This window comes from Protomyctophum bolini (assembly GCF_963924005.1).
Source record: "Protomyctophum bolini genome assembly, chromosome: 16".
NCBI lineage: Eukaryota > Metazoa > Chordata > Actinopteri > Myctophiformes > Myctophidae > Protomyctophum > Protomyctophum bolini.
This window is the reverse complement of record NC_137877.1, coordinates 37924424-38048579: the sequence shown is the minus strand read 5'-3', so window position 1 is coordinate 38048579 and position 124156 is coordinate 37924424. Positions and strand designations below refer to the sequence as shown.

The 124156-nt window shown below is 43.5% G+C and overlaps 1 protein-coding gene across 1 annotated transcript; it reads left to right on the top strand.

Moving 5' to 3' along the window:
* Nucleotides 1-11009: 11009 nt before the first annotated feature.
* Nucleotides 11010-120434, top strand: adcy5 (adenylate cyclase 5). The gene is made up of 21 exons (XM_080785004.1): nt 11010-12074; nt 66053-66202; nt 68041-68162; nt 81819-81930; nt 84603-84730; nt 87315-87473; nt 88146-88287; nt 90509-90646; nt 95947-95969; nt 99770-99914; nt 101788-101885; nt 103839-103929; nt 107813-107929; nt 108683-108841; nt 111204-111379; nt 111564-111584; nt 114707-114839; nt 115955-116218; nt 116944-117148; nt 119323-119447; nt 120083-120434. Exons 1-21 carry the CDS (start codon nt 11067-11069, stop codon nt 120209-120211), a joined length of 3645 nt encoding a protein of 1214 aa, XP_080641130.1. The 5' UTR covers nt 11010-11066; the 3' UTR covers nt 120212-120434.
* The last annotated feature ends 3722 nt before the right edge of the window (nt 120435-124156 follow it).

Genomic DNA, 124156 nt, shown 5'->3' with positions numbered 1-124156 from the left:
CAATGAACCGACCGAATGGAAACAAGACAGCAAGGACTTTCAATCAATTCATAATCATGATAAATAACAAAATTCAAATTATCATAAAAGGTAAAAATAAAAAAATAGGACATGTAGGCCTGCAGGTTGGGGAACAAAGAAGGGCTTATAAGGAGGTGGGGGTAGTCTCTAGACATAGGTGGGGGGGGGGGGGGGGGGTTATTTTATTTTATAAATACCGTGGAATACCGAGGTATAGATTATCAATACCGGCACCGTACCGTACTGTAAAATCTCATACCGTGGCATGCCTCTTCCACCATGCTCTCTCGACTCTTCCCCTTTGATATATCGACTACAGTTGATTGATTGACATTTTTATTTCACAGTATGTAGAATGGGTCAATACAAGGCAATACAAAAACTGCTACATTGTGGACAAAACCATTGCAAAACACTAAGTTTACCACCATGTTCAATTCATCAGAACATTTAAAGACGTACAAATTGAAATATACAATTCTATGAAAAAAATGGAAATTGTAAAGAAAGTTAAAAAAGGGGAAAAACATGTAGGCTACAGTAGGGAAAGGGGTGGGGGCAACTCAGGCTTTCGTTTTATTTTTTATTGGGGCCAGTTTTTCGAATTGCAGCCGTCCGTAGGTGCTCTTTGAGAGCGGTTTTGAAGGAGTCAAGGGATTCACATCACATCTTTATGGCTGTTAGTAGGGTGTTCCACATTTCAGTGGCATAGGACAGGAGCAAAATTTATTAAATTCCTTGTTCGAGTTGAATCTGGGTTGCACATGGTTTGTTGAACTCCCTATGTTGTGAGACAGTGTGGACTTTGAGGAGAATAGAGAATGAGTGGTGGTAATGAATTATACGTCAAAGTCAGGTAATAAACAAGGCAAGTTATGTTTATGTGAATCTGCTACCAAGTTCAACAATTCACTCTGCCCCAGATTAAAGGGACACTTCACCCTTTTTGCAAAAAAATATATGTTAATGACGTTTAGAAGCTTTAGATCACTTTCCTGGGGGTATTTATGTGTGTAATATGTGGTTTTAGATCTTTTAGATTGTAGCAGTGAGCCTTTTGTCTCTGATGTCATGGACACTGGGCTCACTTCCTTCCTGGACTACATGTTGTCTCAGTAAGACAGCTCTCCCCCCTATCCACAAGGAGGAGCAGTGCACCAAAGAATTATGGGAATTGTAGTCCAGGAAGGTAGTGAGACCAGTGTCCATTACATCAGAGACAACAGGCTCACTGCTACAATCTAAAATATCTAAAACCACATATTACACACATAAATACCCCCAGGAAAGTGATCTAAAGCTTCTAAACGTCATTAACATATATGTTTTTGCAAAAAGGGTGAAGTGTCCCTTTAAATTTAATGCCTTCACTCCCACAATTATTGACCATGGATTTCTAATACTTTAAGGATCTGCAGGGACCCTGCACTCTGTGAAATGAGTTTACGCTACTTCCTGAATGTGTTTTATTTGAAGTCACGTCACAAACAATGTAAACTTTACACAGGTATACAAAAAAAAGTAATAAATAAATAAAGTCTGTATCAAGAAATGTTATCAATAGTTGTGCCGTATAGGCTACTGCTTATGTCGTGCAACCTCACTCCCACACAGGTTTTTCAGGGCACAGCAGACACTCAGCATCTTGTCAAGTAATGTCATGTCCTCCTCCTCAACTGGAAGCACCATACTGAGTGGTATGTTATCAGCTAATATAGTGTACTTGTTACGTAAAGTGCCAATCACGCCCTCCACATATATTCTGAGGTGAGCTATCTGCTGTGTCGCTTCCACGTCTTTTATATCCAAATGGCGGGATCCGTTTGTGATTGAAGGGATCGTCTTCACCTCAGCACACATCATCCCCAACCTGATATCGAAGCCACGGTCAGCTAGCAGGAAATCACCAGGTAACAGTTTGTCAAGAATCCCACAGTTTTCTGTCACATGCTTGTCACTGATGTGACCTCTCCATCCCTTGGAAATGAATGAGATGAGTCCTTGCGGCGTGACGCCAATGAGGTACTTTGTGGTTTTATTGCGCTTGTAGTCCAAATATGACTGAGGTTGCGCGTTCAACTTCAGACTGTATGGTTTCAATGTGAATACTTCAAAACAGTCCACTATTACAGCAACATGCTCCCCAAAGGCCTCATCGAACAGAGGAGGCATGCTTCTCTGCAAAGTGTCTCTACTTGGCCAGTGCACCAAAGAGTTAAGTCGGGCATGCAAAACACTTAATGTGTCAGTAAATATTATTTTAACAGTTGTTCGGCCTATATTAAAGAGCTGAGCAATGCGGGTGTCTGGCATATTGTGCCTCAGACGCATGAGAGTTAGGATAAGCATCTGAAATTCAGTCAATCCTTTGACTCCCGCGGACAGGTCGAGCTGAATTGTGGACAGCACAGCCATGACGAGGGCAAACGTTGGAAGACCAGTGTAGTACTTGACTTTCAGATCATCGTCTTCAAAGAACTGTACATCCAGTGGCCTCCTTTTACGCTCGTCGCCCCTTTTCTGTTCCAAAAGGCATTTGATTTCGGCACGCCAATGTACACACAAGTCGCATTCAGTAGCACAGCTGCTCACACACGCGTCACATCTTATCAAGATGTTGGCAACAGAACTCTCGGAAATCTCAGTTCCACCTGCTGCTTCGTCCTCATCACTGGATTCTTCCAGTGATGTTTGTTGTGCTTCAGCTTCACTCTGACCCAAGTGTAAAGATGGTGCCCAGTCTGGATCGCCCTCATGCTTTTCATTGGCTGGTATACCTGGGGGGGGGGGGGGAGAAAAAAAAAACATTTTTCAGGAATAATTAACTCATTGACTGACATAATTAATGCCAGTCTGTCCAGTCACTGCCATAATATAATATCCTTTCAGGACCTGTGCCTTATTCAAGGGTTCAAGGTTGTACTTTGTTACATTTTGTGTACAGGTACATAAGAGTAAAACTTTTTTGTTTTGGCTTCCTTACAGACAATGCAGCAGCATAGATAGTATAACATTCAAAACAACAGCAAGCACAGCAAACAAGAATACATTTTGCAAGAAAGAGCAATCAAAGTGTAAAATCACACCCATGTGAAGTGAGTGGTGCAACTCCGTGTGGGGGTCCCCGGGGACTCCCCGGAAGTTCCAGACCCATAGGGTTACCGTGTGCTGGTCCCTCTACTGTACTGTACTGTACTGGCACACAGAATCAGCATACAGTTAATATGTGCATGTGTGATAGGTTGCACTAGGTTGTGATGTTGGTTTTGAGGTGTAACACAACCATGCTATTATCTAGCTGCAATTTGAGACGTGAGGGGGAGCGCTTGTTTAATAGAATCTTACCTGAGGTAAGACACCCAAAGAAGAGGCCGACACCCTAGGGAGGGAGGGACGCTATTAAACAAGCGCTCCCCCTCACGTCTTGTTTTATGGCACGTTGAAAAAATCCAAGATGGCGGCTCGGAATAATAGTTGTGGAATATTTTGGACAGAAAGTAGCTCATAACATGTCTACGGGGGACTTTTATGATAAACAAGCGACACCAGATTGAAAGAGGATAATTCAAGCTTGGACTGCAGCTGCAAAGTTGGTGAGTTTAACGTCATTTAAGACCAGGAGATCACAAACCAAAAAACATGCATAGGAAGTTGATGGAGGGTATTGCAACTCTGGATTCAGCCCATTGTAAAAAAAATCTAGAGTTGCAAATTGCGGCTAGCTATTTTCGTGCTCGGACAGACCCAGGCAAGCAGCCAGGCAGCCAGGGACGGACCCAGCCAGCCAGAGACACACATAGCTCCGTAAGGGAGTGGTTGCAACACTCAAAAAATAATAGTAACGTACATGTTTTCTCTGTAGTAGCAAAGTTATGTAAACACAATTTAAGAAGGAGCAATTGAGGCTGTTACCGTGTCTTGAACCAGAAGTTGGCGCTCGTTTTCAATGATGCAACCTCCTGCTGCCTCCTGCATTATGTGCAATATCTGTGGCACTGGTAAATTCTGAATGAAATGAAATGAAAACCTGAATGGAATTTGACACAGAAAGCAGCTCATAATCTCTACTGTTTTTATGAAACAAACACTTTGCAGATCGAAAGAGGCTCAACTTTTCTGTGGCTCTGTGTGTGTGATGTTGCGGCTACTGCATGGCAGCCTAGCCCCTTTACAGAAAAGGTAACCTAGGGTTCCGAAAGGGCCTAGGTTAAAGTGGTATGTATTTAACTCACCAGAAAGGAAATGCCGAGAACATACTCTCCAGTTAAACGTGAATTGGGGTAGTCCCACGGCAGACAACCACGCTATGTGACGTCTCTTTGTCAACGCGGCGAGCCAGTCACTTTCATTTGGCCGCCATGCAGGGATAGTGTAGAACCTAATTCCTACTTTCATGCTACCTTCATTACTGCGACAGTTTTTGACGCAACAATTGACCATAATGGCAGAATAACTGAGCTGAGAGCCAACAGCAGCGTAGCATGAAGCTAACAAAGAAAAACAACAACACACTTAATTTATTTCCGGGTCAAAACATTTTGGCCCATGCGCGTTGGGAAAATCTTTGTGAGTTTATGGCGGTTGGCATCTGTAGTTGCATAGCATTACCGCCCCCTTCTGTTTATTTCTGTACCTTTACACGTGCCTCTCTCATTATCCTCTGCTGCACTAATTCTCTTTTTAAAAGTGATCTGTAAGAGCCATTATAACCTAATGTTTTGCATTGTTTTCCTGATAGACAATGTCACTGCAGCTTGGTCAATGTCAAGGCCAGCCCAGGTATTTAACCAGGCTCCTAATCCGGCACAGGTGTTGCCAGGCAGTGGCAGACGGCAGAGGCTAAGGGCCGATTCATACTCCTATTTTAGAGCCGAATAAAAGTCGGTTCGACGCTGTAGAGACTACAATTTGACGTCATTTGAGGGTACCGTCCTAAAGTCGGCTCTTCGGTGCTACTGAAAATTTCTGACGAGCCGAAATCATTTCGGCACTAAAGCGCCGAAACAGTGATAAAATAGGAGTATGAATCGGCCCAGTTTTCCACTGTGTTCAGGAGGGCTGGTCGCCTGTGTTTGTTGCTGTTTCTTTCTTATTTTATCTGTATGTTGTATCTGGAAAATGACTGCAGAAAATAAAGCAAAACTCAACTGACATGTTTTGAAGATCAGTTTGTACTGGCACACGTAAGAACTTCCACCTGGCCGTCGGCAACCAGTAGTGCCATTAAGTATAGGACTTTATAGGCACTACATGATCTATTCAACTCCCACCTTCCCTAGCTCTCAGCTCTTACACCATGCTCTCTCGACTCTTTCCCTTTGATATCGACTACAGTTGATTGATTTAATTGATTGACATTTTTATTTAGCATGGGTCAATACAAGTCAATACGAAAACTGCTACTTTGTGGCCGAAACCATGGCAAAACACTAAGACTTGTTTACAACAGTGTCCACAATGTTCAATTCATCAGAACATTTAAAGACATACAAATTGATATAGCCTACAGTGTAGGCTATATCAATTTGTACGTCTGTACAATCAGTGTAGGCTATGAAAAAACAGGAAATCATAAAGAAAGTAAAAAAATCACAGCCGTGTGAACTGAGTGGTGCAACTCCTCCTTGTCTATATTCACAGGCTTCTGTGTGCGGCCTAGAGGGCATCTGAGCATGTGCAACACCATGCATCTTACACCATGTGTCCTTTGGGAAACCGGGCCATTGTCTGTCCTGATGAAGGTCTAATGACGTTTCGGTCGATTAGACTCTAATCGACCGAAACGTCGGATGCTCTGAGTAATTTGGATGGAATATGGCCAGTGACCTTGTTGGGTTGCAGCAGGCAGGGACGGATTAATCCCAAGGGAGTGCCCCGGGGCCCTTGCCTGTTTTGGGGGGGGGCCCATAGCCTGCGGGCGCGCAACATTTTGTTGTTTTTCTAATCATCTTTTTTACCTAAATTTAACACAATCAACAGCCAATGAAGGTCCCCAGGAGCCCTTTTCAGGGCCTCAAACCCAGTACCGTGCAGTCCAGTTTCCCTGAAGGGCCAAGGGCCCTTGGGCCGCAGCCCCACCAGCCCAATGGCTAATTTGGCCCTGACAGCATGGCACTCCGTTTTTTAAGTACACTGATATGCTCTACACCAAATGACCAGAGTGGGAGGGCAGTTTGTTAACCAGAGTTGTTGCTATGTTTGTAAAGAAGATGTTTAGGTATTGGCCACATTAAGCTTGTCAGCGTCTTAGAGCATGCTAGTTCATAATAGCATGCTCCACAGATTCTCCCTCCTGGCAGTGATCACATAGATTGATCTGTATAGGGTATTTTCCCATCAACTTCAATGTCCTAATTTAATGCATTGTGTCCCAGTTTTAATCTTGTTATTATGACGTCCTCTCTCCTACTTATCGTTGCCTTTTGCCACCTTGTGGAGGATGTGTGTAACTGTCATTGCATAAAGATTTATGGATGGATATAGTCAGTCAGGTGTCTTCTCTATTTCAAGGTCCAGAGTCTGGTTATAAAAGAAAGGAGGTTGCACAGTCACAGCCACGATGCAATAACCTTTATTTGAATACCAACGTTTCAACAAATTTAAAATACCTTCTTCAGGGTATGAATGAAGGTGGTCCAGTGAGGTGAGGTCCATTCATGGATAGCTGGGAAAGTAATTATTTCTGTATAATCCAGGAAAGGATCCGGTTCCCGTATAGTGGAAATAGCAAGCTCACATGTGTCACAATGTGATGCAATTTTACCATTGAATAGTGCTTAATTCAAAAAGGATTTTCTTTTTGTACGTTTGGGTGCCGGGGAGACACCAAGTCTATCTCTTGGCTCTCACAAGCTAAAATGTTTGGGAATTCCTACCTATATGTACCTGTCTAAATACGTCCTTAATGTCAACAGCCATTAAGACATTAATGTGTGAATCCCTTGACTCCTTCAAAACCGAGCACCTACGGATGGCTGCAATTCAAAACTGGCCCCCGAACCCGTAAATAAAGTCTGAGTCCCCCCCATCCCATCGCGTAGCTATGTGTGTACCTCTCTGGCTGCCTGGGTCTGAGCACGGAAATAGTGTTGTAGCATTTGTTCACCACCAAGTGTCTAACACACACACACACACACACACACACTCACACACACACACACACACACACACACACACACACACACACACACACACACACACACACACACACACACACACACACACACACACATACACACACACGCCAGGGAGGAGGGCTTGTACAGTACAGTACTACAGCATAAGTACAGTTTACAGCAACACTCACTTCAGACTGGTCTGATTTTTCCCTTTTTTACTTTCTTTATATGCTGATTTCCTGTTTTTATAGAAGTGTATATTTGTATGTCTCTAAATGTTCTGATGAATTGAAAATGGTGGACCCTGTTGTTGTAAACAAGTGCGAGTGCTTAATCATACACACTCCACAGTAATTTGTTAGTTCTTGTATTGACTTCGTTTGAAATGTACCCTGCAACATACTGTGAAATAAAGAATATCAATCAAAGGAACTAGCATTCTCCAAAACAAAATGTATGTATGTATATGTCTTCTTCAGTCAGCTCTTTTTGTGTCACATAGTCTAAAAAGGTTGTTTGAGAGGTCCTTGCCACCCCACACCAACACGATTCCCCTGTGTTTTGAAAAGATGTTGGCCTTATTATAGACAGTGCATTCAGTAAATCACAGAGATGCATTCTGGCACACTGACTGTGTTGATGCCGCTTGGAAAACTTGTATGTCCAAAACCTCTCCTTTTTTTTAATCTACAAACGCATTGCATCTTGGGGCGATTCAAGCTTGTAGATCAGCTATTTTCACTACTTTTGTGCGACACTCTTGTCTTGTATGATGTAGGCAGGGACGGGTATTCATTTACAAAAAGAAAAATCACAGCCGTGTGAAGTGAGGGGCGCTCTTATCATCTATTGCTTCATTGTTGGGAATTTAGTCTTTGTGTATAGGTCCCGAGAACCGAACTGGACAATTTGCTCGTCTACATATATATGACGTCAATTCTCCATTCATTGTCAATGGGAAATGTATGTTTGTGTATAGGACAAAAATACGCACATACGTCATTTCTCCATTCACTGTCAATTGTGTTATAGGTCAAAAATCTACGCTATAGCTGAATACAGGAAGGGCTAGCGCGCCCCTCAAAAACAAACAAAATATGGAGATACGAGGTTTCTGTTGCCCAACAGCCACGGCTGGCAACTATAACGTTGCTGCTGAACAGTGATCACATTTCATCTGTTGTGTCAACCCATTGATCTCGATGTACTCGGTGTTCAGAATGTTCTGTTCCAGTCAGAAAGACAATGAGCAGGGGATAGACTATCTGCCCTTCAGGTCTCTCTCCCTCACAGGATGGGATGGGAAGTCTGTGATCCCATAATACTCACTTTGTGTTGTGTCATAATTAAGACTGACACAGTATCTGAAATAGAATCCCAGCTTAATTCCCGTTTCTCAGTAAGAAGAAAGCCTATGAGAAAGAGATAGCTAGTGTAAGTGTATAGTGTGCGGGCAGTGCGTGTGTGTGTGTGTGTGTGTGTGTGTGTGCGTTTTGTCTTCAATGTTTGTGTTTTTTCCCCCAGCTGAGGTCTCGTTTATCCTTTTATCTTTTTAACCCTGTACTGTTGTTGTATCTGTTATGTTTTGCTTTGTTTTTTTCTTTTTTTCTTAATAAAGTCTGTTCCTATAGTGTTCCCATGTAAAGCGCTTTGGCCTTTGGGTATTTAGAAAAGCGCTATATAAATTTGAGCTATTATTATTATTATTATTTATTATTATTATTAATGTTTGTTTACACAAAAACTCAAAAATGGCCATTCATTATCAATGGCATCAATGCCAGGACAATGTCCCAAAAAAGCTAGAGGCTTCAGCTTTTCTTGGTTCAACTCATTTACAGTCTCTTTCTTTCCCAGTGCAAATGAAACTGGCCACCTGGACAATTGTGATGGAAAATAGTGGAATACTTGGCTTGGATCACCGGAGGCATCATTTCAGAAAAAAGGCTAAAGGTGGCAAAAACATTGAGATGCACTTACAGTCAACGGCTCAACGCTGCAGTGGCACTGATCTCTAAAATGAGAAATTCATCAGCAACAAATAGGAGGTGGAGAAAATATAATGCATAAAGGAACAGCATTGGAAGGCATGAATTGCCATTCCCTGGGACGGTGTGGACGCCAAATGACAACCCCTGACAAGAACAGCACAGGGGCATGTGTTAGCAGTGGCACTTATCACACACACACACACACACACACACACACACACACACACACACACACACACACACACACACACACACACACACACACACACACACACACACACACACAGGGTTAACTGAGCGGCGCTTGGGGGTCCAGCTGTGAACGCAGCCCCGCCCATTCACCCCAAACTGCAGGGAGCGCGGGGAGGGCTGGTCTCGGACTGACACCACGGAAAGCCAATGGAGACCCTGGAAGCGTGAGTCACCCTTTCGGCTTTCCAATGGAAACGGGGCAAAAGGCGGACTACAGGAATCATACTTGGTTGAATGGCCATCATCAAACAGTAATGAGCAGTAAATAGCCTAAAGATGCCACGCGCTAAACACGACTTCAATCGGTAACTTACGGAAGGAACGATAGATCGCCGGAGTAACATCGCGTTGGATATAAAACTACGAAACAGCGCTGATATCGCTGCGGATTTGCCCTGCTGCAGCTTGCATGCACGCACGGCCACTGGGCTGCTTGCTGCGAAGCAGTAAACGTGGAATCGATCATTTGGGATTTCGGTAGTGATTGTGATGGACAGCTGTTGGATCACTAATTTGGCGCAGAGGCAGACGTTATATTAGCTGGCGACGCGATAAATAACACGTAATCTGTTGTGTTATTAAATTGCGCGGCTGTTGTTGGCTTGAGAAGTATGGTGGCTGAGTTTTTCCCTCGCTGGTCAGCGAGGGTCGTGATGATGATGATGATAATGAATGAGCTTTCCACAATGTGAGGAGGAGGATACCGTCCGTTACCACCGACAAGGCTGCAACGTGTGTGTGGCCAGTACAGGTGCAGCACGACTTGGAAGCCCCGCGCGTGAGAGACCCAGTGAACGGCTTTGAATGAAGCAAGCGGCAACATGGGATCGCTCAGCGTTTTTTCAATTTTCCTCAGTGAAACGGCATCATCCCGCTTACAAGGAGGAAACAGGAGGCGTGCATCATCATGCAGATATAACGGATTGGAAACGTAACGATGATGGTGCACTGTTGATAGCTTCATTCGGACTGTTTGAGTTGCGTAATGGTTTGGTTTCTTAATTCTTCCCCTCTGACAGGCTGCTATAACGGCTCTTTGGGGTTGTTATTAGGCCCAGTCAGTGATGATGAGAGAGCCCAAATCCACACGGATATCCAATGTTCCCTATCCTCTCGTGATGATTATTAATTGCTTCTCTTGTGACTTTTTGCGCATGTTCAATTGGTTTTATCCCCACTGGGCATTTATTTCACTCCAGAGAGAAGCTTAATTTGTGATCGCTGATAATTATAGTAGGATTAGGATACATTATCAAACTTTTAAGAGACTGAATCTCTGTTCAATGGGAATTCATACATAAACTGCGCACCCTATAGTTTCATCCTTTTGTGTATCTGCCATCATCACCCTCTCCATGAATTATACTTGACTTTTTTGACTTTTGCACTAATCTACTAGGCTACTCGACTATATGCGAATAGACATGGGTTCAAATACAGACAGACTATAATTGGGACTATTAATTACCGATTCCATTTTATTGGAATACTTTTTTCAAAGTTTTTTTTTTACTTTTTTAGACTACTACATAATTGGGACTATTAATTACCGATTCCATTTCATTGGAATACTTTTCAAAGTTTTTTTTTCCCCCTTATTTTTTTCTTTTTATTTTGTTTTACAAGTTCAGTTCATCTCAGTTGTCTGGCTGGCGGTGTTCTCTGCTTCCCAATATTATCCGTCATGTCGAGATCAAACAGTGTCAGCCCACCCGGAGTCGGCGGCGGTGCGCCTGCAGGGCTGAGAGGAGGAGGAGGAGGGACTGAGCACAGATCAGCTTGGGGAGAGTCCGAGTCGGTCGCCAACGGATGCCCATACTCGGCCAGATCTCCGCGCAACAACAAAGCACGGCTCGCGCGGTCCAGCAGCCGATGGAGGGACCAAGAGGATGACTTGGAGCGACCACGAGCAGCAGCAGCAGCAGCAGCGACGACGACGACAGTCAGCAGGGTCAGCTTCAGGTCCAGGGCAGCTTGGCAAGAGCATGGAGGAGAGGAAGGTCGAAACCACCACAACCACCGCCGGTCCCCGAGACTACCGCCGCACGCAGACGGGGGGGAGGTGAGACCCAAGTCGGTGGAGCTGGGCCTGGAGGAGCGCAGACTAGGAGCGACGAGGACCGGCGAGGAGGAGGAGGAGGCCATGCCCGAGGTGAAGTGCTCCATGGTGGCGTGCTGCAACGGCGTCATGCGCATATTCAAGTCCAAGAAGTTCCCCTCGGAGAAGCTGGAGAGGCTCTACCAGCGCTACTTCTTCCGGCTCAACCAGAGCAGCCTGACCATGCTCATGGCCGTGCTGGTGCTGGTGTGCGCCGTGATGCTCGGCTTCCACTGCGGCGGCGGCGGGAGCGGCGCCAGCGCCACCTTCGCCGCCGTGTTCTCCGCGGCCATCGTGCTCGTGCTGGTGCTCATGGTGGTGTGCAACAGGACGGGCTTCCACCAGGACCACATGTGGATCGTGTGCTACGTGGTCATCCTGGTGGTGCTCGTGGTGCAGGTGATCGGCGTGCTGCTCGTGCAGCCGCGCAGCGCCTCCGAGGGCATCTGGTGGACCGTGTTCTTCATCCACGTCATCTACACGCTGCTGCCCGTCCGGATGCGCGCCGCGGTCATCACCGGAGTCGTCCTCTCCGCCGTCCACGTGACCATCTCCTGGATGCTGAACAGCATGGACAACTTCTTGTGGAAGCTGGTATGTATATTATGGCAATTTACCTTTTTTTATTAATTAACCACCTAGATCTGCTATTTGTATTTGATGATGGGCTGCTATTTGATTTGGGCTACAGGGTAGTAGGGGTTACAGTAGGCACGAGGTTTGCGTAATTACGCAGAAAGTGATACGACCCCTGCCCCCTGGAATCTGTTTAAGTTGTTACGTTTGTTTGACTGACTGATTGATTGATTGATTAGTGATGATTGGTGTTTACTGTTTAGTTGGTCTTTTTTGTCACTTGAATCTTTACATGAGATGTTCATAACAGCCAAACCACAATCAAACTGCATGGCACTTTGGCAGATATATAGGCCTACTAGCGTTGCAAAGGCAAATTCCTTTACAACACAGCTTCTATAATGAACGATAATATTAGCAGGGGTTCTTCTGAGTGGGTCTTGTGACCATATCCAATAATCACTGAGGTAACATGACTGAAAATGAAACAAAAAGCATGATAGACTTGCACTTTTCTTCGCGGAAACTGTCTTGGTTGACTACAGGAAGGCCTTATCACTATTCACTCCCCTTTCATGCATATTTGCAATATAAAAACATGCCTACAACGACTCATTATCCATGCAATTAATATAGGCCTAAAAGAGCTCACGTTGTCGAACAAGGCCTGACCAACCCGGCCTGTATATGCTTTGGTGTGGGTTTCACTTGTGTGGGAGTTATACCGTGGGAGCCTGTCGCCAGGCTGGACTTTAACTTTTCCTATGAATCTACCATGTGCATTGTCGGCCTAACTTGAAAGTTAACCTTGTGGACTATGTGGTTGAACCTGACAAATACATTGAATACATCTGTCTGCACTTCATGTACAAACAATGCACTGAGTGACACTGAGTGCACATTTAATGTCTAATCTCATGTACTATACCTGCTGCTATGCACTATGCAGACCTACCGAAGTGCTATCAACCATGTCTAACCTTAAATGCACTTCATGTCTATTAAACCCATTTTGGACGGGTACCCCTTTTGGTGTTTGAAGCATTGTGTTATGCTTTAGCTGTTGAAAAATAGCAGATCTACAAGCGATTTTTTTTTTAACTCAAATATTTGCTTCTGGGGGGTCCCTGGAACAACATATTTTCAGATGGGGGTCTGCGACCAAATACAGATAATTCTGGGGGTTCTTGACATGAAAAAGGTTGAGAACCATACTGACGTAGAAACATGAGGTTTTTCAGAAAACTGTCAGGATTTAGAAAGCATTTGTAGAATCGTCCTCAGGTCTAAATGGGTTAACTCATGTACTTTTGTATGTAGCGTACTAGCTGGATTATGCTATGCCATGTGTATGTGATATTTTGGACTTCTCAGTTTTATTTTTTTCCCTCCTAGCTCCCCCTGCCTCCCCCCTCTTCTTTTTCTTTATTTCCTCCTGAAAACAACGAAATGAGGGAGCTTCCCAAAAAACAAATATCCCCCTCTTCTTTACACCCCTCTTCTGTAAACCTGTGGTGTGACAATACAGTGAATTCTGTGATTCTGAGGCCTTTCCGTCACCAAATAAAATGCTTCAAAGCGACCAGTAGAGCCTTTGACCCTCCACGTGTAAATACCCCATGTGACCTGTACACGTGTAAGCCTATAACGCCACCAATACCATTCACAAAATTGAAAGACTCCTATTGAAACATACAATCTAGTAGCAACTCGTAAATCCCTAAACTCTATCCATACATTGCTCCTATAGCCAGGGACGAAAGCTTGTATACGTTAATCCCAAAATCTATACAGTCGTTTTACTCAACAAATTGTTATTGTGCTTCACTTTTGGAAATTATTTAGGCTTTACTTTTATGGGGACTTTTATTAAGTTTCAATGCTAATGTTCCAGGAGATATTTTATTTTATGTGTTGCGCCTATACATGTTCCTAGTAAAATGTTAAAGCCTCTGGTAGTATTTTTACAACTTAAATTGAGCTTTTCAATACTTTCAGCTAGAGCTCATGGGAGCTCTATAAACATGCATTCACATGTTTTTTTTTTGCCGTTATATTTAAGTGTAGTTTTTTGCATTTCTGTTCATGTATACACTTCTATAAAAACAGGAAATCGTCATATAAAGAAAGACCAGTCTGAAGTGAGTGGTGCTGTATTTGTAATTGTGCTGTAGTACTGTACTGTACTTTACTGTACAATCCCTCCTCCTTTGTGTGTGTGTGTGTGTGTGTGTGTGTGTGTGTGTGTGTGTGTGTGTGTGTGTGTGCATGTCTGTGTGTGGTTTATGCATGCGTGCGTGCGCATGTGTGTTCTAAAATGAGGCATCGCAGGCTCTCTCTCTCTGACTGATGTTCTCTGTCCCCTCACACCATTCTTCTCTGTAACCCCCCCCCCCCCCCCCTCTCTGCAAAGTTCACTGAAGTCTCTACAACTTCAGTGTTTGCGCCCAACAAAGTGTCTAGTAGTAGCCTGGAGAATGGAAATGGCAACATCAGTCCACAAGTACGCTGAAATAAAATAAATTTTTCAAATAAACTAATATTCACTATTCCACACTGCCACTACTATACACACTACTACACCATTCCCAACTGACTACGGTACTCAGAATCCTGTTTGTTATCAGGCTCTGTAGTGCTTTTCATGAGCCCTGATTATATATTCATAACACTGTAGCACAAGGGTTTTAGAACGATACATGACAGCACACTCAGGAATAAGTTAATTTGGTAATATTTTTTGTGATGTGTTCATCTAATGGCCGGTGCTTTTGTGACATATAGTTATTGATCACCATCAATGGACTGCTATTACAACTTTAAACAGTTGTATTTCTACAGTCCAGAGTCAGACCCCAACTTATTTCGGAAATTACATTTCTTCCCATTTTGAGGGGCGCTAGCACCTACTATGCACAGCTTTGTGTGTAGTATGAGCACGGAATGGGCCCAGAATGTGGTGTATGTATCACACAATTTTAAAAAATTGGTAAATTAAATGGTTTGTAATCCTGTATCTGACTGTATTTCCAGTGAAAACCGTGCTGTGGTTTGATAGCAGCTGTGTGTGGGAAAGAGATGCTGTGTTTGTTAGTCTTTCATCACTACGCTGTTGTTTTTTTAGCCCATCAGAGCTCCTGCTGTTTGCTCAAGTCCCAGACAGTTACTGAGTTAGACCGCTGTGTTTATATGAGATCCCGAGATGATTCTTTGATGCACAAGTGCTCCCAAGAATACCCTATGCTGCCCCAAATATTCAGGAAAAAACATGCTTCAGATCATGTTCAAATCATGTACACAACATCCATGGATCACATCCTCAGAGAAGGAATTATGTTTCTCGGCTCTTTGATCTTCTAGTCTATGCTGTGTCCCCGACGTTAACCAAGGAGATACCAGTAAGTTAGTGGTATGAAGTGATTGTCTGTCTGTCTGTCTGTCTGTCTGTCTGTCTGTCTGTCTGTCTGTCTGTCTGTCTGTCTGTCTGTCTGTCTGTCTGTCTGTCTGTCTGTCTGTCTGTCTGTCTGTCGCTTGAATGGCTCCCAGTCAGTCGCTTGAATGGCTCCCAGTCAGTCGCTTGAATGGCTCCCAAAATTGCTTCCCCCCTTACTCTTAAATCTCTCTTACAGTTCCAGGACATATAGAATCCGCATGGTCTCAAATTGTGTTGTATTTGCTATTCCCACTGTTTATTTTGCACTGTGCATCAGATTAGGCTACCATCGTAACTTTTGTTTAAAAGAAAGTGCTTTGCAGGTAACGCTATTATTAACATGGCAGTGTGACTGAAAGATGATCCTAACCATAACCCTATATTATGACATGGGGCTCCAAGTCATGTCTTATTCCTAAAGGCACGGAGAGGAGTTGTCTATCACGGTGACAGACAGCGTTCGTCTTTTAACCCCTGCCATCTTGTCTTGTCGACACAGATTATAGCTCATTATATTTGAAGAGGATTTAGCCCCCCCCTGAAAAATGGAGTAAAGCTTTTCACTTGCAGTGCCCTCCGCCTGACCTTTCTCACCTGCCTTTGTGCTGTGGCTGAAAGGAGAGCTCTAGTCCCTAGAGTAGACACTGGGCATTGCCGTGCGGGTTGTGATATACAGCACAAACGGACGTACATATGTAGCACTCTGCCATTTCAGCCTTAAGCTCGATTCACACTTCATCGCACGCCGGGGTCGTCGTGTCGTGTCGTGAAAAGCAGACCTACAAGCTCGCAATGTATGTAATGTCACTAACGCAACGTGTTGTGACTTTGTGAGCTTGTTGGTCTGCTGTCCTATAGTCGGCCGTTGCCATTCTCAGTCAAGACGACGGCGTATAAACTAAAACTAGACAAAGTTCCCCTCGTGCACAGGTCTGCACCAGCATTTGCATTTGCAAAAATGTCAAGTGGCATTTCTTCCTCAGCCTAGTGGGAATATGCGTGCGCACATGCACTCGGACACTGCATTCGTGATTTGCGGCATTTTGTACGAAACAGGCCACTGCTGAAAACTGTGGAAGCCATGGAATATGAGAAATCAAAAAGACCTGCCTTGATCACATGACTATAGAGATCACGTGTAGTTCTGTACCGATTATCGTGAAATTAGGATAAAATCAATTTGGATAATATAAAAAAAAAGTTTTACATATAAGTCCTGGTGGCGCTATAAAGAGCAGATATGAGGAATACAGGGCAAAGGTTTTTCCTTGGCCTCTAGGGAGTGTGCAACACATTTCTTCCTCAACCTATAGTGGGAATGTGCGTGCAAAATGTCACGGAAATGTGTTCATGACTTGCAGCATTTTGTTCAAAACGGAGCACGAAGCCAATCAGGATGGAGTATGAAAAATCGGAAAGCCGTTTCGTTTAATGGCTATAGAGAGGGAGTGTGTGTGCAGATTAGCTGTCTACAGACAGACACAAGTCACACACACAGACGGCCGGACGGACGGACGGAGTGCAAAACATGGGGAGAGTCCCCATGCTTTCGGCCTGGTGGAGACAGTTAGGCATGGGTATCCAGTATCCACCCTGGATGTGGCAGTTTACCCTGCCCCATTCTACCCCTCGTCCCAAGGCTTTTGCGTTTTTCATTCGCCATTTTTATTTAGTTTTGACTTTTTTGAGTCGAGTTTTGATTAGCTCTTATATATAGCGTTTGCAAGGTTTGTTTTTGTTTTGTTTTTCTGAAAAGGCTTAGTTTTACTTTTTTATGGTTTAATAGTCAGAAGCAAGATTAGATTAGAAAAATACAAAAATGCCTGTTGTTTTTGCTATTGTTGAAGATTTCTGACAAAGACAACAACATGTCAATGGCTTTAGTTGGTTATGTAAAAAAGAAATCTCAATGGTTTTAGTTAGTTGTCTCCACCAGGCCGAAGGCCTGGGGAGAGAGTATGTTTTGCACTCAGTCCGTGTGTGTGCGTGCGTGTGTCCGTCTTTTACTAGCTAATCTCCACGATCCATGCCAAACTTTGCACACACACATTCTGGATGCCAACGATGAACCTCTGCCCCAAATATTCTTCAATAGCGCCACCATGAGGCGGATTTCTGCAAAACACATTGCTTATGTTATGTTAGTCACACTGATTTCATCCAAATCTCACGCAAATCGGTACACATGATCTCTGTTGTCATGTGATCAAGACGAGTCTGTTGGATTTCTCATTTTCTACACTGACTGGCTAACATTTCCTTCCAATGTTTTTTGTTCAAAATGCTGCACATGTCCTGCTCATCCAGAATTATATCCTCAGAGATGCTGAGTGATCTGGCTCTGCATTTCCTCAACAAAATGAAGAAAATTGTTGCAAAAACATGTTTATATTACTCCTAAACATTTTGCCACACATCTCACACAGTCCTATCCTCCTGGTGGAGACCTGTGCCCAGAAGGGCACTTTTTCTAGTTTATTCAATTTTTTTTCAGTTAAACTGTTTTTCCAGTAATTCTAGCTGACTATATAACCCCGCCTCATACCATTTGACCTCGAGGTGAAAGATGATGCCCCCATTACACATCTTGCATCAGTCAAATGGCTGAATGGAACTAGGGAGACGTCTCTGGCACCAAGCCAGTGCACTACTCTGCCATGTTACTCCCTACTGTCTCTAAAGCAGGGGTCTGGGGACCCCCAGGGATCCTTGAGGCGTCCCAGGGGGTCAAGAGCAAAAAGATTTAATATGATAAAAAAGAAAAAAGACGAACAAAAGTAAGAACTAAGAAGTAGTGAAAATAGCAGATCTACAAGCCCACCGCATCGTCATAACGCATTGGGTCAGTTTGGGTCACGGGGGAAGACATCGAATCTTTCGGGTCTCCAAAAAGTTTGGGAAGCACTGGGTTAGCTGACCAGCCCACTTGGCAGGCCTCCAGTAGTAACAGGGTCTGCACTAGCCTCTGTAATTGAATTGTCCTGCACAGCACTATACAAGTGTAAGACTCACGGGAATCCAAAACAGATGTCCTCCTCGTCGCACCCCCTCCCACCCCCTGATACAGTCCTGCTTTTAATTTGCCTTCAAGGGTCCGTCTGTCTGTCCCCGTCCCCCCCGCACCACCGAATCAGAGTGTAAACAACTAAACATCTGCTTTCACCGTGGAGGGGTTTTGTGCTGCTTTGTCCATGTCCCCCGTGGTACTGTCCAAATATATACACAAATATAGCCTAGTTTATTTATTTATTTGTTGGGTAGAATTTCTGTATCTTAACCCATTCTGAACGGGAACCCATTTTGGTGTTTAGCATCATGTTATGCTTTAGCTATTGAAAAATAGCAGATCTACAAGCTCATAGCGCGCCACCGAGTGGCGCGCTACGAGCTTGTAGGTCTGCTATTTTTGAAAAATCGAAGAACGACTGACATTTTTTAGAATCTGATCTCAGGTCAGAATGGGTTAATCAGACCAGTGTGTGTCCAGTGGAAACCTCGTATGAATCTGATCTCAGGTCAGAATGGGTTAAACAGCGCCGCGGGGTCTATATACTGTGAGAGCAGGCGAGGTGTGAAAGAGTGGATGCTGGGGGAGCGGTACCGTATTGATGCCACATACAGATGTTGGACAAAGCACTTTTCTGTCACTCACTCTCTGGTGAGTACCGAGTAGGCCTGTCACAATCATTACATGCATAATCGCCCCATTCGCAATTATTTGAGACCATCGCAATTACTTTGCGTGATTGTCTCCACATGGAAAAAGTGTCTTACATTTTCAAACATTTTCAGAAATAGTGGAAATGCTATAATAGCAGTAAACTGTTGTTTATTAAAAAAAGAAGAAGATGTAAACACATTTTGAGTGTAAATGATTAAATGTGCTCCGTTTTGGCTATGTTACATTATATATTTGGATTATTTGGTTGTCAGTCATTTCTTTTTATATTCAAGTTATTTGTCACATCTGCCCTGTGCAATCTTTGTCTACAAAGTCTAAAAGCCAAACAGAAATGTAGATGTATGTTCCAATGTTCAGTGGAAAAACACAATTAAATCGATAATCACAATTGATCATCGATTTGTACAATTTCACGATTGTGATAATCCTACTTGTGAGTGCTGGAAGATTGTGCACAGCACTCTCTCTCGCTGTGTCAACACTAAATGGAAACTAAATAAAAACTAAGCTATGATGACTAAAACTAAGACTAAATACAATTTCGTCAACAAATAAATACTAGACTAAAATGTTAGGAAGGGACTAGTGAACAAAAGATCCAGTATAAGTCATTTTACAATTAGTTGCAAGCTGAAAATAGCAGATCTACAAGCTTGTATCGTCTATTTTCAGCAAGTGAAAGAATCAGTCATTACGACGGCATCAAGGCCCACCAAAATACATTTTGTTCGACTAAATGTACAACTGTAGATTTAGTCGACTAAAATCTTATGATATTTAGTCGACTAAAACTAGACTCGCACTAAAACATTCCAGGTGACTAAAATGTGACAAAAACTGAATTAAAATAGACTATGACTCAAACGAAATTCTAAATGTGCTGCAAAAAACAACACTGACCTTTTCACAAACACCATCCACGGTCTCTCTGGTGATTACGTGTGTGTGTGTGTGTGTGTGTGTGTGTGTGTGTGTGTGTGTCCTGCACATCTTTGGGACAAATTGGTATAACTCGGACACAAAAGGTGGCATATTCCATAGTTGCCAAGTCTGCTTATTATAAGTGACTTTGGGCTTGCTTTTCTGTGAAGTCGCTTGTAACTATTGATAAGTTTCTTTTAGGGCTTGTAGTAGTGTTTGCTTATTTGGTCTTGTTACCTAGTTGTCTAGACAACGAGCCCCATAGTATACTGAACTCCATGGGTCTTCAACAGGGGGTCCTCAGAGTAAAATAACAGATCCACAAGCTCACAGCGCAAGGAAAACAAAGGTTTTCAAATAATTGTACTGCAGTACAATATTTGCATAGAATTGTAACAAAAACATCGCATGGATGCACCTTGGACGTATCCTCAGTGATTTATCCCAAGGTCATCGGGGTTTCGGGTCTTTCGGACATCATACCCCTCACTCAGGCGACCCAGCCGGCGTGATCAAGTCCCGAATTACATCCCAGTAGCTACCCTCAATCAGTCCCATTAGGGAAAAACCAGGGCCAAACAATCCGTTGGAAACTACTCCATACTCTGCCAGGGCTGGGAGGTACGCTTCTGGCAATCTGGCGCATGGAAGGACTAGGCTCTGTGGGTTGTCTCCTGTCCGGGCCCCTCCTACGTCTCACCAGGTCCACTCCTATGCTCTCACCAGGCCCAGGACCTGTGCGTTGCACCAGAGTCCCAGCACCAGACACTTCATTCAGGAGTGGTGGGCAATGATTCCGCAGACTCCACCCGAGCGAGAAGGTGTTGCTGCAGGCTCCGCTTGCTGCTTGAATGGCCCTCCTAAAGGCCTCACCGAGGGTTTGTTGGGCTTCCTCCTCACGGAGGACACATGCTGGGGCGCTAACCCATACTGCTCACCCGGGTGCCGTCTACATTCCGGCTGTCACCCGTCAATCCGGTGGTCACCAGACTATACCCGGTTGTCACATAGTCTATTCCTATGAGTCACTATAAATAACAGAACTATAACAAAAAACATCACATAGATGCACTCATGCACCTGGGACGTATACTCAGTGATGTATCCCAGGGTCATCAGGGTTTCGGGAAGTAAATGTGTTGAAAATTGGAATTACTCCAGTAAAGTAAAATAATAATAATTCAGAATTGTACTTAAGTATGATACCGGTATGTATAATGTGAGTGAATATACTTAGTTACTTTGCAGTACTGGTTGGCTGTGAAGTCATTGTGACACTTCAGTGCACACACCAGGATCATATAACCTCCACTGGCTAATCATCCAGGACTGTTAACCAATTCAAATGAGAATGTTTTGGCCTTGATCCACAGACTGTGCAAGGCTGCAGGGCAGGGAGCCAAGCTAGTTAAAAGCATCAGACTTTTCACGCCTGTGAGCATCAGCACAACAGCACTCAGTGGCAGCAAAACTCAAACAAAGACCAGATGGAAACAGAAAAGGATTTAAGAGTGTTGCTAAAACATTCACAACTTCACAAGTATTGTCTGCCGCTATGGCAATGCTTTCGTCGAACATAACTGCTGGTGTGGCGCCAGATACTTTGTGAGAAAGGTTCCCAATAAGCACAGCAACACAACGTTAAAGGACGATGTGATGTCACCCATTTCCATCATAATATATTTGGTCCTAATGCTCATGATAATATGTACCATTTGTTTCCGCTCGGTCTGTGTCTCAGTGGAGGGTCTGCTGTGGGCAGTTCAGAAAACCGCCTACCAGTGACACCATCGATGGGGAATAAGCTAATAGAAACGGCAGGCTTTTATATTCCTGGAATGTTGTGAATGCTGCAATGGAAGCCATTGTTCTCGTGCTTAATAATAAATCATTTTAAAATCATGTGGTTGAAAATGAGTGAAGTCATCACTCAAGAGAGCCTATAAACCACTTAAATCCTATGCTTAAAATAGCTGATCGCAAAGCGTCGTGAGCTTGTTGCCTAGTTGTAGATCAGCTATTTTCAGCAGAATATCTGTCTATTTTCACCAAACATCACGACATGCCCAGAATAGAGTTTGATGTGGTGGGCGGTTGGGGGGGGGGGTTATAATAATGGCCTACAATTTTCTGGGTACACATCTGTGAGAACTCAATTGCTAAGTTATAGAATATAAACAACTAAATATGTATGTATTTTTCTAGACACTATTTATTTAGGCTACTCATTTTGGAAGCATACTATAGCGGCCAATCAGCATGTGAGTCATATCAATGTCAATCATGTAATGTTGCAAAACATTACAAAGCATGAATTAAACATATTTTAGTTAACCTTTTGGTGGTTTTTTTTGCCACCAAGGCGGGGAACGTGCCCGCCCTAAAACCGCCTATTGATGCGGTTCAGAGGATATACCGTATGCACAATGTCATGTGGATGTGTCACATTTGATGTATTTGATGTTTGGGAAGATTGTACCTCTGCAGCTATGGCGCTGGCATATTCCTTCCTGTATTGATATAATGTTACTGAGATTGTCTTCAAAGTCTAATTAGAAGATGATTGTGATTCTCTCTCCCACCCCCCTACACTCTCACGGTCATTACGGCATGTTTGTAACGCATAAGATTAGAAATCATTTGAAAATAAAAGGTGAGCTAAAATCTCTGCCAGGAGGCACATTCCCATGATCCCACTAATCATTAGGGCTGCAAAGTGCAAACTATCAATTATTATTTTCTTAGAGATATTCTATCGATTTACTTGTTTGATGAATCTAATGTATGTCGACAAATCGACACGAAACATGTGTTTTAATCGACTAAATAAAGCGATTAGTTTGATTAACCAGCCCTGTTTCTTACGGTGTATAGCACAAACATAGCAATCTGCAAGTTTGCATACTTGGTAGCAGACCGTGCGACGTGCGTGGCATATTTGCATGGGTTATGTTGTCAGGCTCATCAACGTATACTGTATGTTTTTTAACCCATTCTGACCTGAGATCAGATTCATACGAGGTTTCCACTGGACACACACTGGTCTGATTAACCCATTCTGACCCGAGATCAGATTTAAAAAAATGATGCTAACACCAAAATGGGTTCCCGTTCAGAATGGGTTAAACACTAATAAATTCGTTATTTCAAAAGATTTTCAAAGAATTTCCAAAAAGGGTTTTCAGAATAATTACATAAATCAATGAATAATAAAATCAATTAAATTCCAATTTATTATTTATTATTTATTTATTCGTCGCATCGTTGTGAGCTTGTAGATCGGCTATTTTCACTATTTTGGTTCCCGGGGAGACATCATATTTCTCTCGAACTAAGTTTGGGAAAGTTCCTCATCTCTCTCTGATTAATTAATTCAATTGTAAAACAAAAGTAGTGTTGTGACTATCCATTTAATTTCAAATTCTATACTGTCCAATGATACAAGTCTGCTCAACATTACAGTAATACGGAATCCAAATCAGTCCATATTTGTGGACGAGGAAGCAGCGTATTTTATCTGTGAATCATCAAACAGATGGCAGGTCGACCACAGTTTAGGCTTCAGCTCCAAGAAAAGTCAACCATCTGTTGAAATGTATGCTCTTATACAAAAAATGACACCCATCTGACAACTTACGGTCAGTCGTCAGATGGGTGGCCCTGTTCCAGAAAAGGTGGAGAACCACTGGTCTAATTACTGACAATTATGTTAACAATGTTGAAGACGGTCTTGACATTGTGTGACTGATTGGCCAGGTCCAAAATCTGTTTTACCCAGAACATTTTGACTGGCAGATGCTGATATCAAAAAAAGGAAAGAAATGAGGTGGGTGGAATGGCAGGAGAGGGCTACTGTTAAAAAGGGTAGCTGATTTAAAAATTACTACTAAATGACTACGACATCGTCCTCAGACGAGCCATCCATTGGCGTGTACAGTCATCTCGTTTCTCCATACATCTGGCATACATTTGTGCTTTCTGCACCAGCATCTTTCTTTAGTACGTCCACATAGGTAGGTGTGGGACGTCCTCTCGATCGATGCCGGTGTGTTTGTTCCCACAGTACAAGTTGTGGAGTACAGGCCGGGAGTTCTTGGTGGCAGTGGCAGTGGCCAGCTATAGTCTCATCCTCCTTACTGCTATCTTCTCTGATACACTTGGTAATGCCCCGTACAGACGCTTGTTGGTGATGTGCTGGTCCAGGTTGATGTTCAGTACCACACGTAACATTCCGGTGTAGCACCCATCCAGGGATTTCTGTAGGGCTTGTGTTAGTGTCCAGCATTCACAGCCATAGAGGAGAACAGTCTCCACGGTCGCAGAAGAAGAAACTGATCTTGATATGTCAGGGGAGGTTGGATTTCCACACACTGGTCATACCATTAAGAGCTCTCCAGGCAAGTGCTTTTCTGTGGAACCGAGCTGTAAAACTTTAAAACGATGACGCATAGTTTCTCTCTTGTTTGACTTCAGGTGTGGGATGGAGCATTTCAATCCTCTCCTGATTGCAGAGCACAGAATCACATTGTAGCTAGCTACTGTATATCCTCTAAAAACATTGCTCAGTGACAACAACACAAACTTCTCCCCTGGTAGAAAACCTTGCTGCTATTACACACCCTTCCGTCAGAGGGCAGATTGATGCACTGCCGAAATGTGTAATCAAATCAATGCTGGGTACTGTGGGACTGGGTCAGAGTGACACCTGAATGATGGATTCGTCTGCCTTTGTTTGACATCACGTTTCAACTCTAGAGAATTGACGAAGAAATCCAAAAGAGGGAGTGCTAGTGAGCGGGCAATGGAGTATAGGCAATGAGCTCTGCTAATTCAATTCAGTGTACAAATTACTTATTGGCATTCGATACCTACAACAGAGTTATTGTCCTACGTCTTAACTGTCTTCCTGGTAGCAAATTTGCAGATATGATCAAACTGTCATCAGTGCTCACAGGCCTCTATCCCTCAGCTCACGCACTAATTGTTCACGAGGACACTAGTGACATCATGAATAAACACTCAGTCAAACTCTGTGGTCAATTAGAGTCTTCCCCCTCCTGGTCCCATTCTCATGTTTTATAATGTGAAAAAACAACAACAACACAATACTAAAGTGGACTTTCGTAATAAGACCTTTTGAGCCTTAATTCGATTTCTGTGACAGCTGCTACAGTAGTACCAAGATTAAAAGTGAAATAAACAACAAGAAACTAATAAAAACGCACACAATTTGGAATGGAGTCCCGTGAGACGGGGAGAGCCCTGTTTAGTGAGCCAACGAAGGCGATAGAGACAGATAGAGAGAGAAAGTGTGTGTGTGTGTGTGTGTGTGTGTGTGTGTGTGTGTGTGTGTGTGTGTGTGTGTGTGTGTGTGTGTGTGTGTGTGTGTGTGTGTGTGTGTGTGTGTGTGTGTGTGTGTGCGCGCGCGTGCACGCGCATACGTGTATGTGCGACTGTGCGTGCGCATACGTGTGTGTTTGTTTGTTGAGGAGCCACCGTGTTCTATGGCTAAGGTCGGCTTGACATCCCTTGACTTATAATGACATGCCTGGTGTTTGCTACGATTGCTAGAGGTGCCAAAGGGGAAGGTCTCACACCAAGTGGGCTGACATTTGGAAATGTATTTCTCCTTTGGATGCGTTTCATCCATTATCAGCAGCAAACAGCAGAGCGGGGGGGGGCTTGAGCGAACGCTGTGTTGAGTGACAGATGTCCGTCATGCAGCGTTGACAGATTTTTGCCAGCAGCATCCATATTCTGGGGCAGGGGTGGGCAGCTGTTTTTGCTATATTTGAATTGAAATTCAGAATATTTTTTTTATTTTATTGGAAATCCTGAATTTTATTTAATTTTTTTTATTTAATTTCAAATACCTTTGAAATGCCTTAAAGGCGTAGTGAAATGAAAAATACGTTTTTCACACTTGGGCAAAAAAATGGGCAAATTCAAAATGTTGTGTATTTTTATATCAAAAGTTCATAAAATCGAATTTTAATTACTTCCTGAAAACGTACTGCGTGATGACGTGTCGAGGCCCACATCGATATAAGCCAATACAAATTAAGCTCACCCGTTTAATTTCCGCATATCTGCACATCTGTCCAACACTGTCCAACACTGTCCAACACAGCTGCTACTGATTACAGAAATCCTCCGTTTTTATTCCCATTCAAGATAACATCCAGACAGTGTATTACTCGGTTTCAACTTAAGCCTCACGCTAAAATATGTATCTGAAAACATTATAGGGTAGAAATGAGCCACATTAAGTGAAGGTGCGGCCCCGCATGTGGCCCCCGGGCCATGCATGTCCTGGGGGATCATTAGATTTGGTGTGTGGATGGGGAAAAGCGGTCCGAGTACCGAGCCAATTCGGGTCCAAGAAACAATTTCACAACAATATGCTTATTGCGAGCGTTTTGTTCATCAAATCTTTTCGTCTGGTCTTTGTTTGAGTTTTGCTGCCACGGAGTGCTGTTGCACTGATGCTCACAGGCGTGAAAAGTCTGATGCTTCTAACTAGCTTGGCTGCTTGGCTCCTTGCCCACACAGCCTTGCACAGTCTGTGGATCAAGGCCGAAACATTCTCATTTGAGTGGTTAACAGTTCTGCATGATTAGCCAGAACTGGCTAATCAGTGTTTATATGATCCTGGTGTGTGCACTGAAGTGTCACAATGACTTCACGGCTAACAAGCCGTCGCTATAAGCTTGGCCATGCAGTCACTCTGATACTGTGTGTTCACCGGCTTCACAATACATTCCTCAATGTTAACTTTTTGATAATCAATTCGTTCAAGTATTTTTTATTCTCGAAATTACACTTGAGTAATCAAACTAATTTTCAGTGTCGTCGAGTAATGCAATCGCATCAATCACAAAAAAACCCCATCAGAAGATCAGGAAAACAAAAACAAAAGGTATAATGTGAATTACATAAAACTAAAACAAGCTAAAACAAATTTCAAAATGATCTAACTCAGCTACCTATTGTGGGGGTCTGTATGCTCACCAAGGTTTTAAAACGATGCAAGGGACAAGGGTACCAATGTGGTAAATTTTAATGTCTTTTGTAGGTCGTTCCATGTATTTGGGCCACAGAAGCTAAAGGCAGATTTACCTAGTTCAGAGTTAACTTTTGGTACCTTGAATTTGGGGAAATTACTTGACCGGGTGTGGTAGCGTACAGAGCCCCATTTGCACATCAGCATCCATATCCTGGGGGAAACATTAGCTGACGCCTCGAAAACTTGAAGATCTGCTATTTTTTGGCAAAGAGACTTGGCGTAGAGATTCATGTATGTATAGTACAGAGTCAAGTACAGAGTCACCTCAGTGTCCAGTAACGAAGCATAATCTCACGGTAAATAAAACATCTCTGTAATAATATGATTGTTGTGATGAAAACGATAATAACGATTAGCCTCCCATCCATCTCTATCTCTTGAGTTACAAATTAATTCTGTGGTCTCCGAAGCTACCAAGTGCATCCAATTAACACTGGTAGCTGGGGGTGAGCTCGTAAGCAATCACCAACATTTGGCTTTTGATGACTAGTTTTTTAATTTTGGCATGGTGTTAGGTATATTGTAAAATGCTATCCACGTTTAAAATAGGCCACTGATGGTATGAAATCAGCATATATAATACACTGTATGCATGCACAGCCACACACACACACACACACACACACACACACACACACACACACACACACACACACACACACACACACATACACATTTATTTTTATTCCTGACTGGAACCATTTCCTGGCTACTGTGCTTCTGTCCAGTGCTGATAAAGGCAGGCGGATCACGGTGGCTGTCATTTATGTGTTCTATGTATGAAGGGCTACAACCAAGCCGCCCGAGTCATATCAAATCTCTAGTATTTTTGTATGTATACTCAACACATTTCAAACTAAGGGAATCGTCATGGAGGTGCACGGACGGCACAGTTGGTTTCGGTCGTTGGTTCCAGGCCCCCGACCTGATGACGTGAAGTTATTTCCGCTCCAACTGGATCAGAAAAACCCCCAAAAATGGTGTTGATCCTTATAGGCTAAATGACTGACTGCCTGTATAGCCTCTCCTCATTCAAACCCATCCAATTACTTTGCATGAATACGCAGTTAAAAAAGAAGAGTTAAATGGACCTGTAAAAAAGCCTGTTTGTGGGCAGACCAGACATCTGGCATAGCGGTCCGGGCACCTATAGGCTCACGTGCCCAGGGACAAATTAGCCATTGGGTGGTCGGAGAAATTGGACCACGCAGTACTCATGGGTCCCTTCATTGGCCATTGATTTAGTTAAATTTAGGTCATAAAGATGATAAAAACACGAAAATGTCACGCGCGCTGTGGGGGCCCTGCAAAGATTACCGGCCCCAGGGGCCCTCGCGGGGGTTAATCCGTCCCTGCATGCGCCCGGCAGCGTGTTGCAGGTTCGAGTCCCGATCCTGACGGCGTGTCACTCCCCAATCTCTCTCTCTCTCCCCGTTTCCTGTCAAACTATTGTATCATACAACCATCAACCAGCCCCAAAAAAATGTATCTTTAAAACTGTGGTCAGAAACTAGAAAGTATAAGAAATGCTAACGAACAGACTGCACCCTCCGTTTTGGTGTCATTTCTACTCGTCTGTTCATGCGCCATTATTAGTCAAGCCCAGGCATTGGCACATGCAGTGCTTTCGGGATGTATTTACTTGTATACCGTGCACAGTTTTTTGTGTTTGTACGACATGTGCGTTCTTCTTTCATATGGCTGGCTGGCTGGCTGGCACTGTACTGTTTCAGCCCATTCATCGACCACCATAGAAAAAAAAATGGCATTCTCCTGACCTCAGCCCATGCAGTCATGTGCCTGCCCTGGGCCCTGTGGCAGCCTGCCCTCTGGGTGACCTCTAAGTTCAGCACTCTTTGTTGACATTAAAGCCGCTCACTCATTTGTGGAGTTTGTGGAAGGCCCCCCCACCCCTGCCTCACTTACACACTCACACAGCCTCCAGAAAAAATCATGAGGTGCCAGGCAAATGAATCATCCCGCAGGCCCGCAGCAGTGTCGTCCAGGCACATTCGGTTAGGTTTGCGCAGTCTACGGCGATTGCGTTCAGCTTTTCTTGTGCTATAGTGTGATGAACGCTTCTATTTGGGGGCCCCCACATGCGTAACAAAATTGTTCTTGTTGCATAGCCTGCTTCAGCTTTACAAGCATGCATGCAGCACCTGCCTTCTTTATCCACTGCCCCTGGAGCTATGTGACCCATACGAAGGTCGACTCAGGGGGGGGCTTCAAAGCTTGTGCCGGGTGTAAGACAGCAGAAAGAATCCATCCATCCTGACTGACTGACTGACCGGTGTTAATTAGGTGTTCAAATGCAATTGGAAGCATGTTTTCAGCTCCCCAGCGGGACTCTGGGCTCAGCTGACCATGTGTTGTCCCACAAGGCTGCATGGTTTAGCAAACATCAAGTAAGACCACCTGATCATGGTTCATTTCGGTAACAATACGATGATACTGTAGTATAAGACAGTGGTTCCCACACTTTTTCATGTCAAGGACCCCCAAATTGACACTAATTAGCCAGGGACCCCCATAAGAGGAGATTTTTACGGCTCTAGCAGTGATTCTCAACCCGTTTAATTTCATGGACCCCTAGTTTGGCATGCATTACTAGTCCAGCGGTTCCCAAACTTTTTTTTGGAAAACCTGAAACCCTGAAAAACTGTTTGGGAAAGCCTGCATTAGACTACGGACCCCCATTTAATGGCATTTCTATCTCTGGGACCCCCAATTTATATTGTAAAATCTATGTTATTGTGTGTACAAAATGTGTACACACTCTCTGAGTTACTAGCCTGGGCACCATTTCATTTAGGGTATATGATCCTGTCGGGAGCGGATGATATCGTCACGTCATGTTGTAGTATTGTTTTGTAGTCGACAGGCAGGAACAACGGGGCGGCAACTTCCTTTTCCCTCGAACCGATTTTTCTCAAAAGCTCTCGTAGCCTATATAGCTTAAAAAAAGCCTGTAGCGTAAAAGCCCTACTAATGATAGATATAAAGCTATATAAAACTCATTCAGTAGGTAGTACTATCTATGACCTAAACTAACTGATAACCAAATGGGACTTTAGCCCATGCAAGGAGATTCTAACCCCTATCTCCTGTTTCTGACGCATGAGGTGGCTTGATGTAAAGCCCCTGACATGGTGCTAGTATGCCATAGAATTATTTCACATTATTGTCATTGGAAATATGAATATCATTATCAACGTAGATAGACGATTCTACAAAATTCAGATTCTTCTAAATCCTACAAGTTTTCTGAAAAACCTATGTTTCAATGTCAGTGGTGCTCAACCCTTTTTCATGTCAAGGACCCCCAAAAATATATGTAATTGGCCGACACGTTGGCCCGATCTGAAAATATGTTGTTCCAGGGACATTTTCCAGAAACAATTGATTTAAAAACGTTCGCTCTGAAAGAATATATATTCAAGGATTTGCGCCACATTTTCACCATTAAAAAAAAGAATAGCAGATAGAAGCTCATAGCTTGTAGATCTACTTTTTTTAAGTATTACATAATGCTTAAAACACCAAGAGGGGTTCCCGCCCAGAATGGGTTAAGTTGGCCTGTAAATAGTTAATAGTTGAATGTGACGTGAACAATTTCAATTTAGCAGAAAAGTCCGACAAAGAATAGATTTGACACATTTTTGCACTGTGGGTTTAATCTTGTTCAGTCCTTTTTCTGTCCACACAGGAGTTGGGAAGGTTACAAACTCTCTTGGTAGGCCAGCAATAGAGGGAATGCACATGCATAAAGTGAGTGGCAAATCGAGTTGCAAAATTAGTGACAAATTGAGTTTAATGTCGTTTATCGTCGTTTAATGCAATCAAATACAACTTTTCGGTTCGGATGAAAGGGCTGTCAAGGCCAGAAAGTAGTTTTTTGCCACTCAGTTGGCGTTGTTGGATAACTTCCGGGTTTGATGATGATGTCACACGCATACTATATATAGCCTATACACTGGGTCCCAGCTTGATATGGAAACAGTCACACTGTATCAATATCACGATTATTTAAAACTTCTGCTTCGATTATTATTAATGACCTTTTTTTTATAGTGAAAATAGCCGTTCTACAAGCTGTGGCACGTTGTGAGCTTGTAGATTGATTCTTTTCACTATTATTTTGTACACCATTCATTGTACAATGTATAATACTGGCCCGGGGTTATGTGGTTAATCAGAATAATCGATTTATTCAATTATATTCGAATATGTTCGTGTTGTTTCGTTGATATATATTTTAAAAAAAAGCTTGCTTCTCGATTGAAGTGGGTTATTCGTCCTAAATATCGGTTTTAATCCATTCTGGGCGGGAACCCCTTTTGGTGTTTTATAGCATTATGTTTTACTTTAGCTATTGAAAAATAGCAGATCTACAAGCTCATAGCGCGGCACCGAGTGCCACACTACGAGCTTGTAGGTCTGCATTTTTTTTTTAATCCTGAGAATGTGATGCAAATCTTTGAATATATATTATTTTTAAAACTCAAACCTTGCTTCTGAGGAGACCCTGGAACAACATATTTTCAGATGGGGGTCGGCAGCCAATTTTACAAAATGTCTGGGGTCCTTGACATTAAATACTTTGAGAACCACCGACATAGAAACATAGGTTCTTTCAGAAAACTGTCATGATTTAGAAGACATTTGTAGAATCGAGCTCAGGTCTAAATGGGTTAATAGATTTTCTGTTAATTGCAGAGCCCTGCAGGTCACAAGTACCATCTCTACAGCTTCAAGGACCCTGGGAACCCTTAGCTGTGTTTGTATGGAGTCTGATATGACACCAAACTGTACTTGACACAGCCACCTGGCGTGAAGGCCTCTTGAAGGAGGAGGGGGTCTTACAGACTAGAGGAAGGGGAGATACAAAGCGTTGGCTGAGGGCTATAGCTATGATAGGTTGGGTGAATGTCATGCCAAAATTCACCAGTTTTTCCCGTCTCAGTCATTTCTGAACTCCCCAAGTGAGGGTAGCATAGACTGTAAAAAATATGGACAAAGCGTTCCCCGGGTCTAACATGAACGTAAAATGAAGCCTGTCAGTCCTTGCAATGGAAGTCGCCATCTTTCTAGATCCGTTTGGGCCCAGCTGGCCCATTGGCTGGCCCAGACAACGAGGCGGGACTCCCCCCCCCTTCTTCTTCGTTGGTTTTTATTTTGACTCGAGTGGGTGGGGGATCCCGTTCATAGACTGTAACGGTAGCCACGCCCCTCAGAACATGCGCGACTTTATGGTCATTATTTTTATAAATGGGACCATAATTTTCCAAAAAAAAAATTAGAAATGAGACTTTAAACTAGTGACTGGAAGCAAAAAGTATTCATGACCATGTTTATTAAAGGTGATATAGGCAAGTTTTCAGCCAAAAATCAACATATTTATCTATCTATATTTGTGGCCTTATTCCCTCTATCTTCCCCTATATTTTGATGCTGAGCTGCTGCCCTGTAGACATACACTCTCCCTTTGTCTCCCTCTATGTGTTTGTATCTGTTTATATCCACTGTTGTTTATGTGCCGGGACGGAAGCGTCGTGTTGGGAGGAGGGTCTGTGTGGGGGGTGACGCGGAGTCTTAGCCAATTGCAGCGCGAGGCTGTGACTGTGTGTTCGACCCAGCAGTATTATAATGAAAACGCAATGCGATTTCATTGCAACTTGCAATGAAATCGCATTGGTGAAACTAAGATATGGGGATAATATTATACTTGCAATTTGCAAGTATAATATTATCCCCATATCTTAGTTTCACCATTGTTCATGTGAAATAGTATGTTTATGATGTAATATGTAAGCCTGTTGAAATTATGAGAATCGCTATGTATAGCGCATGGTTTGGTGGTCCGGCCGGCTTGAAGCTTGCATTCAACCCGTGCTCGCCAACGGTGACAAGCCGTCGCTGATCATCATAGCGATGAATAACCGTGGACAAAGTAGTTCACATGAACGATGCTGTAGTGGCTGGGGCATTTGAGGGGCAATATGTTTTATATGCACGATTACAAATGAAAGATAATTGAATTGAGAGCCAGTGAGTCTGCTCCACTACTTCCTACTTCCTCATTTGCGGGACTCGTCGTGTCAGTCTTGTGATATTGTGATTACGCTACAGTTACCCTTAAAAAAACATGTCAACTCAATGTCATTGTTGTAACTATGATATCGATAGAAATTCATAATTTTTTAATGTCATATTTAGCCATACGAGCGCAATATCCATAGCGTCCCTCCCAGCAGCAACAACAACCCCATAGCCTGAAGTGACCTGGCTCAGCCAATAGAATGACGGGGGGAGGGGGGTGGAGCTAGATTTTAATTTGTTTGGAAACACTCGATCAATTCTGTGTACAAACACTGGAAACTTGTCTACAATACCTTTAAGGTTATACAGTCTAGGTGAAGTTGGGCCCAAATACATGGACTTCTATGGGGCTATGGGTTTTTTTGAGCCCAATGAGAGCGCCACAACAGGCCATTATATGAACTTTCATTTCCTTAGTGGCTTCACAAAAAATCTGTCTGACTGCCCCCCTGGAGGGTAGGCAGGTGAGGGAGAAGGTAAATGTTTGAAAATACATATGAACGTGAATCTAACTTTAGGACCGAAGGAAATACATTGTCGTAGTACAAAATATTCCGTGGGTCTTGAGATATTAGTAAAAAAAGAAAATAAACTCTGGCAGTTAATGAGTTAGAACAGATAATGTGTAAACACTCAAAAACAATTTAAACAAGTCTATGAAGCTCATAGTGTGGTGAACTTTTAGGTCTGCTATTTTTGAAAAATTGTGTAAATGTGGTGCAAATCTTTGAATATATATTCTTTCAGAGTGAACGTCAAATCTTTGCTTCTGGGGGGGGGTCCATTGAACAACATATTTTCAGCCACATACATATAATTTTTGGGGTCCTTGACGTGAAATAGTTTGAAAACCACTGACATAGAAACATAGGTTTTTCAGAAAACTGTCAAGACATTTGTAGAATCATCCTCAGGTCTAAATGGGTTAAAGCCGTTAAACCATTCAATCTGGTCCGCCTGTCTCTCCTCTCCATTGCTCTAACTTACTCGCTGAGTTGTTGATACCACCAGTCCTTAGTTCACAGAACATTCTGATATATTGGCTGACTGGAATGTGCATAGACTACATACAGTGCATCTCACTTAAATTACTTTTATGAGGATTCACTAACATCCATCATCAGAATTATATTCAGTGTCTGGCAAAAACCCTGTATTTCACTATTTCAACTTTTGATGTTTTTTGAGCGGTGCAGCCACTCCAAGGAACAGCAATGTCTGTCCTTTCCTATGTCCGTATGTCCGTCCCTATGTTTATTGTACCAATAGGGGAAAAAGTGATGCTGTTGTGCTAGAAAGAAGAGAGAGAGATAGTGTTGCACTGTTGCCAGAGAGAGAGAGAGAGAGAGAGAGAGAGATATGCTAATTCCCCCACACAGTAACTCTGTCATTTCTCGACCGTTTCGGACACGGGGCGGCTCGCCGGAAACCGGGACAGCGCCCTGGCGCGTTCCCGTGGGTCTGGAAGTCCCCCCTTACGGAGTTGCACCACTCGGTTCACACGGGTGTGATTTATTTCTGAAATGAATGCCCTACTTCGTCACGCGAGAGTGTCACACGACGGTAGCGAAAATACCCAAACTACAAGCTCACAACGTGTCGAATCACACATTTTTGACAGTTGAGTGTTTAAGTCTGTCAATGTTTTTGTGAATATTGAACCGCAATGATGATTGTTACAGTTTATTTTTTCCATTTCCTCAGTATAGTAACCATTTTGGACGTACACCCGACGAGGGACGATGATGTCATAACCACAGAATAAATAGCAGAATATCTTACAGTTACAATGTATGGAATTTGACATCCGACCTCCCCTTCTCGGTTGATTCATGATGGAGTATTAATACCGCTACTGTGTTTGTTTGCTGCATTTCAGGTCAACATTAAATTAAATTAAATTAAACATAAAATGAGATTAGATTAGATAAAAAAAAAGGTTTATAGCAAATCTACAAGATGTAATGTGGTGTGGGCTTGTATGTAGGTTTGAAGTTATTAAACCGATGTTGTTGATGCTAGTGGTTCCTAAAGTAGGGTCCGGGGACCCCCAGGGGTCCTTGAAGGAGTTCCAGGGGGTCCCCAGCCTAATGATAGTTTGGAACCATTTGGGTTCATTTGGTCCCTTTTGGTTCCATTTGTACACTCTCAGAGTTAAATTATCATTGATTTTACAATAGAAATTGGGGGGTCCCAGAGATAGAAATGCCATTAAATGGGGGGTCTTCTGTAGACTAATGCATGTCAAACTGGGGGTCCTTGAAATAAAAACGGGTTGAGAATCTCTGCTAGAGCCGTAGAAATCTTCTCTTATGGGGGTGCCTGGAGTATCTTTTCATTAGTGTCACTTTAGGGTTTCTTGACGTGATTTGTTTGGGAACCACTGCTCTATATAACACATTTTTGCTGGGTGACCGGGCCTGTGGAACCCCCTCAAGGACCCCCACGAGTGTCCCCAAACTCCACTTTGAGAATCGCCGAGCCTATTTGCATACACCACTTTAACTCTCTCCTCCAAACACTGTGGAGATAGCAGGTTGTTGGAGGTGAACCAGTTAGCAAACAATGTTCTCTGTTCCCATGGTGATAAATACAACCGTAAATAGTAGCTTGCAGTGCTATAGCAGACATTATACACACAGACGAAAACACATCTCTCTCTGACACCAGTCAAACAATGCTGGAGATTTATTTAGCCACACACAGATAATGTACCGGCGCAGTGGGTGTGCTTGAACTGGTGAACTCACTTTCTTAACCACTTAAGCTCGTTTGATGACTAGCGATTTACAGGTTTGTTTGGTGACTAGTGACTAGTTTGACCATGCACTAGCGATCACGACACATCGCTATTTTTAAGGAAAATATTGCATAGTTGGATATTGACAAAGTCAAAAGACATGTTCATTTTCTCTATGATTTGAGCACACACATAGCAGTCGCCATCATGTGAACACACAGCTTTTGTTTTGTAAGACTAGACTATTCTCCACCAGGCCGAAGGCATGGGGAGAGAGAATGTTTTGCACTCCGTGTGTCCGTCTGTCTGTCCGTCTGTGAACAGCTAATCTCTTGAAAAAAAATTCTTTTTTATATTACTCCTCCAGATTCTGTCCAAAAATCCCGCAAATCGTGCAAAGTTTGCAGGATTGGCCCTTTTGAAATAAAACGCCTCAAATCATGAACGCAGTGTGCAATTTACGTGAAATCTATCCCAGACTTTCCTACTAGGCTGAGGAATATATCCCACCCTTTTCACATTAACCTGTTATAGCGCCACCAACAGGTGGACTTTTGCAAAACACATTTTTGGAACAAAATGCCTCAAATCATCCAATTGCCATTAATGGTGTAAGAACAATTTTTTTTGTTTTTCACATTGGCCTATTCTAGCGCCACCAGGAGGCCACAACCTGACGTGGCCTGGTTTATTCTAGATTTGTCCTAACTAGTAATGTTCATTATCATGGCACCAATTCATTCTACTCATTCGAAGGCTGTGAACACTTCAGAAACACGGCTACCTCGGTCATTTCAAACAAGATTTCATACCTATACCTAAAAATACATGTTTTAATTAATGCAAGAACAATATCTTCCGTTTCTATGCTCTTGCATTACTAATTCAAAGTCAAAGTCGTATGATTAGTCACACACGTTACCGCAGTGACATTTGTTCTTCGCATTTGACCCATCTCTTGGAGCGGTGAGCCGCGCTCGGGAATCATTCGTTGATTTGACCCCCAATCCAACCCATTGATGCTGAGTGCCAAGCAGGGAGGCATAGGGTCCCATTTTTACAGTCTTTGGTGTGACCCGGCCCGGGGATCGAACCCCCGACCTCCCAGTTTCAGGGCGGACACTCTAACCACAAGGCCACGTTGTCTGCAAAACATGTTGAAATCTTGTTTGATAATGACCAAACCTGCCTATACCGATGATGACGCTGGCAGCCAGGCAGGTATCTGAACTGTCCACAGCCTTCCTCTGAGACATAGACCAAAAAGACAGAAAATGGTGCCATCTTATAATTACTGTGCATTAATTATTCTAAAATAGGTTGAAAATGAGTGAAGTTCCCCTTTTAATGGTCTCTCCCATTGCAAAGGTGCTGTTTGGCTGTTGTATTGAAAGTTGCTGACAGCTCCAGTCTTTCATGTCTGCTGCATTTCCCTGTGGTTCTGCACTGGCTTCTCCTTATTGGTGAATTAATCATTGCCTTGATGATGAAACTATGTCCTCTAAGACCCTGATCTTATCTGACATCTGACATCTGACATCTGGCATGCACGCACGCACACACACACACACACACACACACACACACACACACACACACACACACACACACACACACACACACACACACACACACACACACACACACACACACACATATTTCATCTTGATGACATATTGGGAAATAAATTGAAGGTGACCTTTCATTGGCGTATTGGTTTAGAGTCCAGAACTGGATTGTTGGCCCATTGTTGGCCCTTTTTTATAGTGCTCAGTGGCGACCTGATTGTTGACTCGTTGAGGTGTCTGTCGTCGGTACGCGGGTACGCCCGACGGCCATGCTCAATCAATTGGTTCTGAAAGGCAGTGCTTTGAAATGGCAAAGACGTGACTTGACGTTAAGACTTCTGTTTCTAGGGATATGTGTGTTTTACACCGCAGGAGTGGGGAGTATATTGTGTTTTCTGTTGTGCTAAAATGTGCGAGGTTGACAACGTGCTTATAGTTGTTGCAGAAAGCAGAGCTTGGGCTTGGACTTTAGGTCGACAGTGACCAAGAGGTGTCTTGTCTGCCTACAGGTCATCACTCATCAGCAAAACATGCTTTTCCTATACAATGGTATCCTCTCCACCTCTCATTGCGCTAGTGCGTCACGTTTGTCTAGCCGCGGATTTGAGATGATTTACTAGCTCGTGAGCCTATTTATAGATCTGCTATATTTTTGCTGAATGTTTACCTATTATGACATGCCAGGGTTGCCAGGGTTAAGTTATCTAAATAAAACTGTAACTGTAATAGAGGAACAATGCCCCCCCTTCCCCATTAAGTAACTCTGAAAAGAGTCTCAGAAAATACAATTAGACGTGCCAGTTAAAACAAATTAATGTTCTGCTCAACCATGGCTTTTAAACATTATTTAAACATTTTTGCCAGAATTGTGTCTTGTTGTTGTACCATTTTCTATTTTTGAGTCCTTGATTACTAATAGAATAGTTTCTAGAAATTCTGTCCTGTTTTGGTCCGGAGCACTGCAGTAAAGGTGAATTTGGTCTTACGTCAACATTTCTCTCCCCATTTAGACAAAATGACTAAATTAATGACCACTGTCTGGAAGCGGGCCCAGGGGGCCTGTACAAGCTCTTTCTGTCGCAGAATGATCTCATATGGGCCAACACCGTTGTCCGCAGTCGAGAACTGTTGACCTCTCACATTTTCAAGTTGAAATGACTTTTTTCTTTTTAGGTACAGAAATTCCACTGTGGTTTAAAAATAGCGCTGTGCTTTGACAAAGTCCCCTGTGAGGCTGTAGTATAGGGCACAATGTATTGGAACAATATCCACAGCAATCAGAACCTAGCTTTGTTGTATCTGCCGGGCCAGGCAGCCAAAGGCTGGAGACTATATAGGGATGTACCGGTGAGACATTTTGGACGATATCGATATCCAATGTAATTAACCCATTTAGACCTGACGTCGAAATTAAATAAATGTCTTAAAAATCCTGACAGTTTTCTGAAAAACCTTATGTTTCTGTATCAGTGCGGTGCTCAATATTTCATGTCAAGGACCCCAAAAATCTTATGTAATATGCCTCCACACATTACATCTGAAAATATGTTGTTCCAGGGACCTCCCCAGAAGCAAAGATTTGAGTTAAAATGTTCACTCTGTAATAATATATATTCAAAGATTTGAGGCACATTTTCACAGTTTTTCAAAAATAGCAGACCTACATGCTCATAGGGTCTATGAGCTCAGGACAGACGAAGGTCTAATGGACCGAAACGTTGACCTATTAAAGAGCAACATTTTGGTGTCTGACAGTGCGGGTCCGTTTCTTTGTTTTTCAAAGATACCCTTTTTAATGTATGCTCTATTGCCCTACGCACCTGTCACTAGCCTTCTGAAGTGTGCATCGGCCTTTTGCTAAAAAAAAAACTGACTTTAGTTTAGACCATACATGGGCAACTGGCGGCCCGGGGGCCACATGCGGCCCCCCACCATCACGTTATGCGGCCCACAGGTTAATATCAGAATACTTATATATTTTAGCTGTTGCATTTCCAAACATGCAAACATGACCTGCATTAATTACTTCAGTCTATAATATGTATACTGTAGCTTAATGACTAGTATTATTATAAATCTATTGTCTTTTTTTTTAATGTGTCCAATGTATTTGTGTTTAGTTCATAAAGTTAACCCCATACCGCGACACAATATTTATCTGACTGCTTGAGTGCCGTCTCAATTTTCTACACCGTGACGGCGCCGTAACACGTCCCGTATTTACCAACGATCCCCACCTTCTTGGTACGTTACTGATGGAAAAGTAGCCGCAATATATAGAATAATATAGAAGCATAAAGGTGCTTCGTAGAATCAACGGGCGAATCGTAATTGCGTCGAATTGTGAGGCTATTGACAATTCAACAACTTCTACATTCAGGTGTATTTTCAGGCTGGCTGTTGTTGGTCGTCAACATTGTAGTTGTACACTCGCTCCAACAACCACTTCAGTTAGAATGATATTTAAAACAACATATGTATCGCTATCTTCATAGTTATCATTGTTGGTGTGGACAGCCCTGGTGAACAATGGATTTTCTTTGTTGAATGTTTTCTTTTTTTTATCGATTTTGATTAGTCTAAGCCTCTCCATTTGTCTAAGTAAGGAATGTTTTTCCTCTCTCATCTCATTGAACAAATCCATTATCAAAGAATGAACAAGAGGAAAACAAAGGCCTAAGCTGTTTCTCCAATTCCCGCGCCATCTCTGTCTGGACAGGAGTAGCTGAGGCTGGCATTTAGCTCCACACACCATGAATAGAAGGGACAGTTCATGTGTGTATTTAATTTGTACTTCGTACTGCGTGTTCATTGTATAATTAACAAGTTATGTTATTTGAAAGGTTTCGTGACATGCTGGTTTTTACAAAACATTAAAAGTCTTCGGCATGGTCCTTCGAGCACGTGTTAAAAAGGTTTTAACTGAAAAAGCCACTCCAGTGAGCCTTTTCAGCTGCAATGAAAAAAAAAGAAAAAGGATTTGCCTGCGATTGTTGCTGTTGAGGGATTTTGCCTGTCAATAATCGTTATTTGTATATTTTTGTTTGCTCATTAGTAGAAATAAAGTCCTTATGCACACCTACTGTATACGAGGGACAGGTATAGTAGGACAAAGACTCGAATCCCGCACACTGTCTTCACCTACAGGATTTTATTTGAAGCTTTAAGGGCCTTGCAAACGAGGAGCGATAAACCGCGCCTATAGTTCATTTTCAATGAGACCTGCGTTTTTGCTCGGAGAAGTCGCTGACGTGCGACATCGCAAGCGTATTCACGTGAGCGCGGCCCCGTGAATTTGTTGCGCGCGGCGTGCTAGTTTCGTGCACACGGCCGCGACTCACCAGACCTGGATTCGGTTTAGCTTTTTGTTGTTGTGCTTGAGAAGACCTGTAGCATCAGTGTTGCCAACTTAGCGGATTTGTCGTCATATTTAGCTTCTTTCCAGACCCCCCTAGCGACTGAATTAGTGAAAAGCTTCTGGCGAGAAATCTAGCTTTTTTCCCCTGGTGAATTGGGGACAAATCGTGTTGACAGGCGCCAGATATGCGCCAGAGATAAAATCTTTTTTTTTTTTTTTCTCAGCCTCAAATCCGCGAAATTGGCAAAACTAAAAGTGGTCGGCGCGTCTAGTCTGGCTCACAGGTCACAGCAGGCTCAGTGGCTTCCTCGGCTCGGTTATGTGCACACTGCACAGACTGTCTACCAGTGCTTCCTCCTTTCTTGCTCTGCCTAGGCGAGTGCGCTCCGGTGCGGTATTTCCGAACGCGCCCCTCGAGCTCGACAGAGCAAGAAAGGAGGAAGCACTGGCAGCTCAGTTTAGTCTGCTAGTAAAAATAAAATACACACTCGGATGCATAAAGTATTAACCTTCTAATTCCTGTATGGATCGGAACAAAATAGCGTTCTAAACATTAGTTGAATTGAGGTATGTTTTTTTTTAATATTACAATGAGTTTAAACGATGTGTTATCAAATGAAGAGATGATACAAACTAAGTGCACATAAATGACAAATGTTTTTCTGGGCTGGCTACATATTTTCGTTGCTAGGGGCGCCTAAAAGTCGCTAGGGACGCAAAAAAGTCGCTAGGGGCGGCGCGCGCTACGCGCGCGCATATCCCACCCCTGGCGACTTTTAGCGACTTTTCGAGGAGCCACTAGCTACTTCCGTTACTGGAGAGTTGGCAACACTGTGTAGCATACCTGTCGTTGATCCAGGCGACAGCGTGTGCGTTCCTCTCAAGGCCCTTAAGAGCAACGTCTGGGTCCGTCAGACCTTCATCAGGCATAAAGGGGGCGACTGACAAACAAGTCTGTGTACAGTCTGTGTGTATACAGTACAAATATAGGATCGGCGATAGCCAATCGGGTGCGCCACGCGCCAATCCGTTACTAATGGACTATTGACTATGCTATTAGTCTAATGTTCTCAAACGTAAACTGTAATCAAGTACCATGTTTCTTAACCCATTCTGACCGGGAACCCGTTTTGGTGTTAGCATCACGTTATGCTTTAGCTATTGAAAAATAGCAGATCTACAAGCTCGTAGCGCGCCACCGAGTGGCGCGCTACGAGCTTGTAGGTCTGCTATTTTTGAAAAATCGAAGAACGACTGACATTTTTAGAATCTGATCTCAGGTCAGAATGGGTTCATCAGACCAGTGTGTGTCCAGTGGAAACCTCGTATGAATCTGATCTCAGGTCAGAATGGGTTAAATTGATTAGAGAATAAATCTGGCATCGGGGCGGCCTCTTTTGCCCTCTTGTATGGCTCAGGCCCTGGCATGCATTAAACAGGCTGTGACATCCAGGGAAACCATAGTGCCAGCTGTCGTCGTGTTTGAGCGCCGTTCTGTGCTAGCCCCACCACCAGGGCCATAATATGTTTGCTGTTGTAACCAGAGCCTCCAGTTGTTGAAAATGTGTGCTTTCCTCATGCCAGGCTGACAACCCTGCATGCGATATATTCTTCCTGTTGATGATAGAGGAGCCTTAGAATGGTCTGTGCCTTGAGACTATATAGAGGCTATTTACAGTATGTACACAGTAATGGTCTGTGCCTTGAGACTATATAGAGGCTATTTACAGTATGTACAGTAATGGTCTGTGCCTCTTGAGACTATAGACTATTTACAGTATGTGGTGGTGTTTTCACTTTACAGTGCTCATCAGTTGTTGTTTTCGTCGACTAATACTATGACAAAAAGTCTTCGTCGACTACCTTTTTTCACAGACGAAGTTGTTCTTCTCATGCATGTGCCTGGAAGTCGACCCATTGCTATTGGGGTTAGTCCGACAGCGGACGGACATACCGGTGGAAGGTCTATATTGCCTCTCTCCCCCAGTAAGCTGTTCATGGGAGGGGCCGTCGGGTAGCGTTGGCTGTTGGTATAGAGTCCACTGGTGAATAGTGCCTTCTTGTATGCAAGTTACAGAAATTGCAAATGCATCCATGCACCTATACTACATTGACGATGGTATAGTTACAACGGAGCAGTTTAACGTCTTGCCCAGGACGCTGGGCACGCACGCACAGCTGCGCACACACAATTTATTGATACATGCATCCCTTCGTCAATATGATAATCAAGTCAACGTGATGTCGGATACCCATCTGTAACTGAGATGAGATGTCGTCTCAGTCTCGTTATGACTCACATTTAACACATTTGCGGTTTACGTAACAAACGGCGATGCACATGGCATGTGCGTGATGCCGCCACAGTGTGTCTCGCAGGCTGCTACTGTAAAGGTTGACATGGAGAGTCCATTATGCCCCATTATGTGCCATTATGCTAATTGTGGAGAAGGTCGGAAATTCGAGTATAATTCATCATGTTCCCAGGTTAGATGGATGTGAGAAAAAAAACACAAACATGCATGATTATTTCTTTTGATGTGTCATGTGTTTAAAGGGCATTTATTAGGACACTGAGTGCAGCAGCGTCAGTCATACATGTTATCAAATGAAAGCCGGCGCAAAAATAATTAACCACTTGAAGCCTATAGCGTCCCCATTCTGGAGTAAACGTTCGCTGGAAATGGCAGGTCTACGTGCAAGCTCACAATGTGTCGTAGCACGACATATTTTGAGCTTGTCAATCTGCTATTTTTTGCATATTAAAACATGCATTTTTACACAACACAGATCATAGTGCTGTCAAACGAGTCTATGAAGCCATCTACGAAATCTAAATTAGGTTCAAAAGAGTTTGCCGTTGTTTTAATGTCACGATCAGTTGTATGTGGCAAATCCGCCAGGACATATTAAAGAAATTAAACGTGGCTTGGGGTGGTTTATTATTCATGCATCCATTCCGTGGCCACAGACGCGAAGTCTGTCCAAATTGTCTGCCTCAGTTAATGCACTTCACTGTTGGCTGTCATGCTGTTTTTTTTTTCTGCGTGACTCACACAAAACTCCTTCATGCAACATATTTACGCCATTTGGAAACCACTGAGGCAGAGAGACGAGATACATGGCGTTCTCACCAGAGAGAGAGAGCTAAGTATGTCCACGCATCAGTGCGTCCTCCTTATATATTTAGAAAGGCCGTGGTCAGATTGAGTTTAAAATTAGCACCGAAATTACAGACGCTCCAGATTGAGAGGGGGTAGAGCTGTCTTGGGTTGAAGCACACAGCACTGAGAGAGGTTCTCATTATTCTGCGGCCGACCGGCCGGCCTAGGAGAGATCCCTCCCCAGCAGCGATGGCTTCCATGCAGTCCACATGTGTTTTGACTGTGAGACGGAGCATTGATCCATTTAGGCCTAACGTAAAAAAAAAAATGTCTTGGTCTAAAATTTCAGGGGTGCCCACACTTTTTTGACTTGAGAGCTACTTTCAAAATGACTGGCTCAACCAGATCTACCTACCGAAAAAAGAATATTATACCATTGCTGAAAATAGTTTCAATATATGGAATAGTGGCGCTGGTGTTACATGTAAGACAAATGCACTTGGAATGGAGAAATGGAATAGGTAGGTAGTTTGTATTTAATCTGTAATGCTACTGATGTTTGTGCACAGAAACACTCTTGAAAACAAAATATTGCATTGTGGGTTTAAGCTGACAGGCCCTTTTTCAATCAATGAATCAAGTCACATTAATTCAAAATTCGAAAATATGTTTTTTATACTTTTTTTAGGGGCATGTCATGTGATCTACCTGCACAGCCCTTGTGATCTACTGGTAGATCACGATCTACCTTTTGGGCACCCCTCGTCTAAATCATGACAGTTTTTCTGAAATACCTCATGTTTTCTGTATCAGTGGTGCTCAATATTTCATGTCAAGGACCCCCTAGTAGAATATTTGGCCACCGAACCCCAACCGAAAATGTTATTCCAGGAACCCTTTCAGAAGCAAAGATTTGAGTTAAAAACGTTCGCACTGTAATAATATATTCAAAGATATGAGGCACATTTTCCCTGATGAGGATTGAATTTGTTCCTTATTTTTGGGAATCAATCAATGAGACAAAATGTGTTCGGCTCATCATATGCATACACTATATATGTGATACACGTTGTTAATATTATATGCAAAAACTGTACATATACAGTTAGATTTGATCTCTTTTTCTGGGCATCCCTTGTACCTTGTACTTGGCCGGGTGTCCCTTTTTTTTTCATATATTGGCAACCCTGTTTCCAGGCCACGTGTGTTTTGACTGAGCCAGAGCATTAACCCATTTAAACCGAGACCGATTCTACAAAATGTCTTCTGTCTTCTAAAATCATTCAGACAGTTTTCTGAAAAACCCATGTTTCTATGTCAGTCGTTCTCAAACATTTTCATGTGAAGGACCCCCAAAATTATATGTAATTGGCCGCCGACCCCCCATCTGAAAATATGTTGTTCCAGGGACCCCCCCAGCAAAGATTTGAACTGTGAAAGAATATATATTCAAATATATATTCAAAGATTTTCACCACAAGCAGAGAGCTTGTAGATCTGCTATTTTTCAATAGATAAAGTATAAGCTAATGCCAAAAAACACCAAGAGGGGGGGGTCCAAGCCCAGAATGGGTTAAGGAAACACGGGGCGCGATAAGACCCAGAGTCTCCCCTCCCGTCCTTATATGGACGTGTAGTAGCCCTGCCAAACAATGCTTAAAGTTAAAACCTTGGCTGCCACTGCAGCTCAGGACGGTCACGGTCCAGTCTGAGCCATCCGTCTCCCATGCAGCTTCTTTTGCACACAAAACGCAATCACATAAAATTAATTCGAGTGACAGACATCTACATTGCCGTTAAAGGGATAGTTCAGAGTTTTTGAACTTAAGCTGTATGAAATACTTGCCATTAATATAGTGGTTGCAACTGTATTAATTGATGCAACTTTGACATGGAACCATTTTTTGGACACGGGTGATGGAGGGGTAAAAAATTCACGAAAGTTGCACTGATATTTCAGAAACGGGTCAACAATACAAATTTACGTTAGTTTTGTGGATTAATTTACTTTGAATGCGTGGCCCCCCCATGTGCCCCATTGATGCGTCATTGAGGTCTGTGATCATTCAAATTTGTGATGTGTGTATATATACAACCAACCACCTCCCACGCTCACTTAGTTTTGTATGGGAACTGGAGTGAGATGGGGTCCCCATGGCATACTGATGGGAATGAAACCCTCGCTGGCTCTGTGGGATATGGTGCTGGCAGCTCGAGACATCCCTTTAAAAAAAGAAAAAAAAACCCTTCTCCTCCTCCACCTCCATGCCCCGGGGGAGGGATGATTTCTATTGTCACTGTGCCAGCCCCAGCAGTTTGCTGCATTTTTTTTTCATAATAGTAAAATGCCATAATTAGAAAAAAGCAACCATGTGTGTCTCGTGTCTACATGAGAAATGTTTTCGTCAAATCTGCACGCTAATGCAATGTTGGATGACTCAAGTGTCATAAACTCCACTTTACTGAACTATTGAGCATATGTTTATGGCTTCGACCTTTTTTTTTTAAAAGCACACAGACCCTGGCCAGTGGGTTCTTGACTGTGTGCAACGCGGTGCAAATCTGTGGAAAGATATTAACGGCTACATGAGAATTTACATCCCTGTTGTCACAAAACGATACAAAACACTATACACATGCAGCTATACACTGATGCCAAAGAAACAGCAAGTTGAGGCCAGCAAAGTTGCTGTTTCTTTATATATTTAATAATTTATATTATTGCTTAATTGCTGTTCACCGCGTGAATTTCAGTGAGCAATCCCTCAGGCTTTTAAGCTTATTGTAGGAGTTTGCCTTGACAAGCGAGGTCCATCCATATTAGCAGGTTTACCAGGACTCAGAGCTCAGAGGGTTTTGAACAATGCTGGCCGTTGTCACTGCACTCATGCAAAACTAAATCCATTAACCGTCAAAAGGTGCAGCACACTTATTTTGAAACAATTAAACAGTCCTATTTATAAAAAAAAATGTACACCTGCATTTTCAAATCAATCAAAACATTTTCGGATATTAAAATTACATTTCAAAACATTTTCTTTCAACCGAATTTCATTCATTTTCAAAATATCCATCCAAGAGACAAGAGAGGGTGTATTTTCACTGGTTGTGGTTCCCGGGGAGACTGAGAGCTACAAAAAGATTGGATCATTATCGTGATTATCGTGCTGAGAAAAAGAAGCGATCTACAAGCTCAAAATGTGTTGCATTGCCATGCCATTTTCGCTATTTTCGAACATGTGTGAATTCTTTCTTTCACCTATAATGACATGTCCAAAATAGGGACGCCAGATTGACAGTGGTTAATGTCTCTAAAAGTAGCTCTCTCTCCTCCTAGCCCTCATCCTCCCATCATTTTGCGTAGCATGCATCTCACCAGTCTTGCCTCGCTAACGCCATTCTCAACTTATTTTTTTCAGAAATAACACAGCATGCAATCCCTGATGGCTATAGATGAGGATCCTTGACATCCATGTTGCAAGAAAAGTGCTATTATTACTTGTTTATGAGTGGTTTGAATGGACCTACGTGTTGCTGGAAACTAAAGTACAGAGCTGTAGACACATTGGGCTCTATTTTCGTTACTGCCGTTACCCGCGGCGCTGCCCGCAAGTCAGCCGCTGCCTGAAAAGTACGGTATTATTTTTTTTATTTTGGTCCAGCGTCACCCACTTATCGATTATGCCGACACCGGTCGGCATAATCGCCTAGAGGTGTGGTCATGGCCCGTGTTGGCAAACTTTCCACCCTTTCCCCATAATGGCTATTTTGGTCACACACATTTGGGAAGGCGCATAGTGGAGTTTAAAAGCACCCATAAACCCTAATGCCAAATGAGTTTGGTATAGAGCGATGGAGATGTCCGTGGAGTCAGTCTGCTTCATCACTCCATATTCTCCTACATATGTGATTGTAGTTTCCCTGCTATAATCAGCAAAGTGAGTGCATGCCGGTCAATTCCTTGTGTCCATTGTGTTTATATAATTGTCTAGTCAAAGGTTTGCAGCACAAGTTAGACTACAAGGCAGCAACACATCACTCTCCCATGGGCTATAGAGCATAGACCGTCAGGCTATGAAGCAATATAGCACTGGGGCATAACGGGCAACGGATAATGGATCTCATAAAGGCAATGGCATGTGGCACGGTGATTGGTTTCATTATTGTAACGCCCCAAACAACACCTATGCATAATGTAACGGGTAGCGGAGGTGTTTTAGGGATGTAGACAGGTGACGAAAATAGCCACATTGGAGGAGTGGAGGAGCACACCCCATGTTCCCCAATGCTAAATCCCCAAATAGTGGCTTTAGAAAGCTCGGGACAAAAATAGAGCCCATTATCTCCATAGTGTTATTGCTGTCATCAGCAGTGAACTGGCCGGCCATCTCGGGCTTGTTTTTGAATGGCTGAATTTTCAGAGCATGCACTTGTACATAAAGCTGCCTCACACTACTACAGAAACGGACATCGTCTTCTGATCAATGCGCCACATGGCTATTACTACTTTATCCTGGGAACCGGCCTGGTCCCCTGCTGTGAACCACGCATGGGTTGCAACCCACAGACAGACAGATATGGTGTATATATAGACTATATCCTCATGTTTAGTCTATTGACTCAACGGAGATTAGAAGTGATAGAAGTGAACAATTGAGATACAAGCTGCAATCTTCCTTTTTTAAACAAAAGTGCTCTAGTGCTTTTGTGTCGTTTGTCATGAACTCTTTGGTACGGGTGACAGCTGATGCATTTTACATGCAGTGCATGTTTACGGCTCCTAATAGGATAAAGAGCTTATTTTCATTTATTTTTTGAGTGGTGCAACCACTCCAAGGAACAGCAATGTCCGTGTTCCCGTGTTCACCTATGTGTTCACCTATTAATGAGCATTATATAATGAGTACCAGTAGGGGCGCTGTTTGCCAGAAACGGAGAGAGAGAGACAGTGCTGCACTGTTGCCTGCTAATGAGAGAGAGAGAGAGAGAGAGAGGAGGGGGGAGAGAGAGAGAGAGGGATGTTGCACCACTCGGTTCACACGGGTGTGATTTTCTTTATTTGTTATTAGGGTCATACAAAAACAAGCCATGGCCTTTTACTTTTAGCTTTAATCTGAAGATGCTACATACTGTATAGAGTGCATGTGGTGTGAACTTCTTACATGAATTTCTATGGGTTGCAACTACTTATGTGTCTTCTCTCTCTGCCTCTGGTGGTGTACTGTACATATTTGCAGTGTGCAGGGTCCAGTACTGAATGTATGCCAGATAAATACGTCATGAATATGGCTGTGATCTATAATATTTTTCAACGGGGGAAATAAATACTAAAACAACACTCTTTGAAAGGGTGCTGCTGTAATGCAGTCACCCCACTGAGCAAGCTCGTTGTGTAACTGCTGCTATATAGCTTTTGAGGATATTATCTAGTCTATTCCGGCTCCTCGCCCCCGGGGGAGTGTGGCGTGGGTGTGTGTGTGTGTGTGTGTGTGTGTGTGTGTGTGTGTGTGTGATCACTGTGACAGGACTGCCATGGCTGCGAGCCAACGGGACAAGCTCCCAGACATCCAAAACCAAAACGCAACGGCCGGGGGCAGCCACAGAACGTTGTGTGGGCCATGTGGATGCAGTGTTGATTTCGTGGGACTAAAAACTAAGACAAAAAAATGTTCGTCGACTATACCTTTTTTCACTGACGAAAACTACATGGAAACGAAATGAAAACTGAGCTACGACGACTAAAACTATAGGCTAAATATACTGACAATTTCGTCGACAAATAAAAACTAGGCTAAAATGTTAGGAAGGGACTCTAGTGGACAAGAGATCCAGTAGGCAGACGGCAGCAAGGCCCGCCGAAAATACATGTCAGTCGAGTAAATCACCCGCAGATGTAGTCGACTAAAATCTCATGACATTTAGTCGACTAAAAACTAAACTTGACACTAAAAACGTAATGAAAACTATTCAAGAGACTATATGACACGAAATGGTGTCTATAGCCGCTGTGTTGTCGCTGTGTGAATGAACCTGTCGGAGAGAGAGGAGAGGTCTGATTTACAGCTATAGTATTCCCCTGCTGACGGGGCATTCAGCCCAGCAGCAGCACGAGGGCTGGGAGAGTTATTGGTTTTGTTTTATGGGGCACTGTTCCAAACGGTGTCAAGTAAACATACAGTGGAGGGGCAGTCGACTCGGCATTAATATTTATCCCCTGCTGGGTCATGGACGGTATGCTTGGTATGTTGGGAGGCTAGGTGTGTTTTTCTCACTATTAAGCTCCCTCTCTCTGTCTCTCTCTCTCTCTCTCTCTCTCTCTCCCTCTCCCCCACACATAAACCACCCGCTACTTTGCCTATAAGCAGGGATTGTTGGTTTAGTCTGCACTTTTTATTCCTGAGAGGTCCATTATTCTTCCTCGTAATGTTATGTGTTTTGGTTCTAGTAAACTTCAGCCACTTTAGTCACTTAACTTTTTTTTTTCTCCCAGTGTACAGAACACGCTGCTTTGATTACGCCATCCTTTGATATGCTTTGTCTCTAAACAACACAGTCGGAGCCCAGAGTTGTTGAGCCAGTCTTGGCTATCTGACAATCCAGTTTTATTTGGGGGGGCCTATACGTGCATATGGTGGTGCCACTCAGGTTCACCCACCGTAGGGGCCCTTTTCCGTGCCATTTCAAAAGCCTCCACCGAATCCGATCCTGTTTACACCTCGTGTTCAATGTCCATGTGTTGTTTGTCTCCACCGAGGCCACTTTGGGAAATGTGGCAGTGTTTTTTGGATGCTGAGGAATTTTTATATCGCAATAAATCTTTTGAGCCATTGCGCTTTAAATCCTCAATAATGATCCAATCAAAGATCCATGCCAACGGAGTGTCAAGGGATAATACCCCAGAGGAATACGGATTATTTTGATATTTTTATGGTTGAGTATACTCTTCTCTAACCACTTACTTAAGTGTCCAGACGTTTTTCAAAGGGGCCATTTTTGAAATTATGAAAATATCTTAGGGCCAACTGCATCTCCTGTCCTCTTTGGGCCACAACAATGTCACATAAGGCACACATGCATCACATTACAACAATCTTCTTTAACTATAGTGCAATATCAATCGTCTTGTTGGCAGTGTAGCCTTAATTCAGCCCATTTGTGCTGTGAACAAAACAAAAACAATTCCGCCTTTTTCCACCCTTTTTCACATGCACGCATTGCAATTGTATTCAAGTATATTTAACCAAGTAATCTATTTAAAAAATAAGGGGAAAAAATAAATTATTATTATTATTACTAGCCCTTACCCGTTGTGAGATATTATTATATATATTCTAATCTAGATCGTCTATTTTCTTATAGTTATTAATCCCACAAGGATTCCGGGTTTAAGTACGGTTAAAACAGCTAAACCCACTCGGACGTACAGCAGCACCACACATTGTTCAGTCACTGCTTTTTAAGTGGACACTCGACTTGGGTTTTGAATCCGTTTTGAATAATGTTTGCTAGCTGTTCTCACGGCGGAGGGAACAGGCCTGCCTGTGGTCTGTGTGGTGCCTTGGGACTCACTCTGAGCCTGCTAGGGAGTTGCTAAGTGCTGTTAAGTCGTGGCCCGGGGGCTTGTAGTGTGATTCAAATAGCACATCCCCTACCTGGGGGAACAGCCACAACCCACCCTCCCCTCCCACCTCAAAAAGTGTGGTATGATGGAACATGTTACAGATGGAACCTGTATGAGTGAGTGACAGATAACATCCACTCAAATCTTGAATCTTAATGTCTGGATATTGAATCCCTATTGAATCTTGAATCGAAAGGTTTCAGCCATTTTCAGTAATTCTTTCATCATTTCATGATGGCGAAAATATGCATTGTTAAAGTGCCCTGTACTTGTGTAACTATGGCCTTGTTAAAAGACATAGTAAATCTTTTGTGAGTTTGTACCACATTGCTGAGCAAATGTAACTGGTTGTACTGCTAGCTAAAGGCTGTGAGCTAATGTAACTGGTTGTACTGCTAGCTAAAATAATATTTATCCCACGATTTTGTAACCGATTTTTCACCCCTGTGTCAATTATCTAATGTGAACCTGGGCTCTACACACCCTCGGCCAACCTGGGGAGAGCAACAGACTTGAACTCGTGCTTCCTTCATGCCTGAGTGTCCAAGTCGCTCCTTTTACACCTGACAGGGGGGAGTTTCCCTGGTTGGACGTAGCGCGTGGAAGGAACACGTTATTCCAACCAGTTTCTTTCCCCTCCATCATTTTTAGTTCTAGAAGACACAACTTAATTATTTTGCATTATAAGTATGTTTAGAATTGATAATAGACATAGGCTTTATAAATAAATAAAAATGTATTTTAATGCCCCATGATCTGAAAGGCCATTAATGACGAAGTCATGTGCATGCCAGGATACACACATTACTGTTAACCACATGTACTGTGTAGTGCTTTATTCTATTCTGACCTCACAACACAGCAGCCTGTGAACAAATGGAGCGCTTCCTTTAGTTTATTACTTGTATTGATTGGTCTTGCGCCAAGGTCCCATTTACACTCGTGTGTTTACATGAAGACGGGGCTTTCTCACTGAGGTTGTTGCCATGGGAGGAATGGATTGTTATGGATGTATTATTTACTTCTGTAGTAGTCAGCCTTAGTCCTATAGCATTGTCTTATTGTCCTCTCCCGTCTCACAGTGCATTTCATTTCTGAAATCATCTCTGTTCTTCAACCACCATAACAACGTTGTTGTTGTTGTTGTTGTTGTGACCTTGTAAATGTGATATGTTTGCCGATCTTTTGCCAATCTCCGGAAGGCTATATTGTCCATGTGGTTGTGACTGCACTAGTGAGACAACCCGAGCTATAACCCCGTCCTCTTCTTATACTTCTGGGAGGCTAGCGAGCCAACTTGCAGAGTGGCCCCAGTGTTGTTTTTGGCAGCACATCTTCAATAATTTTTTTCATTTAGTTTCAGTCACATTTTAGTCCCCCGGAATGTTTTAGTGTTGGTCTAGTTTTAGTTGACTAAATCTACAGTTGATTTAGTCGAATAAGATGTATTTTGGCGGGCCTTGATGCCGTCGTAATGGCTGATTTCACACTTGCTGAAAATAGCCGATCTACAAGCTCACAACGCGTCGCGCTGCGACCCGTCGTGAGCTTGTAGACGGGCTATTTTCAGCATGCAACCAAGTGCCAAATGACTAGTGGATCTCTAGTCCACTAGTCCCTTCCTAAGGTTTTTGTCTAGTTTTAATTTGTTGACGAAATTGTCAGTATATTTGTTCATAGTTTTAGTCTTCATAGCGTAGTTATTATTTAGTTTCCATTTCGGTTTTTGTCAGTGGAAAAACGTAGTCGACGAACCTTTTTCGTCTTAGTTTTAACAGTGGCTGGAGGCCTCTCCTGGCCCCACAGCGTTACTATACATCCGAGGCCAGCTGAACCTCAAAGGACCGTCTGCCGCCATGTGCTGTCCAGCCAAGTGCACAGCTTGACTTAGCCCTAATGACATCAGTCACACAGAGAGAGAGCTCAGAATTATCACATGATGTTCACTCCCTCACTCACAGTATAAAAGCAGAAGCTAATTTCCACCAACACTGATGAAAATACACCTCAGGCTATATAGCTGTATATGGTAAGTCGCGACATCTTGTCGTTCATGGAGTGAGCTGTATAAAGGTTAAAAATCACACTGGTGTTGTGAAGTGAGCGGCGCTCTTATCATCATACATCATCAATTCACAATAATTGGCGTCCTCACTTTTCTCCAGTGGCGTGCACAGACATGTAGAGGGGCAGGTGCTCAAGTGAAAAAAAAATGGCACCTTGTGCAACCGTCCGGTTGCCTTAATAGTGTGAGATTTATAGATTTCGGGGCATAAATAATATATTAGAAGCTTTTTTTTCTATCAAGAATTGATCAATGTCACCATGGTCCACATACTGTAGTGTAGATTAACAATAGATGGGGGTGAGAAGTTCAGTCACACGAGAGAGACTGAGAGTAGAACCGCTGCTCCTTCCCCTGGAAAGGAGCCAGCTTTAGGTAGTTCAGGCATCTGGTTAGGATGACTCTCGGACCATAGGAGGGGCTAGTGTCCCTCAAAAAGAACACCAGACTTCCGAGGACTTTATTGGCAGTCTCTTATGAGCGGCTAGCCAGAGTTATGAGAGACACCGGGGTCCCCAAATTATTATTATTATTATTTATTTACTTTGCAACTGAATGGCTGGAAATATAGGGGACACGGGGAGAACATGCAAACTCTTGAGTTCTTCAGTTGTCCTGAACATTATGTCTGTGCCAAGAGGACATGGGCTTCTGACATACTGTATAATACCTGGCTGTCCCTGAAGCATGTTTGTCTCCAGTTAATGTTGCCAAAATGATAATAACGCATGGAAGGAAAATCACATTTGGGTGTTGAGCTTTTTGACAAAATCTTGACAATCTTTCTCTTGGCAACCTTTTGTCTCATGTGACCAATGTTCAACGCTATATAGGATCTATATTTGGAAGTTCAGTTATAGTCAGGCCCCCTGTCTATCTCTTTGAAGCTCCAGATGAAAAAGTGCGGATGCTTTTAGTTCTGTGTGGTTGTGCGTGCGTGTGTCCGCGTGTGCGTGCGTGGTCTCTTTCTTCTACAAAGGTGCGACTGATAGGTTAACCTTGAAGCCAACAGTACATGCGTTAAGCATCGACGTGGTGACATCAGAACACTTGAAAGCCTTTGCTCCCTGTGTGTGTGTGTGTGTGTGTGTGTGTGTGTGTGTGTGTGTGTGTGTGTGTGTGTGTGTGTGTGTGTGTGTGTGTGTGTGTGTGTGTGTGTGCGTGTGCGTGTGCGTGTCAGTCGGAAGAGGAAGTCAAACACAAGTGGGCCCAAATCTTACTGAACGGTTTAGTTTGCTGTCAATACAATAACGTTAATTTTCTTCATGTCTGGGTCGGAGAGAAATAAGCAAACCAGGTCTATGAAAGCAAGCCCAAAATAATCGAATATTTGAAAATTAGCCAATCTACAAACTCACAACATGTCGTGATGTGGTGTGTCGTGAGCTTGTAGATCGGCTATTTTTTTTGTTGCTATTTTCGGGAAAATCTATCATTCATGTAATACTCGATGTCTTCGATTAACTGTTGCACCCTTAAAGCTGACCTCAAAGAGGGACCCATCAAATGTCCACCATTTCAGGAAGGGACTAGTGGACAAGAGATCCAGTATAAGTCATTTTACATTTAGTTGCATGCTGAAAATAGCCGATCTACAAGCTCACAACGCGTCGCAAGTGTAAAATCAGCCATTACGAAGATTTAGTCGACTAAAACTAGACTAACACTTTAAACATTCCAGGTGACTAAAATGTGACTAAAACTAAAAGAAAGCTATTCAAAAGACTATGACTAAAACTAAAATCAGAATTTGTTGCCAAAAACAACACTGGTGGACGGGGACAGCTACAGAGGATGCACTCATTCATAGTGGACATGAGGACATAGCTGGAGGGAGAGGACTGGTTTCATGGATTGGGAGGCCGTTATACGCTATCATATACTGTAGCAAAACAGGTCCCGGGTATTAACGGAAATGAAGGAACATGACACAGGCATGTTGTAACTGTAATCAAGGGGGTTCCTGGAGCAGGAGGCTAACTGATGTAACAGGGAACAGAAGGTGTGTGTGTGTGTGTGTGTGTGTGTGTGTGTGTGTGTGTGTGTGTGTGTGTGTGTGTGAGTGTGAGAGAGAGAGAGAGAGACCAGACAAAATCTTTCCATCTGGTTTCCCACCACTCGGGTCCCTCATTGCTTGCACCGCAACCACAGAACAGATCACTGAAACACTGTCGCACATCTTGAATGGATGTTATGCTTAAGGAATGCACATATTATGTAGCACGCCATGATAGAATAGTGGAACTCATACTGTAGCAAAGGACACATCAAAATATCATGCCTCCTCAGTGAGAATGTACGAACAGTCCTGTGTCATTCCATTCCATTCCATGTTTCAACTCTGTGATAACAAACCCAGACATATTGACATCTTTGACAGCTAATACACCAGATGTTGTTGTGGTTGATGAAGTGTCTGTATTAGAGATGGCCTGCACCTTTGACCACAGCCTATAGAGGAAGCCTTTATGACCAGGGCCATTAAATACCATCCACTTATAAATACCACCTCAGAGCTGGGCTATAGGTGCAGACTATTTGTGTTTACATTCGGCAGCCTATAGGGCATTATACCCACAGTAGAGGGTTGTTCCGACAACTTAGGATGCCCAAAAAGGAGACAAAAAGGCTGGCAAAGTATGGTAGTGTCTCTGCTATAATTGGCAGGCTCCGCCACATATGCTGAGTGACATGCCTATTGTAACATGAAAACACATGCCATGATTTTGTAAGTGTAACTCTACTGCACCTTTACTATTTTTGTCCTCGCATGTGTGTGTGTGTGTGTGTGTGTGTGAGAGAGAGATTGCTTGCAGAATTGTTCCTATATATGCATAATTTCCCAGTATTATGTCTCAGTCTATCCACTTGAAAATAACAAGGTTTCTGTGTGTTTTACAAACTTAAATCCTGCACGTGAGAATGTGAGTGAGTGATTCCCTCGCCCCGTTCTAATAAAAGGCCTTCATTCCTTTTCTTTTTTTTACAGGCCCATTGCGTACAAATCCCACACACTGTACATATCTTGAGACTCGAGACCAAAGACTATACTATTAAAGGCAGTAAAGTCACGAGTCTCTCAGCGTTGGCACAGATGGATCGCATTAACATATTTAATTAATAGACGTTTGTAAAATACAACTTTTACAATAAAAAAAAGACACATAAAGCAGACAGTGTTTGTACACACACTAGCTAGAGTCCCCGGCTAGATCCCTCCATCCGAACCACCTAAGCTGGCTCTTTTCCAGGCGAAGAAGCAGCGGCTCTACACAGAGTCTCTCTCGCGTGACTGAACTTATCACCCTATCTCTAAGAGGGAGAGATGCCAGCCACCCGTCGGCCGCTTGTATTCGCAACCTTATTCTTTCGGTCATGACCTGTGGATCATGACCAAAAGAATAAGGTTGCAAAAAACATGACTTACCGGGTATACACACTTCATGACCATAGGAGAGAGTATAAGAAGGAAGATTGCTTGGTAGACTGAGAGCTTTGCCTTCTGGCTCAGCTATAACCTTTCGTCGGTGCAGTACAGCGACTGCAATAACCGCCCCCCTGCCGCTCCGATTCTCCGGCTGATCTCCGTCTCCGTCCTATACCCTCACTTGTGAACAAGACCCCGAGATACTTAAACTCCTTCGCCTGGGGCAATGTCTCATTCCCAGGCTTTCATTCCATCTGCGCGGAAATTGAAAGCCTGGAGGAACGCATTGGCTGCCTTGGTCTAGAAGTGGGAGTCAACGCTTCCGGGTGGGTGTCGCTCCAAATTATGTGACGTAGCGCTTCACTAGGTGGGAGAGGAGTGGCCAGGGCTGACGGACAGATCGGTGAGATCCAATCAGGGCGTGCGCAAATCTCAGCCGCGACCCACCCCTATAGACCAGAAACTTAACAAGTTAGCTCAGGCTAGTCAGTGACCAATCAGAAGGCTGACAAATGGTGAACTTGCCATGAAAATGTTTGAGAATCACTGAGCAAAAACTGCCTCCCCCTGGCCAGCTGGGGCGCCTGATGGAGGGGAAAGGAACTGGTTGGAATAATGTGTTCCTTCCACGCGCTACGTCCAACCAGGGAAACTCCCCCCTGTCAGGTGTAAAGGAGCAACTTGGACCCTCAGGCATGAAGGAAGCATGAGTTCAAGTCCGTTGCTCTCCCCAGGTTGGTGGCGGGTGTGTGTGTGTATAGCCTAGGATCACATTATATAATTGACACAGGGGTGAAAAATGGGTTACAAAATCATGGGATAAAAAGAAAAAGCAAGTCACTGAGCAAGTCGCTATATAGAAACAAGCCCACCAAAAAAAAACTGAAATCCGTGAACCCATATTTACATGCAACTTTACAGGAAAAACAAGCCCAAAGTAGCTTATAATAAAGCGGACACTGGCAACAAGCCAGTTGTTTGTTGTTTCCTCACACGAGAGACTTTGCGCGCCGCGCAGTGCAGCTAGCATCACGCTCCCGCTCGGCTGCTCACAGTGTGTTCAGCACGCGGCACATGACTTGCATTTATCCTTTTTAGTGCACACAATGCGTCTGATTGTGCTAAGGAAGGGGTAACAACTATGCACTATGGAGATCTCTCGTGTTCAAATCCAACTCATCAAACTGAAATTAAGTGGGCATACTGTAGGCACACTGCCGTGATATCCGTGCTGGCAGGGTTACACAAAGGCTTAATTATTGTGTCTGTCTGTCACTCACATTTCCTCACAAATGGAGTCAGTGTCTGTCCAGATCTTGTTTCCGAAAAGGGTTTTACTGTTTTACTGTTTTTCAATTTGAACTTGTGTCGACCTGACCTTGACCATGGTGGTTGGTACGTCTTAACCACTGAAATCCTACATACATAGTTGCACATTAAATAGCACGATATGTTGTGAGCTAGTACTGTAGATCTGCTATTTTCACAGAATGTTTGCTTATTTTCACAGAATGTTTGCCTATATTTCTGCCAAGTGTTCACCTATTTTTGACAGAATGTTCGCCTATTGTGAGCAGTGTTGTTTTTGGCAGCAAATTTAGATTTTAGTTTTTGTCATCGTCTCTTGAATAGGTTTCACTTTGTTTTTGTCACATTTTAGTCACCTGTAACGTTTTAGTGTCTAGTTTTAGTCGACTAAATGTCATAAGATTTTAGTCGACTTGCTGAACATAGCCGATCTACAAGCTCACAACGTGTTGCAGCGTGACGCGTTGTGAGCTTGTGGATCGGCTATTTTCAGCATGCAACCAAGTGTAAAATGACTTATACAGGACCTCTTGTCCACTAGTCCCTTCCTAACATTTTAATCTAGTTTTTATTTGCTGACGAAATCGTCAGTATATTTAGTCTTAGTTTTAGTCACCATAGCTTAGTTTTGTTTAGTTTTTGTCTTAGTTTTAGTCGACGAATACAACACTGATTGTGAGGTGCCCAGAACAGGAATGCTAGGGTTAAACATCTGGTTAAACCAAGTGCGGAAGTTCTTGAATTCAACTGAGACCAGGCAGGGATTACCCCTAAACTCGCGAGTGGGCAAGCTTACAGTTAATGATTTTATTGTCTAAATGTACTAAGAACATGGGGCTAAATATGTATTTGTGTGTGAATGGGCGAATGCAGATGGCACTTTGAGAACCCCTGATGTAAGACACATCGTAAAGGAGGTGTGGGAGAGAGATAAATTAGGCCAAAAATTAAGACTGCTGGGTAAATATTGACGCCCTGGCTTTCGCTCTGCGGCCGTTTTATTACCCCTGCTGGCAATTATTAATCACCCACTAAAATAATGTTGTGCTTATGGTATAGCACAAGTACAGACACACGCACGCTGTGAACTGGGAGTTGATAAACAGAAATGTCACTGCGTTTATCCACGTGTAGTTGACATTGGAGTATAGTTGTGGAACTCTTTTTAAAGGGAAACTTCACTTATTTTGAACCTGAGTCCCATGGGAGGAGATTGGCCATGTATATAGTGTGAGGGGACAGACAGACAGACAGACAGAATACTTTATTGGCAGTTTAAAAATATATATACAAAAGTGACATCAGTGAGTGACAACCCAGGGTCCATTTGGTTACATTTGCACACTCTCAGAGTTAAACGAACCGAGTATCCTATACTGTGTCATTCAGGTGGTTGTTGATGGCTGTTGTTGTTGATGATGATGATGATTGTCAGTGACATCATTGTTGACGTTGTAGTGCCGCATCCATTAGGCTGACCTCCACCGTGAGGACACCTACAAAGACATACAGATGAGTAATGCCCCTGGGGAGCAGCATCAGCCATTATGCAAACTGCACACTGCTGTGTCCTGTGATGGGTTTGGGCAGAGATGCATTGTTTTTTTGTAATTTGTACACGGTAAAATCGGAAGCATGTGCATAATGGAAATGCAAATGGAAGCTAATTGTACCCGTTGGATGCCCACAGGCAGAGTTGTGTTATGTACACCTGCTCAGTGCCCCCCCCCCCCCCCCTCCCCCTGGAATGTGAATTAGGCTCTTCATGAGATTACAATGAAAAGGAGTTGCCAAAAACGCTCTTGAGTGCCCTTGATAATATTACAACGATTTGGGCTGGAATTAAAATGACTCGAGGCTGTGTGGTAGCGGCACGCTAGACAATGTGGACATGGAAATTATTTTAATTACTCTTCCCTCATGTCACCGTGAGGATTTTTTCCACTTTTGAGATGGCAGTAATTTGTTAAATGTCTGCAGCATCGGACGCTTTAGTCATCAGAGAAACTAATTACTTTCCCCTATAGCGTTATTTGATTCTTAAATTCCATCTGCGCCACGCGGGGAAGGAAATGTCTGGTCCCCAATTCAAATACGTGGAGTAGTGTTTTCTTCTGGGTCTCACTTCCCCCTCTGTTGCAAGGAAAGGCCATAGGTTTCCAAATAAGGCCTTGGTGAGCACTGGGAGTATTAATAGAATAAGACTGCTGCTGGGGAATATTTGTATGAACCCGCTGAAAGCCTTTATCTGATGCATGCGTGCTGTTTCCATGGCAGTGAGGGGGTGGGATGCTACAACAACAGTATAACCTAAACCGCTACAGTATGAACTGAAGTCCCTGGCTGCACAGCTGGAGCAAGTTGGCAAATGTTTCTGTATGTTTGTACATGTATCGTATCTGTATGTAAATGTATGTAAAAAGTCTATTCGTGTTAGAATGCTATAGCTGTTCAAATGTGGGTTTATGTAAAGCTGGAGTGCAGAGGAGAGTTTTCCACAGCATTCATGTCTCACGCCATGTTGCAGACATGCTCTTCCACCAACTGCAGGGGTTGTGTTGTGTTGCCCGACTGGCGTCCTCCGCAGAGGAAAACTAGAAAGGCGCTCTCTCGAGATGCCAACTTGCGCAACACAACTTGCGCAACACAAGTATAGGCCATGCATGGCCTACTTGTGCGCAAGCAGAGCACGCCATGAGGTGTGCTCACCACTGGCATCACCACTTCCAAAACAAAACTGATATCGGTGATGTAAATAGATCCGGGATGGTCTTTTAGATGAGTCCCAGGGACATTTTACGAGTCCCGCTTCAACAACGTTAGGAGTCATTTTGCCATTTCATTTTTTTTATGGTTATAATGTGGTTATATTCATGTAGAAAACAGAAGAAGAAATGATTATTATAACTAAAGCTAGCAAAATAAACTAGAATAAAAAACAGTACAGTGGTGCATCCCGTGGATGCAGAGGTCGTTGTTTTATTGCGTCCCTTAACTATATGAACTGCGTTTTGGGATGTTTTTCTGAGTTCCTATAGAGCTCTCTGTCTGGTTACGACTGCTGCTCTGAGTCCTAGAGCTCTCTTCTGTCTGTCTGGGTATACGACTGCTGCTCTGAGTCTTATAGCTCTCTGCTGTCTGTCTGGGTACGACTGCTGCTCTGAGTCCTAGAGCTCTCTGTTGTCTGTCTGGTTACGACTGCTGCTCTGAGTCCTAAAGCTCTCTGCTGTCTGTCTGGGTACGACTGCTGCTCTGAGTCCTAGAGCTCTCTGCTGTCTGTCTGGGTACGACTGCTGCTCTGAGTCTTATAGCTCTCTGCTGTCTGTCTGGGTACGACTGCTGCTCTGAGTCCTAAAGCTCTCTGCTGTCTGTCTGGTTACGACTGCTGCTCTGAGTCTTATAGCTCTCTGCTGTCTGTCTGGGTACGACTGCTGCTCTGAGTCCTAGAGCTCTCTGCTGTCTGTCTGGGTACGACTGCTGCTCTGAGTCTTATAGCTCTCTGCTGTCTGTCTGGGTACGACTGCTGCTCTGAGTCCTAGAGCTCTCTGCTGTCTGGGTACGACTGCTGCTCTGAGTCCTAGAGCTCTCTGCTGTCTGTCTGGGTACGACTGCTGCTCTGAGTCCTAGAGCTCTCTGTCTGGGTACGACTGCTGTTCTGAGTCCTAGAGCTCTCTGCTGTCTGGGTACGACTGCTGTTCTGAGACCTATAGAGTCCCTATATAAGCTACTTTGATGTGTCCGGTAGTGTCTACTGCCTGGTACAACTGCTGGTCTAAATCCTCTGTAAATCCTCTCTACTTTCAGTGCTACTAACTAATGTCTAATACAGCTGCTGTTCTAAATCCTTTATTGACCTGGCTTATGCCAACCTTGAAACGTACCTTAGTTACGTCACCAAGAATGGTGGTCCCTTATTGGCTGTTGATGGTAACGTAAACACGGTAACTACGGATATGACATTGTTCAAGTGGCATTTCGTCCTCGGCCTAGTGGGAATTTCACATAAATTGCACTTTGCACTCATGATTTGTGTGCACTGACTTGCGTGATAAAATATGTACGAGTAATATAAAGAAATGTGTTTTGCCTCATGGTGGCGCTATAACGGGTCGTTCTGGAAGATTTGGGGTAGCGGTTCGTCATTGGCATACAGGGGGTGTGTGTGTGGAGATTTTGGCATCGGCCCGGGACACACGGACGTAATGTACGGACAGAGTGCAAAACATACTCTCCCGTCTTCCCCCATGCCTTCGGCCTGGTGGAGACATCCAACACGACCCCCTCCGTTTACCAGGTTGAACTGTGGAATACCAATGTGATTGTAATGTTCGAATAATTGCTAACAGGTTTACTAACATTTCCTGACTAATGAGACCTTTAAATGAACATCAAATGATAAGATCAACATATCCAAACAGATTTCGACTGGAAATTAACTGCTGTCTGAGGACACAAATTGCCTCGCGCATGTTTATTTTTCCAAAGTATCGTTGAAGATAACAATTCAGACCCAAAACATCTCTGCTTCATATTTCAGTTCCTTCCTCATGTGTCACATCTCTCTATCTCACATAATCTTCTCTCTTTTCTTTCTCTTGGTCCTTGTCTCACTCCCAGCTCTATAGAGCGTCGCAGTCCCGCCCCCTCGAGAGACCCGGAAAATAAATCCTGTTCATTTTCCTCATATACTTTTCAGAATGTATTTATTTAAAGACGTTTACGCCGCGGACAAAGCCAACTCTTGTCGTGACCAATCATGACAACAAACAAACATGTTCGGGCCAAACAAAGAATTAGAAACGGCAGGTTACAACACTTTTTTTGTTGTTGTTTTTCTTCATTGTAATAATTTCTTTGGTCCAAAATATTGTGTGTGTTGTCATGATTTGTCACGACAAGAGTTGGCTTCATACGACGCTTAAAAGGTCTTTATACGTTTTGAAATGCCTATGGGAAAAATGCATTGGGATTCATTTCCTGGGCCACTCGTCGTTCTGAAAGGGGGTGGGACTGTGACGCTCTATAGATGTCCTCCAACTGATTGTCTCGATGGAGACCTGCTGAGTACTTTTTTTTTGCTGCACCTAATAAAGACATGTGGTGTTGCTGTCAGTTCCACGAACAGAGAGGCCTGTGACTCAGCTGGCTGATTCAGCACAATGTATTGTTCTGTGATGATAGCCTTAAAGGACGACTTTAGTTTTTTTTTTTACAATTAAATTACACCTGGCCACAAAATATCACAGGATCTACTGAATGTGAAGGGGCGTACTATAGGGGCCTGCCATACTTGTATGACTAAACATGTCAGTTTGCCACCCCCTTCACATTCAGTAAAGATCCTGTGATCTTTTGTGGCCAGATGTAATTTCCTGGGGTCTAGTAGAACTATTGTAAAAAAAAAAATTATAATAATAAAAAAAAGAAAATGCATATTTAGCCCCATGTTCGAATGCCCCCGCCCCTCTGTAAAAAAAATGCTAAAATCGCTAAAATGAAAGAAAGCAGCAAATGAAAAAAATGAACACTCATCTTTTACTTTCTCTAATAACAACCTAAAACATGAACCTTGGTTTAAAAAAAAACGAACGTTGTCCTTTAAGGAAGGGGCCACTGGCATAAGCTAGCTCCTCATGGCTGCCAGTCTCAGCAGCCACCGTATGCCTCGTACCGTTCAGGGGAACAGTTTTTTTTTTTTTGTACCACCAAAACCTTGGACACAACACGACAATTTACAGACTTGTGGACCAGGTGGAAACTTGGCAGTGGCGAGCGTTGGCATTCAGGGTGGACGGCCTCGTGTTCACCTCCAAATGTGTTCATGGCTCTGTGAGTTTAAATGAGGCGGAGAAATCGAATTAAGCAACCGAATCCAACTCGCCGATTTTCTCTAGAGTAGGTGAAACGGGTCGTACGTTTGGTTAGCATACAGGAATGGCACGCACACGCGCGCGCGTGCACACACACACACACACACATGCACGCAGCAAGATCAGTCAGTGATGATTTCATCAAACTAATAATTTAGTCAGTCAGTGGTGGACAGTAACCAAGTATGGTACTTTGCAATAATTAAGTACTCCTGTATTTTAACTCAAGCACAGGGAAACTTTCATTGTAGTTGAGTAATATTTGACCAAAAATATCTATACTTGAACTCAAGTAATATGTGACTAAATTTGACTGAGGGACATTGGATTTTTTTGAATTTTCGTTTTTTTCATGTCATATGAAAGCAGCTTCAAAGCATAGCTTCAAATTGACTATTGGTTGTTCAGTTTGATCCACCAGTTTTGGAGATGTGGCTTATAGAGTAATTCATGTCTTGTAGAAAACAGTGAGTTGAGAAAACAGGCTTGAAAGGTTCACTTCTGTGGTCTCCAACATTACACCTAGCTACATGTTTGGGCATTTATTTCATATTTACATAAATAAATAAAAATAAACGTTTTTCTCCTCTGGTGAAAAGCTGTAATTTGTGCGATGGCAGTCTCTCAGTCAAATCTGGTCACATAATGTTTATCCACCACCATGTGTTGCTGCTACAAATTGTCCTGACAGACTTTCAGACAATCACAAGCCATTTCCGAGTGGTGCAGCCACTCCAAGGAACAGCATTATGTAGGCTATACCTATTAGAAACTTCTAAGTAATTCCATTTTTCAATTCAAATGAGCTTTATTGGCATGAGACAACATACGTTTACATTGCCAAAGCAAGTGTCAAAATATATTGAAACTGTTGAAAATGGGGAAAATATATACAGTTGGAGGGAGTACAGCATTGTGTGAACAGAGCTATGTGTCACATACATTGTACATCAAGCTGCCTCACGCGACAGAAACAGGAGATAGGCTCCTGCCCTATGGGCCTCATGGCTACAGAAACAGGAGATAGGCTCCTGCCCTATGGGCCTCATGGCTACAGAAACAGGAGATAGGCTCCTGCCCTATATGGGCCTCGGCAAGGATTACTCACTGAAGTAAGCATTTGGGCATTATTGAGTAGTCAACAACCAGTTGATTGGATTATTATTATTACTAGCCCTTACCCGTTGTGAGATATTTGCCCCCCTCTTGTGGCCGTGGGGGGTACTACGCCCGGGCGCATTGCCCATCGTGTGGTGATGTAAAAACAATATTTGTACAGTAAATATGACAGTTGCGTCTGTAAAAAGTAGCCTAGCCGGTTTCTGGGAGCGTGCAGGTTTTTTTTGGCATGGAGAGATGTGTGCTAATAGTGTGGCTCGGTCGGAGATAGACCACAGACGGATAAACGGGGGTAAACGTTCACTAATAAATTGATTATTAATCATTAATGTGTCAAATGGGAAAAAGGGCTCCGTTAAGACCTCCATATAATTATGGTCCATGCCTGTGTGAAAAGTGGGAGTAATTCGTGCAGTTAATGATGAGATAACGCGCTGTCAGTGACATACAGACATTCGCTGAATTATAGTATGATAATCAATCTCTGTCTCTCTGTCTCCCCTCCTCTTTCTCCTTCCCACCTTTCTCCTTTCTGTATTCCCACCCCTCTCTTTGCTCATCCTTTTCTTCATCTTTCCATTCGTTTCCCCTCTGGCTGTTTGGTTTAATCAGGTAGTGTCGAATGTGCTGATCTTCTCCTGTACCAACATCGTGGGGGTGTGCACTCACTACCCGGCCGAGGGCTCCCAGAGGCAGGCCTTCCAGGAGACCAGGGAATGCATCCAGGCTCGACTCCACTCCCAGCGAGAGAACCAGCAGCAGGTGAAGAGACGGTGCCGTTTCCGTCGACTTAAAACTAAGATGGAAAAATGTTCGTCGACTACTAAAATGCTAGGAAGGGACTAGTGGACAAGAGATCCAGTATAAGTCATTTTACACTTGGTTGTATGCTGAAAATAGCAGATCTACAAGCTTTGTAGATTTGCTATTTTCAGCAAGTGTAAAATCAGTCATTACGACGGCATCAAGGCCCTCCAAAATGCATTTTAGTCGACTAAAACTAGAATAACACTAAAACATTCCAGGTGACTAAAATGTGACTAAAACTAAATGAAACCTATTCAAAAGACTATGACTAAAACTAAAATCTAAAATTTGCTGCCAAAAACAACACTGGTGAGAGAGAAATAAATGGGTACAATGGGTTAATAGTAGAGCGTTAGTTCACCATCCTATCGTCTTGAAGAGCTATACAGTGAGGGGGGCAGGCGTTCGGAGGACTGAAGTCTGTCTTATGATCATGATGCGAACTCCAATCCTCCCATCTCTGTGGATGGCAGAAATCCTTGGTGAAATATTTTTATCAAAGGCAAATAGAGTGCTACAATTTGTAATGGTAAAACACGTACGTCAGTGCTTACGCAATGGGGTTGCCTCGACTCAACAGGTGTTAACCCATTTTGGTGTTTTAAGCATTATGTTGTACTATATAGCTGTTGAAAAAGAGCAGATCTACAAGCTCATATAGCTTGTAGATCTACTAGATCGGCCATTGTCATATGTCATGTATATTTGGAGTCCTTGACATGGATATGTTTGAGAACCACTGACATAGAAACATGGGTTTTTCAGAAAACAGTCAGGATTTAGAAGATTTATTTATTTATTTCGACGTCGGGCCTAAATGCAGGTTCTCCCGTAGTGTTTAATAATATGGTGTCGTTCTCCTGTGTAGGGAGGGACGGTTGTCGGTGTTGCTCCAGTCGATGTCTGTGCTCCTTTGAAGGATTGGACATACAGTATAGACACAATGTAACTTAACCAATAAACATTAACAGCTATAGGAGGAGAAAAGGGTCTTTAACGTGCAGCAAATATTCCCAAGGAAAACCTTCCCTCATTCACCAACACACTCTCTACGGTTTGTTGCGCTCCTCGTTGTCTCTCTCACCAACAGAGCCTCCACCTGACACTGTGAATTGTGTCTGTGAAGAAACCGTTCCCTCATTTTAAAGTTTTCCAGCTCAATCACTCTCAGTGACACCAGTCCACTCAACTAGGAAGAAGTGCCCCTCGGGGCACAGGTCTCCACCAGGGCCGGTCAGGTTGTGGCCTCCTGGTGGCGCTATAATATGCCAATGTGAAAAGGGTGACATTTCTTCTTATGCCTTGGATGGCAATTGGATGATTTGAGGCTTTTTGTTCCAAAAATGTGTTTAGCAAAAATCCACCTGTTGGTGGCGCTATAACGGGCCAATGTGAAAAGCCAACTTTGAAAGCCAATGTTAGCCAATTATTATAAAAATATATAATATAAAATCCAGAGGTTCATCGTTGGCATCAACTTCCACTAGTCCCTTCCTAACATTTTAGTCTATTTTTTTATTTGTTGACGAAATTGTCAATATATTTAGTCGTAGTTTCAGTCATCATAGCTTAGTTTTCATTTAGTTTCCCTTTAGTCTTCATGTATTTCAAACTCCAGCTTGTCACTGTCCAGGCTGCATGAACAACAGCGTTCATATAGCACTCGTTTTTCTGCCCCCTCAATGTCTTATAACTCTGTCTTACTCTATGGCTCTGTCTGGACTAACCCTGCCGTGGTTGTAACTCTGTCTTACTCTATGGCTCTGGACTAACCGTGTTGCTCGCCCCCAAAGGAGCGCCTCCTGCTGTCGGTGCTTCCCCGCCACGTTGCCATGGAGATGAAGGCCGACATTAACGCCAAGCAGGAGGACATGATGTTTCACAAGATCTACATCCAGAAGCACGACAACGTCAGGTAGGAGGACAAGGTTGTGCGTGCATGTGTGTGTGACTGTGTGTGTGTGTGTGTGTGTGTGTGTGTGTGTGTGTGTGTGTGTGTGTGTGTGTGTGTGTGTGTGTGTGTGTGTGTGTGTGTGTGTGTGTGTGTGTGTGCGCGCGTGTGCGTGTGCGTGTGCGTGCGTGGACCAGGCATTCCAATATAACATTCTAAGTACCAACCAGTGGTGGAAAAAGTTTGGCCATTCAGTGGATTTTCTGTGGTCTGGGGGGTTTTCTCTGTGTGTTCTGAAGCCTTTTGAGCTGAAATGAAAACAAACAAAATCCCTCAACAGTGAACACCTTGGCAAATTCTTATGTCATACATGGGATCTGTGGACTCTTACCTCACAGTCCACAGGCCAAATCAGAGCACTTGTTTGAGCCAGAAAACCCCCAGACCACAGAACATCTATTGAATGTTAAATGTTCAGGGGTTTTTTTTTGGGTTCAATGGAGCTCAGAAAACCTAAAAAATAATAAGAAAAAAATGTATGTCACGAACCCTTTAATGATTCCACCGGACAGATAAACAGCCAAAATTAAGTTTGGCACCATCTTGTGGAATGTGCAACCACTACATTATGCTGATACAGAGATAAAGATCTAACTGAGACATAGCATGAGAAGCTTTTGTAGCATTCTTTTTTGGGTTAAACTCAAACTAATTAAACGGTTAAACTTCATAGCACTGGTCTGTGTATTTTAGTAACTAACCTTTATAACCTTTACTGGAGTAATTCCAATTTTCAGTATTTACCTACTTCCACTTACTACATCGCAGAGGCAAATAATTAGGCCTATTTGAAAACTTTATAGATTACTTTATGATTTTTAATACAAAACATACCCGGCAATTTGAAAATAGTCGATCTACAAGCTCACAATGCGTCACGACGTGGCGCATTGTGAGCTTGTACATCGGCTATTTTCAATATATCTTTATACATCTAATTTAACATTTGTGGAGTTGGTCACCTGACCAAAAGCGGTTGACAGAAACTGGTCGACATGTTCTGTTGCCCCAACAGGGGCAGAAACAAGGCCACAACCACGCTATTTACACACACTACAACTCGCTTACAATTCGCAAACCTGGCAACACTGCCCTGTGTTCATGCTGTTGTCAGAGGCCCGCCCCCGGCTCACACGTCACAATTTTCTCCGTCTCTCAGCTCGCAATCGGCAGCCATCTTGCTTTTTAGGGCTCTCGCAGGATAACAGACAGAAGGAAGGGGAGAAATTATTGGCTCACTATTTTGCTTATCACTTCTAAATCCCTGTATTTACAAAATAAAACACTCAGCGAATCCCTTAGTTAAATCAACATTGTTCATTGTCACTACTTGGATTGTGCCGAAATATTTACGTTACACGTATAGCTTTTGCTATTTTCGCCTGCCAGCCAATGCCGACTACACACGCCTGCACACACACACACACACACACACACACACACACACAGGAATGGCTATACGCCAGCGAGACAGCAGTGCAGCACTTATAATTTTCAGTTTCATTACATAACTGTCTTTCTCAGCGTGCGCACGTGCGCACACAACATTATTCAAGTGAAATGCGTAACGCCAATATTGGGCTCATATAGGCTACCAATACACGACGAAATAACTGACAGGAGTGACGGTGCTGTGAGTAAACTGACAACGCTTTCTGACAGAGAGAGAGAGAGAGAAAGACAGAAAGACGTGTTAGAGTAACGCGCGCGAGCGAGAGAGAGAGAACGTCAGAGAGAGAGAGAGAGAGAGGGGGGGGGTAGGGGTGGGTCCCGAACCTCGGGACCAATCCGGTACCGAACCGAACATGCTCGAGTACCGGGTACCCATTACAATAATTACATTTCGGTTCTCTCTATCGGTTCCTGGGTGACACCCTGGCCTGCACGCACGCACATAAAACAGCTGATTATAATCAGATCATTTTACTCGGAGCGCCAGCAACAGAATGGACCGTGGTAATCGCTTCCTATTGTTGCGTTGTCACACGTCTAATAACAACAACACGGAACAATAGACTCTTAACGATCCTCGGCCATTGAAATGTTAATGCTTAAGACTGGAGCGCACGTAGACACATACATGTCCCGACCCAAACATTGAGGAGCTAAAGTAAACGTGACGTTGTTGTGATTAAACATAATGTGCCACGAAAAATAGCTGTCCATAGATGTCCAAACATGATCGCCGTCACAGTCGCAATACTTTTCAGTTGTGTGGTACTTTTATATTGATTTAACTGTAACAGAAAGTTCTATCCAGACTATCGACAGTCCCATCTCCCAGTCACGGAGCTGGGACTGACAGTACACACAGAGACGAGAGAGCAGCAGCACCAGCTAGCTGAAGCCAGGTGTTGCCAGTATAACTCTATGGCAGAAACAAGCCACCTAGGTCTATACAAAATAAGACAAAAAGAAGCAACACTGGTAATTTCTGGCCAGTGTTGCCAAATAAGCGATTAGTAAGTAATTTAATTTAATTTATAAGCGATTTGGGGATTATTTTTGTAGATTGAAAAAATATTGGGGGTCCTTTGCTCTTGGCATGGAAATGTTTGAGAACCACTGCTCTAAAACAATATTAGACAAAGTTTGAGCCACAAACACATTGCTCTCTCTCTTCTCCTTTTGTATAAATTAAATAGGCTGTTTCACCATGTTTGCGTTTTTATGAGAAATAAAAAACACTTTCTGTTATTATAATAATTTATAACCCATCCGTTACTACATGTGCAGGGCACACTACTGAGTTTAAAAACACAGCTGAAACATGAAGTGGACTCTGTCAACTCCTGAAAATTCCTTCTTCCCATATTGCGCTGCAACGACACTGGGATGAGCCCGGCGAAGCCGGGCGAAATTCTAGTTTTTTTATATTTGAAAAGTTTGTACTTGAATTTCGTACTTTTACTTGTAACAGATTATTTCTATATTATACAGTATTGATACTTTTACTTACAGTACTTAGTAAGTGTCTATATAAAAAGGTTATCTTTGAAAAACAAAGAAAAGGTCCCGCTGTCGGACACTTTTCGGTGGATTAGACCTTCATCAGGACAGACGATGAGATGTGACGGTGTCTACACATACTGTACAAACCCATTCAGGACTGACGATGAGATGTGACGGTGTCTACACATGCTGTACAAACCCATTCACGTGTTCGCAACTGCACACATGCACAACTGTTGCCCGTGGTGGCGGCAGCTATATCTTTTAAACCTCTCTACAAAATACCGTCGTAAAACCGGCCCTACTTATAACGACAGCGAGGACAGCCATCAGCAACACAGTTGGCACTGAGTGTAATCAAGAGCCCATAATGTCATGGAGAGGTTACTCTTTACATAATTGGACAAGACTTGCCCTCAGCAGCCCGTGCTTTTCCGCTGACCCCTTGACTCTCTCTAGAGCGCACGTGCACACACACACACACACACACACACGCGCGCGCACACACACGTACACTACACACACACACACTGAAGCAGGGCAATGAATAAAGAAATGAAGACATGGAGTGGGGTTTGCGGGGGCACAGTGTCCAATGCATGCTCTGGCTGGCTGATTCAATTGGGGGAAACTATAGGTGGTATAGATTAACAGCGACGGTCGGGCGGCTAAGCTCGTCTGACTCTCGTGTGTCTTGACTGTGACCAGGCGGGTTAATGGCTAATAGCTAACAGGACCGACCGGGGGGCCCCCCGGTCGGTCGGGGAGCTATAAGCGCGATTGGTATTGGGTAATTGGGGCTCCGTTGAGAGGCCAAATCACAACGGGGAGAGGAACTGACAGCTCCCATTTGCTAAGACTGCTGAGAGAGAGGGGGAGAGGGGGAGAGAGGCAGAGAAAGTGCATGGGGATACGAAAGAGGGTGGAAAGATAGGAGAAGGGAGTCGGTCGTATAGAATTTAGGGTGTGCGTGTGCGTGCACTGTATTTAACCACTGTTTTAAGCATTCTGTTCTACTTTAGCTTTTGAAAAATAGTAATATTTATTTATTTTTATCCTGAAAATGTGGTGCAAAACTTTGAATATATATTCTTTCAGAGCGAACGTTTTTAACTCAAAACTTGGCTACCTGGAACAACATATTTTCAGATGGGGGGGGGGGGGGTCGGCGGCCAATTTCATAAAACCTCTGGGGTCCTTATTGACATGAAATCATTTTGAGTACCACTAATCAGCTCTAAATGGGTTGAGGGCTATACATTACCTGCTCTCACTCAAGGACTACGTATGTTCTTGGCCAGTGCGCCTGCTGTCAGTCCACTTGTGTTTTTTGTGTCTTCTGGACGAGAACAACATGCCCTGCGGCTTTCAGCGCGGAGGAGGCCAAAGCGGGCGGCATTATGGGGGCCGGATGTTTTGATGCTGCCTGCCTGCCCTCCCCTCCCCTCTCAGGGTCAGAGCAACAGTTCTGAAATGGAACACCATGGTGGCTTTTGTCATGCCCATTAATCTGACAGTGTGCAGGGTCACAGAGAGAACGGTTGCATAAAAAGATAAACGGTGATATTTACCTGCTTTGTATGTTGTGCAGCGATGTGTGTGTGTGTGTGTGTGTGTGTGTGTGTGTGTGTGTGTGTGTGTGTGAGACTGTGTGTGTGTGTGTGTGTGTGTGTGTGTGTGTGTGTGTGTACTGTACACACACTGCGGTGCAACCCTCTTGAGTGTGCATGTGCATGGAGGCATTTTTTTCCAAAGCATATCTCACAGATTGTGTGACTGTGTGTTAGGCAGGTATGTGTAAATAGACGCTGTCCAGAAATGAATGTTGCCGTGTCATGTTCGTGCCAGTGTCTGCAAAGGAGCACAGAAAGGGGCGACGGAGGAAGCAAAGAAAAAGATTCAAAATAAAAATGGAAAGAAAAAACGAACCAAAACAAAACGTTTAAAGAACAGTATACCGGTTGATTTTCTCCAATCAGCCAAACTGAATAATTGCAAGGACATGAAACAAAATAGTCATTCTAAAACGGGTAGTCCCAATACTTCATTCTGATTGGCTGGTTACCGTCACGTGACCGGTGTAAATTTCACCGATAACCCACTCCTTCAATCACTTTGTATCAAACTGCAGCCTTGTAGCTGAACTGGGGAAGGGGAGCGCTTCATTGCCTTACAAACACATGCCGTGCGGGCGTCTAAGCACCGCCCGGCTCATATGACTGTGAATGTGTGGCTGGCTGCGGGGTAGAAGCCCCTCGGCTGCGCCTCGGGACTGCCTACGCCCCCAGCCAGTGTAAAATACCCGGTAACCTGAGACCTCTCGTGGCTTATTGCTTAAACAGTCTCTCATCACCAGCGTTTTTCTGGTTGCATATTCCACATTTGGAATGCAACATAAACAATCTGAACTGCACACACATGGCTGCGGCGTCCCAAAACGGACAGTATATAGCATCTATTGTATACATAAACAAACAAAATAAAGCGACAGTCTCTGACCTTTTTCAGGCAGCCTGACAGGTATTTTGACCAGGACTATATGATCAGTGTGATGATGAGGGCCATTGGCGAATCAACTGTGGATAAGCTACGGGTAACATCTCCTCTACAGTGAGTCTAGTCTACACTACATTTTACGTGCCGGTGGTCAGTGGCCACTGGCGGCCTTATATATGTTTGGCCTCGAGCCTCCAGGGGGCCTAAACATTTTATTTTTTTGTAAAAAAAGAATAGTAGTAGGCCCAGTAGTAGTAGTAATATAGCATTGCATCGCAGCCGTCCAATCAGCCTTGTCAATTATTGATGAACTTTAATCTGTGAGAAGAGAAGCAGGATCTGGAGATTGAGAAAGACAGAGAGGGTTGTGTGTGTGTGTGTGTGTGTGTGTGTGTGTGTGTGTGTGTGTGTGTGTGTGTGTGAGCCTGTGTGAGCCTGTGCGTGCGTGCATGCGTGCGTCTCAGAGTTAGCCATCTAGCAGATAAAAGGCAGCTGGTTGGTGGCATTGCCAACCACGCGCTGGAGGAAACCAGGTCACAGGGTCAGGGCTTGCCAGCACAGCACAGCTTTGATTCAGCTCAAAGCTGAACTCCAGACCAGATTCCACTGGTGGAAGAAGAAGTACTCACATTTCTTACTTATAATCCATGAAGACCTGAAAGAAATGTCTTCTAAATGTTTCTATATCCGTGGTGCTCAAGCTATTTCATGTGAAGGAACCCCAAACTTATATTTAATTTGGCCGCGACCCCCCATCTGAAAATATGTTGTTCCAGCTGGGACCACGAAGAAGCAAAGATTTGAGATAAAAACTGAAAGAATATATATTCAAATATTTCCACGATTTTTCAATAGCTAATGTATATTGTATAATGCTTAAAAAACCAAAGGGGGTCCCGTCCTGAATGGGTTAAGTAAAAGTATCAATACTGTAATTTATAAGAACAAGAAGTACTTTGTTACAAGTAAAAGTCGGGCTGTTCAACATTTTACTTGAGTAAAAGTACAAAAGTATTGGTTTCAAAATGTAGTTGAAGTGCCAAAGGTAAAAGTAGTCGTTGTCTCGTTGTGCAGAATGTCCCATTTCAAGTTTACAAAAAGAACATAGCCAATCTACAAGCTCACAACGTGAGGGCTGAACTTGTTAATGGATGTTTTGTAATAATAATCAAAATCTGCAAAGTAGTGGAGTAAAAGTACAATATTTGCCTCTGAGATGTAGTGGAGTAGAAGTAAAAAGTACAGGAAATGGGACTGTCTCACACACTGTTGCCACAGTGTCTCACTCTCTCTCTCTCTCTCTCTCTCTCTCTCTCTCTCTCTCTCTCTCTCTCTCTCTCTCTCTCTCTCTCTCTGTTGTACGTGCTTCGCCTCTCTCTGTCTCTCTCTCTCTCTCTCTCTCTCTCTCTCTCTCTCTCTCTCTCTCTCTCTCTCTCTCTGTTGTACGTGCTTCGCCTCTGTCTGTCTGTCTCTCTCTCTCTCTCTCTCTCTCTCTCTCTCTCTCTCTCTCTCTCTCTCTCTCTCTCTCTCTCTCTCTCTCTGTTGTATGTGCTTCGCCTCTGTCTCTCTCTCATCATCCACTCTCTTTAGGTTAATGCAGACCACTGTGATTTTTGACCCCTCCACAACGGTCTAATGCTCAACCACATAAACAAACATCCACATTGTAGGGGAAACATATTAGCCAAACATTGCATGAATAAAAATAGCTTGAAGATCGTCTGATTTGTCGTAGACGGAACAATTAAGGTACAGAGCCAACTCGGGTCCAGTTTACTAAGTCTGGAGGGTTTAAAGTAAGCAATAAGCAATAATATCTCAACATTTAATGACCTTTTTCAGACAGCCAGCAAATGGGTAGAACGCTCCCGAAACAATGTAGTCTCTGTGACACATATAGGGGCCACAATCTGCATTCAAAGATGTTCCTAGAGGCTTTGTCATTGTTACCAAAGAAACCTACAAAAATCAGGAAAAAACAACCAAGAAGTAGACAGACAAATCGACCAAGCTTCTAGGAAAATCTTTGAATGCAGATTGTGGCACCTAGATGTGTCACATAGACTAAATTGTTTTTGGGAGCGTTTAACTCATTGCTGGGTTGTCTGAATACCAAAAACAAAAAAAAAGTAATTAAAATGTTGAGATATTATTGCTTATAGCTACTTTAATTTAACTAGGTTTAGGTGGCGCACTGATAAAGTGCCTGCCCCACCACGGGTGGTGAGGTCAAACAAAATGTTTGGTCAAACCATATGGGCTTCCATTGGAAATGCATTGGAGCGGCCATTAAACACAGACACAAGACAGGTCTCTTGAATGTGTGAACACAGCCCAGTAAGGCCACCCCCTCCTGGCGCTGCGGCCATCTTGGAAACTCTATAACACAATATAAACAATGGGAGAGAGGTGGGGCCGATAAAGGCCCTTATTCTGGTACTGTGCTATACTTCGCTTCATTGTCAAAAGCTGTCAAAATGCCTTATACTCAGGACTGATTGCTGTCAGTAAAGGGCTGAAATAAGGCCCTGCGACGTAACACCGTGTTCTGGTTCCTAGGTAACGGTGACATGGAGCTTATATACAGATACAGAACGTTTGTATGTCCCTCGTTCGTTCCTTGTCCTCGCTCTCCTCCCACTCGTAGTCGCAGCACTCTGTGGCGTGTGTTATACTGTGTTCTAAATAAGGGCTGCAACCGTCAGTGACTTTCTTTCATTTAAGCCCTTTAGACCCGCGACGAGATTCTATAAAAATGTCTTCGAAAAACATGACAGTTTTGTGAAGAAGCTATGTTTCTATGTCAGCGGTTCTCAAACTATTTTATGTCAAGGACCCCCAAAAACGTATATGTAATTGACCGTCGACCCCCATATGAAAATATGTTGTTCCAGGGACCCCCCCCCCCAGAGGCAAAGATTTTAGTTAAAAATGTTTGCTCTGAAATAATGCTCTGAAATAATACATAGTCGAAGATTTGCACCACATTTTCACGATTTTTCAAAAATAGCAGATCTACGAGCTCGTAGCGCGGCACAGAGTGCCGTGCTACGAGCTTGTAGGTCTGCTATTTTCCAATAGCTAAAGTATAACATCCTTAAAACACCAAAATGGGGTTCCCGTCCAGTTACGGCTATCGATGACGTTTTCGATTGATCAAATCAATCAAGAAGCATGACATGGCTAGTTAGGGCCATGTTCAGGCCAGGCGGGTGTACTTCAAGCTGACCCGTGCTACAGACCTGCCCTGGGTTGGCGGTTCGAATCCCGGCTCCTCCTCCTGTCCACATGTCGAAGTGTCCTTGGGCAAGACACTGAACCCTACGTCGCCTCCAATGAGTCGGTCGGTGTGAGCTCGCCACCGTCGGTGTGTGAATGTGGGAAGTGAGGACGCTGGCGTCGACTGTTCGCCGCTTCACCTCCCAATGTATGAATGAATGAACCATTGTAAAACTCTTTGAGCACCTGGAAAAGCGCTATAAAAATGCAATTCATTATTGTATGCTTTGTCGTACAACAGCGTAAAAAGTAACTGATAAGACACCAAATTGCTGATTTACAAGCTCAATATCAACAGTGTCACACAAAAAATGAAGTATACACCAAATAGGATAGCTGATCTACAAGCTCACATTAAAACATCACATCAACAGGGGGTCACATGGAAATAATGAAAGTGGCTCATCTACAAGCTCACAATGCGAGCGTTGCAACATGGTGAGCTTGTAGATCAGCTATTTTCTCAACAACAAAATAAGCAAGAAAGATTTTTCAACAAAAAATGTATCATTTTTGATTAAAAAACTGTTTAGTAGCCATAAACGTCAAGACGTCTAATTGCCTATTAAGTAATGGATTCCACAGGCGTCAAGACGTCTTCCCCTTTTTTATTTTATTATTCTTAAAAAATATATATTTTTTATTTTCATCCATATTTTGAAAATTCCTCTAATCTGGTGTACAGGTGATGACATGCACATTACATGCATAATATAATTACAAATTCTTTCTTTCTTTATAATGGGAGAATTGGCACTCAAAGCCTAAACTGGTGACCACCGCAATAAATGCTTAAACATGTATGTATAGCTGTTAGAATCCACAGAAGTGAACCTTTCAAGCCTGTTTTCTCAACTCGCTGTTTTCTGTAAGACTGAACAACAACCAATATGTCAATTTGAAGCTATGATTCCCTGCTTTCATTATGACATAAAAAGGTCCCCCAGTCAAATTTGTAATTGGCCTCAAATAACCACAGCTTTTCCTTTTGTAATGTATGCTGGCATGTTTTTATGGAATAGAGCTATTCATTCATTGATTAATTGATTCATTCACACACACACACACACACACACACACACACACACACACACACACACACACATTCACATTCTACGAGGCACCATACATGCTGCCGTCTTTCCCGCTAATGACGGACAATCTGTCCCCATGACAACAGTGTGCTGCACTTGCCTGCGAGAGGACGCTGCAAAGAAAATATCTGACTATTCTTGCAAATGTATAGCCTGGTAATAATGGGTTCATAAACCTTTTATTTTGTTGGTTTATGAACAATGAACCTGCATTGGCAGCACACTCAACATAAAATCACACATTATTGTTTCTGTCAGGCCACATTTCAACCTTGTTATTATATCTTTTATAGATTAAAATAAACATTCTGAGGAAGAGCCATGGTGGCCTCGAAACGTTACTCTAAAAACATCTGCAAGCCGGAGTCTTTTTTGTGCAGATTTTATTTATTTTTTTGCTTACATGACAAACTTTTGATACAGCAACAGATATACGTAGGATGTGTGCGTTTTCTGCACCTTAAAAAAAAATGATGTAGTTGTTTTAGACATACAAGTTAATTTATCCCCCCCCAGGCAGCAAGAGCATGCAGTCTATGCACTTAGTCTTGGTTTTAGTTAGCTTAGTAGTTAGTTAGTCTAGCTTAGTTTTCATTTTAGTTTCCATTATTTTCCGTCAGTGAAAAAAGGTAGCCGGCGAACATTTTTTTCGTCTTAGTTTTAGTCGACGAAATCAACACTGCCACCCACCCTCTTTGCTGTACTGGGCTTCACTGCAGGCAGCCGCACGCTAGGGCATTAAAGGGACACTTCACCCTTGTTGCAACAAAATATATGTTAATGACGTTTAGAAGCTTTAGAACTCTTTCCTGGGGGTCTTTATGTGTGTAATATGTGGTTTTAGATATTTTAGATTGTAGCAGTGAGCCTGTTGTCTCTGATGTCATGGACACTGGTCTCACTACCTTCCTGGACTACAATTCCCATAATTCTTTGGTGCACTGCTCCTCCTTGTGGATAGGGAGGAGAGCTGTCTTACTGAGACAACATGTAGTCCAGGAAGGAAGTGAGCCCAGTGTCCATGACATCAGAGACAACAGGCTCACTGCTACAATCTAAAATATCTAAAACCACATATTACACACATAAAGACCCCCAGGAAAGTGTTCCAAAGCTTCTAAACGTCATTAACATATATTTTTTTGCAAAAAGGGTGAAGTGTCCCTTTAAGTAAGTAGTCGACCTGTCGACTAAAAACAAAATAGTAGTAGTTACCAATATAGTCACCAATGTACACAGTTTTTTAAATGTACAAATATTTATTTACAAAGAAAATCCAAATAGGTAGTTAAACAACTAGTCGACTAGTAAACTGTAGGCAACTAGTCAACTACAGTAGTAAAAATGACTAGAAGTGAATGCCCGCCCCTATACCACCCGCTGTGATCAGTTTGAGCCTGTTTGGTCTGAGGACCTCTGCATTTAGAACTATCATCTTAGTGTATTTGGTCTCACTCTGATCTTTTCTGGAAATATAAATAATACTGTATATATAATATAATTTAATGATGGAGCATTCAGTGATTTGGAGAAAAAAAACACCCTGGTATCAAGATGTGCACATGCACACAAGCGATGCTACAAGCAATAATTCCACTCACTTCATTACACATGTAAACCTGCGATGCGACATTAACGTTTATTATAATTCTGTCTTTACTTTTCATCACCTTTCATCACCTCTCTGGAGCTTACTTTGCTGTAAGTTAGATAATGGTTATTAGGTGCTAAGTAAACTATAAGCTTTATGTTGCTATCATTTCCTGGTGAGCTGCTAGAATTGTCCTCGTGCTTCTGTCAACTGTGCCGTTGAAATGAAGTGTTTCAGAAACACTTTAGTCTAGGGAGGCTTATACAGTGAGCGCAGAATAAACACAATTCCCAGTAACCGAGTAGAAAACCAGTGTCCAAGCAATAGAATATTTGTTTGTGTCTCAAACATACTTTGCACAAATTAGAGAAGTGCTACGTGAAGAATGAAGACACAGGCGTGAGATGAGGCCTATTATAGATGCCTAGCGGGCTTTTGTGGTCTCCGTTCTTTAAATTTGTTCTTAGTCAGTGGTGGAAGAAATGGTTTGAATTTGAAGTCCAGATGGAGCCAGGTCCCAGCAGGGGAGGAGAGATCTGCTCCAAGTACTTTGTATAGCACTGAGTTCACAGCACAGGCTTACTGTGCGTGGCGGGGCATGCTGCTGGGTTCTTGAGCTTAGTCCAGTTACCCTGGGTAAACATAGTACCTTTCCTTTCCTTTTCTTTATGGTGTGGACATTTATCATCGGTACTGTTTTGGTTGACCTCCTCGAAGCTGTTCTCGAAACCGCAACCTCAACTCTACAAGTTTCGCAAACGTGTCGCATTGTGAGCTTATATCGCCTATTTCTTTGCTGCAGAAGTAATGGGTTAAACGTATTACTGACAGGTTAGTATCAAATTTGAAAACGGCAACAAGTGATCTAAGTAAAAGGAACGATCGTGCACTCAAATCTGTAGCACACAAACCGGAACGCAGGAGATGACTTTGAGCAGGCCAGCAGCAGGTCATGGTTGATTGAAGTTGTGGTGAACGGTGTCAGGTATACGGTCGCCCCTAAACCATCTCACCCCCTCGATTTTCTCCGCCGACGACCTCACGCCGGGCCGCCCGGTTCCGACGGTTCTTGTATTCTTTATTTTCTTTCACTGAGAATAAGGTTGGAAATAAGTTGGCATCGATTTACTGCGGGTTAAGTTTAGGTATAGGGTTAGGTTTATAGGCATAGTTTTACTGAGGTTAAGGTTAAGGTTAAAGGGACACTTCACCCTTTTTGCAAAAAAATATATGTTAATGACGTTTAGAAGCTTTAGAACACTTTCCTGGGGGTCTTTATGTGTGTAATATGTGGTTTTAGATATTTTAGATTGTAGCAGTGAGCCTGTTGTCTCTGATGTCATGGACACTGGGCTCACTTCCTTCCTGGACTACATGTTGTCTCAGTAAAACAGCTCTCCCCCCTATCCACAAGGAGGAGCAGTGCACCAAATAATGATGGGAATTGTAGTCCAGGAAGGTAGTGAGACCAGTGTCCATGTACCCCCAGGAAAGTGATCTAAAGCTTCTAAACGTCATTAACATATCTTTTTTTGCAAAAAGGGTGAAGTGTCCCTTTAAGAATCAACCGCTTAGGCATCATTTACTTAGGTTACCGTACTTTATAGGAATACCAGGTCGCGCAGTTCCGCCCGGTGGGCGAGTTGGTAAAGGGGCGAGTCGTTTTGGTATTCGTGGTGAGCCTTTCAGCGCCAGCTTATAGGCTCCTTGCCTGCCTGGGTCGGTCGGTCGTCTCCCCGCCAGTGTCACAGTGTCTAACCTGACACTCTCTCCAACAACAGCTAGCCGTTGAGCACAGTGCAGAACACTGTCAGTCCACTCCTCCATTGTCTCGGCGTCTTTCACACAGGGAGGAACTGAAGTCACTGAGTCAGATGAGATCATCATCTGCCCCCGTGTTGTAGCGCTCGGTGTGACTGAGGAGGAGCGATGAATGTGTGTCCGCCCCGCGAACACAACCCTACCCCGCGGTGTCGCTTTACACACGGTTCTCAGGAATCGATAGCTGACTGTTCACACGCATGTATAGTTACTGTACTTGCATTGTAGCACGCTGTTGTGGGTGCACGCACACACGCACGCACGCACGCACTCACGCAACAAACACACAAACACAAAACCCCCTATAGTTTGACATGTCACATGCTACTTAAAGTACTTCTACTACTTCTTCTGTCCCTCTCTCTCTCTCTCTCTCTGTCCCTACAGTATCCTGTTTGCAGACATCGAGGGTTTCACCAGTCTGGCGTCACAGTGCACGGCTCAGGAGCTGGTGATGACGCTCAACGAACTGTTTGCCCGCTTTGACAAGCTGGCTGCGGTGAGGATCCAATCACGCACGTTATGCATGCACGCACGCACACAAAACATTTTGCACAAAATATTTCCATCAGATCATCTTTAATTAATGTTGTCTTTAATAAAGTAATTCCTTTGCCTAAATAATGGTGTGCGGGCCCTACAGTACCTCCTTCCACCAGTGCCTTATTGGCCCTCTGCCTGTCTGCCTGCACCCCCCACTGTTGAAGTGCGTGTAAATATATATAGAAATATAGCACTCATCCAGGAGACTTATATCTAGTATCTATTATCTTCACTTCAGTGTCACAAATGACATAAGTAAGTATTATGTAAAGTAATATTGCTCTTCGGGCAGAAACCTTTTATCTCCATATTTTAAATTAACAGGTTAAAGGAGAATTCCATGCTCCCCACCAAAGAGGTCCAGGAGTTATTTTGTGCAAAAGTGCATTATTGGCTATTTCCCCTAATATAAGCCCTCAATGGGGGTTGGGCTTTTGTCCTAATTCGCTTATTTCCATCAAAATAAGTAGTAAAGCGTGCCGCTTGGGATACTATTTAAATTATGAAGAGAGAATATATACAAAAATGATTTTTGAGCGATGGAAATAAGCGAATTAGCACAACACCCCAATGCCCCATTCAATTCAATGCAATTAAATTCAATTCATTGAGGGCTTATGGTAGGGGAAATAGCCAATAATGCGCTTTTGCACAAAATAACACCTGGACCTCTTTGGTGGGGACGTAACAACTACAAATAAAGGTAAGAAAGCCTTCTAGCATGGAATTCTCCTTTAACTGCGGACCATTTACGGCCATCTTTTTAGGCTAGACTACCTTAAGTTTAAAGTTACCTTTGAACAGCCACTGCACCGCCCTTCTGAGTTGCTGCTTGTCATGAAAATCCACTTTAAAACAGTGTAACGGTGTTGAAAACGTATTCTAAAGTGCCGACCACAACAACAGAACGGAGCAGGATCAAGCACTCTCTGCACCGTTCCACCCCCTCCTCCATTGTAATGAATAGGGACTCAATTTCCCATAACCCTTTGCACGCCGGAGTGACGGACCTTTTTTGCGATGACATCATCAAAACGCGTCTCATATCCCATCCTTGTCTGGTGGATTGCCCGTATGCCCTTAAAACTGATTAAAAAACGTGGATTAAACAATGAAAACATAACCCCGTCAACTGCACTACTTATTCATACTACACTACAGTGTCACGCACAATCAGCAGATCTACAGACTCGAGCTATATTTGGACATTCAAGGTTTCCGACGATAAACACCTGGAAGCTGACATAATCATTGAATCAGCCATGGATGTGTCATAGCTGTTACGTATACCTATTGCACGGTGTTATAAAACCATGATGCAAAGTGGCACTGTCACTTTTATGTCTGTACAAAGTGAGCATGCACGCACGCGCACATGCACACGCACATGCACACGCACACGCACATGCACACGCACACGCACAGGCTCATCCTGCATGAAACCACAGAGACTCAAGTCCTGCCATCCCTGCAATAAAAGGCAGCACACGTCGACTGATACTATGACGAAAAATGTTCGTCAACTAAGTGGAAACTAAATGAAAACTAAGCTATGATGACTAAAACTAAATATACTGACAATTTCGTCAACAAATAAAAACTATAGACTAAAGTGTTAGGAAGGGACTAGTGTAGTGGACAAGAGATCCACTAATTCATTTTACACTTGGTTGCATGCTGAAAATAGCCGATCTACAAGCTGCGACGCTGCGTTTGGTTCCATTTGTACACTCCCAGAGTTAAATTAACATTGATTCTACGATGTAAATTGTGGTCCCAGAGAGAAAAATGTAAATGGGGGATCCGTAGCCCAATGCATGTGAAACTGGGGGGTCCTTGAAATTATAATGGTTGAGAATCACTGCTGGAACCGTGATACAAATCTTCTCTTATCGGGGGGGGGGTCTCCGGCATACTGTATCTTTTCAAATTGGGGTCCGCAGACTAATAAATGTCGTCCTTGACATGACAAACTTAGAGAACCACTGCTTTGAATCATCTCTGAAGAAATACGACGTGAGTGTGCCAAGTCTGAGTAGACAGCCAAACATCCAATTACCACCTGCTTCCTTCCCGTGCAGACCACCATAAGCTGGTCTTCTCGACGCAGGACCAGAGACGATCGAGGGCAATGGCTACACAAAAGAAGAAGATGCGCATGACAAACACTGAGCTTTCACTGCAATGACTTGAGTCATTCTCAAATCAGGCTGTGCTGTTTTTGTGTCCCTCAAGTGTTTTATAATGAAATGCGTCCAAATGAACTCTCTTCTTTTGAACTGACAAAGACGCATACAAAAAAAAACTACAAATCACAGCTGAACACAATAAGCACTTAATTGTGATAAGTGGTACCACAAGAATATAACTAATGGTGTGTGTGTGTGTGTGTGTGTGTGTGTGTGTGTGTGTGTGTGTGTGTGTGTGTGTGTGTGTGTGTGTGTGTGTGTGTGTGTGTGTGTGTGTGTGTGTGTGTGTGTGTGTGTGTGTGTGTGTGTGTGTGTGTGTGTGTGTGTGTGTGTGTGTGTGTGCGTGCGTGCGTGCGTGCGTGCGTGCGTGCGTGCGTGCCTGTGTGCGTGCCTGTGTGCGTGCGTTTGTGCGCTTCTTGGCTACATCTTGGCTTGGCAGGAGAACCACTGTCTACGGATCAAGATCTTGGGGGACTGCTACTACTGTGTGTCTGGGCTGCCCGAGGCGCGCGCTGACCACGCCCACTGCTGTGTGGAGATGGGCGTGGACATGATAGAGGCCATATCGTGAGTGTTAAACACAGCCTGCCTGCCTGCCTGCTGCACTCTTTTGTTTTCATTACTACTGTACTGTACTGTACTGTACTGTACTGTACTGTACTGTAGAAGCCCACCTCCCTGGCCTGCATGTGTGTCTGTGTCTCTGTGTTAGGCTGTGTAACAGTGACACTTCATGGTGGTGAACAAACGCTATTTTCGTGCTCGGACACAGCCACACACACATAGCTGTCTATAGGAGTGGTTGCACCACTCAAAATATTTTATACATAGGGCATCGCTGGCCATTGCATATGACAATAATGAAATGAACCCATCAGGCATGTGCTGACTATGCTAATTCAGGTGAAGGTAGATGATACTTTAAAGGAAAATGTATCTTCGCTGTGAAATATAGGCACTTTCCAATCTTCATCAAATAGCTGTTATCAATACTGTATTGTAGAAATAATAGTACAAGTCCAAGTTTGGTAATCTGAATTTACTTAAAGTACAGTAAATGTACAAAAGTATTGGCATACGGCCCCATTTTCACAAATATTTATATAGCAGCATCAAAAATTTAACATTTTTGAATACTGTACATACTGTACAGAACCCAAATATTGGTTCCCGCCCAGAATGGGTTAAATAACATTTAAATATATCCTTTGAAAGTATGCAGGTCTGAAGTGGTTTTGTAATAATAATCAAAATCTACAAAGTAACTAGTAACCAAAGTTTTAAAACAATTATAGTACAAAAAGTACAACATTTGCCTTTGAGATGTAATGGAGTAGAAAGAAAACTGTTGAAAAAATGGAAATACTCTAAATTGTACTGTCTAAAACTGTACAATACTTTACTGTCCACCACTGCCTGTACGGACGGAGTAGCAGCTGTTGTGTCTACCTCCCGCTGCTTTCCCTTTCTGTTTTCAAAAGCACTTGCGCGTGTTGTTTGAAATGACTTCATTTATTTTCTACCCTAAAAACCTTGCTTTGCCATGTGCTTACTTTTAATGGCAAAAAGAAAGTATACGGTCAAGCCTGTTGTGGCGAAACGGGACCCCGTGGCTCTCTCTTATGTGGACTAGTCACTAGATAAACAGAGGTGGTCTTCAGGGCACTGACATTGTAATGTAAGATTAAGGTTACAGCATTGTCTAACTATGTGGCTTTTATCTAATCGGCAAGACCACACAAGGACACAGATGTATGTCTTTCTGTCTGTCAGACTTTGGGCTGAGGAAAGAGGATCTCACTGACTAATGTGTTCTTGTTTGTGTGGGTGTCTGCACAGAGCATGGCCGTGATTTTCAGCCAGTCTGTCCTCTCTCCGTCAGTCCCCATCCCCGGTTGTTTGTCTAATAATTAGTAGGGGAGAGCCGCCACGGTTGTAACGCGTCGTGGTTGTAACATGCACGTTATCTCTTGATTGGTCGACGCCATCAAGACGCCATCGCGTCAGTATGTGTACAGCAACGTACTCTATGTATGTGCCCAGGAAGTTTGAAGTGTTTACCTTCATCCTACGGGGGAATAATTGGCGAAAAACGGACTTTTCTCAAAATGCGTAAAACTTTATACCTGGAGCATGTGGGCTACACTTTCTTTTGTTTGTTTATGGTAGCAGTCATGTGTAGGTCCGTTGCCTGAAAATATTACATATGTAGATAAACGGATCTCTGAGTAAAAGAGTGAAACGTGCAAAGTTTTACAACCTTGGCGGCTCTCCCCTACTTCACTTTTATCTGCACTTATTTTTGTTTATCTCCTGCAACATGAAACAGAAATGTTATGCCTAATTCATACTCCGTGGGAGGCGTTGGTAGCCGAGTTGATAAAGGTGTAGTGAAATGAAAGAAACGTTTTTCACACTTTTTTGACCATATCCGTGGTCATCATATGGGCAAATTATCATTTTTGTGTGTTTTTTATATAAAAAGTCCATAAAAATAAAAAAATAATTATTTCCTTAAAACAAAAACGTGCTGCGTGATGACGTGTAGAGATACACATCAATAAAAGCCAATAAAAATGAAGCTCACCCATTGGATTCCCATTGTTGCGCGTCCGTCCAAACACAGCTGCTAATTTTAATCCAATTCAAGTTGACATCCAGACAGTGTATTACTCATTTTAAACTTAATCATCACACTAAAATATCTATATAGGTTGTGTACAGGTTAGGAAAAAAATCCCCTGGCTTTGCTGCCGACTCCCTGTCACTTTGTAAACAAACCAATATGCATGTGCGTGCATGAGACGGACCCATAGCCTGGAGGGATGCGACGCTCTGATTGGTTAATTTGGTTCAGAGACTAAGCTCCTGCCGTCTGAGGCTGAAACTTCAAAATAAAATGCCCCAAAAGCCATTTCACTACACCTTTAAATTTAAGGCACATACGACGTTAGCCTCTGATGATGCCTGACAGCAAGTCCCCCGGGTTTGATTCCCTGGCTGGGGGGCAGACCATTTGCTATACATACTCCCAAAATCTCTCACCTTGTTTCCTTCAATTGATCAACATGTACACTATACTCAGACATTATTGATGTATTTATTAAGAAACCCATTGTTTGTTTGTTTGACCTTTGGTCTGGTATGGCAGGCTGGTGCGAGAGGTGATGGGCGTGAACGTGAACATGCGCGTGGGCATCCACAGTGGCAGGGTGCACTGCGGGGTGCTGGGACTCAGGAAGTGGCAGTTCGACGTCTGGTCCAACGACGTCACGCTAGCCAATCACATGGAGGCTGGGGGCAAGGCCGGGTATGTCTCTTCGTCCAATTACCATGATGTGTACCTCAAAGTAACAAGCTGTGTCCAATTACCATGACGTGTACCTCAAACTAACAAGCTGTGTCCAATTACCATGACGTGTACCTCAAACTAACAAGCTGTGTCCAATTACCATGATGTGTACCTCAAAGTAACAAGCTGTGTCCAATTACCATGACGTGTACCTCAAACTGTTACTTTCTTAGCTTACGCATGTTTCATGATAAATGCTTTTTGTGTGATGTATTCCCATGCTTTTTTGTTCTTGCTTAATGTAAGTCGCTCTGGATTAAATGCCTGCTAAACGTCTGCTAAATGCCTAAATTGTAAACCAACAAGCACCGTAGAATGCACCATCAAATAGAGACGAGGATTGAAAAGCTCAAATGTGACCTTTACAGCTTGCCGTGTGTGTGTGTGTGTGTGTGTGTGTGTGTGTGTGTGTGTGTGTGTGTGTGTGTGTGTGTGTGTGTGTGTGTGTGTGTGTGTGTGTGTGTGTGTGTGTGTGTGTGTGTGTGTGTGTGTGTGTGTGTGTGTGTGTGTGTGTGTGTGTGTGTGTGTGTGTGTGTGTGTGTGTGTGTGTGTGTGTGTGTGTGTGTGTGTGTGTGTGTGTGTGTGTGTGTGTGTGTGTGTGCGTGCGTGCGTGCGCGTGCGTGCGACCAGGCGTATCCACATCACCAAGGCCACTCTGAATTATCTGAACGGGGACTATGACGTGGAGCCTGGCGAGGGCGGAGAGAGGGACGGCTACCTGAAGAAGCACAACATAGAGACCTTCCTCATCGTGGGCTGCAGCCAGAAACGAGTATGCAGCCCTCCATTTGTCTCTTAGATATATAGATATATATATATATATATATATAGATATATATATATATATATATATATATATACTGTATCATATGGTACTGTGTGTCCGTTTGCAACTATTGTCAGTTCGCAACTGAAATGTATCTTGCTACCCCCGTGGCCTTGTATGCAACACGTATACAAACATTTGACATAACACAAAACGGAAAGGAAAATTCAATTACATGCATAGAAACGCATAATATAGGCAAGAGAAATGTCCACAGCTCATGAGGTTAGTCCTGGCCAAAGGCCTGATTGAGCCTCAAAGTCATGGACAAAAGACCTCTTCAGTCTGACCTTATTGTATGCTGCAGTAATACCATATCTCCTTCCTGAAGGCAGCAAACTATGCTCTCGCATGCAAAATATGGCTAGTATTAGAGGTGATATTCCTTGCTAACCTTAGGATGCCGTTATCATACGTGGATGTATAGAGTCTCTGAAGTGGTTGTCCAACAATCTTTGAACAAATGTTCAGTTGTTGCAGCAGTTGTGACTATACAGACAAACATCCATACCAGGTGGTACTAACGTACTGGAAGAACACTCATAATAACAGAAGTGGAAGAACAAAAGAAGAATTTGCTTTGTTTTCTTACACACTGATTCAATCTGATCTTTCCATGGCAAAAGATGGTCTATTACTACTCCTGGTATGAACATACCTGCATGCACTCGCACTTCTGACACCTCCTGTGCCACTCTCTTTTTTACTACAAAAACTAAGAACCGTATCATGCCGTATAAGTATTTCCTTTCCATACTCTATAGGGCTCGGTTTCAGATTTCAGGTTTTCGGAACCTAATCTGGGCCCTGTTCAGGTCGTACTAAACCTAAATTATGGAACCCAGAGCTCAAAATCTATACATTCAACCTTTTATAAAAAATGTAAAAGCGCCCATCTGCAAGCTCACAATACTCAAGTAAAATATCTCAAAATTGAGATAGGTACAGTACTCAAGTAAATTTATTAAGTTGCTTTCCACTACTGTCTAAATACTTAGTTCAGACTAGTCTTTGGTTAGACCAGTCATTAGTCCTACAACCTATCTCAAACCCTCACCCTTGTAGCGATTGGCTATCGCACCCTCGCACACGCACGTCGCACACACACACGCACGCACCCACCCACTCACACCTAACCCTATAACCTCTCACGGGGGAGCACACCTAAACCTTAACTCTCTCCCAACCCTTAACGCACCCCTCACCAACCTTAATCCGGTCGTTTTAACGCACCCTTCACCAACCTGTCCAAGCAATGTCTAACCAATGACTAGTCTAAACTAAGTATGCTGGGCTGAAGCCAGCAGTATATAGATTTGCTGTGCATGTCAATGTATATTATTTTCTTATCTTCGGCAATGCTTCTTGGGCTAGTAGTAGGTGAGTGGCTGTGGCTTTGAGGCAAGAAATCAATAAGCTAATGTTGCGCCTGTTATACTTTGATACGAACCATCATACAGTGTTTTATCGGTAACATAAAGTCCAACCGCCAGCGTGCCATTAATGACAGAGCCATATTTCATGACGAGAACAGGCCCATATATCCTTATTTATAAACTGTGGGAATTCCTTCCCCGCGCGGACCGTGTGTCGGCGAGCAGTGAATTTATTGGGTGTTCCACCGCACGGGCTCGGGTTTATTTATGGCCACACATGCTTGTATCAGATATATCTGTGTTCTCCAGCACTATCACAAGCCACGGCTGCAAGATAGCATACTGTATCATCGCTGTCGGGGTTGAGACTTTGTACAGTTCTACAGTATGTCCAAAACTGCTTTTTCGGGGCTGCATTGTGTATGGCATGGTCATAGTAGCTCGAGACACAGACTGACTGAAGATAGAGACTGACATGTCCTACACTAATACCTAACGCAGATTTGATTTATTTTTCCTGTCACTCTCAATTAGGTCAGATTGAACCCCAAACAGCAACAATAAAACTCATGCTTAAAATAATAAATTGTCTTCAACTTTTTCACGTAGAATCACATTGCAGATAAGGGAGAAGGACAGGAAATGTAACGGCATTCCAGCATATAGATCCTTATTTCTATTATAGTATTTCAGCTATATTTTGTCTGAGTGATATTAATAAGTCATACTGTATTATGTAACCTTTTCAATGAAATGGAAAACATGCTAACACCCCACATTGTTCACCACAGAAAGAAGAGAAGGCCATGATAGCCAAAATGAACCGTCAGAGGGCCAACTCTGTCTCCCACAACACAGGCCACTGGACCGATAGACCCTTCTATAACCACCTGGGGGGCAACCAGGTCTCCAAGGAGATGAAGAGGATGGTAAGAACCTGTGTTGATTTTGTGTCGACTTTAAAACTATGACGAAAAATGTTCGTCGACTACCTTTTTTTTCCGTCAACAGATAAGAACTAGACTAAATTGTTCGGAAGGGACTAGTGGAGAAGAGGTCCAGTATAAGTCATTTTACACTTGGTTGCATGCTGAAAGTAGCAGATCTACGAGCTCACAACGTGTTGCAGCGCGACACGTTGTGAGCTTGTAGATCTGCTGTTTTCAGCAAGTGTCAAATCAGCCATTACGACGGCATCAAGGCCTGTCGAAATACATTTTAGCCGACAAAAATAAACTGTAGATTTAGTCGACTAAAATATGAATAAAACTAAATGAAGTTTTATTCCAAAGACTATGACTAAACTAAAATAGAAATTTGCTGCCAAACAAAACACTGGTAAGAACCTGGGACGATAAAGGACCACCTTTTCACCCTACATCCTCGTAATTATAATTGACTTGAGTCCTCGTTAACCGTTTGGACGCCACAGACGGTTAAGCCCGAGGTTTAATTGCACGCCTTGCAGGCCATCTTTATTGACATTATGGCTCATAATGAGATGAAGTATAGGCATGATCAGAGCCTAATTAAACATGAATTCAAGCTCCCGCTAATCAAAACACTGATCGGATAGCTCGTATAGGCCTCGGTGGGCCTCAGCAGAGCCAGGGGGTTGGCGTATAGCTTCACGTTCAGCCAAACAACAAGACCTCTTCTTCTCTGCTCTGAACTTTTAACAAGATGATGAGTGTGAGTTAATTTTCATTGCACAGAGTGCAGAAGTGATTTTAATTAATTTTGTCAAAATAAGTGTTATACTGTAGCTCTATTGTGTATTCCGATATTCCAATATTTGCTGTAGAGTTTGTTCACTAAAAGGGCTCTCCCCATCTCTCTAGCTCTGTATTACACACTAGATAGAAAATAGCATACCACATAGCGGTAAATTAACATTAAAAAACAGTCACCCAGGCACTAAATATGCTGGCATTGCGAGACACTTTGAGTGGCAGGTTTGCGTTCAGCATGGGCCACGCAAATATTGTTTGCGCATAAGGTGGTGCCAACCGTGCCATTATTACATAATTACCGATTAAGACCTGGAGATAAGGGGCGCCATTTTCGTCACCGATAAACCCCTTATCCCTAAACTACATTGACACGTTGTGAGCTTGCAGAATGGCCATTTTAACTATTCAAAAATGTGTCGAAATATAGTAAAAAAAAAAGGCAAAGAAATGTAGGGATAAGGGGTTTATAGCGGTGATGGAAATTGAGCCCATAATGTGCAAAATAGAGCCCCAAGTCTTTGATCTGTGATTTTCAATTTCAAGAACCGCCATTAACTGTCAAGGTTACAGACCTTTAAAAGGGTCCATTTGGAATCTCCTCAATGAACCCTTTATCTGCTTGAAAACAAGTTAAGAGTTCAAGAAGGCATTCCCGCATTTGCAGAACGTAACAAGCATAATATCTGTATTAAAAGCGACTATAGATGACACGATGATAATGGGGAAAAAGGTCAGCGTTTGAAACTGCTCAGTGATTCCCACCCAGCACACTGACATGTATTTTTAACACCTAGAAGACCCTTGTGTGTGTGTGTGTGTGTGTGTGTGTGTGTGTGTGTGTGTGTGTGTGTGTGTGTGTGTGTGTGTGTGTGTGTGTGTGTGTGTGTGTGTGTGTGTGTAAGTACATACATGCACACGCAATGCTGGGAGTGGCTTTGAGGGCCAGTCAGAGAGGTGACGGTAAACATGAGCAGCCATGTTGAACCAAAACAAGCTGTCACTCCATTCACACTCTTAAGCAGGGTGGGTAGAAGAAGAAGAAGAAAAAAAATACTGTTTCAAACTCCCCAAGGGGGTTCGCTTTAGGACTAGAACAAGGAGTTTATAAGGACAGAGGGGTTGGCTTGGTGTTAATGTGATGTGGCTATTTTGCTTTATTTACATCTCCCACTCTGGCCACCCACAAAGCCCCATCTGACTCATGAGCAGAGATGCGCGTGTGTGCACGCACGCACGCAGGGCAGCATGCACACACGCACGCACGCACGCACGAACTAATCTTTTGCTTGTTATCTTTGGTTGTCGGCCCACTCTCCCATTCTTTCTCTCACACTCTTTCTCTCTCCCTCGCTGTCTCGGCTTTATTATATGCCTTTATTATGTATATATATATATATAGTGTTTGGTCACAAAGTAATAGACTTACATTAGTTGACCCTGGCTGCAACTCTATTTCTGTGTAATAATATCCATGCAACAACTCTTATTTCATCGACAGCACAGCAGGCCAGAGCTTTTTTTTAAAGTTGTAACCACTTCATAACTGGAACATTTATCCACAAACAATATTTAAAAAAAAGTAGCTGGTCGACAAGCTTTTCAAAAATAAAATTCTAAATTGATCAATTCTTTTTTATTGGCACGCAGAGTTGAGAGTGGCTTACTGGTTGATTCAAAATCAAACTTGCAGTGTGTGAATTTAACTTAAAAATTGACACTTGTTGCAACACAGTTGAATGTGGCAGCAAGATGTGTGTGTGTGTGTGTGTGTGTGTGTGTGTGTGCGTGTGCGTGTGCGCGTGCGTGCGTGCGTGTGCGTGCGTGTGTGCGCGTGCGCGCCTGTGGTGCGGTGAATGATGATTATGAGCTGTCAGACATGTTCTCGCACCCCGCTGAGCACGTCGAGTGCTGAATTAACAACAAGACGAGTATGCAGAGAATGGAGTGGCTGCATGATGACGCCTGATTTATCCTTCTGCGCTGTGACATTGTCGCCGTGGCCCAAAGTATAACAGATTCTTGTGACAGGCGTCGTTAGCATTTAGATCTGTTCCTTCCACCGCAAGACATCGACGGAGCATTATTACATTATGATACATGACGGTTTCACTATTTGACTTTCTGAGCGGGACTTTCTATAAGAGTTCTGAGCCCCGGGGGGGGCAGACTCTGTGTTGTCGGATGTGAACGGATAGTAAATGTATGTAATTTAAACAACAAAAAAATTAAATGGCAGTTTTGGGGGTTTGTTCGGTCGGTGAGCAACACTTAAGTATAAATATGGTTGCTGAGATGGTGTCGACCTGGAACGTACTGTAAATGTAACGTTCGTTTTACTTTCCCCCTCTGGCCCATCCTGTCCTCCCTCACTCTCTCTCTCTCTCTCTCTCTCTCTCTCTCTCTCTCTTTTCTGTCTGTCTGTGCACGTCGCTCTCTTACTGTCTCTTCGCCTCTCCTTCCACATTGCTCATAAATCACCCAGCACCCAGTAAAGATAATAAAGTAAGCGGCAGTGATTGGCGCGAGAGCGTAGAAAGACGGGCGAAGGGCATGCGGGAGAATGTTTCTTTTAGTGCGCGTGCGTGCGTGCATGTGTGTAAGTGTGTGTGCGCGCGTTGCTGTGCATACATACACACATGCACGGCAGATAGGGAAGAGGGGCGTCGATTCTTACTGTAGTCCTCGTCTCTGTATCCAGAGACAGACAGACAGACAGAGCAGCAGCAGCAGTGTGAATGACACTATGAGGTGTTGAGCTATGTGTGTTCTACGTAACATGTATAGTGCTTAAACCAGTGGTTCTCAAACATTTTCTTGTCAAGGAACGCTAAACTAATATACATTTGTCCACGGATAAATACATTTTTTAATTTGTGCCAGGGACCCCCCCCCCCCCCCTCTCGCGAAATCTGACCCAGTACAGATCCGATCCCTGTCAAATACATAGAGTATTTAGTTCAATACTAGAGGGTTCAAATTGTTTTAAAGAGCCCATAGTAGGCTACCGGCCAGCGGGTAGCATAAAGTATTTAGAAAAGCGCTATATAAATCTGAGCTATTATTATTATTATTATTATTAAAGCAGTGTTTTTTAATACAGTATCTGCAAGGCGAGTAGGGGTGATGCGATGGCATCCATTCAAAGCCATAAATTAGCATTCCTACGGCCGAGGGTAGCTTCACTAAATGGACAGGCTGATTGTCTGTGTGTCCGTGATGGACGAGTTGTCAATGGAATGCAGCCCAGCTATTGTTAGTGGGGGGAGGTGTTACATTCATCCCATTTCTATGCCGGCACACTTGGGCATTTCAGAAGGCACACTAAAGTGCCAAGTGCACACAGGTTGGGAATCACTGAGCTACCCAACTATCGACCTTGTATTGTTGTGTGTATCCACAAGAGGGCAGTGGTGGCACACATTTAGAGCCAGCCTCGCTGGTATAATTAACCTGTGTCACCACTGCCATAATTCTTTTTCTATTTAGTGTTGTGAATCGTGATGAGGAATGAGGGAGTGGGGTTGAGTGAGTCTAATTACCAACTTTCATCTCAAACTACTGTAACTTTCATCTCATTGTCTTGACTTTGAAATATTCATAACAGCACTTCCCTTTCTATTGAAGTGCACTTCTTTCCCTTGCTCGCTCTGTTAAGTGAGAGGGCTTACCAAGGAAATAAATCAAATAATCATGACTTGCAGTACAGTACTTACTACTTAGGCTACTTGATGGTGGGTTATTAGTCGTTGTTGTTTTTCTTTGCTTCAAGCCATGCTGAGCTTACAGTTACAATGTGAGGGTAACTGTAGGGGTGTTGCCGATCCTCTCCTGCAGTTTCACACAAATGACGATCTTGTTAAGGATCAAGATTCTTAACCACTTAAACCCTATTATACAACAAGGTCATGTCGAGGAAGCATTCTGATTGGTTGAAGTATAGCCACCTAGCTCAAACGACTCCAGCATGATATGGAACACCTATCAAAACATAAAAGTGCAGCTGTGCTGATCGAGTCTCCCAAGCGGAGCCGACTGGTGGCTATACATCTGTCATTAAAGGTCCTATACGACATGACATTCAACTTAAAAATGATAATGTTTGCACTCCCCTATGTGTCTTCTATCCCCACAAATACGCAATTTTGAACAATCAGGGTTTCTCATCATATATTTATAACAGTAAAGTATTTTCCGCCACTGGTGCAATCACCACGTTGACCTGCATTCTCTTCCTCTCTGTAAGCATATGCCGTCGTCTGAACAGATTTAATTTCCTCTTTTTATTGGGGATTTCTTCAAATGAATTTGAACTTTATCCTTCCGGGACATGTTCCCCCGGATAAAGTGGGCCTTTGTGTGAGCCAGTCGGGGGGGGGGGGGGGGGGGGGGCTGCATGTATTCCTGTCAGATTATACTTGAGTCCTGTATAGATAATGTCTTTTCACACTCTTAATAGTCCCTCTTTTTTTCATTTCATCTTCTTTACTGTCTTCTAGGGATTCGAAGACCCCAAGGATAAGTGAGTATAGATGCTCATGTACCCTCCCTCCCTCCCGCACCCAATCTTGTGTCTTTTCCCCCCCCTGTGTGCCGCTGTGGGCTGCTTGTTTCAACCATTTTCAACCATTTTCCGTTTTGGGCATGTCATTACCCAGATAGCAAAATATGGGTGAATCAACGTTGAAATGTGGTTAGGCAGAAATATTGAATCCACATTGAAACCGGACGTTGAAATTATATAAAAAGTGCAAAGAGAGTTACATGTTGAAACAACATTAGGTTTTCAACCATAACTGACACTATATCAATGTTGATTCAACCATCATCTAAATGGTAATCTACATGCACATTTGGGTTGATTTTATATTGAATCAATGTTAGGAATCAACATTGATTCAACCATAATCTAAATGGTAATCTACATGCACATTTGGGTTGATTTTATATTGAATCAATGTTAGGAATCAACATTGATTCAACCATGATCTACATGTAGATTTGGGTTGATATTATATTGAATCAACGTGAAGGAATCAATATTGATTCATGTACATTTTACATTAAAAATAATAAAAATGTCTACGCATTAGAAAAGGTTAGTTTTTCACCAATAACTTTCTGCTGATATAGATCTACACATCATAGCATTACAACAATATGACCAACATTGTTGGCAGACGATGGGTAGGTTGTTTGTGTGAAAACAAACTTAGAGATGACAACATGGTATTAATATTAATCAATTACGTTTTATTAAGGAAAATCGACAGCCAGCAATTGTGTTTTACCACAGTTATAAATTCCACAGACATGTTTGACAAAGATTTTTTTTAAACAAAAATAAATAATAACCATGGTTGATATAGGACATAAAGATCTTCCCTCATGAAGGACTTTGCAAATCAGGGTCCATTTGGTTGTCATATAACAGCGACACAAAACTGTAAACATATTTGACTGACAAAACAACAGTCTATTGGCATGGAAGAACAGTGTCCATGAACTTGTACTGGGTTGTACTGTATGGGAAACCGTGTGTGGGGAACCCTAAGTGTGACTTTGGGTCGCTTGGTTTGGGTCACTTGGGTTCCTTAGGATGCCGCCCTCCCTGTCTGGCGCATAACGAAGCCACTTCTTCACCGTTTCACTGTAGTCCTGGTTGGTCAGTTTGGAGTCAAACTGCCGAGCAGCAGCTGAAAGACACAAAAATAAGAGTGAGGAAGATAAGAGTCTATCCCATACAATTTCTTATAATCCTGCACCCTCCTGTCCAGCTTTTGGTGTGTGCACAAACTGTCCCACACAAACATTGCATTCCCACCGACAGTGAATGGACAAATTTGAGTGTTGGCCGGATTGATAAGAGTGCCCCGCACTTCACGTGTGTGTGTGTTTTTTTTTTAATCACTCTGCAGGCCTACAGTAACAAAAGCTACAGTCAGCATCCAGTTAGACTGAACTGGAAAGAGGAGCAAACGCCTAGCTGGCTCCATCTAGGCAATACAATGTGTATCCATGCAACTCTAAAGCTCACCAATTGTCCTTTGTTTATTTCTAATAGCTTGCACTGTCACCATCACTTCATTCCAACATATATATTTTTTAAGATCAAGTGTTTCATTTCGTGCCTCAGTCATGCCACTCCCTAAACATAATCTATGAAGTAGTTTGCAGGGAGGAAGCTTACCAAACATGCAGTCTTGTAACGTTGTGTCCTTGAAAGTCTTCTTCAATGCTGCTAGTCTTGAAACTGTTGTGATTCTGGAAGAAGAAGAAAAAAGGGGGGGGGGTCCTGATTAACTGATTAATGTGCTGCATTCCAATGTGAAACAAGCTGAAACATTGCATAATTGTACATTTGGATCAACATCAAGCTTGTTCATTATTATAATTTAATAGTATTGTTAATTATAAAATACCAGCATAACCAAACGTCTAACTATAACAACAGGACGAATGCAGTCTGACTGAGACTTCTCTATAAAACACAACGTCATTCAATACAAAAGCACGCGATTGGTCTGTTCGTTTTGGCGCAACGCCGGTTATAAGATAAAAACGTTTCAAAAGTTTCAAAACACATCGAAATATTAAATAATGTACTGGTTATAGGTCTGAGAACAGACACAGGAACCGTACGGTTCCACTTGTACACACTCCCGAGTTAAATTAATAAGGACACGCCAACAGATATTAATTTATCTTAATGTTACGGCCGGCTACACCAGGCATTTCTCGCGCGTTTTGTGTAGCCCGGCCGTTATGTTACATCACATATTCACCTATCAAGCTGCAGCATATGCACAAGACAATGCAGTTATGTCAGTGTCACTAAAGACTAAACACAGTTAATATAAAAGTAATATCGCCAAACTTACTGCAAAAGCGCTCAAAGTAGAATCCGGGGGACAGACGAAAGCCAGCCAGTAACCAGAGCGGAAACGGAGTGTGGTTGGAACATACCACTAGAGCTCGTTTAAGTAGGGGGGGACATTTGGACCGCTCCACTCCTTGTATAGTGACTTGTAGATGTTTTGTGACTGCACATTATGTACAAACCGCAAGTAAGAAGATTTACAGACAAGTAAGAAAATGTACAGAAAAATGTCATCAACATATGGTGCTTAATTCAGAACGTGAGATGCCCCTCGCCCAATGATAAAATGCTCTGACCCAGAGTTCAGAGAGGGGGGGTGGGGCCGGGCGGGGGGGGGGGCGCTGGTGGGGTGGGGGGAGTAGAGGGAGTAGGGGACGGGGGCGGGCGGAGGGGGGGTTTGGGGTGACAAACGGCATACGTTGATTCAACATTGCTTCGATGTTGGCATTTCAATCATTAAAATTCGACCGCAAAACAACATTGATTCAATGACATCTTTTCAACATTGGTTAATTGGCATCAATTGGATGATCGGTTGATGGTTGATCCACCATCAATCGTCAACCTTAACCAAAAATCAACCATTTTGACCATAATTCAACATTGAATTAACATCTTTTGCTATCTGGGTACCAAACCGAATTATGTGAAATGGGACAGATCTGTGTTCAGTGTGTTGATCACATGACCAGTGGCGTGCACAGATAGACACTAGTGGCTGCCCTTTTCCCTCTGGACAGCAATGTCCAAAAAAGGAAAACCTTTTTTTTTTGTACAGTGTACACTGTACAGTATGTGGACCATGGTGCCATTGATCAATTATTGATAAAAAGCTTCTAATATATTATTTAGGCCCCAAAATCGATAAATCTCACTCTATTAATTAAGGCAACCGGCCGGTTCCACGCACTTGCACAAGGTGCCCTTTTTTTTCACTTGAGCACCTGCCCCTCTAAATGTCTTTGCACGCCACTGTACATGACTGTAGAGATAGCGTGTACCGATTCGCGTGATGTATGGATGAAATACAAGCAATATAATCGGCCTCATCATGGTGGTGCCGTAACAGGCCGTTCTGGAAAGAGGTTCGTCGTTCGTATCCAGGGAGTATGTGTGCACAGTTTGGCATAACACCCACAACACCAGAGGGAGTTCAACAAACCATGTGCAACCCAGATTCGGCACAAATAAGGGACTAAATTAATTCCGCTCCTATGCCACCAAAATCAATCAATCAAAGCTGTACAGACGAGACAGACGGACGGACGTCGGACGGAGTGCAAAACATACTCTTCCCCCATTATGCGTTCGGCCTGTTGCAGACAGACAACAATGAGAGCAAAGCAGTAGAGCTGCTAGCATATACATACACTCAGCATCCCCTGAGAGGCGAACGACGGCTGGTCTCGTCTTGTTGTGTTATCTAAACATTTCATTTTCAGAAACACGCAAGAAAACCTCAACCCCGAGGACGAGGTGGACGAGTTCCTCGGCCGAGCCATCGACGCGCGCAGCATCGACCGGCTGCGCTCGGAGCACGTCAAGAAGTTCCTGCTGACCTTTCGCGAGCCTGACCTGGAGAAAAAGGTATGGACGCGTGCTGGTGGTGGAAAGTAAGTACACACAGGCGGTACTACACACAGGCGCGCACACACACATTGACACAGATGGAAAACGCCCATGTACTGTAACACACACACACCAGAGGCGTTTCCAGGAATTACATGTTGGGGAGGCAAGGTGTGTTGTCGTCGTCCCCCGCGCACAATCAAAAGCGCTCAAAGAGATACCTGCCAGACGAGTACGCTACAAAGGCTGAAAGGCACGCATTTGCATTCCAATGAGTGATTGAGGGTCGCGCTCTACGCACAACGTCCAATCAGTTGCCCAATAATAGTTCTCAGGTCTGGTGTTTGTCCTCTAGCAATGTCCCTATACTATGTTTAGAGTACGTGTCCCTATGTTTAGAGTACCAACAGGGGGCACTGTTGCACCACTCACTTCAGACTGGGCTGATTTTTCTCAGTGTATGGATTTTGGCCATGGGCATAAAGGGATTTGGACAGGTGGCCGCCTGTCCTCGCCTCATTAAGCAATATTACACGAGAGGGGGTGTAATATTCTGCGTTGCTTTCGGAACTCGCCCTGCGGGCTCGTTCCTGCAGCATCGCAGGCGTGCATTAATGACGTTAAACCACCCCCTCTCGTGTAATATTGCAATTATACAACAGTTACCCTTAAAACTAAGAAAAAACATATTGTTTTAATGACAGATGTAGTCACTACGACCACAGATGTCCCAAGAAACTAGCTAGCCTAAAGCCACCGAGTTTGCTGCGCTCTGGGAGAACAGAGCAGCTGAATTCTTTGTTTTGATTAGTTGTGGAGTGGTGCTCGTTTGAACAACGGCTAGAAGGCTGTTTCAACCAATCAGATTGCTTCCTCGAAACGATCTGTTGTATAATTGTAGGTACGCCACTGACACACACATGCGTGAGCAAACAAATACACGCACATTGCCAATATCACACCGTGTAGTTGGCCACAACAAGCAATCTTTCTCACAGCACTCCACTCTTCAAAATCCAGCTGTGTCCAATTACTGTCCTTTGAAGTGTGTTGTGAGGGGGGCGGTCTTTCAATTAAAGCACAGTTGAAAAGGAAGACGGAAGAAAGTGAGAATAGAGAGAGGTTTGAATGGCGGGGAGATTACAGCTCTGGCAGGTGCCAAAACTCCACCTGCAAGAGAGGAGAAAGGTTAGACTGGAACGTCAGTGCTAACGTTTTGGGGAGAATGGCAAAACAATGGTGTGTGTGTGTGTGTGTGTGTGTGCGTGTGTGTGTGTGTGTGTGTGACTGTGTGTGTGTGACTGTGTGACTGTGTGACTGTGTGACCGTGCGTGCGTGCGTGAGGCAAATAAACCAGTGTTTGACAGTAACCATTTACTGTACTTGAGTACTACACACAATACGTTTTTCTGTATCTGTGGAGTATTTGTATTTTTGGATACTTTACTTTCAACTCCACTACATTTCAAAGGCAAATATTGTACGTTTGTACTAGTGTATATATATATTTTTTAAAAGCACGCACAGTCCCGCCCCCTTTCAAGCGTTGCACGAAGCCAACTCGAGTCGTGACAAATCATGACAACAAACACAATATTTTGGACCAAACGAATAATTACAAAGAAGAAAAAAAGTGTTGTAACCTGGCGTTTTGTTCTTCTTTCTAATTGTGTTCGTCCCGAGAAATTGTGTTTGTTGTCATGATTTGTCACAACTCAGAGTTGGCTTCGTACGATGCTTTTAAATAAATACTTTTTGAAATGGCTATGAGGAAAATGAACTGAGAATCATTTCCTGGGGCCCTGGTAGGGGGCGGGACTGCGACGCTCTATTGCCTGTTGACGCTGCTTTGTTCTTTCTTTGACTTCCTCCTCCAACCGACCTCCTTCAGTTCTCCAGGCAGGTGGACTCCAAGTTCGGCGCCTACGTGGCCTGTGCGTCCCTCGTCTTCCTCTTCATCTGCTTCATCCAGATCGTCATCCTTCCCGAGTAAGTAACCCCCCCCCCCCCCACCCCCAAACAACCTTGGACCACTTTCACTTCCACAGATGGTCTTGTGAAAAGGCCATTCAATTCTCTCCCTCCCGATAAGGGGCCTTTTTTTTTGCATTGTGGCGTTTAAATGTCAAATTCGATCGTTTTGAAAGACATAAAAGGCTGGCTCGGTGAGTCTGAGCAGAAAGAGAACAATGCCGTAGATGACAGTTCTCATTAAAGGGGGGACAAAGATGAAACTGCTGCTTTAAAGGGAACAAAGATGAAACTGCTGCTTTAATGAAGCTGCTTTGCACCGAGCTGGATGCCGCAGCTATGAAAGCACGTCGAATCAATTCCAGCGTGATTACAGCTCACTCCCGAGAGAGATTTACAAACAAAAAAAACAAAACGCTTCCTTACCTTCTGTACACTGACCTCCATTCTCTTTAGACCTATTATTTTACAAGGGGTTTTGTCCCCTCCGCCATCGCGGCATTAAAGGGACACTTCACCCTTTTTGCAATTGCAGTTAATGACGTTTAGAAGCTTTAGATCACTTTCCTGGGGGTATTGTTGTCTCTGATGTCATGGACACTGGTCTCTTTAACTTCCTGGACTACAATTCCCATAATTCTTTGGTGCACTGCGCTCCTCCTTGTGGATAGGGGGGAGAGCTGTCTTACTGAGACAACAATCATGTAGTCCAGGAAGGAAGTGAGCCCAGTGTCCATGACATCAGAGACAACAGGCTCACTGCTACAATCTAAAATATCTAAAACCACATATTACACACATAAAGACCCCCAGGAAAGTGTTCTAAAGCTTCTAAAAGTCATTAACATATATCTTTTTGCAAAAAGGGTGAAGTGTCCCTTTAAACAAACTGCCCCGCCGATAGGATGGTTCTGTGTACTGTGTGGACCTCATGTTTTTGTATTGTCTTGGTGTTTTGTGCTATGTGTTGTTTTTGATGTGGGTGTTTGAACAGACTGTGAAGACGAATATCCTTCGAGACAATTTATTATTTTATTAACGAAATGAACCCTCGCATCATTGCGAACCCAATGAGCACTTACTATGAGACCTAGCAGATCATGTCTGTGTGTCTGTGTGTCTGTGTGTCTGTCTGTCTGTCTGTCTGTCTGTCTGTCTGTCTGTCTGTCCCGCTTTTGTGCCCATATATGGAGCTGAGTGATTTGTGTCACCATGACTCAGCCATAACCATATAAGGAGTCCCCAAAGCAGCTATACGTCCAAAACCCATTCTGACTGTGTCAGAATGGTGCAATGGAATGGCTTAGGGTCGAAGACAGAGTACAGCATCTTGCAATGGGTCTTGGTCCACAAGATTCGCTACACCACCCAGATACCCATGTACCCGTCTAAATACTTCCTTAATGTCAATGAAGTCCACACCCACAACACCAGAGGGAGTTCAACTAACCACGTGCGACCCAGATTCGGCACAAACAAGGGACTAAATTCATATGCCACCAAAATGTGGAATGCCCTACCAACAGTCATTAAGACTCCTTCAAAACTGCTCTCAAAGGGCACCACCTATACGGACGGCTGCAATTTGAAACTGGCCCCCATAAAATCCCCCACCCAACCCTTTTCCCCCCTCACTGTATATGTTTTTTTCCTCCCCTTTTTATGATGATTTCCTGTTTTTGGCCATATAGAAGTGTATATTCGTATGTCTCTAAATGTTTTGATGAATTGAAAAGGGTGGACCTACTATTGTAAACAAGTGTAATGCTTTATGGTGTCGTCCACTCACAGTTAACAGTTTTTGAATCGAGTTGTCCTTGAAATGTACTGTAATTCTGCAAACTGTTAATACATATTTCAATCAATGCACAATAACGCACGCACGCGCACACACACACACACACACACACACACACACACACACACACACACACACACACACTCTCACACATGCACTCTTTCTGCTCCCAGCTCTAGTATGATGATGCTAGGCTTCTTCGTCACCTGTCTGGTCCTCCTGATGATCGTCATGTTCATCTCCACCGTCTACTCCTGTTTTGGGGTGAGTATATTATTGTCCGGTCAAAACTAGAGTTGCTGGTATCGCTATCATAAGGAACTCTGCAGTATCTATTCTGCATCGTCAACGTCTCAAACATGACGTACAGTACGGACGACCAGTAGGAAGAGTCATGTTGGTATTTATGTCTTTGAACCCATTTAGACCTGAGGACGATTCTACAAAAAAAGGCTTCTAAGTCCTCACAGTTTTCTGAAAAACCCTATGATTCTATGTCAGTGGTGCTCAACCTTTATCATGTCAAGGACCCCCAGAATTATTAGTATTTGGCTGCAGACCCCCATCTGAAAATATGTTGTTCCAGGGACCTCCCCAGAAGCAAAGATTTGAGTTCAAATGTTCACTCTGTAATAATATACCGGTATCTTCAAAGATTTGAGGCACATTTTTCAAAGATAGCAGACATACAAGTTCATAGCGCACCGCGCTATGAGCTTGTAGGTCTGCTATTTTTCCACAGCTAAAGTATAACATAATGCTTTAAAACACCAAAAGGGGTTCCCTCCCAAAATGGGTTTTAACTAATAAAAGAAGCCAGTGATTGGACGGATTGAAGAAGCATGTAGAGTGAGATGTTTCATATTGTTCCCATCGGTAAGCAAGTTTAGAACTCTCCCAGTTATTATATTATTATTATTATTATTTCATATTGGAAACTTTCTCGCCCCAAAAGGATGCTGCTGACTAGGACGACGAAAAGTAGGGCAACAGGTTGATAAAGTACTCAACTCCAGTCATTGAGTTAAAAAGAATAAAAACTCCCGGTCAAATATTTCTCAGTTTACTCGGTTTTACTAACGAAGGAGTCTATTCAAAAGTAAAAGCTATTCAAAATTCATAATGTACAAATTACAAAGTGCATTTTCGTTTTTTTTAATGAATAAGTATTGCAAAACATCAAAACATTTTCAGAAATGTTCAAACATTTAAAAAACAAATACTGAAAATAGCCAATTTACAAGCTCATACAGAAATGTATCGCATCGCACTAGAGCAGCTATTTTCACAATTTTTTAAAAATAACTCAATTGGTTACTTCATAGTATATCCTACTTTTTTGTACTGTCTGTTTGGGACAGAAGTGCAACGCTTGTCTTTGAAATGAAGCGCTTCGTGGCTCACAACGTTCACATCGTGTCACTCACAATGCATCAAAAATGTTTAGAAAAAGCTGGACAGATTGTAAACTCATCTTCTGTTATAGTCCCTGGCAGAAAATAGATGGAGGCTCACAGCCAAATGAATGTCAATGTGTGAGTCCTTGACATGAAAATGTTTGAGAACCACTCGTGTATAGATGATATTAGCTTCTAACCTGGAGGAGTCAGAAGCCTCTGATGCAGTGCTGTTTTATTTGTCTGAGAAGGCCTCGTTTATCACGGCTTTGTCCTGACAACATGACAGCGCGTTGTGTATGAGCAGCACTACAGCTGTACACCTGGGAGGTTGCCATTGATTTTCTTGATTTTCTTCTTCTCTGTGCGCGTGTGCGTTTGTGTGCGTGCGTGCGTGCAAGGGTAGGACAATTCACTTACCTCCCCATTTGATACAGTCTCGAAACCTAGGATGCTGTTTCGATTTATTTTGCGATTCTTAATTATATAGCAATTATTCAATGATTCAATGATTGTTGTGATGCAATTTTTTTTGCGATTTCTATAGTAGAACATTTTAATAGAACTTAGACCTGTACAGTATGTGTCCGTCGTCCACCGGCCTACTTGAGAACGATGCAACTTAAGGGAACCTAATAATACCCGTTCTCTGTGTCTGCCTGTGTCTGAAGAGGGCGAACTGACTGACTTTGAAAAGTGGACTGGTTAAGTAATCAATTGTCAGGTGTGGGGTTGCCATGGCAATCAACTGGCTGAGGCAGATGCTGGAAATTGCACAGGTGAGGGGACTTAGGACCTCATTAGGCCCACGCCTGGGAGAGCCTGACCAGAGCCTTTTGTGGTGGTTCTGGACAACCGTGGGTCCGACCGACTTGATACGGGGCACTGCACAGTCGGTGGGGCAAACAGTTCTCGAGTTACGTGCATTACAACCGTACACACACACACACACAGACACACACACACAGACAGAGACATGGCACATTTATAGTTAGATATACGATATAAACCATGAAAAGTTGAATTATACACTTCAATGCAGCCAGAAAACTTAAAAAATATATACGAAACTTTAAAATCGATTAAAAAAAATTGCGATATTTGAGTGAATCGATTATTTTGATTCCACCACTAGTGCGTGTGTGTGTGTGTGTGTGTGTGTGTGTGTGTGTGTGTGTGTGACTGTGTGTGTGTGTGTGACTGTGTGTGTGTCTTTCGCATCAATGCACACGGCGAGGTATGCCGGTATACAGCTGGCACATTGACAGACAGTAGTAATTGCCTCACTCGGAGCTGCTGTTTATCTCTGCTATTGGTCTTTGAAGACAGCTCTGTTGGCTGATGATGACGTCGGAGGCCATAAAAAGCCCACGGCAGCCCTTGGGATAACCTTCCACTGGCTCTGACGATATAGGTCGTGAGGGAAATAAGAGATGATAGAAAAAAGTACCCGGGCAGCCATAGCTCTTCCCCCCCACATTAGCGTTGTTATTCGAGTGTTTTATCTGTTGAGTCACCGTTATACATTATGTATGGACATTCAGGCTGTGTTATTTTATATTTTACGTCTTGGTGGAGGTCAATGCCGTTCGTGGGACCTCTAAAATAGGATTATTTCCATATCGGTGGATGTCGGGGGGAACCTTGTATGTCCAAAACCATTCCTTTTTCTAATAATTTAAATAAAACAAAATGTGTAGTAAAAAACAGCCGAGCTACAAGCTCCTAACACGTCGCATCGTGACACATTGTAAGCTTGTAGATCTGCTATTTTCGATACTTTTGTGTGACACTCTTGTATCATGAAGTAGGGCGTTGATAAAAAAAAGAAAAACGTGAAAAGTTAAATATGAAGATATAAGGTTTTATATCCGACAACGATGTCTTGGTTTTTAGGAAGTCTATACTCGTTTGTGTAAAAATGCAGAAAACAGAGGATAACAATAAATTCTACATGTTACGTGATATCGTCTCACCAATAGGTCCTACAGCGAGGGGCAATAGTATTGGCTTAAGTTTGACGTGTGCGCATAAAACTTCAATGTCCAGAGAATTGTGTCATTTCCGATACGTCAATCCATTTATTCACATAAAGCCAACATAGATAAACTCACTTGATATATAACAGGACATCATGAACGCCGCCAGCAACAAACAGCATAGTGTGCCATCACCCAAATGAGGGGTAATAATGGTTACCAAGGTAACCACCCACCCTCTGACTTATACACATGATTGACATGACGTCATTAATTAGCAATTTCACAGCATTGATTTAAATAAACAAAATTAAATAGGAAGGCAATTTGGCTCCAACACCTCATATAGGTACGTATGTTTTTGTGACGCTGTAGTACAATCACGTACAGTACGTAGGTCTAAAGATTTTCTCAAAAGCAACGGTATAAGGTGTTCGAGTGCCACACCGGGTGCCGCGCTACGATCTGCTATTTTGGTAAAAATCAGGAAAATGTGGCCCAAATCTTTGAATATACTGTATATTCTTTCAGAGCAAACGTGGTGTCCCTGGAAAAATACATTTTCAGATGGGGGATCCATGGCCAAATACAGATAATTCTGGGGGTCCTTGGCTTGACATGAAAATGGTTGAGCAGCGCTGACATAAAAACATCAGGTTTTTTTCAGAAAACTGATTTAGAAGACATTTCTTTTAGAATGGGCCTCAGGTCTAAATGGGCCTCAGGTCTAAATGGGTTAACTTTCTCCCTGCCTTGTCTTGGTGCTGCTAGTTCTTCCCAGTGCCTCTGCAGAGGCTCTCCAAGAGGATAGTCCAGTCCAGGCTCCACAGCACCCTGGTCGGTGTCTTCACCATCGTCATCGTCTTTCTCTCAGCTTTCGTCAACATGGTGAGTCGACCATGAGTCTCTGCCAGACACGTACCGCGGCTTCTCGGGTTTCGCGCTTGCAAACCTCCTTTGCCAATAACGATAAATCTCTGGTTTTGTTTAAAGTCATTCAATCCAGAATTAATAGTATGTTCTTGACCTAAAAATATATTTTTATCATTTTCCATGAGTTAGGTGGTTTCTTCCCGACAGCAGAGATATTCATGTTATGTTGTTAAAGGTTTCATGACATTCATTTTAAAAATGTATTTTTATTTTTTTCAATTACGCCCACGCACAACCTGAACTTTGAACATTCAGTGGATTTTCTGTGTGTTCCGAAGCCTTTTGAGCTGCAATGAAAACGGGCAAAATCCCTCAACGGTGACATCTGCTGGCAAATTGTTATGTTATACATTATATGGGATCTGTGGACTGTTACATCACAGTCCACAGGCAAATCAGAGCACTTGTTTGAGCCAGAAAACCCCCAGACCACAGAACATCCTTTTGAATGTTAAAAGTTCAGTTTTTTGGGGGGTGCAATTGAGCTCAGAAAACCTAAAAACTAAATGAATGAGCTAAAGAAATTACAAAAACTTTTTATTTTATGTCACCAGAACTTTAAAATCTTGGTGTTTTGCCAATTATTTGGGGGCCCTTTCGCAAAATATCCTCACATCCCACATGTTTGACCATCACTGCTCTACAGACAACACCACAGTACAATCCTCAAGTGTTCCTCTTCCACTTCTCCTCTCTCTCCGCTTACAGTCCACCTGTAGCACCCGCGACCTGCGGAGCTGCATCGGCGCTCGCCTCAACATCAGCCGCTACAGCGTGAACGCCTGCCACGCCCACCTCCTCAACTACACCCTGGAGTCCCAGCACAGTGTCTGTGGAGACACCTGGCCCGCCTGCATCTTTCCTGAGGTAAGATATACTGTGTATATACAGAACAGTGTCTGTGGAGACACCTGGCCCGCCTGCATCTTTCCTGAGGTAAGATATACTGTGTATATATATATATATATACAGCACAGTGTCTGTGGAGACACCTGGCTCGCCTGCATCTTTCCTGAGGTAAGATATACTGTGTATATATATACACAGAACAGTGTCTGCGGAGACACCTGGCCCGCCTGCATCTTTCCTGAGGTAAGATATACTGTATATATACAGAACAGTGTCTGTGGAGACTATTCAAGAGACTAGGACTAAAAATAAAATACTGACAAAAACAACACTGGGTAAGATATATACAGAAGAGAAGGGGGGCACGGTGGCACAGTTGTTAGTGCTGTCGCCTCACAGCTAGAAGGTCCTGGGTTCGATTCCCGCTCGGGACGCTGTGGGTGCTGGCGGCGTGTTTTCTCCTCCGCGTCATCAGTGCCCATACCCGAAGGCGGGGTTGGCGAAAGGGCCTTTCTGTGTGGAGTTTGCATGTTCTCCCCGTGTCCCCTAGGGCAGTGGTTCCCAAAGTGGGGTCCGGGGACCCCCAGGGGTACCTGAGGGAGTTCCAGGGGGGACCCATCTATTTTGTTCATGTTCATAAAGTGCTAAAGTGTTTAAAGCAGTGGTTCCCAAACTTTTTCATGTCAAGGACCCCCAAATTGACACTACTTAGCCTGTGGACCCCCATTTGAAAAGATATGCCAGGGACCCCCATAAGAGAAGACGTACACATTTAGACGTCTACATTTAGACGTCTACATTTAGACGTCTGTATACATTTAGACGTCTGTATACATTTAGACGTCTACATTTAGACGTATACATTTAGACAGTGTCCCCCCGAGTGCCTCCCCAGTGTCCCCCCGAGTGCCTCCCCAATGCCTCCCCAGTGTGCCCCTGAGTGCCTCCCCAGTGTCCCCCAGTGTCTCCAATAGCAATACAAGAGCAATAATACAAATTAATCTTAATGTATTAATCTTATAAATGAATGAATCAAATTAATTAATTAATCAAAATTGCGGCCTGTGCCCAGCACCATGCCAAAGCTTTTTCCTGCAGGAAACACTGCTTGTGGTTGTAAATATATTGTTATCCGTGTTGCGAGGATGAGGGGGTACCTGGAAAAATATCTACCCCAAAAGGGGTACCTGGTCCAAAAAAGTTTGGGAACACCTGCCCTAGGGTAGGTACCCTCACAAAAAACATGCAGTAATCCTGGTCACTAAACTGCCTCCCCCTGGCCAGCCGGGGCGCCTGATGGAGGGGAAAGGAACTGGTTGGAATAACGTGTTCCTTCCACGCGCTATACGTCCAACCAGGGAAACTCCCCCCTGTCAGGTGTAAAGGAGCAACTTGGACACTCAGGCATGAAGGAAGCATGAGTTCAAGTCCGTTGCTCTCCCCTTGTCCCCCATATATGGAGTTTGGTGGAGGGTGTGTAGAGCCCAGGATCACATTAGATGATTGACACAGGGGTGAAAAATGGGTTACAAAATCGTGGGATAGAAAATATATATACAAATAAAAAAAGATATATACAGAACAGTGTCTGTGGAGACACCTGGCCCGCCTGCCGCTTTCCCGAGGTAAAGGTCCTTTACACACACTGCTTATGCGTTCTTTTGGATTTTTTGGATCTTGTGAAACAACACGTCCAGTCTGCAAAGACATGTATAGGGCCTGGAAGTGTTTTGTGTGGATACAGCACGGTATACAAATATTGTAGATCGGCTATTTTCAGCATGCAACCAAGTGTAAAATGACTTCATCTAGTTCGTCTAGTTTTTAATTTTTTTTGGACGATTGTCAATATATCTAGTCTTAGTTTTAGTCATCGTAGCTTACCGGTAGTTTTCATTTAGTTTCCATTCAGTTTTAGTCAGTGAAAAAAGGTAGTCGACGAACATTTTTTGTCTTAGTTTTAGTCGACGAAATCAACAGTGATACAACACATATAACACCATTTGACATTTTCATTAACCCATTTTGGGCCGGGAACCCCTGTCGGTGTTAGCATCATGTTATGCTTTAGCTATTGAAAAATAGTGTTAGCATCATGTTATGCTTTAGCTATTGAAAAATAGCAGATCCACAAGCTCATAGCGCGCCACCGAGTGGCGCGCTACGAGCTTGTATAGGTCTGCTATTTTTGAAAAATCGAAGAACGACTGACGTAGAAACATAGCTTTTTCAGAAAACTGTCATTTTCAAACAGACATCTTTAGAATCTGATCTCGGGTCAGAATGGGTTAAATGCATTTAGTATATAGTTTGACACGACTAAAGACCTTTCCTCCCCCGTGTCTCTGTCTGTCCGTCTGTCTGTCCGTCCGTCCGGCAGTACTTCTCGTGGTGCGTGGTGCTCAGTCTGCTGGCGTGCTCGGCCTTCCTGCAGGTCAGCAGCATCGGCAAGCTGTTCCTCATGCTCTTCATGGAGCTGCTCTACCTCCTCATCCTGGAGGTGCCCGAGGTCAGCCTCTTCGACAACCAGGACCTGTTGATCATGGCCAACGCCATGTAAGTTGCTTCTTATACAAATCTAAATCATGAAATACCTATGTGTGTCTATATCAGTGGTGCTCAATATGTCATGTCAAGGACCCCAGACATTATATGTAATTGGCCCGCCGACCCCCATCTGAAAATATGTTGTTCCAGCAGGGACCCTGTTTTAAGACCCTCTCTGTTCTTCTCCCCACAGTGACTCATTCAATGGAACAAGGTGAGACTGATGATGAACTGTGTAGTATATGTGTCTGGAGAAAGCTAATAGCCAATCTATTGGAACTACAGTATAGATAGTTCCGGTGATCCTGGACTGCACCAACACAGAGTAAATAAGATGGTTGAATGGAGTGATAACAACCATTAACACAAAAAAAGACAGAAGAGATAGTTTTTGGTACACCACCAGAGACACACAGATCCCCCGTTGCTATTCATGGTGAACCGATCAACCAGGTACAGTATGTTCGTATACTGTGAGCACTGAGCGGACACCAACACACAAGGCACTGTTTGAGGCTGGGACCACCACGGCCGTTTATTGTATATAAATGCGCTCTTACGCGCGCGGCATCAAGTGCAACTCAAAATGTCTGTTGTGGGGTAGCTGTTTCACCGGACCAAAAAACACACAGAGTTCAAGTTCAGAGTGCTAAAGCAAGGGCACTTTTATTTGTTTTCGCATCAAAAAAGGGTAACTCATAGGCTCGCCCACTCTAGGGAAAGGGGCTTTGACTCAGTGGCTCTTGCTTTGTCAGAGCATGGTCATCAAATAAAGTTCCTTCTGTTTATTAAGGCTGGGGACCTTGTCCCACAGCATTCATCGGGGGGGCTAGGGACACTCCGGTGTCCCAGCCAGTATGCCTCTAGTTTCCAGAGCCCAGCGGTCACTTTCAGGTATTGGGTAGGTGAGCCTGAGAGATGAGATGCACAGAGTTAGTATTGACATCACATCAAGTTAACGTCGGGCTCATAACTGGTATATTAAATAGGAGGGGGAATCTGCATGGTTCAGTCTTACCGGATTGCCGCACGCCAGCCTGTCTCTCGGGAGAGTCTCTGAGAGTGTGCGCCGGAGAGGACAGAGACTTTTAAGCTGCCTGGGTGTGGTCGCGCAGCCGGTGTCCCATTAAGGCCGACGAGGAGCCGGGCTGGGATGTACCTCCCTTCCAGGACCCGCCCTCGTTGCCGTTGGCAACGCTTCACTCTGCCTGTCTCTCTCCCACTCTCCCCGAGGTGGCTATGCCGTGGCGCGCGGTCCCGGACCGAGACGCCACACTGTAAAGAACGTAAACTCCGCCTCTTCTCTGGCGGGGGTTGATTTAGGGTCCTCTTCCCTAACAGGCTTTAGTGCGCCCTATATATATATCACACTCTCTGTCCCCGGGTTTGACAGGTGCCTGTCAGTAGTCTCCCGGGGGAAGTGGAACTGTCATCAAATTGAGCGGGGTAGCGGGTTACCTATAAGGAAGAGAATATAGGCTTTTAGTATCATGGTCACATTCATGTAATATGACTGGTGTCGCGGTGTGAGGTGATGTGTGAGGTGTCACTTACCGCCGAGCATGCCCCGTCATGTCCCTTTCAACTGCCAGTGGGGAATGAGCGCAGGACCAGACATACCTTTCCTTTTATCTCGGCTGTGTGCGTGCACTTGGCCTTGAGCCAATAGGTGGGCTGGGTAATATGTCTGGTCGATGACGAGGCCGAGGAGGCGTGTTCTCCTTCTGCCTCCTCCCCACTGGCTGTCTGGGCTACTATAACTCTCACCTGGCGGCTGGTTTGCCTAGCGACACCCCACAGTACAAATACCTAGGAGTAGTAATAGATAGACCATTATGTTGTTATGGAAAATCGTGTGTGTAAGAAAACAAAGCAAAGAATCTACTTCCTTCGCCACCTAAGATCCTTCGGTGCTAGTAGACGGATTCTTCTTTTGTTCTTCACGTCTGTTATTATGAGTGTTCTTCAGTACTGTATAGTACCACCTGGTATGGATGTTTGTCTGTAGCCCTAAAGTCACAACTTCTGCAACAATTTGTTCAAAGATTATTGGACAACCACTTCAGAGACTCGTATGATAACAGCATCCTACGGTTAGCAAGGAATAACACCTCTAATACTAGCCATGTGTTGTATGGAGAATATACAGGTTGCTACCTTCGGGAAGGAGATATGGTGTACCATTATACAATAAGGTCAGACTAAAGAGGTCCTTTGTCCACCAGTCGACTCTGAGACTTAGTTGTAGTAGCCATGGGGTAATCTAAGCGGTGGACATTGCTCTTGTCTTCATGTTGTAACGGTTTGACTTGATGTTACTCTGTTTTTGGGGTGCCAACACAATTTTAGTCCAGTTTGGACAAAACTGCTTATTTTTTTAAAGTCCACCTTACAAAGGTACTGTACTACAGTAAGTGTAAATTATTAGACATTAGCCCCATCTGATTAAGCTAACTTCCTCATTACACAATTAGCTAACGACACGTCAACCTTACAAAGGTACTGTACTACAGTAAGTGTGAATTATTAGACATTAGCACCATCTGATTAAGCTAACTTCCTCATTACACAATTAGCTAACGACATGCAGCCTGGTAATTAACAACACAAGTCGGCATTTATCGGGTGTCCTGACGATAACTGGTGTCTCAACCAGCTGGTTCCTATCTCTCCGCTCCTATCAAATAAACAATACAAATGCCCCCAAAAAATGATAACTTTAAATGATTTAGTGGACGTCTTCTTATCGCTAACCTTGGTATTGCTGGAGAATAAAATAATGGAAGCTTATTTTTCACATCGTTGCTGCCAGGGCAGACACTTTTTTCCTTTAAAAAAAATGAATAAATCAGTGCTATTGAGAACCCTTTACCGTACGTCTGTGTGGGTTTCATATAGTATTGAAAAAGCTACTAAACCTCTCCACGTTAATGGTCAAAACCTGTGATGATAATATCCAACAATGTATAAAGTCATTGTACCAACTTTGATGAGGTATAGTATTGTGGTGTTCTAAAAACGTTATTTTATATACATGTATTTCCTGAAAAGTTCATATTTTGTGTGTGTGTGTGTGTGTGTGTGTGTGTGTGTGTGTGTGTGTGTGTGTGTGTTGTGTGTGTGTGTGTGTGTGTGTGTGTGTGTGTGTGTGTGTGTGTGTGTGTGTGTGTGTGTGTGTGTGTGTGTGTGTGTGTGTGTGTGTGTGTGTGTGTGTGTGTGTGTGTGTGTGTGTGTGTGTGTGTGTGTGTGTGTGTGTGTGCGTGCGTGCGTGCGCGTGCGTGCGTGCGTGCGTGTGTGTGTGTGCGCATGCCGCGTGGGCGGGTGATATGAACTCAGCTGTGAGGTGGACTCCAAGGTTTCCCTAAAGATCATGACTCCAGTGGTCATCACGGTGTTTGTCCTGGCCCTGTATCTTCACGCCCAGCAGGTGGAGTCCACAGCCCGGCTGGACTTTCTCTGGAAGTTGCAGGTGTGTGTGTGTGTGTGCGCGTGTACTGTACACTGTACAGTGTACGATGCACGCGTGTGCGATGCACAAACCCTTTTTTTGTTATAGGATCTAAGAACCTTTCATTCAAAGTGACAGCCTCTCTATTCTCCGGGCTTCACTTTTTTAAGTACATCTCAATGGATTCCTGACTACAAAAAGTCGAAAGATTGCCTCTCAACAATTATACCACGTTTATATAATTGACATATCAATCTTCTCAGTACAACTTTGAGATGCTTATGCAAAGATTTTTTTTTGTGTGCTTTCCCCACCCACTGCCAAAGGTGGAAAGTAACTAAGTATGTTTACTTAAGTACTGTACTTGAGTATTTCCAATTTCCAATACTTTAACTTCTACTCCACTACATATTAGAGCCAAAATTTAAGCAATAAGCCACGAGAGGTCTCAGGTTACCGGGTATTTTACACTGGCTGGGGGCGTAGTCTTCTACCTCCCAGCCAGTGTAAAATACCCGGTAAGATGGGGCCTCGAGTGGCTTATTGCTTTTCTAAAACGGTTACAAACATATAGCAATATTAACCTAACAAAACTATTGAATTCACAAAAGTAGCTACGCTTTGCGCCACCATAGCGAGTGCACATAACTTCCTTGTTGTGCTCGGCAAGTATGCTATGTGACGGGAGAACAGCGCTTGATGTCTTTACGGGGCTGCCTGGAGCCACACATTCACAGTCATATGAGCCGGGCGGTGCTTAGACGCCCGCACGGCATGTGTCTGTAAAGCGCATGTGTCTGTAAACCCCTTCCCCAGTTCAGCTACAAGGCTGCAGGATGATACAAAGTGATTGAAGGAGTGGGTTATCGGTGAAATTTACACCGGTCACGTGACGGTAACCAGCCACGGTAACCAGCCACCACCTCATAGCGCGCCACCGAGTGGCGTGCTACGAGCTTGTAAGTCTGCTATTTTTTTTTAATCGAGGAACGACTGACATTTTTAGAATCTGATCTCAGGTCAGAATAGGTTAATCAGACCAGTGTGTGAATCTCGTATGAATCTGATCTCGGGTCAGAATGGGTTAAGTAAAACAATTGAGTATACTTTCTTCCACCCAACCAACCCAACCACAGGCCACGGAGGAGAAGGAGGAGATGGAGGAGCTCCAGGCGTACAACCGCCGCCTCCTCCACAACATCCTGCCCAAGGACGTGGCGGCGCACTTCCTGCAGCGCGAGCGGCGCAACGACGAGCTGTACTACCAGTCGTGCGAGTGCGTGGCGGTCATGTTCGCCTCCATCAGCAACTTCTCCGAGTTCTACGTGGAGCTGGAGGCCAACAACGAGGGCGTGGAGTGCCTCCGGCTGCTGAACGAGATCATCGCCGACTTCGACGAGGTGAGAGAAACGAACGGGAAGAGGAAAAAACACCCTGAATGCCTCATCATGATGCACATTGTTGCTGTTTGTCAGAGCTTGGCATTTTCATATTTAAACGTTTTTAAACCCATTTTGACCTGAGATCAGATTATATAAAAAATGTCTTCTACATTCTGACAGTTTTCTGAAAAAGCGATGTTTCTATGTCAGTCGTTCTTCGATTTTTTTCAAAAAATTGAGATACGAGCCCGAGAGCGACGATATCTGTCCAAAATATTGGCAGACAACTAGCAAAATTCAGTTTATCCCATTTTGGGGCGGGCGGGCGGCCAATTACATATAATCTTGGGGGGTCCTTGACATGAAAATGTTTGAGGTTTTTCAGAAAACTGTCAGGATTTAGAAGACATTAAAGGTAGTGTAAGTGATTTCACTCAAAAAAACCTTAGGTTTCGTTTTTGGCTGTGGGACCTAAGCCTTCGTCCAATCAGGATAGAGAGTCAAAAACGAAACCTAAGGTTTTTTGACCCCCAGGGGTTAACTGGGGACAGGGAGGAACTCCTTATATGGTCAGCACACTCTATAGTAGAGAGGATTATCACAACAAAACAAAAAAATAAGTGATATTTGAATTAAGTGAAATCACTTACTCTACCTTTAAGTAGAATCGTTCTCAGGTCGAAACGGGTTTAATATTCAGGCCTGCGCCGTGTGTGTGCCCCCCCCACCCAATCCCCCATTAGATCATCAGCGAGGACCAGTTCCGGCAGCTGGAGAAGATCAAGACCATCGGCTCCACCTACATGGCGGCCTCGGGCCTCAACGACTCCACGTACGACAAGGCGGGCCGCACGCACATCCGCGCCCTGGCCGACTACGCCATGAGGCTCATGGACCAGATGAAGTACATCAACGAGCACTCCTTCAACAACTTCAAGATGAAGATAGGTGAGCCGTGAAACTCAGCATCTATCTGTCTGTCTGTCTGTCTGTCTGTCTGTCTGTCTGTCTGTCTGTCTGTCTGTCTGTCTGTCTGTCTGTCTGTCTGTCTGTCTGTCTGTCTGTCTGTCCGTCCGTCTGTCTGTCTGTCTGTCTGTCTGTCTGTCTGTCTATCTAGGAGCATTTTTTTCAATTTTTAAGAAATCTGTTTATTGGATTTTTATAAAAAGAACATCCCCTCCCATGTGGGGTCAAACATACATTTGACCCGAAGGCGGGGTTGGCGAAAGGGCCTTTCTGTGTGGAGTTTGCATGTTCTCCCCGTGTCCCCTAGGGTAGGTACCCTCACAAAAACATGCAGTAATCCTGGTCTCTAAACTGCCTCCCCCTGGCCAGCCGGGGCGCCTGATGGAGGGGAAAGGAACTGGTTGGAATAACGTGTTCCTTCCACGCGCTACGTCCAACCAGGGAAACTCCCCCCTGTCAGGTGTAAAGGAGCAACTTGGACACTCAGGCATGAAGGGAGCATGAGTTAAGTCCGTTGCTCTCCCCAGGTTGGCGGAGGGTGCGTAGGGTGAAAAATGGGTTACAAAATCGTGGGATAAAAAATATATATATTTAAAAAACATACATTTGTGTACATGTGTAATACGTAGATAAACTAGATATTAGATAACCCCTCATCCACCCACTATACCCACCCACTCTTCCCCGATGCAGAGACAGTACTGCAGGAAAGGAACATATAGAGCAAAAATAATTAATACAAAAAGATAGATAGAGAGCGAACAGAGATAAAATGCTTTGCTTAGTAGTTGACGGAACGATATTTGTCTTGGCCATGTCTACAAGAGAGAAAAAAAGAGGGGAGAGAGGACCACCTTTAGACGCCGGTTTACACAACACACGTACAATGCATACACGTAGGCCTATGGATTCACCTTTACCTAATTCAAATATCGCTCATCCCTGGGATATGTCAGTGTTTTTTCCATTGGTCCACAAAGAGCGTCCATGTTTGCTGGAAAGTTCTCATGGGAACCATTAAGTGAGAATCTAATCTTTTCAAGCTTATAAGGTCGAATAGCACGTCCTTCATCGATCCGTTGTGTGTGTAGGTGCATGCATGGGGAAACCTGTTTCTATTTGAGGAGTAGAAGACGTCTGGCTAAAAGAGATTATTCTCTTAAGGTATGGAGGAATATTAGTCCCTGGGGGGAACACCAAATAGGGCCGTTAGCGGGTTGGGTGGGATGGATGGATACGGGTGCAGGTCTTTTTTCCGACAGCATATTGAAACCTCAATCCTAACCTAACCCTAACCGCAAGTACGGGAGCAGCGCATGTCGGACCATCGCTTTTTCGCATCGCAGCGAATGTCCTGCCGCTGCGGATCGGATCGTTGCCCCGACGGCTAGAATGCTGTCGGAAAAAAGGCCGCCTCCCGATGGATACACCCAATATATCAGAGTAGGATTTAAAATAAATATATCTGTTCAGAAATCCACGAACCTGGGGCATGACCGAAACATTATGTGACAGGCCAGCAGCGGGTTGTCACTCTACATCACACGCATCGCTAATATCTGGACATATCTGTGCTAGTCTTGCGTTATAGTGTAATGAACCTTGACGAATGATCTTACTTTGGATGAGACGTGCGATGAGACGAGATGTCTATAGCACAGATTGAGGAACTGTGAACTTAGACTCAAAGTGGTCTTCCATGTTGTCGCATCGGGCAATTCTAACCCCCAGGTCCCAGAAACCCAGTTTCTTGGTTTATTGAATTAAGTTCATTATTATTTTGTTGAATTTCAGCCCTTAATTTGTATATAGAGCGTCGCAGTCCCACCCCCGCCAGGCCCAGGAAATGAATCCCAATGCATTTTTCCCCATAGACATTTCAAAAAGTTTACGGTTTACGGTTACGCCGCGGAACAAAGCCAACTCGAGTCGTGACACATTTTGCTCACATTTATTTGCGAGGGGCATGGGGGCTCAATTTGTGTCTTATAACCTTCATAGATGATATAAATCCACTGAGAAACGGACCTTCGGCTCTCCGCAGTCACAGAAGTATCAGAAATGACCCAAACTATACATGCCTGTTCTTTCAGACAGCGCTCTAGTGAAGTGTGTGTGTGTGTGTGTGTGTGTGTGTGTCGCCTCTTTTCTACTAGGTCTGAACATCGGCCCGGTGGTGGCCGGCGTGATCGGAGCCCGGAAACCTCAGTACGACATCTGGGGCAACACGGTAAACGTGGCCAGCCGCATGGACAGCACCGGCGTACCGGAGAGGATCCAGGTGAGAGAAGAAGGTCTTCGCTTTGGAGAGGAGAAATGCATTTATGCATGTACATATTCCTATGTAAACTTTTTTTTGAGTGGTGCAACCACTCCTATAGCCTCGGAAACCCAGACGTTTTTTTTTATTTCCAGGGAGGAAAAAAAAAAAGTCTGGGGCCGAGTCCACTTGAAGTGCAAACGTCGCTGTGTGTGACCATCTTGAACTGTGACACTCTCTGGGGATTTGACCCCAAATTGTGTAATCCCCAATACATACATAATGTTGGTTGAGAATTATGTGTGTTGAAGACAGCAGTGGTCATGTTAATTAACCGCCCTATTTTATACGTTGGCTGTTTAGAAATAGCCAAACTACAAGCTCACAACCAGCTTGAGGTTATAGATCAACTATTTTTGAATGAAGTTGAAAGATTTAGCTTCTTTTAAAATGATAATTATTTTTCCCCCCGCATATGAATGCCAAAATAGAGACGCCAGGTTTGAAGTGTTTAATCTCTGGATGTGTTTTATTGCTCAGTGGGATGGTCAAAAATTATGAAAAACGAGGATTAAAAAAACAAATCAAAAAACGATGTTTTTTGATTTTTATGTCACAATCCCTTTATTAACCATGTCCTTCCCCTCTTTCCCTAGGTCACCACGGACCTGTACCAGGTACTGAGTTCCTACAACTACACCCTGGAGTACAGAGGTGTGGTCACGGTCAAGGGCAAAGGAGAGATGATGACCTATTTCCTCACCGGAGGACCTCCCAGCAGTTAACAGCCGCTAAGAGACGCACAACAAACCCTGGGGGGGGGAAGGAGGTGGCTTGAAACACAACGTGGCAAGTCAACAACGCCTTTTGTCACGACAAGCAGGCTCAGGGAACTGTAAATCGCGCCTGTGTTGGGCCGAGACCGAACCTCACATAGTCCCACACCAAGCCCCTACATACGTGGCTCCAGCCGACCCCAAATGTCCGGAATGGACAAGACAGGAATGGCGCCGACCCCCTGCCGGCTCCGCTCTGAATAGAGCGGGGGGGGGGGGGGGGGCAGAGATTTAAGGTGACCAAAGACGTCCAATCAGACTGCGGAGACAGATTTTGCCAGCTGTCAGTCAAGGAAGGTCCTTATAAGGACGTGAAGGAGCCCCGCTTGGAGTCGGTCTTCTCGCAAAGTTCTCTGACAAAGTCTAATCACGTCACAGCTCTGCCAGATTGCAACTGAAGGATCCAAGTGTTGAACAAAACCCGCATGAGGACAATGATTACTTTCTCTTCCTCTCTCTTATACACACACATAAAGATAACGCACTGCTTTTATCTGTGTGTGTGTATATATAGCATAATATGTGTAAAACCTGTGCGCTGTTTGAGTGATACAGACACATCGCAGATCTACGAAGCGTGGACGACGACGCGAGCATGGTAGCAGCCAGCACCGCAGCAATACCCATCCCCCTTTACAGCCAATGAGTATGAGATGGAGATGTTACTGTAATGTGTGCCCGCTGCAGTCTATAGGTAGACAGTGTGGACACTGTTACCCCGCATCTATATAGGGAGGCATGAATCGACGAGAGAGAAAACGCTGGGCGGAATGTTGTGTGTTTACAGACCGCTTCCCGTCAGGAACACGCACGCACACACACACACACACACACACACACGGCTATAAACATACGTACTGTATATGCAGCATACACGTGTACTGGTGTACAAAAAAGGCCACACGCACACACACACACACCCACACGCTTCACGCGCTTTGACTGAAGACACTTTTCAACTTAAGATGTCAACGAAAAGCTTTTCCTGTTTTGTTTTGTATTTCTGACATTTTGTATTTTGAGTCCAAAAAAACACCAAACCCCTATCAGATATTTTAGAGTATATATTTTGTACATTAATATATTACAGAGAGCTATCTATAAAAAAGAAATGCCATTGTGTATTCGGATGTACGCAAAAATGATCATGTTTATGCACAGATGTTAAAGGGACACTTCACCCTTTTTGCAAAAAAATATATGTTAATGACGTTTAGAAGCTTTAGATCACTTTCCTGGGGGTATTTATGTGTGTAATTTGTGGTTTTAGATATTTTAGATTGTAGCAGTGAGCCTGTTGTCTCTGATGTCATGGACACTGGTCTCACTACCTTCCTGGACTACAATTCCCATAATTCTTTGGTGCACTGCTCCTCCTTGTGGATAGGGGGGAGAGCTGTCTTACTGAGACAACATGTAGTCCAGGAAGGAAGTGAGCCCAGTGTCCATGACATCAGAGACAACAGGCTCACTGCTACAATCTAAAATATCTAAAACCACAAATTACACACATAAATACCCCCAGGAAAGTGTTCTAAAGCTTCTAAACGTCATTAACATATATTTTTTTGCAAAAAGGGTGAAGTGTCCCTTTAACAAAGGGGGCGAGCGGTTTATTTTATTGTATTGCCCAGCTTATTTATGGTTCACCGGCTTTTTGACATCTTGTTTTTTCAGATATCAGTAACCACTTTAACCCCCAGCATCCGTATTCCGGGGGGAAAACGTTTGCAGATAATTGCCGATCTTGGCAAAGTAGCACGTTTTAGATCTTTTTAGATCTGCAATTTACAGGGAAGATATTTAACCCATTCTGACCTGAGATCAGATTCATACGAGGTTTCCACTGGACAACACACTGGTCTGATTAACCCATTCTGACCTGAGATCAGATTCTAAAAAATGTCAGTCGTTCTTCGATTTTTCAAAAATAGCAGACCTACAAGCTCGTAGCGCGCCACTCGGTGGCGCGCTATGAGCTTGTAGATCTGCTATTTTTCAATAGCTAAAGCACAACATGATGCTAACACCAAAACGGGTTCCCGGTCAGAATGGGTTAATGTAGAGCTAAAACGGCAAAGACAGCTACACACCTGCTTCGACCGGCAATCACCATGTATGTTCTCGTCAGGACCATGAAAGGGAGGCAATATGTACATGTCCACATACTGTCTATACCGCGCCCACCTCGTCAAACCGACACCCAGTGGTGGACAAATCGACAAGCGAGCAATGTGTTGTCAGCTTGTAGGGGAGCAATTAAGGCTCATACATAGTCTGTGGTGGTTTAGGTGACCACCACCGAACTATACAACATGACGTCACAAGCCGCGGTGAAGAGCAAACCACCGCTCCAGCCCTTCTCTCTGTTTTTACTCACCACTGCTCAATGTTATTTTGCGGTGGTCAGCTCACCACCGAAAATCCAGACTATGAATAGGCCTTTAGTTCGGTGCGCTACACACCCCGCACGCAGCTGAGTGAAACCGGGTCGTTTCGGACGGGAAGCGAGTGACACAGGCCTTGGAGCACATGAGGGGCGCGGGCCAGAGCAATAGAGTATATAGACAGAGTTACGCAAACTCTGTTCACTTCATGGGGCCAGTCCAATATTGAGCATGGGGGGACAACCAATAGGGACAAGTCCTGGACCCGGAAGTAGGCCGAAATGCATTGGACTCAGGCATTAACAGCCCAGCTTTAATGATCTTATAAATCCCTTTATTTTAGATTGTTTTGTAGTAATCGTACAACATAAACATTACAGAGACGTTAGTTGTTACTGTACTAATACTCTAAAACAGTTAGCAATTTTAGGCATGTTGCACACATGCCTAAAATTGCTCTTATTTGCGCCCCCCTCCTTGAAAACAATGTATTTCAAACTCTCAACCCTCTCCAGGCTGCATGAACAGCACTCGAGCGCTCGGTTTCTGCCCCATCAATATCGTAACTCTTCTACCTCTGGCGCAGGCCACGTAGCGTGGAGAAAGAAAAAAACAACACAAATCCAGGTGTAGTCGCCCATGGGGACACTGCGTGTCCAAATGAATCGCCCGCCTCTCATTGAAAAGGAATTACCAGTCACTTTACCGTCCAAAACGACTTTTTAACCATATAAACCCCAGCAACAGAAAATATACTAGCATTGAGCCCTGAGGAACTATACGCTCAACCATATGGGGGTTTAAGTGTTTAAAGCACAATGACACTGATGGTTGGGGGTTTCTAGTTACCTTCCCATGGGGTAATAACTCCAAATGTTGGTCAGTTACAGTGTCGTTTTTGGCAGCAAATTTTGGATTTTAGTTTTAGTCATTAGTCTCTTGAATAGTTTTCATTTAGTTTTAGTCACATTTTAGTCACCCGGAATGTTTTAGTTTTAGTCTAGGTTTAGTCGACTGAATATAAGATTTTAGTCGACTAAATCTACAATTGATTTAGTCTAACAAAATGTATTTTGGTGGGCCTTGATGCCGTCGTAATGCTACTTGCTGAAAATAAACGATCTACAAGCCCACAACGCGTCGCGCTGTAGATTGTCTATTTTCAGTATGCAACTAATTGTAAAATTTCTTATACTGGATCTCTTGTCCACTAGTCCCTTCCTAACATTTTAGTCTAGTTTTTATTTGTTGACGAAATTGTCAGTATATTTAGTCTTATAGTTTTAGTCATCGTAGCTTAGTTTTCATTTAATTTCCATGTAGTTTTCGTCAGTGAAAACAGGTAGTCGACGGACATTTTTCGTCTTGGTTTTAGTCGACGAAAACAACACTGGTGAGTTATCTTCAATAGCTACTCAGTTTATTTGAAATTAAATTCCTTAAATATTCCCCTCAATGACTCCCATTGTACAGCGAAACTAAGTCTCAAAGTCACTCTTTTAGCACA

Coding starts and splice junctions, on each gene's coding strand:
- adcy5 (XM_080785004.1), top strand. CDS start 11,067: ATGTCGAGATCAAACAGTGTCAGCCCACCCGGAGTCGGCGGCGGTGCG. Junction 66,203..68,040: donor AGCGAGAGAACCAGCAGCAG/GTGAAGAGACGG, acceptor TCGCCCCCAAAG/GAGCGCCTCCTGCTGTCGGT. Junction 111,585..114,706: donor GACTCATTCAATGGAACAAG/GTGAGACTGATG, acceptor ATATGAACTCAG/CTGTGAGGTGGACTCCAAGG.